A 144,179-nucleotide genomic window follows, 5' to 3' on the forward strand; every position below is an offset into this window, starting at 1 on the left:
AAGTGGAAGGCATAAAGGTGAGAGACAGTTACCTAAGAAAATAAAAAGTAAACACACATTCTAAATCCTAAACTTTCAGACTAAGCAAGAGTTGACTCAAACAGAGGCAGGTTACAGTTCTTAATATACAGGCTGAATTTCCCTCTCAGCCGGGGACCAACCTTCTTAGGGCACGTCTTCACTGGCAACATTAAAGTGCTTCCGCGGCAGCACTTTAACATGGCTTGTGTAGTCACGGCATAGCTCTCTCCCAGCGCTCTTAAAAAACCCACCTCCATGAGGGGAATGGCTCCCAGCGCTGGTGCACTGTTTACACTGGCACTTTACAGCGCTGAAACTTGCAGCGCTCAGGGGTGTGTTTTTTCACCCCCCTGAGCGAGAAAATTGCAGCGCTGTAAAGTGCCAGTGTAGACAAGCCCTTAGTTTGAAGTCTTTGTCTGCCCGGCATTCTTGTTGCCTTCAGCGTAGGTGGGGGAGGAGAGAGGTGGTCTAGTGATGCTGCTGCCCCTTATTTTATAGTCTCAATTCATGTCTCAGGGAAGATACTGGCCCAAACATCTCCTGGTGGGCCTTACTGAGTCACAGAGTTGAGCAATCCCCATTGTGTGGTGCTTGCGCAACTGTCTCTTACAGAATTGTAAATCTCTTGCTTACAATTCCCCTGCTGGTCAATGGCTCCTGCCGCTCACTTAATGCCGGTTTGGGTGTGGGTCACCTCTTTTGTTGCCACTGGAGAACTAGCTGTGGGCGTCTCCCAGACGCACAACATATTTCAATAACAACCATATAACAAAATCTCATAACTCTGTATGCACTCTTGATACACATATTTTGACAGAACAGCGAGTTTCAGTGGATCGTAGCCTTTCATATGCTACCTTACAAGGCATGCTTTGTATGAAATATCACAGCCATACACAAATGATGAATATGGGGGTTACAGGGTGCTACTTTGAGATAGAGTGCATCATGCTCACACCCCTCCTGAATCCCAACAAGATAGATGCTACCATAGATTCGTGGACCAGAGAATATTGATCCTTTGGTGGGAGGATGAGGAGGGCAGGAGAAGCAAAGCTTAAATTGTTTATATAATTTCCGAGGGTGTCCACCCAAAGCATTTCCAGAAAATGTCCTTGTTTTACTAGCTTGCTGTAAAGATCTTATAATTGAGATGTTTTCACTCTTGGGAAAGGCAGCTAGACTGAAATCCTTTTACCTTTCACATGTTTCTCATAATTTCCCCTGCTACTTTGGCTAATTAATTATCACTGCTATTTGTGTTTAAACAAGAGGGTCTCTCTCCCTCCCTCCTTGAAAGCCCATCTGCTCCTCCATGACCTTGCTTGTGAAGTCATCGCTGTGCTGACTTTGTGAAAGCACAGACACTTCCATGGCAACAGGCAGCCATGTCACAAAGACAGGGCTGTGACCTCACAGCAGGAGGAACTGAGCTGGATGTAGGGCAGAAATATTCTCCCACAAATTCTGAGGCTTTTGATGATAACAAAAAGGAAGGCAGCACACTCCAGCCAGAACAAATGGTCTTCCTGTTTGAATGCTCCCACTTCAGAAGTTGTCCTTGGCTTTAAATTCTCTCATTCAAAGTCTCTTTTTTGGCTCGGATTTTCTCCATGCAAGGAAGACCAGACTCATCTCAAATCTCATCTGATAAGACAGTGGAGGGAGGGATAAGGAAATGGATTTAGTCACTGAGTAGTGATGGGCCTGGGTTTCCCCTAAATCTGTCGGTGCTTGGATCCAGGGCTTTGGTTTGGGCCAATCTTCATTTTGCTTCCATGCTTCCTTTCTGCTTTGTGGCTAATCTAGGGTGGTTTAAATGTTGGGAAGCTGCCTGGGATTTTCTAAGTACAGAACAAGGCTGAATGGTTCTCTCTCTCGTACCCCTCCCCCCGATCTTCCCTCTACCCCACCATAAATTGTCCGTCCTTTGAAAAATGTCCTGTGTTCCTACATACGGAAATTTGCCTCTAAAATCTTCTCTATGTAGAATGCACTTATTTGCATGGCAGGATACTAAATGGAAGTCAGGTCCCATGATCACAAAGCATCTTTAATATAGATGGAGCCAAATACATTAAGGCTAAATAACATACAAGTAGTTCTCTGAAAGCAATCTGCAGAAACTGCCTCACTATATATATTGATTGTGAAGCTACAGAAAATACATCTTGATCATTCTGTTGCTGTCTTCTTCCTTGGTTGATTGCTCGGTTGTTCGGTGAAATGGCAGTCGGCAAATCCCCGTATCTCTTTCATTAGCTAAAAGTAGCCAGTGCTTCAGTGTATTTCATTGCTGCTTGTAGCCTGAGAATAATTTATATCCTGGTGTGCCACTGTGATAGTCTAATCAGGTCAAAACAACTCTCTTCTCTGGAGCCATTCCACGATTAAATCATTCTCGTTCAGAGAGTGTACATACAGTAAGGCTTCATTGGCATGGTCCACTGTGGCCCATCTGCTTCCAGATGCTGCTGCTGCTGCTGCTGCTGAGACTTACATTTTTGTCGTCCACATGTCTCACTGTGTTTTGGAAAGGTGGATACCAGTGGCCCCATTTGACAGATGGGAATACTCAGGTGCAGAGCAGAGGTGACTTGCCCAGATCCATATATTGAGTCTTTGGCTGTGCCAGGAACAGAATCCAGGTCAGTCTCCTGATTCACAGAGCTGTGCTCTAAATATTAAGGCGCCTCTCCTTCTCCTGAGTTTATGATCATGCTATTCTTCTTTGGGCCTGGTTCTCATTTCTACTACAGCCTCTTTACATGTCTCTGACAGTGTAACGGGGCCTTAAAGTGGATGTAAATTATATGCCATTACAGCATAAAGGCACCTTAATGTAAATGGAGAATCAGGCCCTTATGTCCTACCTGATTCCCCTCACCTAACTTTCTCTTCATCATCCACCTGATCTTCTCTAGGCATCCTAACTAACCTCTCTAATCCAGCTTTCATTGTGCCTCCCAACTGACCCCCTTCATCTGACCTTTTCATATCCCACTTGATCCCCTTGCCTGACTTGCTCTTGAACTCCAGTTTGCCCTTCTCTAGAATGCCAACCTCTTCTCAAATCTGCTCTTCTTCTGACCATCTGACCTTTTCATATCCCACTTGATCCCCTTGCCTGACTTGCTCTTGAACTCCAGTTTGCCCTTCTCTAGAATGCCAACCCCTTCTCAACATCTGCTCTTCTTCTGACCTATCTGACCTCTCTGTCTCTGTCCTGGTCTACATTTAAAATTTAGGATGACAAAGCTACATTGGTCAGATGTGCAAAAATTCCACATCCCTGAGTACTGTAGCTATACCGATCTTACCCCTTGTGTAGATGCAGCTGTATCAACAGAACAATGCTTCCATTGACCTAGCTACTTGTCACTTAGGGAGGTGGAGTTCCTACAGTGATGGAAAACCCTCTTCCATCACTGGGGCTGCATCTATACTACGGGGTTATGCCAGCATGGCAATGGCTCCGGAGTTATGCTTTGGTGCCGTAGCTATGCCAGTGTAATCCCCATAGTGTAACATACTTTCTGTCTCTTACACACACACATACATCTCCCTCTCTCTGTATCTGCTTTCTTTTCACACACCCCACTTCATTGGACAGACGCCCCCATCACCTGCCATGATGCCCATTCACTCAGAACCCTGCAGTAGATGTCTCAGTTGTGCATTTGTGATATGTTTACTGAAAGAGCACAACAAAGGCCAGGGATTCAAAAAAAAAAGCATCAAAATTGCCCTGCCTGCACCCCTGTGTTCATGGTTTGATGCCCACTGGAGGAGCATGGGGGAAGCCTGTTTTGGGACCATAGTAATGTTATATTTAAGTATCCCTAAAAAATTAGGGCAAGAAGTTTCTTTAGTTTGGCATGTTCTGTCAGAGACAGGATAATAGAATTTCTAAACCCATTGATTTTATGGCATTAAGAATCTGCTTGATAAGTCAGTCTGCACACTGGTGATCACTATCTCCAGCTGCATAAGCAGTACTGTCCCCATTTCATTTTCAGTAAGAAATTGACGGAGACTTAGCTTTACTGAAGGGAAGGGGAAGAGATGAGATATGAAAACCCTCTGTCATTGGGGTGCTGTATAAATATTTATTATTGGATAACGTGGGAGTCGCTGAAAAGCACAGTTGCGGGAATTGTAGGCATAGAACTCTTAATTCCTGAGCCAGGCTGTCCCAGCAGGTGGCTCCGTAAGGAATGGTGCCAGGATTATTGGCTGGGGGGAGCTCACAGGTGCTCCAATCCAACCTCACCCAGCAGGAGGCACTGTAGGGAACGGTGTGGGAGTGCTGGCTGTGGGGAGCTCACAGGTACTCCAGTGCCAGCAAGTTCTATTAGTGTGGGACATTTACAGTATTTAAGTACAATATCTGAGTGCCAATGAAGCATACTAGCTTAGTGAAATTATTTCTTAGAGTTTATTTTTCCCCTTCGCTCTGACAAAGGGATGTGTACATCTGAAAGGGGTAGAAGATGAGTGAAGGGTGGAGTTACCAGCAAACCTGGGGCACTACCAGTTGCCTGTGATGGGCATGCTGATAATCTCTCTTCCAAAACACAGCCTCCCTCCATGGGTCTACCCAGCTGTTTTTTCTACTTGGCTGGCAGTACTAGTGAGCCCTATTTGGAAAGATTCACGTGTGACCTAAGACTGTCCTCTAGATGTCTAACTCCGTCCTCTACAACATAAATAATGCAAAAACAAACATGCCATACAATAACCTTCACTTGTCTCCCTGGCACTGCTGAGAGGGCAGGCGGGAGGAAAGGAGCGAGTGCAAGCGAGCGAATGAGCAAACACTGCACGTTAAGCAGACAGGAGACAGGCAAGGAGAGGCAGGTACAGCACGGGGAACAAGGCAAGCAATTAGATTCACACTACACTTCAGCTGTGGTATTTCAGTATACGTTCCTCCATCTCCTGGTAAGCATACCTTTGCTGGGGTGTTGTCCTTTTGGTAGGGGAGGTCAGGAAGGAATGTTGTGATATCCCCCACTACACTTTGGTAGAAACCAACGCATCTCTGCATCCTAACAGGGAACATAGGAAGCTTCTCCAGTGACTTGTCCAATTCTGCTCAGAGATGCAGTGTATCTAGTGATTGGAGCATGCCTGGCACTAGCAGCTAGCAGCTCTTGAGTTCTAATCTTGGCTCGGCTACTGACTCTCTGTGTGGCCTCGAGCAAGGCATTTTAATCTCTCTCAATGTCTGTTCTTCCCCATCTATAAAATTGAGATGATGATAAGCCTTCCTTAAATCCGAGGGGAATCACTGATTGTGCACACAGTATATATGACAAAGTATTAACTGTTTTGTGTGGAGGAAAATGCACAGGGTCTTACATAGCGTAGACTATATCTCTCTCGCCTCCAGGGGAATCTGTAAAAACTGTCTTGTTCTGGGGGCTTTGGCAGGGGAAAAAATCCTTCTATCTCCAAAGTAGAAAGGGGTAGGGAGATTTTCTTCATGTGATTCTTCCAGAAAACTGGACTTCTCCTTTTCCATAATAGAAGATTTCTGTCTGGAAAATAAAGGTTTGGTGTGGACCATTTACAATACTAGTTGCACCCTAGAGGAATAACTAATCATAGTCCTCACAGCATGTTCCCGGTAACCATCCTCCTTTCCCTAAATAATATGCCTGCTGGCTGCAACAAACTGGCACTCTCCAAGTGATGCTCATGATTCCTGGGAGAAGTTGTAATAGTTTCTCTGCTTGGGGGTAGAAGAATAGCTAAGTCTTTCCCCCCTTACATTTCCCTGCAACTTCACTGGGGAGTGAAGGGGAAGGGAGTGAGAGAAATAAGTTCCTAACGGGGAGAAAATATTTCCCTCCCATGCACTCCCCTCACATGCTTGTCTGTAGGAAACTGGGCAGCTGGAGTTCTGAGGCGTGCAGACAGATGAGCGCTTTGGCTGCTGTTAAACACCAGGCCCCCAGGGAAACACAAACAGGGAAGCCACATTTCTAGAGGACTGTGTAGTGGTTAGTGTGGGTTTGTCTTTGAAGTAAGGAGAGTGCATTGATTCACTCCCAGAGCCAACTTGGCATGGGCTTGACGCTGATGGATGGAAATGTCATGAGAGGGGCAGTCTCCTGCCACAGAGGTGCCACCTGGCCAGATGGAAAAAGCCAAGCCCCAGTGCAGTTTCTGCTCCGGGTCCAGGCATTAGGCAGACATCTCTCTACAATCCAACTGGTGAGCTAGAAGAAACAGAGGACAATGCAGAGGGAAATACAGAGAAGGACTTTAATATGAGAATCCTAATGTCCAAGAGGCTTTTGAGTGGGGCTCTCCCTCCCCTGACTGAAGCCAAGCAGAAGGGAACCAAACTTCCAAGCATTCAGTGATCAGATATCCCAGTTTACTGGGAATATGCAGGCTTTCAAGGAATGTCCCAGTTGATTATAGTGAAAACCGGAATCCCTTTCACCATCCCCACTCACAGGTTACAAAAATGTAGACCCCAGTTGCTTTTGTAGGCTGATCTCTACTGCATTGCTGGTCCAATCGCTTCACAGCTACCAAACTCTCCAGTGTGCCCACAATCTGACTTCCTTGGCTTTCAACGCTTTCTCTCTTGCAGCCATCCAGGATCAGATCCCCTTCTACTTTACTGGCCCAACCTCCATCCCCAAATCAACTCCCTCTCAGGCTGTGTCTACACTACACAGCTTTTAGCGACATGGCTGTGTCACTACAGCCATGCCACTAAAAGGCTCACAGTGTAGCCGCTGTTTGTTGCCTCTCCTGCCGACAAAAAACTTCCACCCCCAATGAGTGATGTTTGTGTTGTCGGTGGGAGAGTGCTCCTGCCGACAATGCGCTGTTCACACTGGCACTTGTCATGGCAAAACTTTTGTCTTTCCGGGGAGGCGGGGAGGGTTAACACCTCTGAAAGACAAAAGTTGTGTCATTCAATTGCCAGTATAGACATAGCCTTAGAGACACACCTGCAAAACCCTTCTCCTGTTGGGCAATGATGCTGAGAAAGTTGTGTCTACTTCAAGAATATTATTACCCTCCATGGACGAGTTTTCCCTCCCTCCCTCCCTCCCTCTCAGCTCACGTTCAGCAGAAGAAGAATGGTCTTCTGCAGGGTTTGCATAAATCCGCTCACCCACTAGTTAGTGGTGAGTGAGAAGCTTCCCTGGTGAGGTGGATGGGGAAGGAGGGCTTGGGCCATCAATTTCTGCAGAAATACTCACCTCCTGTTTACCCAAAACCACTTCCCTCTTGTTGTGTGCCCACAGCCAGGCCCTCTGTTTACACTTCCCCCAGCTGTTCTGCCCTGGTGAGAGACAGTTACTGGAGAAATGGGATTTGTGACTTGCACAGTCTTGAATGTGCCGTCAAATGCTGTTCAGCGTGAGAAGCTACGATCCCAGCAGGTTCTCTTGCCAATATTGAGTAACAGATGAAAGCTGCTGGATAACTATAAAATAAAGAGAGATGCTGATCTCTTTTAGCATGTGGTTGTGCAGCAGAAGCTTTGGGCTCCGGCACAGTAATGGGTAGAACATGGGGGACTCACACTCAGCATGCTGGTAGAAAATCCTCAGGGCTCTTCTCCTTTCTGAGCTAGGTAGGAACTATGCATGTGCAAAGCTTTGCAACGATTTGATCGGGGATGTGACAGATGCAGAAGCGACCCGTTGGGGGAGGCACGGGGGGGTCACGTTGTGTCCCCCCCAAGATTTCTGCCAGGGTTTATGTGGCCTGCCCTGAATCCCACTGCATACCACCAGAACCTTTAAATTGTGCCCCCGCCATCATCAACAGCTACACGTCGTCTCTGGACGGATGCACATTCTTGGGCAATCATACCTGCATGCCTCATTCTGAAGCTGTCCAGGTCCAACTGGGGGAAATGAGGGGACACCCAATGGCAAAAAGCTTCAGCTCACATGAGACACGGTGGGCCAAGTTCTGCACTGATTTAGTTAATGCCCCATGGCTACATACATCCAGACACTGGCCATCAACGAGAATCAAACTGCACCTTTAGGTCCAGTGGTAGAGCCCTATGTTTTTGGTGCTGAAGTCCCTGGGTTCTCTCCCTGTTGGGGACTATTGTGTCTGCCTGTACGTGACCCTGCTTTGTTGTACTTACGCCCACTGCCATCTCATAGAAGTCAGAGGGAAGCTGGATGTGTGTGTCACTGAAGAGCTGGGTGCAATGGGCCTGAGGCCTGCTGCTTGTCCTGTGTGACTTCACAACAGTGTCAGTTTCCTTTCTGCCTGAAAGAACCCCAACCCGCCCACTTGTTCACTTCAGTTCCATGACATGCAGTTTCATACAGAAGGTTTGCAGGATTCAGAATTGCTTAACAGCAGGTTTCTGTGAGATGCTGATAAGCTAGGGAGCCTTGGCATGAGGGGCTGGAAGGAAAGGAGGGAGAGGCTGCTGGTGTGCATGTATGCACACAGGTGTGTGGGTGTGCATGTGCGCCTACAGTGCGGTTGCCAGCATCCATATGCCTGCAAGTATGTGTGCTCCTACCTGTGCGAGCCTATTTGTGTATGGGAAGTCCTGAAGGGAGGCAGAAGCAAAGCTGTCCATGTAGACTATATGTCTAGTCCTTATACCACACTCATTGCCAAGCTATTTGACTGCAGGATCAGAGACCCTTGCATTTTTCAAGCTGACCACAGACATTTTTTTCTCGGACCCCTTATATTAAGAGAAGGGACAGATGGAGCATCCTTCAGGTTGGCTGCGCTTAAGTAGCTGTGCCAAAGAACACAGATAGATCTCTGCTCCAAGGCCACCTTGTTCTTCACAGTGCCTGGACACAGAGACGTCAGGGCACAAAAGACAAACTGAGGCCACGGCTGCAGTTAAAGGATATTCAGCCACATGGAGAGTGTGCAGGGACAGCATCAGAGCCTTGATCTCCAAGCTTGGATGGCTCTTCTGAATCTGTTGACATTTACAGGACAAAAGGGAGAACTATAGATGTAGGGTGGGCTACAAAGGTTTGTAGTGACACCACCAGGTGAGATCTAGGCTAAATGTACCTTGCGTGACTTGGGGCTAGTCTACACTAGAAGCGCTGTGAGCTGCACCACTATAGCATGTCTGGTGAAGACACCCTATGCCGATGGGAGAGCACTCTCCCGTTGGCATAATTACTCTACCTCCACAAATGGTGGAAGCTATGTTGGCAGGAGAGTGTCTCTCACTGACATAGCACCAGTGTGGACAGCCGCTTAGGTCAATGTAACTTTCATCACTCAGGGGTGGCTTTTTCGCATCCCTGAGCAACGTGAATCATAGCGACACAAACGGTAGTGTAGACCTGCCCTTACACACACTATGTAAGAGGTAATGTATCTTTATTGTGACTGGACGGGTGGGTCAGCACCCAGTTGAGTCAGATTATGAGGAACATGGGACAGGGTCATCTCTAGTTTAACTCCTTTGAAAGTACTGGAGTTGCAATAGGGATTAATTTAATAATAATAATAATTATAGCTCATTGAAAGTGGAATTTACCTCCCTGCATAAATTCAGATGTGTTGACATTATTTGCCTCCTGAAACAGGATGAAAAGTAGTGAAACTTTTCACTGCATTAAGAGTTTTGAAAAAAATCAGTTCAGAAATGTCAAAACCAATTTCTGGGTCTACCTGAGCACTGCAGTGCCTCATGGGAGTTGTAGGTCTGGGCTCTTGTGCCCCCATTTTCCCTTTTGGGTGTTGCTCATTGTCTAAACTACATCTCCCATGATATACTATGGCCTCACCCTGTGGCTGAGCCATCACACACAATATTTTGCTTTCAGTGAAACCCTATTTTTCCAATGGTACAATGTTTTGATCAACGTTTTTCAACCAGCCCTAGTAATGATTGTTTCCATACACACAGAGTAAAACACCATATCTTTAATATGTATAACTTTTAACTTTAGATTAAAGCAAACAACCGGGAAGAATACAAATAAAGTCTCCCATGAGAGAGCAGAGTATTGGGGAATCTTTTGTAATAGGCTGCAACACCTCCTGAGAACAAAAAGGCCAACAGGCAGAGTTCTTAAACAAATGTAAAGGGGAAGTAAACATAAAGCAAAGGAGTAAGACTTTCAAGCTACTTACACCACAGTAATAGTAATACTTTGTCAGGCACGTATGTTTTAATGCTCACTCCTGGTCCACCAAACAAAATCAAGCAAAAGGCAAGACTGGTTGTGCAGGCAGGAAAACTTCACAGGTCCATCCATCAAATCCTGCAACGGGACCAGTGAAGCACACAAGCTGCAAGGCATCAGTAATGAGAACGGGAGAATAGAAAACCCTCAGCAATACAGGCTCAATAATTAATCAAAGCTAAAATTCTCTCTAACGAAGGCAGCAGCCCCAGCAAAGCAGAAAAGGAGTTAAGGCTGAGAGAGGGAGGGAGGGAAGGAGAGCTCCAGAAACAAGTTGTCAATGGATGGAAAAGAGGGTGATCTGCACAGTCAACTTGCTGACATCCTCCGGAGCCAGCTGAAGCAGAAATGGTGATAAGTATGGACAATACTATTAACCCTTTTGCTGCAGCTGCTACCTGCCTAAATTGGTCCTGATAAGAGTCTTCGCTGGACCGAAGGAGTTCTGATAGAGCATGCTCCCCGGAAGTGTCTTAACTAGTATGTCCAGGCAGCCCACCTCCTGAAGGCATCCTGCATTTTAGGGTAGCATCATAAATGTGCTTCACAGGTAGAGCTGTGCAAATAACAGATTTTTTGGTAAGCTGGAAATTTGAACAAAAAAACTTTACAAATAAGTTTGTGGCCAAAACAAAAACAATGTTTTTCAATTTGTTGGCTTATTGTAAAGGTAAAAAAAATGTTTTGGATCAAACAAAATGTTTTGATTTGGCATTTTAAAATGAAACTTTTTGATTTCAACCCATTTTTAAATTGTATTTTAAAAATAGAATTCAAGGAAATTTTGAAATGAAGCATTGTTTCAAACTGAAAAAAATCAAAACATTGTTTTTATTTATTTTTTAAGATTTGTGGTTTTGTTTTCAACTGACACAACTTACAAAACATACACAAAATCATGAAATGTTTTGGTGTCATTGAATCTGTAATTTTTTCCAAAAATAAAGTTTTGGCTGAAAATACCATCGAGCTCTGTTCACAAGGTCCCTTCTACAATGTACAAAGCTGTTGGGGAAAAATCCAGAGTCTGTGAAAATCCAGAATGAGTCATTACAGTTAGTTAATTAGAAAGCAACAGCATTAATATCCATTCGACTTTGCTGATGCCATCTATCTGAGGATAGCAATGTGCTTCCCAATTAATTAATTAAACCTCACAACCCTTCATATGAAGTGGGGCTCTATAATTATACCCATTTTACAGATTGGGAAACTAAGGCTAGAGAGAGGAAGTAACTCACCCACAGTAAATCAGTCACAGAGATGGAAATAGAACCCAGGAGTCCTGACTCCCACCCCTCTGTTCTGATTACTAGCCACACTGCTTCGAGGTGAACACAAGCAATTAGTTTTAGCACCATTTTGTCTAAGCAAACTGAACAATTTACTGTTTTGCTTGGTCCTTCTTTTTAATCTACCTATAACCTAAATACAGTGATAGGTCCTATGGAGAAACCTAAGAGCTTCATTCCAGGTGCCATACAAGCAAGAACAAATGGTTTTGGTAGCCGTATGAACATTTGGGTCTATGTAGGTGCTATTTATGCAGCCTGAAGCAAGAGGGCTGAATCACCTGCAGAGAGATCTGGTCACTGTAGTGCACGTTTTTGTAACATCCAGAACCTGACAATTGCAATTTTCCACATCTAGGAATGAAACCTCAACACCCTGAATAATATCACCTGCTCCAGAACTCACCAGCTCACCTGGTCAGCAATGGAGAAGTCCAGGAACCCATTACCCTTATTTGCCACTCTCCTCACTAACTCCCCATTGAACACAGAATCCAGTTGGAGGTCTCTGACCTGATTTTCAAAGCCTTGTAGAGAATTGGTCCTAGTTACCTGTCAGGAGTAAGGTCCCGCAGCTGCACCTGTTTGGTCTCCGGTGGCCTGAGTCAGGTAGGCTGCCTGATGGACCACCTTGCCTGACTGGCTGAGGAAGCTAGCAGGCTGGTTCTTAAGCCCAGCAGCAGCAGGCCACTTGCCTTACTCCAACCCCTGCTTCAGTCTAGATCTTAGTCTGCTCTCAGCCTTGCTCCAGCTAAGACCCTGCTCTGCACCCGACCTTGATTCAGTTCTGTACCAGCCTTGGAACCAGCCATACTCCTGCCTTTCCTGAGTCCCGGTAATCCAGTTTTGACGCTCCATTCCAATTCCTGGCTGTACCTCGGCCTCAATCCTTGGCTCTGGCATTTGGACCCTGACTCCTGCTCCACCCACTCGGCCTGACTGCCCACAACCCAATCTCATGACACTATCTGAGAAACTGCCTGTCTCTGTGTGAGATCACAACCTCTCACAATGGCTACATTCACTAGAAAGATGAGACTAGTGACCAGAAGGATAAGGCACATGACTGCAAGAGACAGAATTTTCACAGAAGCTGGATCAAGACTAAGGAACTTGCTGTCACCTGAAAAAATGACACTGACCTTGCCAAATTAGTGCTAAAGGTAACATGTTCCTCTTCACCCAGGCCTTTAAACTTTCATATCTGTCCACAAACATGCTTGCCTCTTCCCAGCATTAAAAAGAGAGAGATACCATTGTTGTTGTTTGCACTTGTAGGAGGCACTCAAATAAAATGGTGATGGGGCCCAAATAAAAACAGATAGAAGGGAACCAAATTAGCTGTGCAGTGAGTTTCAGATAGAATAGAAAATCATTTCCACCCAATAGCCAGCTGAAAGAGTCAGCAAGACAAGAGGGAAATAATCAAGATTGCCTAATTGCCAAGTAACCTCTTGGTCTCTGGCTCTCTCGCTCTCTCTCTTTCCACCCTGATGTAATCTTTCTTAGAATTCTCTGTTAAAATGAAGGAAACCTTAATTGTTTTGATCAGCGCTACAATTTGAAGGCAAAAGAGGGGTTTAGAGAAACATTTTCTGACAGAAATGTCCTTTTATGTAAATCTATCTCTGGTGTGTAAAGCTGCTGCCTCACAAGATTTCTGGGAAAGGGAAATAAAAGACAGCATGTCAGTGAGCATTGTGTATGCTCTTTCCCTCGGGGTTGGCTCCATTATCTAGCCATGCTGCATATAAGGTTTGAAATGCAAACGCTGGTGAAGAATTAAGTAAAGACCAGGGAGGTATGGGGTGCATTATCTCTCCATGAACAGCTGATAATCCTCTCCGGGGGGGGGGGGGGGGGGCGGGAAGGGCGGAGAGCTTTCAGTCGCTGAAGGGCAGCTTTATAATTAGTGAGAGCCACTGGCCACTCTGAGCAATAATGTTCAACAGCAATGTTCTTGGCTAAAACAGAGACCGAAGTGATGAAAATATTTTCCTGTGAGCCTGGTTGCAAGGGTGTAATTTGTTTTCTTTCCTTTTACAAAGGGACCCAGAGATATGCACTAAGAAAATGTATGTTTCATATCATATACTTAATAATGTGATAGGTAGGCATAGGCAAGGATCTTCTACTTAGCTCAGGGGGTTGATAATGAGTCATGCTATTCCCCCTCCCCCAGGTCACAGGTTCAAATCTTGACCAGGAGTTACATTTTTCAAAAGCATCCAAGTCTTATTTTCAAAAGTGACTAAGTCTCATGGCAAGTCAAAGGGAAAGTCCAGAGGTGACGGAAGAGCACCTTGAATGGAGGGGTAGGAGGGCGAGTGATTGCCCTGACTCCTACCTGCCAACAGGCACTACAGTGGCCTCTCCAGCCCCTCTGGTTCCCACCCTTGCCTCTGCTTCCCCTGAGAAAATCAATGGGTCTTAAGAAACATAGATCTGGGGTGGAAACCTTGATTGGCCCTTGCAATATTTCCATTGCGAGCGTGCCAGTCCCCCTTCGCCACAATACTGTCACCCCAGGAAAGTCGATGGGACTTGGGTGCCTAAATGCCCAAGCCACTTTTCAAAATGGAACTTAGACTCCTGTCACTTAGGTGCTTTTGAAAAATTTACCCCAGATCATTAGCAACTGGAAGATGTTACCAGTTTACATCTATTCAGTGTCTTGTGTGACTTGCTTGGTTTGCCTCAGTTGGCTTCCCCAGGTCAGGTGTCCACATCACAAACCACTGCCATGTCTAGTACTCTTTGGCTGTCTCAAAAAGACTGAATGTGCTACGGAAGCTGTTCTCTTGCCTTCGGAGGAGGCCCCTCCGAGTTACAGCTGAGGCATATTGGTGGGGGCAGTGTTTCTATAACTATTCTGTGGATATAAATAGGGAACTCCAGTCTCTAGTGCTGACAAACCATCTGCTTTCACGAGTGCTGGGGAGGATCTTGTTTACTGGAGAGCAGTACTATTAAGGCAGTGTCTGTGTTCTGCAACGGTATTGTGTGACCAGTTCTGCTCTCTTTGGAGAAGCTGGCTGAGTTGTTGGATCTTGGGCTAACAGGGCAGCAAGGTTGGGTTTTTTGATGAGCTTCTCTGTTAAGCCAACTGTGCCATTAATCTTGGCTGACCAGAAAGTTCTCGTGATATAACAATGAACACAAAAGTTTACTTAAAATACATATTTCCTTCAAATACCATTAAACTGTCATATACCTTCTCTGATGACAGGTTTCAGAGTAGCAGCCGTACTCATATACTTTCTCTGTATTTCTTCTTGTAGATTAGTAAGGGTGGAAGGCTCCATTGGGAATGGGGGGGGGGTTGTTAATTTTTTTAGTTTCTCATCATTATTGAAAACTAAATTTTGAGCTGATAAAAGCTAGGATGTTGCTAAATGAGACGGACACAAAGACGAGTCTCATTACAATACAAGAGCTCTGCTGTTTAGATCCATGCACCTCTCTGAAAGGAAAGGATGGGACGAAAGTGTGCCTGATCATTCAGCCGGGTTTGAGCAAAGATTCTGTTGTAAAAGTTTACCAGTCTGTGGTTCTTGAGGCTTAATAAGGCCCTGTTAAACTTCAGTTCATACAGTGGTAGTCAGAACTGTATCAGAACATGTTTCTTACTATGATGGTTTATCTGGCTAGCATACACTGTGTTATAAACTGGTTTACAAAACTCTGCAAGGGTATGTCAACTCTAGGAACACTTGTAAGCATGTTTTCGGCACTGTTTGTAGCTTTGGTATTGTAGACCAGCAATACTGTTTTAGTTCTAGTGGCGGAAGGGTACAAAGGAATATTTGCGATAACAAGGGACATCACTTTCTTGAGTGGTGGCATTTGGGATCGCTTGAGGTCCTTCAGAACCTATTCATGATCCTTCATCCAACATGCCCAGAATGGCAATGGGACACTGCACACCTGGAGGTATTGATATCATAACCAGGACATGCATCATCTGCTGATACCCCAGCATCGCGTTTTAAGAGGGCAGCCCATCCGAACCTGCAAGTGCTCCTTCCATTTCTCAACATCCCACAAGAGACATAGGTGTTAATATGCAGGTGCTGCTTTTATGTATCAGCGCCTTAACTAGTGCTATGCTTGGTAGAAGTAAGTGATCCCCGAAGGCCTGCTCTTAAGATCACTACCAATAGTGAGAATCTGGTTTAATTTTTGTTTCTTTGATAGGTTTCTTTGAAGAAGAGGAAAGTGCTTTTACAGCAGAGTTACAGGCAAATCCTTCCCCCACAGTTTCAATTTCCTACTTGTTGTGAAAGGCAAAGCAGATCTGGGGAAAGGAACAGTGGAATCATCTTTTAAATCACTTTGGTTATGGATCTCTTTGGTATTGAGTGAAAACTTGGTGTAAATACACCATTAAGGACAGGGCCTGGTTATAAACAGATCGCACATAGCCAATTTATTCATGTCAAATGGGTATGGGGAAAAGCTTGAAATAAATACCTGATAAAGGGGAAAATACCTACTAAATAAATAACCACACGCGTGCACAAACACAAGCAAGACAAAAATCTCATGTGACCCCCATGGGAAATATAATGTTTCCACTGGAGACCTGGCAAAGGAATGAAGCTAATAAATGAGAAATATATAGTGTATCAACTCTGTAACCCAGCCGTGAATTGAGCTGTTTTATACCCCTAATAAAGCTGGAGATTTTATTTATTTATTAATATAAGGAATCAAAATAAATATTGAGGAGCTAGGAAAGAGCTGGAAATAGGTTCCTGTGCTCTAAAGCTATAAAGAAACAAAAATACAGACTGGGTAGGGATGCTGGTTGCAAACGTCACAGACTCCTCAGGACCTGCAGAAAATTGTTCCCCTTATGTGTGGCACCGTAAGGTGACTGCAACATCAGGAAACCTAACCCAGCTCCCCAAGGGGTTGGGTCTGAGTGAAGTGCTGCCACGGTCCAGATTTATCACAAGGTCAAAGGTGTCTCTAGTGGACTAGTGTGACTTGTCTACATGAACCTTTTCAGAGAGAAATGGGACCAAATGTACTGTTGATGTAAAGAGGATTGGGCCAAGAGAAATCTGATGAGGTTCAACAAGGACAAGTGCAGAGACCTGCACTTAGGACGGAAGAATCCCATGCACTGCTACAGAGTAGGGACCGAATGGCTAGGCAGCAGTTCTGCAGAAAACGACCTAGGGTTACAGTGTACAAGAAGCTGGATATGAGTCAACAGTGTGCCCTTGTGCCAAGAAGGCTAATGGTATTTTGGGCTGTATAAGTAGGGGCATTGCCAGCAGATCGAGGGACGTGATCATTCTCCTCTATTCGACCTTGCTGAGGCCTCATCTGGAGTACTGTGTCCAGTTTTGGGCCCCACACTACAAGAAGGATGTGGAAAAATTGGAAAGACTCCAGCGGAGGGCAACAAAAATGATTAGGGGGCTAGAGCACATGACTTATGAGGAGAGGCTGAGGGAACTGGGATTGTTTAGTCTGCAGAAGAGAAGAATGAGGGGGGATTTGATAGCTGCTTTCAACTACCTGAAAGGGGGTTCCAAAGAGGATGGATCTAGACCAGGGATCGGCAAAGTTTGGCCTGCTGCCCGCCAGGGTAAGCACCCTGGTGGGCCAGGCCAGTTTGTTTACCAGCTGCGTCTGCAGGTTTGGCCGGTCGTGGCTCCCACTGGCCGTGGTTCGCCGTTCCAGGCCAATGGGGGCTGCGGGAAGCGGCACGGGCCGAGGGATGTGCTGGCCACTGCTTCCTGCAGCCCCCATTGGCCTGGAACGGCGAACCGCGGCCAGTGGGAGCCGCGATCGGCCGAATCTGCGGACGCGGCAGGTAAACAAACCGGCCTGGCCTGCCAGGGTGCTTACCCTGGCAGGCCGTGTGCCAAACGTTGCCAATCCCTGATCTAGACTGTTCTTAGTGGTACCAGATGACAGAACAAGTTGTAATGGTCTCAAGTTGCAGTGGGGGAGGTTTAGGTTGGATATTAGGAAAAAAATTTTCACTAGGAGGGTGGTGAAGCACTGGAATGGGTTACCTAAGGAGGTGGTGGAATCTCCTTCCTTAGAGGTTTTTAAGGTCGGGCTTGACAAAGCCCTGGCTGGGATGATTTAGTTGGGGATTGATCCTGCTTTGAGCAGGTGGTTAGACTAGATTACCTCCTGAGGTCCCTTCCAACCCTGATATTCTATGATTCTATGACTGGTGTCATTTATATGTTGTTTCAAATTGGTCAGGAAATAGTTATAAGTAGCAAAATGCAACTTGCGTTCAGTGAGTATATAAAATGAGTATAACTTACACACCACAGAAGTCGCAGGGAAAGCAACTAACGAGATAGTGGAAAATAGGGGATTCTGTTTTTTTTCTTGTTATGCTTAGTGTGTAAATCCATCTGAATGAATATTCATAGAAAAATTATGGTCGCATTTGCCCAACTCTAATATTTTACAGTTTAGCTTACATGAAATCCCCAAATTGAGTGAACATTCAACCTTAACTCTGCCTTCTTGTACATATGCATTATAATGAACCCTTTAAATACAGGATAACATATTAGTTCTTAGATAACACAATATAATAATAGTTTTCGCCCCCTATATCCGTCAATGCACATGTGTATCATCTTGTAGTACTGCACAGGACTCTATGCATTCCAAGCAAACAGAGCTTATGAAAATCACTTACAGGAAAAGTCTCTCTCAATAATACATCATAGATCAGAGGTTCTTGACTACGGGGTGGGAGGGAACATCACACTTTCTAGGGTGGCATGGCAAGCCTTCTAATAATTCCACAATTATAGTAAAAGTGGGAGGCCAGGCTGCAATGACACTCACTCAAATTTGGCCCAGCCATCCCTCCATCATGCTGAGTGTGGAGGGGGCTGGCCAAATTTGAGTGGCAATGTGACCCTGTGTGCCAGGTCACGATGCCACTCACTCAGTTCTCTCACTGAATGACTCTGGCAGCACTAACACAGCTAATGGATGTTTGTATAGTAGCCTATGACTTGCATTTTGAGTTGCTTGCCTAGCATCTCCTGAACTAATACATTAGCAATGCTAGCTGGCAGTACCCTTCTCGCTATTTTAAAGAGAGGTGGGCTCCAAGTTTAAAAAAAAAAAAAAAAAAAAGCTAAGTTGGGGCATGATTCAAAAAAGGTTTTGAACCCCTGTCATAGATGAAGTAAAGTAATAGTACATAGTGAAAGTCATTTAAGTGTTAGTGCATATAGATGTGTACAAATCAATTACAACATGAACTCTTATATAATCCATATAGACTGAATCCTACTTCCACTGAAGTCAATAGAAGTTTTGGCATTTGAATTAAACTGGAGCACACTAGGCTCCATTTTACTGTCCACTGAACTTCATAGATACGTCACATGGCAACTGTGTGATCAGCATTTAATACAATTAAATTCTTAGGACACACATGTTATTGTTAGAGTGACACAGGCTTTAGAACTCCTCAAGAAAAGGCAGTGCTATTCTGCTGACTCATGCTGACAGGCAGAGCAGGTGCGACTGTCACTGTTACAGAGCTAGCTACACCTCTGTCCCCTTTCTGGTCTCTCTGAGTGCACTCCCTTAGGTCTCAGATCTGGTGCCTTCACCTCTCTTAGGGAGGAAGCCCATGATTCTTTGACTCTTAGACTAGGCCCTGGGCTACAGCACCCTATTTAGCCCCCATGATTACCCTGTAAGTTCAAACCACTGTGTTTCATCCTCTTGGGAGTCTGTGACCAGTGGTTTTCAGCCTTCTTAACCTGAAAGTATTGATTATTAAACCATAGGAAGAAAGCATTTCAGAGAAAAATTTTTTTAAAACTATAAGCAATCTACACACATCTATCGTACCTAAAATGCTACCATGCCATAACGATGGCCTAGGAGGGCCCATCTTATTCAGCCACTCTGCAGCAGGTTCGGGAGTCTGTCTGCTTTCCTTACCAAAGAATGCTCTCTTCCCTTTCCTTAAGGGAGTGTGCCTTTAAAACCTGCTACAGTTCCTTTTGATCTTCTGTGATTATAGGGCCTTGATTACTCCTAGGGAAACCAGTCCAGCAGGCTCAGGCCCAAGAGTTGGGACCAGCAGGATTCAAAGCTAATAGTCCTTGCATTGTCATTTAACAATCTTTAAGAATTTACAGCTAGGTGTTTATCTGAAGCCACCTTCCCCTTTCTGGCAACACCCCCCTTTGAGTTAGATCAATATATGCATACAGAAAACACCATTACAATAATCAGACCCTTATACAGTATTCATAAGTTATTACTGGCCATTCCAAATCTGTCACAGACTCATTTAGCTGCAATCCAGGGTATAAAAGGGTTGTATGTCGATCTCTGAGGTGGGAAGAGGGAATCAGGCCCGTGGCAAGGGGAAGTTTCGGCTGAGGTTTCAATGTAGTTATTTAAATTTACAATAAAAACAACAACAACAACAGAAAGGCTTGGAGACTAACCACATGAGAGTGCGTGCACCTGTGTGGTGCTGAGAGTAGGTTGGGACATTGCCCCTTCACAGTCTGCTTACGCATTTGTACTGTAAAGCTAAACATATGTATTGGTCATTTTGAAACCAGTCATGTCCATGCATAAATTTTGTACCCAGGATGTTCTGTAAAATTAAGGAAACAGTTTAACAATATTTTTTTAAAAGTACATCAAATGCCAAGAGAAACTAATAACTGAAGTTTGTTAAAACAGTTTGAGAACAAGTCACCTCCAAGATACAAATTAGCTATACTTGTACACAAGAGACCTAGTCAAACCAACATATCATACACAATATTAATACACTTGTCTCTATATTACTTTGACAAACAGCTTGTGAAATCCTACAATAATAAATTATCTACAGAAATGTACCTGTCTCCAGAGGAAAAACAAAATATTTTGTTTAATATAGTACATGGTGCAGACAAAATTATTACAATACATACCTTGGAGAAAAAGTTACTTAACTGTAAAATGTCTGTCAATAATGATGGACAGGACCATAACAGCAATAAAATTAGTGCAGCTATACAAACATGAAAAAGACAACAATTATAAAATGCAACTCATCTATCTACAGTTGTAGAAAAAACTATGATATATTGCATTTGAGAAATCCTGTAATCATGTAATTAAAGACTATGGTAAAGCATACACAGAAGGGGCAAAGTCAAGGATGTTTGTGCAACTCTAACTGGCATTTCTTGGCTTTTGAAAGTTACACACACATCTGTCTATATGACAGTGCAGTGCTGACCATGCATCCATTGATCTCAAAGCACTTCACAAAGGTGGTTTAGTATCATTATAATTCTTTTACATATAGGGACTTGTCCGTGGCTATATGCAAATCAGTGTCAGACCTAGGAACAGAATCCAGGTTTTTTATCTTCCAGTCCCAGGCCCAATTCAGAGGAGACCACAGCCTTAAAGTTGCATTAACATAGGGCTATTGTTTTTCTTCATAAATATATTGGCTCAGATTCTCAGCTGGTAAAATCATTGTAGCTGCATCTGGCCTATAAATGTGTGTCCCTGTGGACATGCCAGTGGACATGACTACAAGTCATTACTACCAGCCCAACCAACCTGGCAGAGGATACAAGCTCAATAAACGTGTTATGAGACTGTCATAAAAAATACCAGCCCAAGCAAAAATTCTTGATGATGAAAATAAAGAGGGAGGGGGTGAAGAACATAATATATTAAAAAAAGAAATTCTCCCTCGGTGAGTGGATGATTAGAATTTTGCCAATCTGCTATAAATGTCCAGTATATCTAGTTAGACTCTTTGGAAATCTGTTGGGCTTAGTGGTAGGTAACTGATTTGTAATCTCCTGTCTCTATAACTTTAATAATGGAATTAATGACAGGATTAGCATAGCCAAATCAAGACAATCTCTCGTTTGAAGCCAACAAAATGTCATGGCAAGGGGCTAATCACGTGGGATTCCTGACCCCCTTTTTTTTTTTTTGTGGGGTGTGGGGAGGCGGAGTTTCACTTTTGCTTGCTGTGGTGCCCAGGATTTGGAGATATTGAGAACAGTGTTGCCATGTGGGAAATTAAAATCTGCAAGTTTGAAATTACTTTATTTAAAACCAAAGAAGAGCAACAAAACCTATGTTAGTTCAATTAAAGGGTCAGCCCAGGGAAGCCAAAATAGATTTTTTATTTGTTAAGAATCAAGGGACTGCAAAAGGATACATCTACATAGCAGGTAATTCTAATTAACCAACAGGAGTAAAGGCACTTGTTCCACTTAATCAAGAAGCGACACAATGGAAAATAACCCTTCTTGTCTCGAGAAGATGCTCTGGAATACAAACCCAGCGGACGCAAGAGGCTTGAGAGATCATGCTCTCCCCGCCCCCCGCCGCCCATTCCATTCCATCCCATCCTCTTTCTGTAATCAAAGCTGCCTGGAGCTCTAGGCAGGTATTTATTGTGGTATTGTTTTAGGTTTGACTCTGGGGGTTCTGGTGAGCAGATGGGAGTTCGATGTTACATTTGGTTTTGGTTGTCTTTCAAGGAAATTACTGGTAATTACAATATTGATCAACTTTATTGATACAAGTCCTCTCTTCAAATGGATTCTACTGTAAATGCTTTAGAATCTAACAAATTCAGACTCAAATATCTAAATACAGGGTTAACACTAGAGATGGGCCCAGACCAAAATCCCAGGTGCAAATGGCTTCAAACGTGGAACTAGTCTGAACTTTATGATTGACTCGTATCTCTACAATTGATTTACTGAATCAAAAAAAACTAACAGGCCTTAATTTTTGGGGATGTTTGGGTTCATATTTCCCATGTTCCAACACATGTACGTACTTTGGTTAGGGCTCTTTATACCGAATTAGTCTCCAGCCCTCCCCCAGAACACACACACCTCCTCATCCCCATACCCATCAAGCTAGAGGCTGGAGATCTATTTCAGATCCTTTTATGGAGATAATTATTCTGATGGTATTTCAAAGCTGCACCAGTAGTAAAGTGATTGCCTCTATCAGCCAGCAAGTAGCGTGTAGCCCCAGGAAGTCCTTTGTTTTATATCCTGTCTTGAAACCAAACAAACAAGCAGAAATGCTTTTTAATTCACTTGTTTGATCTCTTTGGACTTAGTGAATTCTAGTGCTCATAAAAAGTGAGAGACAGTTATTGCAGGTTAAAACCAAGCATAGTGCAAGCTTTATGCAGACACCCGAGTCTACTAATGCACCTTAATTCTGACCTGCAGCACCTTCTGCTATTTTAATCCTTCCCCCTTCCTCCCTCCAGCTTTCTCGGTTCACCTCCACTGTGACTTTACAGCTCCTTTTAATATTCCAGTCTTGGGTCCAGGTTGAATAGCCACTGCAACTTGTGCTGAACTACACAGCAGGTTTTGTGAAGGGACTAAGATGAAACCTTCAAAATTCATTTTGACTTTTGACATAAGCCAAAAATTGAAGCTTAATTTCTAGACTAGCAAACTGTTAGCCCACAGGCCCACTCTGGCCATTTCTGATTGACAGGCAGCTTCTGGAGAAGTGTTCTTGCCTTTAGGAATGAAATTATCTGTAGCATCCTTCCCTGATTTGTGAAAGTAGTAAATTGTGCGCTGAGCAACTTTAAGCCTGAATTTTCTTTACATGTGTAACCCTCCTGCCCATCTAAGTTGGCAGCAACAAGGGCCGGGTTCTGTATCTAGGGGTTCCGTTTCAATAACGCAATGCAAAACCGGCTTGAGCCCCCACCCAGTGACCTGAGACAATTGCATACCACCCCCTGGGCGCCTCTAAGAGGCAATACTTCCCCTCTCGCAAGCACGGAGTCTGAGTGTAGCAGAAAATGTGTAATAACATGAGGTAAACGACATCAGCATCAAATTGGGAAAAACACCACAAACAGGATTCATAACACAAACCATGAGCAAAAGACCCACCCCAGCAAATTGGGCCGTGTCCTTTCCCTTTGGTTCTTGAATCCAGCAACCCAAAAATCACCCAGAGTCCTCAAAGGCCAACACCCCCAAAGTCTCTTGGGTCCAGCAACCACCCAAAGTCCCAAAAGTCCAACAACCCCCAAAGTCTCTGTCCCTGGTCAGTGCAGCCCCAGAGTAAAATGGGGCACGCAGGGTGTTAAGGGGCACCTTACGTGATCCGAGGCCGACCGGCCGTCTCTCCGTGGGGTTCCGCCACAGCCTTCACCACGAGCCAGTCCACTTCCTGCCGTCCCACAAACTGCTCTGCTCTCAACATCTGAATTGGCTGCTCGTGGTCTCTTGCATTCATTCCTTGCTGGAGATAGGAAGCAGCCTCCTTTCAGTGATATTCTGTAACCTGCAGCAGCACAGACAGGAATGGACAGGAAAGCGGCATGTAGCATACACTGTGGCACCCAACTTTATCCCACACCAAGAAATCAAGAGCCAGTGTTCTGAAGGCCACATATTACAGGACCTTAGATTCCTCTCAAGCCTGGCATCTCATATGGCTTCTAGATATTAAAGTAGTTGACAGAATTGCTATATTTTCTTAAGGGAAAATCCATGAAGTTTAATTATTCAGACAGTTCCCCTTCTCTGAAAGACATGAACAAACCAGAGAGGATGGATGATGGCTGAGCACTTGTCTCTTTACGGCTCTTCATAGCTGCTGATACTCCTGAGGGAACACCCCTGGCCCTGGTGTCTCCCTGCCCTGCTGTCACCTGAGAACCACCCCTCACTCCAGCTCATTGTTTACTGCATCCCCGGAGATCCACCCCTCACTCTGCACCTCCTTGTCTGCAGCACTCCTGGGACCCCATTCCCTCTGTGCCTTGCCTGGTGGGTCCTTGCCTAGAACAAAGCCACAAAGAGACCAGTGCTCCTTTTTGCTCATTGTGGGAGAGGATTAAAAGAAAACAGCATACAGGAAACCAGCCCACTCCCCTGCTTGGTGGGAGAGAAAAAGGGAAGCCTGAAGCTGCAACACAAATACTGATTATTCTCGTCAAGGATTCACTGCCGTTGCTAAGTTACTGCCCTCTTTGGAAAAACCTTGAAGTATGGGGCACATTAGGAGCTCGTTAGGGTCCTGGTGACTCGCACTAAATGTACAATATGTCTTGGTGCTAAACACACTTCAGAAATAACAACAAAACCTTCCCAGCAATTGGTTCAGATTGGTGACCTTTCTCTCTATTTGTTTTCTCTGCCCTCTCCCCCCATCCCCAAGCACTCCCAATCCCCTGTTATTACATAGCAAAGTTATTTGAAAAGTAAAGAAAGGGCTTCTGGAATCGGTGATTAGATTTATTAGCTTTAAGGCTCTGATATTTAGGGAAGGTTCCTTGCCAGGGGCACATCAAGGTGGGAGTGGGTAGCAATGGGGATGCATGTCTAATACATTTAGATTGCAGGCTATAGGGTCATTGGCTTCTCCTTTGATAACACACCAACACTCCATTGAAACCAAACTATGAGCCTCTACCACCTCCCGGTAGAGTCAGTGACTATCCCTTCCCATGTTACATCTGTGGTGTGTGGTTGAGTGAAAGGGGCTGGGACGCAGGACTCCTGGGTCCTGTTCCCAGCTTCGCCACTGACTCACTATGACACCTTGGGCAAATCACTTAGGGTCTCTGTGCCACAGTTTTACTATCTGTACAATAGAAGTAATGATTTTCATTTCTATAGGTCTTCCATCCAAGGGGCTCAAATAGGGTGACCATATGTCTCGATTTTATAGGGACAGTCCCAATATTCGGGGCTTTGTCTTATATAGGCTCCTCTTACCCCTCCCCCATCCCGATTTTTCACACTTGCTATCTTTGGCCCAGATTTTTTAAAGGTATTTAGGTGTTGCTGCGCTCAACATTGCAACACTTACCTGATTTAAGAGTCTAAATCCCACTGATTTTTAAAGGGATTTAGACTCCTAAGTGCCTAATTTCTCTTTGACAAGGAGACCTAGGCTCCTAAATCAGCTAGACAGAGCAACACTGAGTGTTCCAGCGCCTAAATACCTTTAAAAATCTGGGCCTTTGTGAACATGAGTAGTTATGAGGCTAAATTCAGAGTTGTGCCAATAGTCAGGTTTTCAGTTTGCTGACTGAACCGGAGCCATCTGAAAGACAGTGGTTTGGGTTTACTTCACAATACCAAAAAAAAAGAAAGCATTTTCGCTCAAACAAAACTTTTTGTTTTGATTTTGGCTATTTCTACTTTTTTTTATTAAAGGGTGCTGGCACCACCCTTTAACTCAATACCCCCGTGGTTAAAGCACTCACCTGGGATAACAGAGAGCCCAGATTCAGCTCCCCACTCACCTGAGGCAGAGCATGGATTTGAATTTGGGTCTCCCACATTGCATGTGAGTGCCCTAACCACTGAGCTATGGGATATTCTGCTGTCTGACTCTTTTAATCTCTCCTGTTGAAGCTGTTGCAGTGTGGATAAATATTTATCATGTGCGAAAGAGTGCGTGTGTGAGAGTTAGTGAGAAAGAGACTATAATCTGGTGTTTCGGGGAGTCATCTCAGAGGAACACCTGGATTCCACACCCTACATCAATGAATATTCATATAGTTATACAAAGTGGAACAGCTTCAACAGGAGAAACTGAGAGAGAGTTTTGCCTGGGTACAGACTGCAAAGATTCTGGGGGGTATTTGGGAACTAAAGGCACCTGCCAAGAAGAGACTTTTTACTCCTTTACTCCATTTTGGAGAGGGAGCCAACACGACTAGGAAACGAAGTGGGCGGAGGGGAATAATGAATGATTTGAAGAGGCAGCCCTAAATCCCACCTTCACCTAGGGGCCCTGTATACTGGAGGCTGACTAGTTACATGCAGGGACCAGTGTATTCCAAGGTGGCAGAATTTGTCACAGAATCTAAACTGTTTTGTGGTTTTTGGTCTCTTTTGGTTTTTAAGATAGAGCTGGTCAGAAAAAGAGAACACTTTTCTCAGAAATAAAAAATAGTCCCTATCTGTCCTTGGAAAATTCTGGATTTGAATTTTTTCTACCAGCTCTGGGGGAAAACAAACAAGCAAAAAATCTCTCACCCTTACATTTGCAAAGTAAACCTTCTAAACATGAGCCAAGTGCAAGCAATGCAGTGTGGTGGCACCCTAAATCAGTAGCTCTGAGAGAGGTTTGATCTATTCCCCATTCATCTCAATAGGGCGTTAATTCAGAAATCTAATGATGGAATTTAAATGTTAACATTATTAACTATTTCACTGCTGTTCATTTTCACAGAAACATCCAGCTTTTGTGCTTAGCCACTATTTCTGGAAGCAGTGGCAGCCACAGGGGTCAGGTGCTGTTGGGCAAGTGACCGAGGTCAAGGGTTGCTGAGGTTGGGGATGGGGAGTTCAAGCCTCTGCCTTCCATATTTCAATTCACCTTCAACTACCCTCCATTACCAAAAGCCCCAATTGCTCCTGAGGCCCAACAGCCCTATCTGTCCCCTGCCAAACCTCCAATTTCGGTATAATATTTCTGTGACAACATAGTTCCACATTGTCAATATGCAAATCTACAGCATGTAGAAAGCATGGGGGCAGTACAACATAATGGAATATCATACCCAAACCAATAACACAGGGAATTCAGTACCAGCTGTATTATTCACTGTGACAGTAAATATAATAAAATTGCCATTTTTTAGAGTAAACCTAGATCTGCTGCAGAATTTCCTATTCTCCATACCAGAAGGTCTCTTTAGCCAATAATTTAGATCCAGCTTGCTGCAGAGAATGCAGGGCCTGGCTTACCTGCCTCACAGGTGAGTTGTGAGAGCTAATTAATTAGCATTTGCAAAGTTCATTGAAGCTAAATGCTCTCTTTTATCAGTGATAGCGAACCCTGAAATAGCTTTGGAGGAGCACACAATCCTGATGTTAAGTCACAATTGCACCCGCGCCGCATTGAGACATCGGGCTTCACCAGTATGTCCCTGTAAAATGCTATGAACCTAATTGGCAGTTCCCCTTTAAAGACAGGACTGCTTTCTTTTCATGTTTATGAATGCTCCTATCATGGGCAGTGACAGCAGCAGCCTTGAGCTTTTTGGCTTCAGCTGGGGCTATAACAGTCCCTCACGTTGATGAGCATCAACTTCACACAGAATTAAAGCCAGCAAATAACTTGGCAAGCTCTGGATATGTGATTAGCGTGAGTGAGTGAATGAATACTGCCACCTAGCAACAGAAAGAGGGTTCTACTGGCCTGTAAGTGAGCTGTTTCCCCTTTGCCAGGTCTCCTATGCTGCAGCGAGCTTGTTGACTATTAATTAGTTTCACAGGTGAAGGGCTTTTCTCTTTCCGTTTAGATCATCATCACAGTGGGGCTAAACATTCTGAGTGTCCATTGCTGAGAGGAGCAGTGAGTAGCCAAGGAAGCTGTGTGTGCATCTGGATATACTGGCATATGTGCATGTGTCCCATTTCTGGGAAGGAGAGAAATCAACCTGTGAGCTCGTAAACACAAGAACCAATCAGCCTAGCCCAGGAGGCAAAAGCAAAGACCAGGGGGGCAGGGTTCAAGGGACAGACCTGTCTGACCTCTTGAGTGTGCAGATGTATCCTAGGATCCTTGTAGATGCAGATAGAAGTGAGCTGCTATTACTCTGAGTCCATTCCCCTATAAGGGCAGGATATAGTCCCCTAAGATGTGGCCTATTGGATCTGAAATGGCTGTGAAATAGTGATGGGTGGGTAGATATATATATATTAGTGTTGTTTATTATGAAATATTACAAGTAGCACCTACAGCTGTGATTCTTGATTGGGGCCCCTAGTGTGCTGGGCACTGTACTAACACATGTTCAAAGGATTGTCTGTAACTCAGTGAGCTTACACAGGCTTTCAAGGGGGAAGGGTCGAAGAAGCTCTTCAGAATAAGAGTCAGGGGAGCAGGTTGGGGCCAGAGCCTCGTCTCAAAACATGAAGTTTGAGGATATCACAGGAGAGTATCTGTCTGACACCATAAACCTGTTCTGTGCCACCCTTTGCTACACACGTGCACACGACACTGACTGGCTGCTTTCTCCTGATGGCTGACACCCCGTACCCACCCACTCACCATTTGTCCTCTGCTAGCTGCCATCTCCCTTTCTTGCTGTGGCCTTGGGGAAAAGAAGATGGCATTTTAAATATTTTATATCCTTCCCACCATAGTGCGCCACTGTTAGTCTGCCTGTACGTCCTTTCCCTTTTTGGGTATTAGTCTGCCTTTCCCTCTGTACCACACTGCTCCAAGTTAGTCCACCTGTCCCTCTGTACCACGCTGCTCCATGTTTTTATGTGCCTCTTGCTCTGCGCCGTGCCACCCCTGGCATCAGTCAGCCTGTCACATTTTTGCGGGCTTTGAGAATTACCCCTGGGAGAATCAGTTGCATGCATGGGCCCTGCCCCAATCAGTCCCTCTCCCTCCAACATTAGCTCCTCCTGCTGTCACAACCACCCACCCACCCCCAAAAAATTGGTCTCCTTACTACTCATTCCTACTCCCTTCAGACACCCACTCTCTCCTACTGCTCCCTCGCATGCATACTGCCCCATTCCTCCCCCACACTGTTGGCTCTATACATTCTTCCACTCCTGGCTGGTCACTCCCCTCTACACACATCCCTATTCCTGGCCCCCCTCCAATCCAATGCAGAGAGGGGGTAGAGTCTGACAGCAGGAGCTATGGGTGTTGGGGGAGGCTGTGAGACTTCACTCACCAGCCTCCATCCAGCAGGGGAGCCAGCAGTGTGCCAACTCAGATATTTCTTGGGGGGTGGGGGGAATTCCAGTTCTCTCCCTCCCCCACGGAGGAACCCCATTCTGGTCCCTGCTCACCCCCACTCCATCCACAGGGACCAGCTGGGGACTTCTTCCCTCTCTCTCACCCAAATGGTGAATGAGCCAGTGCTGCCAGGAGTTGAGTTCTCGGTGGACTTTCCTGTGCTCCACCGTTCAGGAGCAGACTCTCCGTGCACCAGGTCTCAGCACCATTTGGCCAAGCCTCCCTCTGTCCAGATGTAGGGGTGGCCAGGCCAAATTTGAGTGGAGCTGCAACTATGCAGCCCGAGCAACACTCCAGATCACATTGGCAGCAGACTTAGTACAGGACCACTGCTTACAAGTGGGTGGGCCGTGGCCTTGCCCGGCTCTGTGGCCTATTGACCTTCAAGCAAGTGCAAAAATCTTGGGTGGAGGGCTTGCCCCCTCCCCAGCCTCCTTTAATTGGCACCACTTGGAGACAAGGAGCTGCTGCCTCCAGTCCAAGGGAGGGGGAGGTTTCTATTACCTCTGGAAAGGCTGAGAGGAGGGGAGATGGGTTAGCCCAGTGCTGCAAGCGCTCTTTGCTGCTGACCTCTCTCTCCCTAGGACTCCTCCCATCTTGTGAGGTGCTGACATCACATGATCATCCTGGGGATGCTGTCTTGCTACCCCTCTGGAAATTAATTGCCCCGACCCCTTCTGCTCTGCTGTTCCCTGAGGCATTAATTCACTAGCCAGCTTCACTGTTTGCTCCCCGTCTCTCCCCGTGCTGCATTTAGGATTGCCACCTCTGAGGTCCAAAAAGCGGGATATCTGGAATGATCCTGAGCCCATAAAAGTGGCCCTCTGGCAGCATGTACTGAGTACCCTAGTCCAATTTCCTGGGACAGCTACCTCTAAAATGCGGCGATCCTGGGAAAACCTGGACAGGTGGCATTCTAGCTACGCTGTGCTTGGTGGAGGTGTTAGTTGGCCTGTTCTGTTATACTGCGCCAGGCTGCCCCTTGTCTCGGTTAGTCAGCCTGGCCTACTGCACCCTAGTGCTCATTGTGGATGTTGGCTGGCTTGGCCTACTGTGCTGTCCTGCCCATTGTGGCCATTGGTCTGCCTATTTGGCTAAACCAACCCCTGTGGGCGGTCTAGTCTCCATTTTATTCATGAGCAGTGAGCTTGGTATGGAGGTACTAGGGCTATTGTCCAGTGCTGCCCTATAGTGGATGGAATCAGAACTGTACAACTCTGAGTGGCATAGGTTCCATACTGCTAAGAGGTTTTACTTCAGCTTCTCTGCTAAGGGCCTGTGCAGGAGGGTACTGGTTTTATCTCCACTCATGCAGAGGAGTTGTAAGTGACAGCCATGAAGTTTCTAGACGGCTATTGCAAAGCTATAATAAAAATAAAAAAAATTATTTTTTTTTTGTAAAAACCCCTTTTCTTCCACCGAATGCTCCTCCTTGGGCTCTAAATACTATTCCCTGCCTCTCTCTGCCCACAAATTGCTCAGGCAATAACATGTTTACACTTGAATTTCAATCATTGGAGTGTGTATCTGTTTTGAGAGAGGAATTCTCCCAGGAAATGATTGCAGAATGGTGTAGGAAAATAGGAATTGCTGTACCATATCAAACTAATGGCCCATCCAGTCCAGTATTTTGTCCCAACCATTGCCAACGCTAGATGTTTTAGAGAGAGGTGGAACAACCCCCTAGTGTGCCCAGTTCTACAACACTATGTAATAGGGGGACATTTCTTTCTGACCCCAGCTGGCGATCACTTTATACCCTGAAGTGGGAAGACTAATAACCCAGACGTTTTTTATCCTGGCTAGTGTAGCTGCAGCTGCTATTCTTGTAAAGTCTAATCCTTTCCTGACTCTTACTAATCTGTTTTCCTCTATAATATCCTCTGGCAACAAGTTTCATAGGTTAATTATATGTTGATTGCACAGCCTTTCCAATCATAGGCACGGTACTGTTGTGCATCATTTCATCCATGTGCTGTATGTTTTCAAGGCTCTTTCTGCAACCAGAAGGAACTACAAATTTCCCTTCTGCAGGAAAATAATCAAAAACATTTAGATTCTGAAGTTTCTACTAAAATCCATCTGAAAGGGGCCTTATTCAACAATTCTGTTCTGAATTTCCTATGGATTCAGAGAATCCTTTTAATCAATCAGCTCAACACCCTGCGGCTCACTTCCAGTTTGTCTTATGTTCCTTTAAGCTTATGCTTCAGGGTTTCAGCTGGTCACCTGGAGGGGTTAGGAAGGGATATCACCCCTCCCCCACGCCCCAAATACATTCTGGGATTTTTTTATCTCCTTCCTCTGAAGCATCAAGGATGGCCATGGCTGGAGATGGGATGCTGGATGGGGAGGGCCAGGGCTCTGAAGTGGCACTGAAGATTCTCTCTCTCAGGTGATTGGCAGGCTGGTCTTTGCTCCGGTGATCAAGATCTAACTGATCACCATATGTGGAATTGGGAAGGAATTTTCCCCCAGGTCGGATTGGCAGAGACCTTCGGGGGGGTTCACCTTTCTCTGCAGCGTGTGGGTGCAGGTCACTTGCCGGGATTGTCTGATATATCTTATTTAATCATTTCCCTATCATTGCAGGGGCCTCGAGCACTGGAGCAGCATGGTCCCTCCTATTCTCTGCCTGTGGCACATAGTAGTCTAGTCTCCTGTGGGCTGTAACACTTTGGTCTAATTGTTGGGTTTACTGTGCAGGTGCAGGGTGGTGCTGGTGACCTGTCGCATACAGGAGGTCAGACTAGATGATCTGGTCATCCCTTCTGGTCTTAAGCTCTATGACTTTCTCTGAGATCTAGCTGCTAGGAGAGAAGGGCCTTGAACATGAACAACTACAGTGCCAGCAAACATTACTGAAGAGAAACATTTCTCCTGAACCATTCCCTACAGAGCCTCACAGGCGGGGACTGGAGTTCATAGGCAGCCTGCACTCCTGCACCATTCACTTCAGTGCCTTTGGCGGGAGAAACAGACAGGAGTAGCTCTGAGCTCCCAATGGCCAACATTGTGGGCCTGATTCCTTACATTGCCACCTTCTGGGAGAAGCTGGAAATACAATATATATGAACTGCCCAGCGCCCACAGCCAGTGCTTTGCACCATTCTCTGCAGCTGCTCCTGCTGGGAGAGACTCAGTCTGGGGCTCTTCCTCTTCAGAGCCCTTTACAAACATTTCCCTTTGTGAGGCAGGTAACTGTTAGTACCCCCAGTTAAACAGAGAGGGAAACTGAGGCACAGAGCAGTGAAGTAACTTGCCCAGGGTCACGTGTAAGTCAGCAGAAGAGGCAGCTCTCCTGACTCCTATATCGCAACCACAAGGCCATCCTTCCTCCTGATGCTTAGTTGAAATGCTGCTGTGACACCCACGCTTCTCTGTTAAAAGGATGTTCCAGAAATAAACTCTCTATTGAAAAAGGCAGACTACAAAAATGTTACCACGTAATTATTTTCTCATTGAGGGTTTTAATGCCCTGCATAGAGACGCCCCACTTAAAAGGCAGCTACATCAGCTGTGTTACATTTCGCTCCTGACTGCAGGGAAGGGGAGAGCATCTCCATCTAGTTAAAGCTCATTTAAATGGTGGAAAGGAGAAAGCACAAAGAATAATATAGCTTGGTTAATCACTCTGAGGCCTCCCTATTTCTTGGGGACCTAGGAGTATTTTCCTTACTTGTGGGACACCTAAACCTCACAATATCTGGAAGCAGCAGCTGTAGGGGCGAATGGTAACAAGTTCAGTGGGGAGGAGAAACAATGGTAAAATCTGCATATAAACCGGCAGGATGTTGCTTAATGACCCATATGCTGACCCTCATGCTTTTAAACTATATCACCCAAGCCTGGAGGTCTGGATTCCTCTCATTCACGTTCCCAAAAATGACTCCTAAAATATTTGCATCCTTTGTCACCTAAAACTTTCCATCTCTTTCTTTCCTGGCTCCAAAAATCCAATCTCTTCCTCGGGGAGAGCAGGTTTCTTGACACAGTAAAAATAGTGTTGGGCTTTGAAGTGGAATATCTACACACAGAGAGTCATGAAGGACAAAACTGGGATGGTCAGAGAGAGTGTTGTCTAGCAGTTAGAGCACGGGCCCAGCACCAGGACTCCTGGGTTCCATTCACTTTGCTGCAGTTCTGTTGTGTGACCTGGGACAAGCCTCAGTTTCCCCATCTGTAACATGGGGACAATAATACTGAGCTGCCTCATGGGATGGTTGTGGGATTTAATTCATTAATATTTGTAAAATTCTTTGTGATCGTTGGATGGAAGAGGCTAGAGAAGAGCAAGATACTGTGCTGAAGCTCTTGCAGATATACCAGGAATGTCATACTCTTCCCCATGGTAATGAACTCCTCCAGAGAGTGTAACAAACATACTGTTTTTGTTGACTCCATCTGTGCTACATGGGGGTGGGGGCTTATGGAGCCCTCCCTGTGTCTGGTAAACTGTAGGTTTAAAAGCATCTTCCCACTGAGTCTGACACCCCTGCAAATAGTGCCGGGATTGCAGAGGAAGGTAGCCACCTGGTACTCTGGCTGCATGCTGTCAGGCATCAAGGCCTAATGAACCGCTCATAGGGATGCTCCATGGAAGAATGCTGATGAGCCTAATAGACACTTTGGTCCCTGGGGTTGGGGAACATAAACAGCAGCAGGGAAGGTACTCGGGAGAGAGAGAAGATCTGATGAGCATGCTTCCCATCTGCACTGCCAGCGTTCAGCTTCTCGCACATGGGGGCCGGTTGTGTGTGAAAGTGGGGAGGCAAACCTGACAGGGTGTTACTGTTCTCTCTGCATCTGAATCCTAGACTTCTGTCACTTTCCTTCCCATCTTCCTCATAGGTTGGGCGCTGCCTCCTCTGCTGGCTCTGGCCAGCCTTTGGGGTGGGCACTGCCTGCCCTGCCAGCTTTAGAACAGAACCTCGGCGTGTTTGCATGCTGGGTTCCAGGAAGTCTTTTCCTTTGAATGACCAGTAGTGCCATTGCCTCCCTGGAGCCTGACCTAAACTGAACCACAGCTATGCATATTCCTCCTCATGAAGCTGCCACTGCTCCGAGTAATCCCACTACGCTGCCTTAAAAATCAGCTGGGGAAAGATGCAAAGAGTATCTTTGTGCTTGGGGGAGGGTCATTCTATGTCTCTGACCACATATCCCCCATTCCACCCAACGCAAACCACTAACCACAGGGCTCTCCATCCAGAGACCCCAACCAGCTAACAAACCTTTGAGAGCGAGACTATGTGTGCCTGTAATGCATAAAATAGGTGATGATATGAGATGATCTGTGCTTAATAGAAAGAAACTGTCCTCTCCACCCTGTTCTAAACTCAAGGATCTCCAACGTGCATGTGAGATTATTTGCTGTATTCTGTCCCTGAACTGCACTCCGCTGAAACAAAGAGTAATAAGTAAGTAGCTGATGTACTGTAGTCTGCAAAAAACAATGTGACAAGTATTTTCTAATCGCTATTGAAGGAGATCAATCCTATATATCCTGAGATCCCTACCTCCCCTGAAACAATGTTAGCAGGAGACTTATACTTCATGCTCAGACAGTGTGGTTATGCGTGTGGTGTATGAAACGAGAAAGCAAGATAAATACCATGATCCAGATGAGCTTCCTGGTTTCAAAGCAAAATCTTTTAAACTGCAAGGGTCCTAGAAGGTGTGCAAAAGCCTCAATGAGGCCATAACATCCAGAATTTTCCCTCTCCTTGGTCAATTTTATTGCTATGTGGTATTTACGAGACATGTCTTTGTCGGTGGCAGAGGATGGGAATGGTTAGCAATAAGCTGACATCCTCTGAAAGCAGCGGAAAACTAAGCCTTGTCAAAAAGCCCTCAGTATCTTTTGAGCAGTTTTCCTCCTTCAAGAAGAGTTTTCCTAGAGTTTTAACCCTTTAAACATCAGCTTTTTATTCAATCAATACGTCTATTCACTCTTAACGCTCCCTTGTCTTGATGCTTGGCCCTGGAAAAGAATGAGTTGTCAATTCCTTCTGCATACTTGCAGCCTGTTCTGCCACTGACTCACTATGGCTGTGGCAAGTCCGCACTCTGCCTCAGTTTCCCCCTCTATAGCATGGGAAATCCCAGTTCAAAGCGGGGCTGTGAAAATTAATTCATTATCTGTTGTGCATTCCAATAATTTCCTGCATAGGTCTGTCCTAGGTCTGATACTATTCAATATTTGTATTAATGACTTGGATAATGGAGTAGAGAGTAGGCTTACAAAATTTCCAGATGATAGTAAACTGGGAGGGATTGCAAGCACTTTGGAGGATAGGATTAGAATTCAAAATGACCTTGATAAACTAGAGAATTGGTCTGAATTCAATAAGATGAAATTCAATTTTAAAAAAGTGCAAAGTACTTCTGTTCAGAAGGAAAAATCAAATGCACAAATATAAAATGGGAAATAACTGGTTATGCAGAGGTATTACAGAACTGGCCCTGGGGGTTATAATGGATCACAAATTGAATAGGAGGCAACAGTGTGATGCTTTTGTGAACAAGACTAATGTCATTCTGGGATGTATTATTCTGAGTGATGTATGTAAAACACAGTACATAATTGTTCCACTCTACTCAGCACTGGTAAGGCCTCAGCTGGAGTACTGTGTCCAGTTTTGGGAATCGCCCTTTAAAAAAAATGGACAAATTGGAGAATGCCCAAAGGATAGCAACAAGACTGATACAAGTTTTAGAAAATATGGCCTATGAGGGAAGATTGAAAGAAATGTTTAGTTTAGAGAAGAGAAGGCTGAGTTTTCAAATATGTAAAAGATTGTTATAAAGAGGATGGTGATCAATTGTTCTCCATGGCCACTAAGGAGAGGCTAAGAAGTAATCAGCTTTGTTTGCAGCAAGGGAGATTTAGGTTAGATATTAGGAAAAACTTTGTGAGGATAGTTAAGCGCTGGAACAGGCTTCCAAGGGAGGCTGTGGAATCCCCATCGCTAGAGGTTTTGTAAGAATAGGTTGGATAAACACCTGTCAGGGATGGTCTAGGTTTACTTGGTCCTGCCTCAGCACAGGGGGATTGAGTAGATGACCCCTCAATGTTCCTTCAGCCTTTCAATTCTATGAATGTAAAGTGCTATAACACAGAAGTGCCAGGTTATAATATTGTTTATGTGCTTTCAGTATTTCTTTCAAGGTTTCAGGGTCCTGGTAGTTCACATCTCCCTCACTTGTGTAACCTGGAAAATAGCCTGCTTATTTTAAACCGCGGGGCTTTGTATGCACAATTCCTCCATTTACTAAGCTACAAAGCCTCTTATTTGTGAAAAGACTCCTTCGTGCCTCCCATTTAGTCCCAAGGTTAAGCAGAACATACAATGAACGGCTTTCTTCACTCACAATAACCAGCAAAGCAACATGAAACGTCCTTTCTCTTTAAGAAGCCAACTGTTCAGCTCCCACAACTCCCTCCCAAGCTTAATCGGTTTCTGAATATTTAGGCAACATAATTTGGCGATGGTCTGAGAACTCCTCTGAGAACATCATGATTTCACATTTGGTGGTGTTCGAATGAAGACGCTATCAACTCTTCAACCATCTGATAACTGGGTGTGTTTGGGAATGGATGTTTACTCATCAGTCAAGCCTGCCTGCCACATGAAATGAGTCAGACAATGTTTGCAATGCTGTTTTACAGCCTTTTCTCCACTGTCCACATTATGGATGATGATATTAATATTACCACCAGCCAAAAGAAAATCGAAGTTCTGGATCTGAATACATAAGGCTTTCTGCACGTTAGTGCAGTTTTCCTGTCAAATGGCCAGTAGATATTTGTTCTGTGAATGGATCTGAACCCAATCTCTCCATCCAAACATCGCCGAACTTTGGCGAAGCTCAGATCTGAGTCCAGACTCAGGTGTCTCGGGTGTCTGTCTAACTCATCTGTGAATTTTTAACAAGATCAGGCATCTTCTTGATCATAGATCAGTGAGTGCTTGACACTTCACACCCAATCATTTGAGCAGGATTTGGACATATATGTAGACTCAGAGGTATTTAAGTGCCTAAAGATGCAAATAGGGACATAGTGGGATTTTCAAAAGCATCTAGGTACCTCATTTCTGACCCAGTAGGTGCCTAAATACCTTTACAGAACTGGCTCATAATCCCCTTCTCCTAAGGCCTGACCCAAAGCCCACTGAGACTGGTGGAAGCACTCCCTTTGACTTCCATGAACTTTGTATCAGGCTCCTAAAGATGGAGGGCTAGATTTTCAAAAAATGTTCTGCACCCACAAGTTGGGTCCAGCCCAGCTCCCATTTTAGACTCCAAAATAAGTGGCCAGATTTTCAGATGAGTTCAGCATCCAGTGTGCTGAGCTCTTTTGAAAAGCTCTCTTTCTCGCACCCAAACCCACACTGTTCTTCTGAGTTTCTCTCCACAGCCCTTGCTTTTCTCTACAAGATCAGTAATTCTTCACTCTCCCTTGGTGTTCACACCTCAACTGCTAGCAGAGCACCTCACCCTCCCTGATTGAACTAACCTCGTTATCTCCATACTGATTTATACCTGCCTCTGGAGATTTCCATTACTTGCATCTGAAGAAGTGAGGTTCTTACCCATGAAAGCTTATGCTCCCAATACTTCTGTTAGTCTTAAAGGTGCCACAGGACCCTCTGTTGCTTTTTATGTTTTTATGGTTGACCATCACCTGGTCTAGCTTAACAGCCTGGTATTTATTTGTTGAGCTCTGAGCATGTGCTCAACACCCTACAGAACATGAAAGAAACCAGGTCCTCTCTGAGGTGCTTACAACCTAAAATACAGTTTTATATGAAGTCATCTAGCCCATTTCCTCCCCTTCATGCTCTGTGTGACTCAAGTGTGTAAAATGGTTTCCCTAATTGTATTCTCCATACCTCTGTGTAGTCCAATTGTTTGGGGAGGCACAGACTTCCGTACCCGGCCCTCCATACAGTTTTGCAACCCCGATGTGGCCCTTGGGCCAAAAAGTTTGCCCACCCCTGTTCTACTGGCATTCAGACTTTCTTTGATGGTGCCAATCAACATCTTATTGCTGCTTCTTTGCTCTTCACCTCCTGCTTATAATACCCTAGCTTCTCCACTTCCTCTTCACTAGGACTAGTTAAATTTCTACATACTAGTACTACACAGGTTCTAGATGACACATCTTTTTACTCTCTCCTCCCACTCCTTAAAGAAATGTTTTTAGTCCAAATAACTTGTTAATTTTAAGTAAGGCTACAATTTAGGCACTGAAATTTGTTGTAAATTCATGGCAGAGGTGTGGGGGGGAAAAGATAAGTCACAGAAAGGTTACCCAAATAATGGGTGCTACACTGCACAAGGCTATAGTGGGAGTTCTGAACGGTGAGGCCCAAGTGAGGTGGGGTTTGCAGAGCGAGCCCACTGTAGGCTCTGTAAGCTGTATGGCTGAGGCCAGGTAGTCAAAGCACTTATTAGGGTCTGGTGAGATCCGATGTTCCAACACAATGTGACCCATGTACTTGGTTGATGTTTGGCAGAAAACACACTTGTCCAGTGATGGTTTTAGGCCATATGCCTGCAGGCGATCCAGGAACTTCAGCAGACATGTCTCAGGATCTTCTAGGGCAGGGGTGGGTATACTTTTTGGCCTAAGGGCCACATCGGGGTTGCAAAACTGTATGGAGGGCCGGGTAGGGAAGTCTGTGCCTCCCCAAACAGCCTGGCCCCCGCCCCTATCCGCCCCCTCCCATGTCCCAGCCCCTGACTGCTCCCCTCAGAACCCCCGACCCATCCAACCCCCCCTGCTCCTTGGCCCCTGACTGCCCCCAGGAACCCCACCCCCTAGCCAACCCCCCCTGCTCCCTGACTGCCCCGACCCCTATCCACACCCCTGGCCCCCTGGGACTCCCACGCCTATCCAACCCCCGCCCCCATTCCCCATCCCCTGACTGCCCCCACCGAACCTCCGCCCCATCCAACCGCCCCCTGCTCCCTGTCCCTGACTGCCCCCGGGACGCCCTGCCCCCTTACTATGCCGGAGCCAGCCACGCCGCCGCACTGCCCGGCAGGAGCGGCAGGCAGAGCACTGGCGGCACGGCGCGCTCAGGCTGTGGGGGAGGGGGACAGCAGGGGAGGGGCCGGGGGCTAGTCTCCCTGGCTGGGAGCTCAGGGACCGGGCAGGATGGTCCCATGGGCTGGATGTGGCCCGTGGCTCGAAGTTAGGGTGACTAGACGAGAGACGTGAAATATCGGGATGCGGGGAGGGGGGGTGCTGGCGGAGCAAAACAAAAAACAAAAAACCAAGAGCCGGCGGCGGAGGAAAAAACAAAAGCAAAAAAAAAAAAAAAAAAAAAAGCCAAGAGGCACCGGAGCATAGGAAAAATTGGTGGGGGCAGAGCCCCCACCGGCAGCTCCACGCCCTGCCCCCTCCACACCAGCTCACCTACGCTCCACCTCTGCTCCACCTCCTGCCGCGTCCTGCTTCTCCCCCCTCCCTCCAGCGCTTGTGCCACCATACAGCTGATTAGCGCAAGCCTGGGAGGGAGGGAGGGAGGGAGGGAGGAGGAATGCGGCGTGCTTGGGGAAGAGGCGGGACCAGGGCAGGGATTTGGGGAGGGATCCAATGGGGGAGGTAGGGAGCGGAGTCCGGGCAGGGCCGGGGCGGAGTTGGGGCGGGGGGGGGGGCGCGAGCCCCTCCGCCTGTGCGTCGGAGGGCAAAATATCGGGACAATTCACGTCCCGACCGAACATCGGTTGGGATGCGGGACAAACAAGTAAATATCGGGACAGTCCCGATAAAATTGGGACGTCTGGTCACCCTAACCATAGTTTGCCCACCTCTGCTCTAGGGTCTTCCCGAAGAAGATACGGTCACCTAGATTGACTAGAACTTCAAGGAGGTTCATATTTCCAACCATGTTCTCCATTAACCTCTGGAACATTGCAGGTGCTCCTGAGATTCCCTCTGGTAGAATCCAAGAGGGCAGATGAAATCAGATTTGTCTTTGTCCTCTTCTCCCAGAGGGATCTTACAGTACCCACTCCAGAGATCCAGAACAGAAAACCATTTGCTTCCTGACAAACAATCAAGGACATCCTCTGCTCATGGTGTGGTATATTGATCTGGAGTTCTGCTTTTGGTTAGGATCCGATAGTAAATGCACATGTACACTTGGCCATTCTTCTTTCTTTCCATTAATAAGGATCCGAGTTTCCTTGATGGTTCCCAAGGACACCAGCTCTCTGAGGTGTCTTCTCATATCTTTTACATCTCCTGGAGAAAGTCTTTTGGATCTCCCCAAAAGGGTCTATTGTCACTCAAGCACATGTGTGGGTCTTCCTTGACACTGCCTACATCCCACCCATGCAGAGAAAACATGTCAGGTTTCTCAGCCATCTACCGATGCAGATGCTGTTTCAATTTCTCCAGTGCAGGTGACTCTAAAGACAGACATTCAGTTCTAGGTGTCTAGGTTGTAGGTCTCTAATGGCAGCAGCCATGGTGTCTGATATGTGCTTGTGGGCTAGAGTCACATTCAGAGGTATGGGAATCTTATGGGTGTACGTGTTCTTTATTTTGACTATGATTCAACGTACACTTGCTGAGGATACCAGAAGGGATACCAGTCTGCACTAGCAGTCCTTTTGGTAAACCTTCCTCAGGAGACTAGGTCAGAGTGACCTGGTTGTTCACTTCCACTCCATAACTTGCAGTGCCTTCTACAACACATTCTGTACCAGCAGGTATCACTACAGCCTGCCCCCAAAACTTCAATATCTTCCCTGTGGGTCCACCCACGGGTTGGTGAACCACTCTATTATTTTTCTGGTAGGCATCCCTCTCCATGGAGTGTATGTGCAACACACAAGGAGAGTCTTCTCCTCCCTTCTCACAGCAAAGCCTGGCAAGTTGTCCAAACATATTGGCATTAGTACCAATAAAAATAGGCACTTGGTTGTGCCTCTGTGGATCTGGGCAGACCAAAGCTAATTTGTCCATTCTGTGCCTGACTCCAGTCACATCAGTGGAAAATTCCAGTTGAACAGTGATGTACCTAGAGTAAGGGCACCCATAGTCACTTAGTCCCCATATGGCTTAATCATTGCAGCAATTGGGACACTTCCCGGGAGTATCCAGGATTGTGAGGCATCTCACTACCACCTGCCCTTGCTTTGAGAAAGTCTTGTCTGTGCCTGCCGTGGGTCAGGTCGCTGGCAACACAAGCACTGCCTTCCAGGCCTCACTGTGTCTATACAGATTAACAATAGGGACATCCCCAAGTCTTCTGAGCATCTCCTTGAAGTGCCCAGCCCCTAATCCACTGAGCACTGATAGAATTCCCTGAGCCCAAAGGAACAGTATACCCCAGCATACCAGTTAAGCTTTACAACATAGTTCTGCTTAATTCACAGCACTTAGATCAGTTTATAGTGAAAATAAGTAAAAGTTTATTTAACAAAGAACAGAGTTTTGAAAGGAAGCAAACAATGGAATCAATGGTTACATATAAAATAAAAACATAAGATGCATTCTAGACCCTAAACTTACTTACCTTGTTATTACCATATGGTATATAGCAAAAGCTCATCAAAAATCCTTCCAGCATATTACAGCCAGGCCTTGCTGTGATATTCCATTCATGAGACAAGTCATGCTGCCCTCTTGTCACCTCAGAGGAAAAGATCCAGTGTGTGTGTGTGTCTCTGTCACAACCATTATAGTCCAAAAATCCATTGTCTTTACTTGCAAACAGGATAACCCCCACTGCTTGTGTTTTCCTGTCTAGAATCTCCCCTGGAGACTTTGCAATCACTACATTAGCATTTTGCACAGACTGTCAGTAGGCGTTCATTGTGAAGTATACACTACTCAATTTACAGGTAGCCAGACAGATAGATAAACATCTGTTGCTACAAAGAAACCTGTTTCTCAGCTTTTGGTGACCAGCCCCAAGTCACAGCCTTAAGAACATAATTGTAAGTGTGTGTGTGTGTGTATATGTGTGTGTATACACACTCCTTACATATTATCCATACATACATTTCACAATGATTATGAGGACCAGTGTGACACAGGCTTTCAACAGAGACCTTACATAACACCTCTTTGAAAACTTGTATGTAGATATCAGACCCAGGTGATCCCCATAATCCTTATTGAACATCAAGAGGTCCTTAGTTCGCAGTAAGTCTGTCAGATACTTGTCATGCAGAGCTCTGAAGATGATGATCACTTGGGATCCACTGTCTAAGGTGGCTTTACAGGTGTGTCCTAATTTCAGTGTAATTTCCAAGGCAGGTTCTACAAGGCTTTAGGTAGTTTTTCAGAGGGATAGTCAATACTTCAGGCAGCTTAACTTTGCTGGAGCTATCCTTCAGCCAGGACCCAGTATGCTTCTTCATTGAGTCCCTGATTTAAGTATCTTTGTAGGAACTTCCAAATCACATCATCTCCATTCTTGGGCTTAGGCCATCTTCTAGCTTTATGCCCACTTTTATCACCATTGAAACAGATTAGAGGATTTTGGCCCAGAGGTTGAGGTGGTCTCCTCTGTCTCTACTGATTTGGGGGTGTTGGAGTTGGAGTAGGCTGCTTAGGGTGTCAACCTCCCTCTCTCATGATAGGCTTAGATAAAGGAAATTGTCTTTGTGCTATCAGCAGAGCAGCCACCTGTTGCTTCAAGTCCTTCAGTTGCTTTTGCACATCTGCTTATTGGGTGGTCATGGTTTCTTCTTGACTTGACTTGACTTAGGAGCTGTGCCTTGGCCTGTGATTCATGAGCCAAGAAGGGCTTCTTCACCACCTCCCTTTTTTCTTCCTGTCTGGCTTCCTTTAATAGGGCCAGGAAGGTGGGTGGATTCTCCAACATTCCTCTCAAGGGTAGGTTGAGGAGTAACAGGTCATAGAGCATGCCCCTCAACAACTAGGCAATTTGTGCATGGTTCACTCTCTCCATCTGGGTAACTTTTGTCAGAGTCACTTTCACTAGAAACGTCTTCAGCCTTAGTGGGAACTTAGACATCTTTTTTCTCCCTGATGTTATTTAAGATTCCTGAACCAGTAGTTCAGGTCTTCACTACTTTTGGTGCTTCCATATGTGCTCTCTACTATAACTAGGTAATCTTGTATAGTGGTATCAGGGTTGCCAGTTTTGAGGGCCTTATGACATCAGATCTTCTCTCTCTTTTCTCCATCAGAACATTGCCACTCTGGGACTATCTGGGTGGCCTGGTCCATCCAGCTTTCAAAATCACCCACTCCTTCAGGTGAGGAGAACTGCCCTGGAAATCTTCTCAGTCCCTTATAGTAGCTGCCATCATTGGCAGGTGAGCCACACTTCTCCATAAGTCCCACTAGTCAACCTGTGGAACTTCTTGCCAGGGGATGCTGTGAAGGCCCAAAATTTAACTGGTTTCAAAAAAGAATGTGATAAGTTAATGAAGGATAGGTCCATCAATGGCTATTAGCCAAGATGATCAGGGATGCAACCCCACACTCTGGTTGTCCCTAAACCTGTGACTACCAGAAGTTGGGATTGGATGACAGGGGATGGATCACTCAATAATTGCCCTGTTCTGTTCATTCCCTCTGAAGCAACTGGCACTGGCCACTGTGAGAAGACAGGACACTGGGCTGGATGGACCATTGGTCTGACTCAGCATAGCCATTCTTATGACCCAGCAAACTGCCTGCCCATATCACCCCATGCAGATGCCTCTCTATTGGCCTCAGCAGGAATTTCTAGTCCATTCTGTCCCCACCCCTGACACCAAAAATGCTGGGAAATGGGGTCAGAAAGCTCTAGTAGCCATTGTTGTTGTAGACCATAGGGTAGGACCCCCCAGAGGTTCAATGTAGAGTTCCAGGAGCTGGCAAACGCCAAGTGGGGCTTACGCTATCTTTCTCCAGGCTGAAGAAAGCTGAGCCTTTGCTGTTTGTCCATATAGGTCTTCATTCTATTTTGTTTGAGCTGCATCACAATTTTGGATATACACACACCACCATAAGCTAGTGAAGGAGAACCTGGCAGCCATGTTCTGATGAGCTTAATGAAGACAAATTCAACAGGAGATAGGACAGAGGTGGATGCTGGCAGACTCCTATAGCTTTGAAGAAACTGGCAGTGAACTTATGTTAGTGGCTTGTGCTCCTGATGTGCAATTTGAACTCACTTGGCAAGAAATTCCCATTAATTGACAATGATGTTAGCTTTTAGAGCTAGTAAGTTGTGATCTTGTGTTGATGGAAATCCAAAGTGTACTGCATATTGTAAAGGATATGTGCCCACTAAATGGCAGTCTGTGGGTTGTCACAGCATTTGGAACAACACTGGCTGAAAAAGCTTTTGCCTAACAGTAATAGAATGGTAGGAGTAGTGGCGAAGTCAAGCTCAGGACAGCAGACATATTTGTACATCACAATTAAAAGCAACATGTGTAGCTGTGCTTACAGTTCAGCTTGCCTATGTTTTTCCATTACAAAGGGCCATTTTTGGTCATTAATAAACTTCCTCAACTTGCTATGTGGCACAGCTATCAGTGTCTTACCCCTCCCCCCCCCCACACACACACACTTTTGCCATTTTGGAACTTTTCCAACATTAAAAAAAGTCTTGAAAAGTTAGAGTGGAAAAAGTAAAATAAGAAAAAGGAATAAGTGTGTGTAGGGGGAACTCTGGAAATAATTCACTTTATTGCACTTCATGGCAAAAAAGAGCAGGGAAAGGAGAAAATGTGGAGGAAGGGGCAAAAAAGGTCGAAATTTTAAATATTCAATATTTTGGGGGGGGAAATAATTAACACTTGAAAAGGAGAGTTCCATTCAGAAAACTGCAACATTGAAAAATGCAAAATTTCAATGTTTTTCATACATTTTTTTCATTATTCAGCCGGCTCTAGTTTGGTCTCCATAAACACCCCTGTCTCATCACCGCAGCAGTTGGATGGTGTATATTGAGCAAGGGAGGGGTGTGCTTAAAGTGGAAAGATTGTCTTGTGGTTAAGACACTAGATACATAGATCTGGATTGTAGTCTCAGCTTGACCACAGCCTTCCTATGTGACCTTGGGCAAGGCACTTAGCCTATCTATGTCTGGGTCCCCCATCTGTAAAATGGGGATAATAGCAGTGCCCTACCTTACAGGCTGTTGTGAGGATAAATTCATCCGTGTGTGAGGTGCTCAGATCATATGGCGATGAGTACCATTGCACTGCCTATACAAAATTCCTTGTTAGTGCGACAGGTGGATAGTGTATAGCAAATGAGGTATAGGTCAACACATTAACTGTTGAGGATAAAAAGAAATGTCAAACAGCTACTTTGTTTGCTGAGCACTGTCCTTCTCATACCCTGAATTAGTCAGGGGGGTTATAGAAACATCCCCTGTGGGCAGGTTATTCCATAATTATCCACAGCTTGTTTCTTATACTTTCCACAGAAGTACTGTCAGAGGTAATGAGGGCCTTGGGGGGCAGGAGGGTGCTCCGGGCTGGAATCAAAGGGTTTGGAGGGCTGGGGCAGGGTGTTGGGGCGTGGGGGGGGTTCAGGGGTACAGGATCCGGGCGGCGCTTACCTGAAGCCGATCCTGGAAACAGCGGCCCGTCCCCTCTCCGGAGGCAAGGCTAGGCTGCTGTGCACACTGCCCCGTCCTCAGGCACCACCCCTGCAGCTCCCATTGGCCACAGTTCCTGGCCAATGGGAGATGCAGAGCCAGTGCTGGGGTGGGGGTAGCGTGCACAGCCCCCTGGCTGCTCCTGCTTCCAGGAGCCGCATGGATCTGCTGCACACGCAGAGCAGAGCAAGGCAAGCCCCTGACCCCACTCCCTGGCTGGAGCACCGGAGCGGGAAAAGCTCCCAACCCGGCTCCCCGGCGGGAGCTCAAGGGCTGGATTAAGAGGTCCGACGGGCCGGATGCGGCCCGCGGGCCGTAGTTTCCCCACCTCTGCTGTATGATATGTACAGCAGTCGTAGGAAAGCAAGAGGAATGTGTGTGCCTAGGATATGGGTTTGCAAGTCTTAAAATCTCTGGATACTACATTACTACCAGCTGGGCCCAAAAATCCCTATTCAGTTTCTTCCTCCAATAACTGCATTTATGATTATTTTACGTCCGAAAAATATAAGGCGCCAGGTATCCTAGTCTTTGAAGTGTTCATAGCTACAACAGACTTTTTGTGCAGTTCAGTACTTGTGTGGTGGTGGTCACATTGGAATGGATGGTGAGAAAGTAGAGTGCACAGTGGAAGGGACATGGTGCAGTATACATGTACTTACAAAACCAAAATGCACTGGTTCTGATAGGCCTGATTTTTAGGTCCACTGACCTAAGTTGTGTATCCATTTTGCTTTCATCAGCAGTCGGACTTCTCTTACAGAACCACTTGCTGAATGAGCAGGCTTTTAGCCAAATGCCCTTGCAGATTTGAAAGATTCTAAATGCACATCTCAAATCTGAACTGGTAATTCTACACTCCCAAAGTAATTTCCTCTTTCTAAGATCCCTTTTGCTTGGTTCACATAAGACTGTACCTTCAAATGAGTGAGGCCTAATAAAGAAAGAAATGACCTAACCCTAGCTACACGCTTGCACTAGCTCACTCTCATTCTCGCCCCTTTTTTTGTCATGCAGGTAAAACTCATGCATTACAATGTCTCTTAATGTCTCAGTGGCATGTTCTTGCAACATAATCTTACAATATTACAATGTTGCATGAACATGAACCACAAAAGTTATTTCCAGAAAGCTAAACCTAAACCTCCAGAATGTGGTCTGCCTCACTGTCCCTTGAAATCCTGCCCACCTAGTACTCGGGCTCAGTGAATGTAAAGAAGAGCTGCAGTGAAATGAAACTGTAAATATCCTTTACCTCAAAGAGAAGCTTCCATCATATGTGGAAAGCTATTCACATTAGTGGGGTCCTGGTCTATGACTTCAGTACTACAGTAAACCAAATAAAACTTGGAGTTTCCAATTGTAACCTTCAGCCCCTGTTCCCAGCTCTCCTTGTGGTGTCTGTGCTTTCCCCTTCTCCCTTATTAACCTCAGCCAGAAACTTGGCAAAACCCCACCACGCATCAGCATTCTTTTGCCTTATGCCTTTCTTTGAATACCCCAGGTCAGGATACTTTTGCTGCCCACTTTTACCTCTCTCACCAGATTTGAACAGTTCATTTTCCTTGTCCTTGAGAACAAACTGCAGTGAATTTGCCAGAGACATCCAAGATCAAATTGATATTAAAGAGAGCAAAGTTTCTTAGAAAATTGAGAGAAAATCATCTTAAATCCACAGTCAGTGGTATACAATCACATTTGATCGAACCCTGAGTAACACCTTCAGCTAAGGAGGTGCAGTCCTGCAAATACAAGCATAAACTAATATTCACTAACATCCCAGAGCTCGGGTTCACGTCATTCCATCAGGTTCTGTTTGCCTCTCCTCTTACCTCTCAAGGTCTCCAGGTTTCACCTCTGAGAGTCAGGAACACCCCCTTCCCTCCCTGGTTTATGCTCCTGTAAATCTTTGAAGTAAAGGTGTGAGCTTCTTTCATTAACATTCCAGCCCTGAAGTTCTCTTTTGCATTAGCATGTTGACAAGGAGGCTTGCTCAAATCCCACACCTGTGTCTCTCGGTCTCAGCCTCCTGCAACAATAATTGTCTTCCAGTTTTATTCCATATTGAACGGAACTCTGTTTTCTTGAGTAAACAGATTGTTTTTCCCTCTCCTGTACCCTAACATACCTTATTTGAAAAGCTCCTTTGAAATCTCCATAGATGTCAACTTTTCTCTGCATATACTGGGTCAGAATAATGATCATTTGCATGTTAATAGCTCCAACTCCACAGGGGGTTGTTAGCTGTTGCCCAGCTTGCCTGTTACAAAGAAGGCAAATCCTTTTTAGTCCTAATCTTAATTGCAAAGTGATTATAGTTTTCCATAATTCCCCATTTCTCAATAATTTCAATCTATAGCAAATATGATTTCTTGACACTCTATATCTCCCTTGTCTGTCATGCCTGAGTTTCGAACATTTTTAATAATTTCTCTTCCCACACTAGTTAGCAAACATGTTTCTTGTTACAAGTAAAAATAGGCCCAAAGCCAGTCCCTTCTGTGGTGAAGAATGGATTAGGATGTGGATTTGAATTATGTGGCTTACTGTCCATCTCTAGTTTCAATCTGTTTCCTCCTTAGCATATCAGCTGTAGCTGACAGTGAGGTGATCATCCTGTTGAATTGCCAATCCCACAATCCCTGCTACTGCAATAGACCCTGCCTGAGATGGACGTTTCAAACCTCAAACACATGGAAATATGGCCTTTACCTCAGGGTCCAGTGCTAAGCTAAGCTACGTTGCTCATGTTGCTGGTGCAAATCCGCATGCATGTGCTTCTGGCACTCATTCCCCAGCAGTGATAACATGGGAGAGCTACTCAGATTTTTCCTTAATGCTCTGGTACAAATCCACTCAGGCAGCATGGTACGTGCAAACATGATGGAGCACATGGTTGTGTTTGAAAAAAAAACCCATTGTTGCATGGACTCAACTCGGCCATATGGTCTTTGTTGTAATGAGGTCATGTGAGCATGTCAGACACTCATGTCAGGCCGTCACTTGTCTGTACCTTATTTTAACCATTTGTCATAGGGGCATCTTCATCCTGACATAACTCAACAGGAAGATGTGGGGGTTGTAAAGAGCTTTGAGATCCACAGATGAGAGGCAATGGAGAAGCGCAAATGAATACATATCATTTTGGGTCTGCCTATCTCTTTGAGCATGTGGTGTGATAACAAAGGCTGCTGAGAACTGAGGAACTAGACAGTGTTCTGGAAAACTCTGCAGCAGAGAAATGGAGCTCTGAGCAGATCTCAGCTGCATGGGAAGGTGCTCTGTGGAATGTCTCTCTTTCTCTAACTGAAAATGTAAACCCTAGTAATACTGAGAGTTCAATAAGCAAACAGCTAAAAAAAACAAAACAAAAAATCCCCTATTTAAGCACTGCTATGGTGCTTTGCAGCTTTTAGTCCAGGAGAATGTTGCCTCTAATGATGGACACAGAGAGTGCCTGAAGGCAGCTGGCCAAGGGTACCACTGTCCCATCCTTGGCCTGAAATAATGGTCACAAAGCAGATTTGTGTCACCTTGGGAGTGTGGAGCTTCCACTTCCAAGACAGCAGTGTAAATTTTTAGGCAGTGCAGTGATTACAGAATACACCAGTCTGCTTTGGGATCTGGGATTAATTCTTAATCTGGCATTTCTCCCAGCAGATGAATGTCCTTCCTGGGTCCCCTGTGATGTGAAATGAGCTGTGTGGGCCACAGCCTTGCAAGACTTGGCAAAGATCACACTAGTTTCACTTTTCTTGTTTGCAGGAAGTTGCTTATTGTGATGCTTTGGGGTTCAATCCAGACCAATAAGAGATTGTCTCACCACCTGCCCTATAATCCTTGGCCTCTCTGTGCTGTACAGCCTTGTTCAGAGCCCTGGCACCAGTAGCATGCTCACAGAACAATAGCCTTACTCTGGCTTCCACCAGCCATGGTTACTCCTTGCAAAGTGACCCCAATATCCCCCCTCCCACTCATGAATTTCCGACAAACTGTCTGCCCTGTGGTGTCCACCCCTCTGCGGGAACATTCAGAAGCTCACTGCTCCTTTTAAAAAGTCGGTATATAGCAACTTGTTACTTTAACTGGGGTTTGACAAACACTCTTATTTCAATTGCAGCACTGTTATGGTTTATAGTAAAAGTAAAACAAGTTTATTAAACAAAAAGTCATAAGTTTAAGTGATACGAGGTATAAGAAACAAAGATAGAAAGGGGTAAAAGTATGCTTCTAGGACTAAAACCTGATTTAACAAACTAGACTCTCTTGTTCAAATAACAGAGAGGTAGCCATGTTAGTCTGGATCTGTAAAAAGCGACAAAGAGTCCTGTGGCACTTTATAGACTAACAGACATTTTGGAGAATTCACCCATTTTGTGGGTGAATACTCACTTCGTCAGATGCGTGTAGTGGAAATTTCCAGAGGCAGGTATAAATTTATAGATCTCTAAGTACTCAGTTCCTTTGTCTCTTCAGGGGAAGGATACCAAAATGGCTTTCTCTCTCTCCTTATATCTTCCCAAAGTTCCTTGACCCTGTTGCAAGAGATGGTAAGGTGTCCTGCAGGTGCAGTCTCTATCCCCAATGGAGACTAAATGGACATCTTTCCCCACTTGCTCTCCTGATGCTTTATTTACCTTACATGGCACCTTTTGGATACACATATTGACAGCAGTGTGTTAGGTGTAGTGAGCATGTCAGATCTGAAAAGAGTTGCTGACACAGAGGAGAGAGCCACCAATGGGCCTCTGTGTCACACTTACTCAAGTGAGTTTCATGACTGTATGTACAAGGATTATTTAACACACAACAGACATACAAGACTCTTTCGTAGCAGCTATTTTCTGCCACAGATGTTTAGGATGGGATGTGAAGACTAATTGCTCCAGTTGAAATGGCCGGGTGTATTTAGGGATTTGGAGTTTAGGCAGAACACCAAGGATAGTAGTCTGGGCTCAGTCCTGAGCCCCACTATGGAGCAGTACAAAGGGTCCATGTATTTGGGTTAAACAGTCAGCTATATTCTCCTAGCAAAAGCGGGTATGGAGAGTGGGATGGCTGGAGTGTGCTTTGCTTTAGCAATCCCTGGCTGTGTATAGTCTCCTGGAAGCCTTTGTCTTTGCAAAATAGTTTAGAGCAGCCCTGAGGATTATTTAAATTTTGCCAGGAGCCAAATAGGCCCCCAGGTATATCCAGTGAGCCATGAGCAGCTCCTTTGCAGATCCTCCACCTCTGTTGGACCCAGCAGGGGCTAGATACAGCAGGAAATATAGCACTGAACTCTTTCTAAAAGGACATCTTCAATGACCACACGGGGTTAGGGCTTTGGTTTTACATCTAATCTAAAAGATAGCATCTCCAGCAGTATGTTACCCCCTGCCACCATGCTAGGGCATTGGGTCGGTGCTGAGTCAGAGGGAAAGGGACCACTTACTGAGTCACAGTTTCACAGTTTCCTGCAGCACTTGGGCTTGCCTTGGAGGTCTCCTATCCTAACACTGACCCCAATGGAATCTGAGAAGAACAGAGCTTCAGGGTAGCGTGGCTGCAGCCTGTGTGTGTGTAATTATTAATTTTTTTAGAATAGTTGTTAGGAAAGGAGACATTTAGAACAGACTCAATAATATTGATTGCATACATATTTGGAATACATGAGAGTGGGATATAAAGGTTTTATTAACACGAGTTTGGGACGGTCACATTACACAAGTTGGGAAGTCACAAGTACTGTTGCCTCTTTTGGCCTGAGCACTTAGCCAATATTTGGGGCCTTGACAGGTTGTTTTCATTCAGAAGAGAAATTGATTAAATGAGTCAGGTATTGTTTGTTTACAATGAACAAAGTCCTCCTTATCTAAACACAGTAGAAACAAACAACAGCAGGTAGTTTGCTGGTTCACCGTTTTCCATCCTGCCTTTCTGGCGAGTCCTATGGCCCAAGGAGCTCTGTCCCTCTCAGGGGCACTCTCACAACTGTTTCTCATAGAATCATAGAATATCAGGGTTGGAAGGGACCTCAGGAGGTCATCTAGTCCAACCCCCTGCTCAAAGCAGGACTAATTCCCAACTAAATCTCTTGCTTTCTGCTGGCTTTCTCTTGGCTTACTGCTCTCGTGTGCACACAGCTACCACCCATCAATCCCCTAGCCTCTGCAGTTGTAATCAGTCCCAGCAAACTCCCTCAGACCACACAGCTTAGTCTGCTGAGGCTTTGCTGTGCAGCTGGTTGCCTTGGGTGCTGGCTTCTATTGTCTCCAGCTCCCTTACTCCATAAAGGGGCTCACTTGCACATTTCATTTAGCCTGAAAGAAGTTGTGCTTAGCACACCTATTGGTTTTACGAGGTCTGTGATTGATCTATAGATCAAAGACACATATGATTAATACTTTCCACCATATAATATTTATACCACCCCCACAGTCTATCTCCTAGCCTCTAACCAACGGGGGGCATAGCTTGTACAGCTACAGAAGCAAGGCCAGCGTGACTGCAGCAGAGGAGCAGGGAATGGGAAGCTATTCCTGAGGAAGGTCTTTGCAGAGAGGTGATGAGGCGGGACTGGAAATGGGAAATAAACACAAAGAAATTCCATCTGGAAGAGATCAATAACCAGAAAATTACTCTTGGCACTCGACGCCAGAGCAGTTCTGCTTAAGAACTTTCTCTCTATAGAAGACTAATTTTTAAATTGACCCACTCAGTCTAGTGTATTCTTTTCATGTGAAAACAACAAAGAAATTATTGAAAAGGCAATGCTGCCTTTTCTCCATGCATGAAGGAGCAGCCAACAAAAAAACCCCAATTATATCTCCTCCAACTGCCTCTGAGTTTGGAAAGATTTCTGCTCATAACCTTGTGACTGGGCTCTTCGCAGTTTAGGACTTAACTATTCCTCACCCATATGGGAAACGGAGGCATTTGGATCCACATGGTAGAGTGAGCCCAAAGAACACCTCTAGAGACTGAAGCGGAGGAACACGTGAAAGTGATAACATCCTGTTGTGGTATTGAGTACTGTGCCTTTAGAGGCTGAACTTCCCAGGTGTAGTGTCTGGGTGAGGTGCTGTAAAGCTCTTGTTATGCACAGGTAGTGGGACCCAGACACAGAATAAACCTTTCACTGGGTGATCATTGAAAACCACACCTCTTACTTCATGGAGTTTGTGGATAACATCGATACACAGGTCATTTGTGGTGGGAGAAAGAGAAATTTAAGATTGCAAAACACTTTTAATGAGAGGCAAAGAAGGGGTACAGAGACAGCCCCACCAAGGGGGGGGTGCAAATTCACTTTGTTTTACTTGTGTGACTGGCAAAAGAGAGGTGAAGGAACTGTATGATTCTTACTTTTTAACAGTTTAGAGTATAAAGTTTTACAGTGCGTCTACTACCTCCTTGCCCAGAATTTCACAAGCTTGTCCACTCAGCTGGAACATGTATAGTACAGTAGATTTTGGAATAATACATGAACTGTTTTTGGAGCATGTTGGGCAGGCGTCAGAAAGAAAAAGGTTGAGAACTGCTGACCTAGTGGATTTTCCTCCCAAGGTCCCTCACCTAACTTCTATTGTTTTCAATGGGAGTTATGCACCAAGGTGCTTTTGAAAACCCCAGTCGGTGACTGTCTGAATTATTAGGTGCCTAAACACCTTTGAAAATCTGGCCTATGGCTCCTACGTCACTTAGGCACTTTTAAAATTGTAGCCTTAGTCTCTCTGTGCCTCCTTTCCCTATCTCTCAAATGGAGAGAATGACACTTCCCTGCCTCACAGGGACATTGTGAGGGTAAATGCATTAAAGAGTGGGAGGTGTTCAGATACTACGGTAAGGGGGCTATATAACTACCTACCTAAACTGACCTCCCAACAGCAGCAAAGGGAGCTGCTTGCTAGGTTTGAGGGTATTACACATCAAAAGAACTAGTGTATCAGCTGCCATGCTGAGTGACACAATAAAAAGAACGTGGGGCTCCTAGACAATAGGGATGGGATAGACATTTTAGGTGGCTTGATCCTAATGTGGACAGAGATTGTCCTGTGGACACCTCCCCTCCTGTTCACAGACTCATAGACTTTAAGGCCAGAAGGGACCATTGTGATCTGATCTCCTGCACATCGTAGGCCACAGCACCTCACCCACCCCCTCCTGTAATAGATCCCTAACCTCTGGGTGAGTTACTGAAGTCCTCAAATCATGGTTTAAGGACTTCAAGTTACAGAGAATTCACTGTTCATAATGGTATGTGTCCCCTCCCCTCCTGTTGATGATTGAATCACATCCCTGTGGCACTTACAGCAAGTATTTACTATTGAAAAGTAACCTTAGGTAGGTGTTTAATGTGTTTCTAGCCTTTCTAAATGCACTTGAGCAAATGAAAGCAAAGAGGAGGAGCCAGCTGGCCTTCCAAAGGTCTTGTGTGTGTTGAAGTGTTCGTGAAAATCTCATACCATTGCTCTAGCTCTATTGCAGCTCCACAGTTGTAGCAACAGTGTGAGTACTAGTGTGGGTGGCTCCCAGCTTTACCACCATGTCATCTGGACTCACCCTAAGCTGGAGCAATGTTCCCACTGTTGCTACTGTTGGTAGACTTGCAATGGAAGGCGATTTTCATCAACCTTTGGTGTAGACAGAGGCTTAGGGTGTTAGTTAATGTCTGTACAGTGCTTGGAAGGTGGAAAGTGCTATATAAATAGTACCGTTCAGTCGATCGGCTTCTTAAGATGAGCAAGAGGAGATCAGAAGTGACCAGTAGAAGTCTGAAGTGCTTCTTTGCTTCATTCCTCACTAAAAACGATAATAAGAGGATGATTAAGGCAATGCTATGTAATGAACTGGCATGTTTGTATGTAGCACCTAAACCAGTCTCCCAGGCTGATTATGTCTTCCAAAGCCCATCAGTGTCCAGAGAGGGAGATTAACCTCGCCAGAGACAGAGAAATTTCTCCCTCCCGATCCTCTGCATCTTTTCCAGCACTGCTGTCAGCAATTATAGTTGTGAACTCCTGGAGGACAGGCGAGATCCTAGCGCATTGCGAAAGGATAAACAACTCATACAGTAGTATCAGCAGGACAAACAAGTGGTACCTGTGGAATTACACCCAATTTATTACACTTTAATATTGGTGAATTGCTGGTTCAGTTAATAATGCAGCCAATTTGAAACCACCTAGAGGGAAATAAGACAATAAATAATGGTACCTCCGAAATTAATTTGTGTCAGCCAGCTTTCAGTTTGTTCTCTGATTGGATAATAGGTGTAGTGGATAAAGAAACGTCAGTGGACATAGTAGGCTTGATTTTGCAGCCTTAATTTAGGCAAAACTCCCTCTGCCTTCAATGGAAGTTACACATGTATTTAAAGACCACAGTTTCAGTCTTGGTGTATCTTGGCTTCTGTAAAGCATTTGATTAGAGATGAGCCAAAACCAGAACCTTGAATCCTAACCTCTTTGAATTTCTTAGAAGCCCTGGACTCAATCTTCAGTTCCTTCAGTTTAGTTCCAAATAGCAGTTAGATCAAAACCAAAACAGACATACTTTCCAACTCAGTTTCATTCAGAATTGTGTAAGAACAGCCATGTCAGGAGATTACAGCTCAAGACAACAGAAATCTAGCAGATTTCCACCATTCTGGACTGAAATCTCTCAAGAGCTGCTTATAAGACTTTGGTGCCATCAAACCTGAACTCTAAACCTACATTCGATACAATCTTATGTGATGGTATTGTCTGGAATCTAGAAAAATGTTGACTAGATGGAATTACTGTAAAATGGGTACCAAACTGTGTTTTTATTAAGGTACCCCAACGGCACAGATAATGATGAGTGGTTTAGTGTCAAGTTGGATAACATTTGGTAGGGGTCCTGTATGGATCTGATCTGTATCCAATACCATTCAATATTTTCATTAACAGATTAGAGGGTGGAGTGGAAAGTATTCAAATCAAATTCATGGGCACAAAACTGGGGTCAATCACCAATACGCTGGAGGAAAGGCTTGACCAAGCGTCTGAGTCTGATGAATTCAAGAAGTGAGATGAAATCAATAAACCTAAATTCAATAAGCCCTATCGTAAAGTGGTTCACATAGGAAGGGATACTTATATGCACAAATGGAAAATGGAGCTGTCTGAGAGCAGCTAATATTGAAGGTGAGAGGAAGTGAGGAAGCTGTTATGCTACCCTAGACAAAATGTAACATGACAAGGAAGCATTTTCATGTTTGGTGATGGACAACCTGCACCTCCAAAAAATTAATCTCTTGTCCAGATCTAGCTTTTGCTCAACGTGGTCTCCTACTTGGTGACACACAATAAAAAATGAAGTATCCTAGTTTCTTCTGCTCTCTTCAGCAAGATTCACAATATAGTACTTGATTTTGCTTCTCTGCTGTGCTGTAGAGCTATCTTTGCCCTCCTTTTGGTTTCTCTGCCTTCTCGTAGCCTCCCATTCTCCATGTTGTGGATAGAGGAGTACAGGAGATGCTGGTACAATGAAATGGAGGCTCTTTATTGGCAGTAGATGTCTCTTCTGTTTGTTGTCTCAACCTACCATATGTAGTCCCTGTGAGAGATTTTTATTTCATGTCAGAAAGGATGACAAAATTTATCACAGTTAGTCATGTTTACATGAGAGCTTTAATCCTATGGGCTAGCTGGAGTCCAGGACTGAGGAACATAGGCAGAGAGAGCTATGTGCAGAGCCAAAAAAACTGGAATAGCAAAGGGCTATGTTGGTCAAGGCTGAGGTGCATTCACTCATGACATGACAAAAGTATTCATGGCCCCTGCCTGCAGTGTGCCTGTCTTTTGCCTGTACTGTCAGTCCCTTTCATTATCACAAACCTTTCTGATATTGCCTCTTCTCTGGAAGAAAATGTCCACAGCATTGTCGTTTTCCATTAGGACTGCAATTTGGGATCTTTTTCACCTGCATAGTCACCTCAGTTCTCTGTAATGGTGTGCGTATTATCCTGAGTGGCCCACATGATCTTGAACTCCATCTCAGTGCACTCCATGTAGGAAACTTTGTTTGTTTGTTTGTTTGTTTGTTTGTTTGTTTGTTTGTTTGTTTGTTTGTTTGTTTTGTCAGCACTAATTATTGGAATGACTGTTTATCCGATGATGGCGTTCATGTGAAGTCCTAGCCAAAGAACATCTGGAGGGAAGCTAATGTATTTGTACCATAGGTCAAAGCCTGCCTTCAGTCAAAGAGGAGCCTGACATCCCTTGAAGGCCTTTAATGCCCATGCACCCCTGTTAAAGTCAGCAGCTTTTTTCACTAAACACTCTCTCCTCCGGCTAAGAGCTGTTTCTGTTTTCCAGTCTAATGATCTTTCCCTTGTTGGTCTCGTACTGTAGGTTTCCTTTTGAAAACAGAGTCACTGCAAGGAAACAAAGAGCTAAAAAGATGGGGGATGGAACCCCTAAAAGCATGTTTTATATGTGCCCTCAAGGCTGATCAAGAAATAATTTGTTTTTCTCTGAATGAGGCCAGGAAAGCAGCTTCAAAACACAAATGGTTGGAAGAGATGTGCTGGAACAGTGAACTCGTTGTGGGCATTTAGTGAGTATGCTGTTTCTCGAGAGGAAGAGGGCATTTCAAATTAATGGTGTTGGACACTGCTGGTCAGTTGGTTTGTTTGCAACACTGACCTGAAATTTCAGGCTCGAAATCCCTGCCTAAATGATCTTCTTCACAGGAGCACCTCGCATGGTGAGGGATCATGCCCCCCTAACAGGGGAGTACCTCGGATGTTATAATTTGGTCTTTCCTGTGTGGACGGGACCAAACTAGCTATAATCATGACTCAACAATGGTCATACAAGCCTCTTAGAATTGTAGAAACAAAGGATTGGAAAGGAGCTCGAGAGGTCATCTAGCCCAGCCTCTTGCGCTAAAGCAGGACTGAGGAAACCTAGACCATCCCAATGAAGGAGATTCCACAGCCTCCCTTGGAAGCTGTGACCAGGGTGCCTGGATGGGCCATACTGGGAATGCTACCACTCATGGCAGACTGCAAGGAATAGGGCAGACAATCCCCAAAGCTGGGGGTTCATTCTATCATTAGACTCACCAAGCCAGTAACAAAACAGCTTCTGTGATACCACACCAGTTACCAAGAAGCCAGATGCAGTCCCCTTTAAGCATTCTAGCCCTTGACTTCCATCTGGACAGCCAAGTCTAATACAGGGAGGGGTTATTGAAAACATTATCCCAAAGGACTGGACACTTATCCCCAGGTCAATATGAGTCTCAGATCTTACCCAATAATTATGCAGATGCAAATCCTTTAGTAACTAAAAGAATAAAGCTTTAATAATAAAAGGAAAGAGAAAGAAGAGAGTTGAGGTGGTTAAGATCAATATACATGAAGATGCGTTTAAAGTCCTTAGGTCAGTTTCATAGCAGAGATTGTGAGGCTGCTGGTTTGTAAAAGTATTTCTGGAATCAATTACAATATTATAGTCCAATAGGCGATCCAGGAGTGGAGTCTGTCCAAGTTCTTCCATGAGAATTCCAGGGTAAACCTAGAGACCTCAGTCTTTGGCTTAAACCAGTGGTTTTCAAACTTTTGTACTGGTGACCCCTTTCACATAGCAAGCCCCTGAGTGCAACCCCCCCCCATATAAATTAAAAATACTTTTGTATATATTTAACACCATTATAAATGCTGGAGGCAAAGCGGGGTTTGGGGTGGAGGCTGACAGCTTGCGACCCCCCCATGTAATAACCTCATGACCCCCTGAGGGGTCCTGACCCCCAGTTTGAGAGAACCCCTGGCTTAGACCTTTCCTGTTAAAGTTTAAGCAGACCTAAACTGGCAGGATCAGGCCCGGGGCTTTCCTTTACAGCTCCCTAGCAAGCAGACAAGCCTCTTTTCACAGCAGGACCTCCCACAAAGAAGAATAGGCAGTGCAGATTGTTGCTTTGAAGCTGATCTATTTCCAGTGCATACACAGGTAAACTATTTGCATTCATTCACATAAGGCAATTAGCTGGTACTTCATTATAGTATATATAATTAAGTTGAAGACAACATAGATGATAATATTAGTTTCCTACAGTATCTTACATCTTTGAACTTAAGGTTAACTGAACCATCTGCATACATAATATAAAACAATTAAGACATCAAAGGGAATTAGCATCTACAAGCTAATCTGGTTACATTGTTAAACTTCTGACAAGAAGGTAAACACAAATACACTTAGCATCTACCCTTCATTTCTACTACTACAAACGCATGGGTTAATGATTGCTGGTCTAGTACATCTCTTTGAAATACAAGTAGAGTGTCTTGATTACATTTCAGTGCCTCTTGTTAAGTTGTGATGGGTCATACCCAAGTTGAACAGCCTATCAGTGTCACAGAAGCTTATTCCAGAACTTAACTACCCTTATAGTTAGAATTTTTTTTTCTAATATCTAACCTTGCTGCAGATTAAGGCAATTACTACTTGTCCTACCATCAGTGGACACAGAACAGTTGATCACCATCCTTTTTTAAATGGCCCTTCACACGTGTGAAGACTGTTATCAAGTCCCCGCACTCACCCCCGCACTGGTCGGCTTTTCTCAAGACTAAGCATGTCCAGTTCTTTTAACCTCTCCTCATAAGTCAGTTTTCTCCCAACATCCCCTTCTGCAGCTTTGCTCCTAGAGTGTAAAACTTTGTAACCAAACAGAGCCAACTACCATGGAAACATACTGAGGCCCCTGCTGTGTTCCCTCTATTATGCCCAGGGGCATTACAAAGAGGCTTAAAGCTTCCCTAAACTGGCAACTGATGGATGATTCCACTGGTTTGGAAGGAATCCTTGGTTGGATTAGAGCCAGCTCTGTTTCACTTCTTCATGGATGATGATTGCTTTGTGGCTTCTCTCCTCAGTTGCACCCACTCTTTCTTGAGTGCAGCTGGGGATTCAATCCTCTGAAGCAGAGGCATGTGCAGTACAAACTCAAAGTCAGCAGGTTGCAAACAGTTGGACCACTGTGGCAAAGAATATGAAGTGAAGACATTTTTCAGTTGCATATGTACCAGTGCTGGGAGTCTGGATAAACAAGCAAGAGAAATTGGAAATTCTCATTGATGAGAAGTTTGATATAACTGACATTTCTGAAACCTGGTGGGACAACATGAATGACTGGAATGTTAAAACCACTGGTTGTAAACTGTTTAGGAAGGACAGAGAGGGTACAAGGGGTGGGGGGTGATACTCTACATTAGAGATACCATTAGCTGGTTTAGAGTTATTGATAACGTAGAACAGCAGGATCTTGAATGCATGTGGATCGATGTGGTAGCTAATAAAAACCCAGGAGGAGTGCTGGGTAGGGTCTGTTACATATCACTGAAACAAATCAGAGAAGAGGATGAGTTACTCCTTAAATATCTGTCTGTAATATGTGGAAGGAAAAACTGTGTTGTTCTGGGGGGCTTCAGTATACCAGACGTAAGCTGGAGGTCTCATGCAGCCAGTAGTAAAATATCAGTAGAGTTTCTAAAAATTATAGATGATAATTTTCTAACACAAAAGGTATTGCACCCAGCATGAGGTAACTCTATTTTAGACCTCATTATGATAGATAAAGATGAATTAATAACTGGACTGGAAGTTGGTGGTTGCCTAGGGACCATGGACCTGATTACATTCAATAGAGGCAAACAGAAGACAGTCCCAATCAGTCATATGCATTACTGGTACTTCAAAAGGACTTATTTCCCCAAACTGAGGAAAATTATGAGTAACATTGATTTTTATTAAAAATGTACGTAGAAAAATGTGAATGTTCTTTAAGAAAAGTTTATTAGATGACCAAAAAGTCACAATTCCACAATTAAGAAGGACAACTTTGGCTAAAAGCCCATTCTAGCTCACTGGTGGAGTGAAGGCAGCAATTAGAAATAATAACAATAAAAAGCAACATATAGAAAATCGAAAAAGGGGAGATAGATTACAACTGATATAAATTAGAAGATATAAAGTGTAGAAAATTGATCAAAAAGCTAAAGGCGTCAGGGAAAAATCCATTCTGGCAGGGGTAAGAAAAATAAGGAGGAGTTTTCAAAGCATATTAGGAACAAAAGAAATCCTAGCAATGGTATAGGCCCTTTACTAGATGGAGATGGTAAATTTGTTAATAATCATGCAGAAAAGGCAGAAATGTTTAATACATATTTCTGTTCTGTGAATGGAAGGAAGAAGGATGATGTACTCAAATCATATGAGGATGATAAAGTACTTTCCAGTCCAGTAGTAACTAAAAAGGATGTTAAACAATATCTGTTAGGGATAAACATTTTTTAAATCAGTAGGCCTGGATAACTTATGCCCAAGAGTCCTAACAAAATTAGCTGAGGCGCTCCCTTGCCTGCTGATACTAATTTTTTACAAATCTTGGAATATTTAGGAGATTTCAGAACACTGGAGAAGTGCTGATGTTGGGCCAATATTTTAAAAGGGCAATTGGGATGACCTAGGTAATTATTAGTCAGTTAGCCTAGGATCAGCCCTGGGCAAAATACTGGAAAAGCTGATAAGGGATTTAATTGATAAAGAGTTAGAGCATCAGCATGGTTTTATTGAAATAAGTTTTGTCAAACAAACCTGATTTCATTTTTTGATGAGAGTACAAGTTTAGATGATAACGGTGAATACATAGATGAAATATATATCAATATATACACACACACATTTATATGGCATTTTGATTAAGTAATGTATGGCAGTCTGATTAAAAAATTAGCACTATATGATATCAATAAAGCCCATGTTAAATAGATTAAGAACTGGCTAACTGACAGACCTCAAAAAGTAGTTGTTAAGGGGAAAGCATCATTGAATGGTGGTGTTGCTAGTTGGGCTCTGCAGGGATCAATAGTAGGCCCAACTCTGTTGATAGACTCGTAGACTATAAGGCCAGAAGGGAGCATAGTGATCATCTAGGCAGCATGTTTTTATCATTGATCTAGAAGTAAATATAAAATCCCTGTAAATAAAATTCGCAGATGACACCAAGATGGGGGCGGGGGAGGGAATAACAATGGGCAGAGGGCAGTCAGAGAGAGCAATCTGGATCACTTGGGAAGCTGGAACCATTCAAATATGTGTGTTAATACAGCCAAATGAAAAATTATACATCTTGGAAAAAGGAATACAGACCACACCTACAGAATGGGGGACTGTATCCTGGGAAGCAGTGATTCTGAAGGACTTAGGGGGTCATGGTGGACAAGCAGCTAAACATGAGCTCCCAAAGCGATGCTGTGGCAAAAAGGGCTAATGCGATCCTTGGATGTATAAACAAGGAAATAGGAGTAGGGAGGTGATTTTATCTCTTATACAGCATTGTTGAGGCCAATACTAGAATATTGTGTACAGTCCTGGTGTCTGCATTTTTAAAAGGATGTTGAGAAACTGGAAGGGGAGCTGAAAAGAGGCACAAAAATGGGCCAGAGAAGATGCTTTACAGTGAGAGACTTAAATAGATCAATCTGTTCATCTTATCAAAAAGAAGATTTAGAGGTGCCTTGATTAGTGTGAAAGTACCTTTGCAGGAAGAAATACTGGGTACTAAAGGGCTCTCTAATTTAGAGGACAAAAGCATAACTAGAACTAATGGCTCGCAGCTGGAGTCAGACACATTCAAATTAGAAAGAAGGCACTTTTTTTAACTGTGAGGGTGATTAACCAGTGGTACAAACTACCAAGGAGAGTGATGAATTCTCCATGTCTTCAGATCAAGACGATCCCTTTTTGGAAGATATGCTTTAGCCAAGCACAAGCTATTGGGCTCAGTACAGGGGTAACTGGTTGAAATGTAAGGGCCTGTGACATATGGGAGGTCAGACTAGATGAGCTAATGGGCTCTTCTGACCTTAAATTCTATGAAGCTATGAAATCCCTTCTTTCTTTTGGAACCACCTTGCTTATTTTTGATATTTCTTCTGTGCCATTGGATTTCCAACACAGGGTCATCTTGCAGAGCTACTGTTACCTATGGCAGGGCAAGTGAGGGATAAATGGCTACTTGAGATGGATTTGAAATGTCTTCTCTTTCTCATAACACCCCCTCTCGCTGCCCGGATATTGATAGAATAAGGCCAACAAGAAAAGATGATGCTACATCAGTGGGGCCAAACTCATTTGAAACGGGAGTTAGTTTTCGCCTCGCATTTAGCAGGAGGGAGAAGCAATGATTCTAGGATCCATACCACAGAGGAAGCAAGGCCAACAAACATGTGGGGAAGGTGGTTTGTCTAGACAAGGATGTGAAGGTGTGATGTTGTATCATTTTAGCTACCTTGAACTAATGAACAACTTCTAAAGCTGTAGTCAAGATAAGGCAAGCTGTATTTTAGACTGTGCTAAACTGGTTGAGCTAAAGCCTAGTGAGGAGCCTAGGTTTTAACTTGATTAGTTTAGCATGTGCTAAAGTCCATGGCATTGTGTTCATTACATTTTTAAAACATGTTAGCTAGGATATACTAACCTCATCCCTTTAAACCCCAGTTAGCCAAAGACTATATGTAGTATGGTTCTGTTTAGACTGAGAATCTCAGCACAGGATGTGGATGGGAGGGGCAGGTTTTTAGACTCAAACTTGCAACCAGAGAAAGTCCAGTAGATAGAAAAGGTCCTCAATATTGATCCAACCAAAGTAAATGAATAACCAAGAAACATTATAATACATCCAGTAGTTTAAAGGTATGAGTAGGCATTGCTTATTTGGTGCTGTAGCTCTCCTGAGCAGAATGCTTGGCCACACTCATCATACCTGCACTGACAGTTATTTAGCCATTGGTTTGTGTGTTTTTTTAAACTCTGCCAGATGCAAGAATAGTTTTGTTCCAGATTGCTTAAAAATGATGTTTGGAAAATAACTAGCAGCTGCTATATTGAGAAATATTAGAACACTGCTTCCCTCGGGGTCCAAAAATCTCAGCAGCAAAATCACAGCATCCAAGGCAGCAGGAGTATGTGGGGTAGGGGAGAAACTGGCAGAAGACAAATTAACCAGACCAGGAAGATGTATTCTGGATCAACCTTTTCAGGAAAGTAATAGGAGACATATTTAAGGTGAGGGAGCAGGCTAAGTGCTCCAAAAATTATGCAACACACAGTCAAAGTCAAAAACAAATGGATATAAATTGACCATCAATAAATTTAGGCTTAAAATTAGATGAAAGTTTCTAATTCGAGGAGTAAAGTTCTGGAACAGCCTTCTGAGGAGTAGTGGGAGCAAAGAACCTAACTGGTTTGAGACTGAGCTTGATAAGTTTATAGAGAGGATGGTATGATGAGATTGCCTACAATTGCATATGGCCCCTCTGCGACTGCTAGAAGCAACTATCTCCAATGGCCAGTGATGGGACACTAGATGGGAAGGGCTCTGAGTTACTACAGAGAATTCTTTGCCAGGTCTCTGTCTGGTGGGTCTTGCGCCCATATGCTCAGGGTCTAACTCAGGGGTAGGCAACCTGCGGCATGCGTGCCAAAGGCGGCACGTGGTCTGATTTTTAGTGGCACGCTGCTGCCAGCCGGGGTCCCGGCCGCCGGCTCCGCTCAGCCCGCTGCCGGCCTGGATGGACGGAACCCGGGCCGGCAGCAGGCTGAGCGGGGCAGGCGGCCGGGATCCTGGCTGGCAGAGGCCGGCGGACGGAACCCCAGACTGGCAATGGGATGAGCTGCTCAGCCCACTGCCAGTCTGGGGTTCCGTCTGCCACCTGCGCTGCTGGTCTGGCACGCGAAACATTTTACTGGCATGCAAAACCTTAAATTAATGAAGACTTGGCACGCCACTACTCAAAGGTTGCCGACCCCTGGTCTAACTTATTGCCATATTTGGGGTTGGGAAGGAGCTTTCCCCCAGGTCAGATTGGCAGAGACCCTGGGGATTTTTTACCTTCCTCTTCATGGTGAGGCACAGGTCCCTTGCTGGTTTGAACAACAGTAAATGGTGGTTTCTTTGTAATCTGGAAGTCTTTAAACCATGATTTGAAGACTTCAGTAACTCAGTCAGAGGTTAGGGGTCTATTACGGGAGTGGGTGAGTGAGGTTCTGTGGCCTGCGATGTGCAGGAGGTCAGACTAGATGATCATGATGGTTACTTCTGGCCTTAAAGTCTACCTGAGTGTATTATAAAGCTTATATTACCATATCAACCCTGACTTTTCTTAAATAAGCATCCTGCGTTTGATCTGCGCTGATGACCCACGATGGGTGTCATTACCAAGTGGTGGTTCATACAGGGATTGAACTCCTGTGCATTTCATGCTTGGGATAACTGTGGGCTAAATATCTATGATGTCCCCCTCTAGTGGCTGGTGCTTATAGATGATTTTAGCCTCCAGCTACCACCAGCAAACACATTTATGCTGTTAATTCAAGTGGTGGAAGTTTGTGCTTTCAGTTTTGAAAGTCCCAGCTTCAGTCCCTGCTGATGATCTGTGGTGAGAATTGTTATGTGGGTATCTGTGATGAAAACAAAGGAAATGTTTAAGGATTCTTTATCGAAGCTGAGTGAGTGCTATCAAATGTTTTCCTCAATTGTTTAGCTAATTTCCCTAATGTACATTTGCACCCCCTAGCATCAATTTTCTGTGATTGTTCTACTAAGCAAATTTATAGCCAGGAAGGGTCACAGAGTGAATTTTAAGTGAATGTTGCAGAATGTTCATAGACAACAAATTTTTGAATTTGTAATTGACAATACCTGCACCCAGAAACCTGATTCCAGAAGTTACTCTTATCCAACCAGGGAAAAACACCAAAATTAGTTGAATAGAGTATTCACTATGAATTATTTGTCCAGCACTATTTGTTTAATCTGTTCTTTGTTTTTATAAAGAAAATAGGGAACAATTGACAACAGTAAATGTTGCTCTGCCCTGATTTCTTCAGATTTTTAATTGGGAGACATGGTATGTTGGTTACAACATAGAGCCATGCTTCAGCAGAGCTGTGTACTATATCCAGTTCTTTTTCCAGTTCTGGCTGATTTCTCTCTTCATGGTGAAATGGGGCTAATACCTACCTTACAGGGATACTTTGGGGCTTAATAGATTATTGTATGTCAAGTGCTTAGAGGTCTATGGATGCAAGGAGAGAGAGAAGCATGAAAGTATTATTTTCTCACCATACTTCTACTCCATAGTGCGTGGAAATGCACAGTGCTAACTTCTCACTTAGCTACCCCAGGCTATGAGTTCATCGGATTCCGTAAACTTAGCAGGGTTGAGCTTGCTCAGTATTTGGATGGACTCTTTCCAAGAAACCCAGAGATGCTATAGGTAGTAGTATTGGGGAATTCAGTAGATGGCCTCCTTCCCTGAAAGTCAATATTGAACCAAGTGCTGGAACATGTCTTTAGGTCACGTTGTTGCCTTTCAGATGAGACACAAAATGGAGGTCCTGACCATTTGTAGCCATTTTCTTGTGAGAGTCAAGATATTAGCCACTGTGTCCTAGGTAGGGTTGACAACTTGGTAATATTTAAAAACCGGACACTCCAGCAGGAGTGCCGGAACCTCCCTTGCCCTGCTTGTTCCCCCGAGGCCCCACCCCTGCCCCACCTCTACCCTCCAAAGCCCTGTCCCTGCCCCACCTCTTCCCCCGAGGCCCTGCCCTACCTCTTCCCCCAAAGCTCCACCCCTGCATTCCCCTGAAGCCCCTCCCCACCCACTCCTCTTTCCCTCTCTCTCCGTCACTCACTGCTTTTCCCCTCCCACCTCTTCACCCCTGCCTAGGTCAGGAGGGACTTGCCTGTGGAACCAGTGCTGGGAGCTGCAGCCATCCAATGCAGGTAGGCGGCAGCCCCACTGATTGGGGCTGGCATGGGTGATGACCCAGCGCCTCCCCACCTCATCCGCCTGCAGTAACCAGACTTTGGGTGTCCAGTCAGTAAATCTGGATTAGGTTGGCCAGGTGCCCAGCTTTCCACCGGAAAGTCCAGTCAGAAAGGGGACCAGACAGTGTCCAGTAAATCTGACTGGACACTGTCTGGTCCCCTTTCTGACTGGACTTTCCGGTGGAAAGCTGGGCACCTGGCCAACCTAATCCTAGGCATATCTCACTATAAGTGTTTATGTCTTGCCTCCCAACCTTACTCTCCAGTTTCAGTAGGACACTGTATTGACAAACACCTGTCAGAGATTGTCTACATACTTAGACCTGCCTCAGTGCAGGGGACTGGACTAGATGACTTCTTGAGGTACATACATTTCTATGATTCTATGATTTTCTGTCTTAAACTGTTGTATTGTGCTGCTGTGCTGTATTAAACAGCTGCCTCCTCTGACCCCAGAAGTGGCTACACTTAAGTGGTGGGTGAAGTGTTTCTTATGCACTAGTATTTATTTTGTAGAGTGATTTAGGAGCTTTCTGGCTGGTAAGTGCTATATACATATCATGCATCATTATTGAGTAAAATGTGTCACCTTGTAAGCTGTTTTCTAATTACAGAATTACTTTGTGTGCCATTAATAAAAATAATGTGATATTTTTCAGCAAACTCTAGTTTTAAGTAAATAATTATTGGAGACAAAATGATTTATTAAATTAAGTAATTTTTTATTAGACCTAATTTTTACTTCATCATTTTTACTAGTGCTACATAGTAAAGTAATTACATAATTAGTAATACATTTGTCACCCCTGTAAGTAATGATTTTACTTAGAACAAATTAAAAGGGATTATATTTTTAAGAGGGTACTAGGTCTTCTGGGGTAATAATAATAAAGTATAACTTACATTTACTGCATTATGCCTCTTATCCAGAGAGCTCAAACAGTCCTTTGCAAGCTTAATTTTATGGAGATCACTACTTCACCTACCTACTTCACATCTTGGAGGCAACACAGTAGCTGTTTTTAGGAGCATCCCAAATTGAGCAGCAGGTTCATATAGGAAGTGAAGTAGAGGTCTACCCAGTTAACCTGCATAGGACACCTGGGGAGGCTAGGATCATTTACGTAAATTGCACTTAATCAATGCAAGGGCCACAGCCATTGGTGCATCTCGATCCCGCCATTGTCTGTCTTTGGTGCTCAATCATTTAGATTCCTGAGGGCTGTAATATGTTGGTCTAATTCCAGTTGATCGGTTTGGTGGGCAGGTGGCTGAGTGGCGTGAGTGGTCTGTGATGTATAGGAGGTCAGACTAGATGATCTAATTCTGGCTTTAAACTCTGACTATAATTATCCTTGTTGGAATTTGGCTAGGACAATAGTGCTAACAACCAATGTTTAGTAAAAAGAGGGGCCGTGGCTATGTAATGACCACAGGAAGTCAAGACCTCTGTTTTACATCTTATCCAAAGGATAACAGTGGCTATGCTGATCTGTACCAAGTGAAGATCTGGCCCCACAACTCCAGTAGCACAGCACCCCCTAGCATCACACTGGGGCTTAGGTTCAGTCCACATTTGACAGTGTCACATCCTGCAATACCTATGTGGTCCTAGGAGCTATCTCTCCTGAGCATTGATCCAGATGAACACTGCTAAGTTTGTGAGAATTGACAGGACCAACACAGTAGTATGACTGTGTCCAGGGCCTGCTTTAGGCCGATTCCTCGGAATTGGGCCCCGTACCTAAGAGGGCCCCGCGCCCGCGCCTAAGAGGGCCCCGTGCCCTTGGCACCTTTTTAATTTTTTTTACTCACCCGGCGGCGGTCCGGGTCTTCGGCGGCACTTCAGAGGCGGGGGGTCCTTCAGTGCCGCGGAAGACCCGGAGCGAGTGAAGGACCCCCCGCCGCCGAAGTGCCACCGAAGACCCAGACTGCCACCGGGTATTCGAATCGGACCCCGCAGTTCCTAAAGCCGGCCCTGACTATGTCTAGTGTCTGCTTTAAAGTGCTGGGGGATCTGCTGCAGGTTATTCTGGAGCTGGATCCAGAGTTAATTCTGTGAACATGTGAAAACCCAGGACAGGTTTGCCAGGCTGAGGGGATCCTTTACTGATCTGAACTTAGTAGTTAAGACTTCTTGCCCTTGGAAGTTACATGCATGAGTATACAGAATCTGAATAAAAGCAGGGAGTGACTAAGCTGAGAACTGAGTGGTCCCTGGAAAGTCCTCACCTCAGGTGACGAGGCAGAGAGACATTGTGGGTGAATGCTGAGGTCTCTGGTGGAGCAAGAAGGGGAAGCAGGGGGAGTTCACCTTTCACAGCAGCTGCCTGCACCTTCCTTTTATGCCCATTGTAAATAAATTACATTTATCATTAACCCTCCTCTCTTTCTCTCCAGGCTTTGAAGGTGTTGAAAGCTCCAGTTAAATGGCTCACCCAAAGAAAACACTGTTGTATTTGCATAATATTTTCATAAGACACTGAGCTCAATCTGAGCCTGGAGGGAGATGGGGATGTTTCCTGCATATTTTATATATCTTCCTCATTTTCCACTAAGACTCACTTTAAATTGGAGAACAGATATATGGACACACACACATATATATATATGACTATTTTCACAGGCAGTGTGGCCTGGATAGAGCTGAGATGTGTCTTGGGTATTTCTGTACATTCTTGCTTTAAAGAGCTGCTAACACCCCATGGAAAACTCTGAAATAGTTCCATTTAGATACAGTGCTTCTTCTATTTAATGCATTTGCCGTATTGCTCTTTCCTCCTTCTTTATTATTAGGGACATCTGCATGAAAACAGAATCTTTTTATCTTGGGAGTTCATCTGCCTCTGCTGATTAATCCCCCTCCCCTCCTCTTCTGAAATCATTATCTTCTGATTGCATTACAGTTGCAGACATGCCACCTCAGGCTGTCGTCTCATCAACATGCTCAAAATAAGCAGGGGTGGGGATGGTCAGTGTGTAGAGAGGGAACCTCAAGGAAAACCTAGATGCTTCAGGAAGTGATGTGGATTCAGTCAGTGACACCCACCTCTCTGAGCCAGTACTAAACCAGGGCCGCGTTCATTCCTGTGAAGGAGTAGTCAATTATTTTTTGTCGTGGTCCAGATTTCTTGGTCAAGGTATAGTAAAGGTCCAGACTCCAGAGAAAATAATAAAAAAATACCCAATAATGATAATAAGTAAATAAAAAGATTTTGGGGTCCATTCCAAACCATCTGGCGGTCCAGATTTGGCCCCTGGTCCACCTATTGCCTACCCCTGTGCCTGTGAAATTCATTGGAATTTCATTAGGGATGCAAGTGTCCCAGCAGCTCCATGGAGTTACATCCGGGGTAGATGTGTCCTAATGATCATTAATCAGTTTCCCCTTCTTTTGCCTCTTTGTGCTACTACCAATCATTCTGTGCCTACTTTAGGAAACCAAGCACCAGTGATAGGGAAGCCCCATGAAATAATCATCATAGCCAGTGTTTATTAAAGAGCCAATAGTAGTTCTACAGCAGAAGAATAATGGCTGGTCTCCACAGGGAAGTTGACAGACAGAATTATAGTGGTATAATTATACTGCTTTGTTCTGCTGGTCAATTTTCTTGCATGGATAAAGCCTTATAAAACCCTCATCTTTGCTCGTCTATTGCACCTCCCGCCCAAGGAGCGTAAACTGCTGTACAAACGTTAATTAATTTACCTTGCCAATTTCCATTTTACAGATCATGGTACAGAGGGCTTGCAATTTGCCCAAGGTCACACAGCAAATCGGTGCCAGAAACAGAACTAGGATCTTGATTTTCTGTCTCCTAGCCCTCCTCTTTAAACACAAGATCATCAATCACTTTTTTCCCCAAATACTGTATTGGGGTATTTGCCCTATTGGGCAAAACAATATTTTTATTTGCAGATTTTTATGGTCTGTGATTCTGTGATATTATTGTGCCAGGATAGATGAACATTTTAAATGGCAGAAAACAACTGATCTGAACCTTCATCTAATATTTGAAATTAACTTTTTTAGAGGGTTAAAATGAATTAACATAATTTTCTCCCTGATGTTTTTTCCTGTTTATATTTCTCTGCCCCTGTTGGCTCCAGCCACAAAAGGAGGCACCAAAATATGACAAAACTGTTCTTGCAGGATTTCCAGCACAACTCAGCAGATTTGGAGAACTGTATAAACAATGGAGCTTCCAAGTCTTTTTCATTTTGACCCATCACTAAAACATTGGCATCAGTTCCATATGTTCCTTCTCTGAACGAAAACCAATGGTAACTCAAGGGGAGACATAATATTTACTTTAATCCTTCTGCTACTATCCTCACTTTGACAATGCTGAGAACAATGAGAAAAGATCCATTGTGCTACTGGTGGAGAAATTCTCATGGTCCGAGACTGCAGTTCAGTCACAAGGCAAGGGCACTGGAGATGCAGAGGGATTTTTGAGCACTTTTGTTGTAAAGAGGCAAGACTGAGAAACTCACTAAATAAACACCTTGGCTATTTCCGCCCTCCCCCCCGCCCCAGATACTGCAAAGTTAATTCTGCCTGAACAGCTCCAGTACATATGTGCACTTTGTGTCTTTTGCTGGTGCATGCCAGCAAATATTGAATTTACTTCTAGAATTAAATGACCAAGCAACACCACATTATTGCATTTAACACTGCTCCTGTAGCCATCAAAGATATCTGTGATAGAAATCAGTTTAAAATTTAGAATGATCTGATTTACCAAGATACCATTATAGACTGCCGTTCTGCTCTGTTATTGCACAGAGGGTAGACGGGTCTAGTTTCATGGTACATCTATCCCAGGTTTTGCTTCCTATTGAAAGATTGTACAGAGACTGATGGGCTATAATACTGCCTGATATGCATTCCTTGTCGCTATGCAATGTTTCCTATTTTCAGTATAGCACATTGGCTAGTTAGGTTAAATCCAGGTGAGACTTTACTACAGGAATCTTGTTGGGCGTTGTCATGTTTTGTGGTGCAATCCAGACTACTAAGGGGTTGTGTCAGCACCTACCCTGTAATCCTGGGTGCCTTAAAGGCTCTGCTGCTGTGACTCACAGCCTGGACACCAACAGCCAGCAGACAAACATGCAGTTTCCTGAGTGTCTGTGTGCTGTGCAGCCCTGGTTCAGTGCTCGGATCCCAGCAGCCTGCCTACAGCAAAGCAGCCCAACCCTGGTACCCACCAGTTTTGGTTAAACCTGGCAAGATGACCCCGACTGATTTCCAGTCCCTAGTTCCCTGAAGCAGTCTGTTCTGATGTGTCCAGCCCTCTCCAGGACCACTCAGAGATGATAAGATGTGTTTGCTCCTTTAAAGAGACAATACCCAGCAGCTTGCCGTGTTAACTGGAGTTAACAGGCACTTCAATCCAAACATAGCACTGAGTTGGTTTAGACTAAAAATAAAACAAATTTATTAACAACAGACTGTAGGTTAGGTTAAGTGGTGCCAAGTAAAAGAAATAAAGGTAGAGATGGTTACAAGCAAATAAAAGTGAAAACACGCATCTAAACGTCTAAAACTTAATCTAGCAATGTACAGTCTTTGTTTAAAATGGTTTCTTTCACCAATTATTCTTAGTCCAGCATTGCTGACTAGCTCTCATTCAGGACCTTCCCCAGAAGTACTAGATATTGGTTTTCCTTGTCATCTTAGGTGAAAGATGAAGATGGTGGGGGTGTCTCTCTCCAGCCATTATTTTCCCAAACAATTATCTTTGTTCTCACAGAAAGGAAGTCCTCCTGGGGATTCAGTCTCCTGTGTCTCTTTGGAGTCAGGGCTGGCTCTGGCTTTTTTGCCGCCCCAAGCAAAAAATAAAAATCGGGGCGGCCAGAACGGCAAAGCAAAAAAAAAAAAAAAACCTCCCTGCGGGCGCGGCCGGAGCCAGGATGCAGACGTGCCCCGGCTAGCAGGGGGGAGGGTGGGAGAGAGAAGGGGGGCGGCCAGGGCTTCAGCGGGGTGCTCGCCACGCGGCCCCGACCGCCGCGCCGCCTGCCGGGAGGGCTCCGCGCCGCTCCGGTCGGCGGGGAGGGAAGGATGCGGGCTGCCCTGCTGAGCTTGCTACAGACCTGGCACCGACTGGGGCAGACGAAGCGCGCAGCCTGCTCCCAGCAGGGCACTCCCCTCCTCCGCGCCGCTGCCCCGTACAGGGCGGCCGGATCGGCAAACAAACAAAACAAAACAAAAAGCGGCCATGCCGCCCTAGGATTGGGCGGAATGCTGCCCCGTAGAATCTGCCGCCCCAAGCACGAGCTTGCTTGGCTGGTGCCTGGAGCCGGCCCTGTTTGGAGTACAGGAATTCTCCGGTTAATTCTCTGTCTCTTGAGTTGAGACTCAAGACAACCCATACTGGTTTACCCTGATAGCTTTATTTATGGCTAATGTGTAAATTGAGGTAAAACCACATTTCTTTCTGTTGAACAACCTGTTTATAACCTTTGCCTAGGCTAGGCTCTCTTTGTCTCAAACATGTTATAGTAACATGGAATTCATAATTTCACATATAAGGCTAACATCCATTTTACAATAATATTAACAACCAGTGTGTTAATTTTCAAATGATACCTTACAAGGCATATTTTGTACAAATATTGCTGCAGTGGTATATAGGGTGTGAATACAGGGGTGCTTAGGGTCACATGGGTGTAACAGTTTAACTGGACCCTTAAATGAAATTGGGCTCAGCACTCCTTTTCCAGTCCAGGTGCATCCTAGTTTGGTGTAATGAGGAGGGTGGGGCTGCCCCTGGGAGTTATAGATCAGAGTTCAGAATGGGGAGAGGGGAGTTCAGAACCCGGAGCCCAGAATCCTGAGAGCGCTTAGAGGGAGAGCTTTAAATCCCAGAGTCAAGAAAAGAGAGTCCAAAGTGCTGATAGTAGAGAGAGCTCAAAGGAAGAACAGAGCTGGGCTAAGAGCTTCAGTGAGGGGATGCCCCTGAAGGAAGGAGCAGTGAGAATTCCCAAGTTGAACAGTGCAGCCAGATCAGGCTGGCGAAGGCAGACAAGGGGTCATCCACAAACTTCCCCAGGCCAGAGAGCCATGGCTAGAGAAAGGCTGGAGAGGAGTGAAGGCTGGGAGGAACAGAGGAAGATGCCTGTGGGCTCTCTGAGCTAGAGAGGGCTGAAGGCTGAGGTTTGATGACTCCAGGCAAGAACTGGAGCCCTACCTGAGAAGGAAACAGGGTGGAGAAACATCCTAGCTAGAAGAGTGAAGGTGAGGCTTGGTGAGAGATACCAGAGCCATACCTGGGAGCTAAGACAAGGTGTGGTGAGAGACACCGGAGCAGTGCCTGGGAGCTGAACTGGGGCATGGTGAGAGACACTGGAGCCATACTTGGGGTTGGACTCTGGAGACGAAGGTTCTGTTTGTGCTCTGCTGCAGGGGGATTCTGGTTTACTGTAGTGGGATTTTTGGTAGTAAATTAACCCTGCAAAAAGAGCTATTTATAGAGCAGGGGTAGGCAACCTTTCAGAAGTGGTGTGCCGAGTCTTCATTTATTCACTTTAATTTAAGGTTTCGCGTGCCGGTAATACATTTTAACGTTTTTTAGAAGGTCTCTCTCTATACGTCTATATTATATAACTAAACTATTGTTGTATGTAAAGTAAACAAGGTTTTCAAAATGTTTAAGAAGCTTCATTTAAAATTAAATTAAAATGCTGATCTTACGCCACCAGCCTGCTCAGCCCGCTTCCAGCCTGGGGTTCTGTTCACCTAGGCCGGCAGCGGGCTGAGCGGGGCCTGTGGCTGGGATGCCGGCTGGCAAGGGGCCGGCAGCTGGGACCCCAGACCTGGGGGGGGGGTCAGGGGTCAGGGCAGAGGGCAGTGGGGATGTGGGGGGGTTCAGGGCAGAAGGCTGGGTGTGTGGGGGGTTCAGGGGTCAGGGCAGAGGGCTGGGGGTGTGTGGGGGTGCAGGTCAGAAGGCTGGGTGTATGGGGGGTTCAGGGGTCAGGGCAGAGGGCAGTGGCAATGTGGGGGGGGTTCAGGGCAGAAGGCTGGGAGTGTGGGGGGGTTCAGGGTTCAGGGCAGAGGGCAGTGTGGGTGTGGGGGGGTTCAGGGCAGAAGGCTGGGGTGTGTGAGGGGTGTAGGGCAGAAGGCTGGGTGTGGGGGGGGGTTCAGGGGTTGGGCAGAGGGCTGGGGGTGTGGGGGGTGCAGGGCAGAAAGCTGGGGGGGGAGTTCAGGGGTCCGGGCAGAGGGCTGGGGTGTGTGGGGGATGTAGGGCAGAAGGCTGGGTGTGGGGGGGTTCAGGGGTCGGGCAGAACGCTGGGGATGTGGGGGGGTTCAGGGGTCAGGGCAGAGGGCTGGGGGTGTGTGGGGGTGCAGGGCAGAAGGCTGGGTGTGGGGGGGTGTTCAGGGGTCAGGGCAGAGGGCTGGGGTGTGTGTGGAGGTGCAGGGCAGAAGGCTGGGTGTGTGGGGGGGTTCAGGGCAGAGGACTGGGGTGCTCAGCTCGTGAGGGTGCTCCCAGCCCCCTGCCCTGAGCGGCTCATGGCAGGGCGCTGGAAGGGATATGCCCTGTTCCACCCCCTTCCCCAAGGCCCCGTCCCTACCTCTTCTCTGCCTCCTCTACGGAGCAGGGAGCACGCTGCCACTCGTCCCCCTCCCCCTCACAAGGGCCATCAGCTGCTCGGCGCAGGAAAGGAGAGGAGGAGGGGCAGGAAAGCACCACGCTGGGGGAAGAAGCAGGGGAGGGGGAAGCTTGGCTGCCGCAGGACCAAGCTTCTGCCTCCTGCCCCAGCAGGGGAAAGCGGTGGGCGGGGGGGCTGAGTGGGGCTGGGGACTGGGACCCCCCCCACCACTCTCCCCTGTGGGGGCAGGAGGCAGAAGCTTGGTCCTGCGGCAGCCAAGCTGCCCCCCCTCCCCCTCTTCTTCCCCCAGCGTGGTGCTTTCCTGCCCCGCCTCCCCTCCTCCTCCTCTCACCGGGCAGGCAGCAGCATGCCACTCAAAATCGGCTTGCATGCCGTGTTTGGCACGCGTGCCGTAGGTTGCTGACCCCTGTTATAGAGTCTGAAGGCTTTACTGAGTTTGTGTGGAATTGAGGGAAACTGAAGTGAAGGGCCATTTGCAGAGCTGCCCTGAAGCCACGAGAGGGCACCTTGGAGGAGGCTACGCAATGGAGGGTAAGCAATCAATTTGCAAACATCTAGAAGATAATAAGGTGATAAATAACAGCCAGCATGGATTTGTCAAAAACAAATTGTGTCAAACCAACCTGATAGCTTTCTTTGACAGGGTAACACGTCTTGTGGATAAGGGGGGAAGCAGATGATGTGATATATCTTGACTTTAGTAAAGCTTTTGATACTGTCTCACATGACCTTCTCATAAACAAACTAGGAAAATGCAACCTAGATGGAGCTGCTATAAGGTGGGTTCATAACTGGTTGGGAGACCGTTCCCAGAGAGTAGTTATCAGTGGTTCACAGTCATGCTGGAAGTGCATAACGAGTGGGGTCCCGCAGGGATCAGCTCTGGGTCCGGTTCTGTTCAATATTTTCATCGATGATTTAGATAATGGCATAGAGAGTACACTTATAAAGTTTGCAGGTCATACCAAGCTGGGAGGGGTTGCAAGGGCTTTGGAGGATAAGATTATAATTCATAATGATCTGGACAAACTGAAGAAATGGTTTGAAGAAAATAGGATGAAATTCAATATGGACAAATGCAAAGGACTCCACTTAGGAAAGAACAATCAGTTGCACACATACAAAATGGGAAATGCCTAGGAAGGAGTACTGCGAAAAGGGATCTGGGGGTCATAGTGGACCACAAGCTAAATATGAGTTAACAGTGTAACACTGTTTCAAAAAAAGCAAACATCATTCTGGGATGTATTAGCAGGAGTGTTGTAAGCAAGACACAAGAAATAATTCTTCCACTCTACTCCATGCTGATTAGGCCTCAACTGGAGTATTGTGTTCAGTTCTGGGTGCCACATTTCAGGAAAGATGTGGACAAATTAGAGAAAGTCCAGAGAAGAGCATCAAAAATGATTAAAGGTCTAGAAAACATGACCTATGAAGGAAGACTGAAAAAAACTGTGTTTGTTTAGTCTGGAAAAGAGAAGACTGAAAGGAGACATGATAATAGTTTTCAAGTACATAAAAGGTTGTTACAAGGAGGAGGGAGAAGAATTGTTCTTCTTAACCTCTGAGGATAGGACAAGAAGCAATGGGCTTAAATTACAGCAAGGGTGGTTTAGGTTGGGCATTAGGAAAAACGTCCTAACTGTCAGGGTGGCTAAGCACTGGAATAAATTGCCTAGGGAGGTTGTGGAATCTCCATCATCAGAGATTTTTAAGAGCAGGTTAAACAAACACCTGTCAGGGATGGTCTAGATAATACTTAGTCCTGCCATGAGTGCAGGGGACTGGACTAGATGACCTCTCAAAGTCCCTTCCAGTCCAGTGATTCTATGATTTACAGGGGCAATAGATGGGATTATATATATGGAGAGGGAGGAGAGAGAGAGAGAGAGAGAGAGAGCGGCTACTTAACTTGAATCCAAGGCCTGGTCTACACTACACCTTTAATTCGGATTTAGTGGCTTTAATTCGAATTAACTCTGGAACCGTCCACACAACGAAGCCATTTAATTCGAATTAAAGGGCCCTTTAATTCGATTTCTGTACTCCACCCCGACGAGCGGAGTAGCGCCAAAATCGAATTTGTCAATTCGAATTAGCGTTAGTGTGGCCGCAATTCGATGTTATTGGCCTCCAGGAGCTATCCCACAGTGCACCATTGTGACCGCTCTGGCCAGCAATCTGAACTCGCATGCACTGGCCAGGTGGACAGGAAAAGCCCCGGGAACATTTGAATTTCATTTCCTGTTTGCACAGCGTGGAGAGCACAGGTGACCACAGAGAGCTCATCAGCACAGGTAACCATGCAGGCTGATAATCGAAAAAGAGCACCAGCATGGACCGTACAGGAGGTACTGGATTTGATCTCTATATGGGGAGAGGATTCAGTGCTAGCTGAACTGCGTTCGAAAAGACGAAATGCCAAAACTTATGAAAAAATTTCCAAGGGCATGATGGAGAGAGGCCACAATAGGGACACAGATCAGTGCCGCGTGAAAGTCAAGGAGCTCAGACAAGCCTATCAAAAAGCAAAGGAGGCAAACGGTCGCTCCGGGTCAGAGCCGCGGACATGCCGCTTCTACGCTGAGCTAAATGCATTTCTAGGGGGGGCCGCCACCACTACCCCACCTCTGACTGTGGATTCCGAGCTGGGGATAATCTCATCAGGGACACCTGATGATTCCGCGGAAGGGGAAGAGGAGGAGGAGGAGGACGAGCTGGCAGAGAGCACCCAGCTCTCCGTTCTCCCCAACAGCCAGGAACTGTTTCTCACCCTGACTGAAGTACCCTCCCAAGCCTCCCAAGCCAGCACCCAAGACCATGACCCCATGGAAGGGACCTCAGGTGAGTTTACCTTTTAAAATATAAAACATGGTTTAAAAGCAAGCATTTTTAATGATTAATTTGCCCTGAGCACTTGGGATGCATTCGCAGCCAGTACAGCTACTGGAAAAGTCTGTTAACATGTCTGGGGATGGAGCGGAAATCCTCCAGGGACATCTCCATGAAGCTCTCCTGGAGGTACTCCAAAAGCCTTGCCACAAGGTTTCTGGGCAGTGCAGCCTTATTCCGTCCTCCATGGTAGGACACTTGACCACGCCATGCTAGTAGCAAGTAATCTGGTATCATTGCCTGACAGAGCCTGGCAGCATATGGTCCCGGTGTTTGCTGGCATTCAAGCAACATCCGTTCTTTATCTTGCTGTGTAATCCTCAGGAGAGTGATATCGCTTAGGGTAACCTGGTTGAAATAAGGGAATTTAATTAAGGGGACTGAGGTGGCCGTTCCTACTGGGCTGTTTGCCTGTGGCTGAAAAGAAATCCTTCCCTGCATTTAGCCAAGTGCAAGGGGGGGGGGGGAGGATTGGCCCAGAGCTTTTCGCGTTTTGCTAGCAGGGATCTTCCCTGATACCAGCCACGCGGTGGGGGGAGGGATAAAGCACTCATCCCAGAGAATTCATGGCGGGTGGGGGGGGGGGGGGTGTTAGTTTGGTTCCTGCAGGGATCTTCCCTGATACCAGCCACGCGGTGGGGGGAGGGATAAAGCACTCATCCCAGAGAATTCATGGCGGGTGGGGGGGGGGGGGTGTTAGTTTGGTTCCTGCAGGGATCTTCCCTGATACCAGCCACGCGGTGGGGGGAGGGATAAAGCACTCATCCCAGAGAATTCATGGCGGGTGGGGGGGGGGGTGTTAGTTTGGTTCCTGCAGGGATCTTCCCTGATACCAGCCACGCGGTGGGGGGAGGGATAAAGCACTCATCCCAGAGAATTGGATGGGGGGGGGGGTGTTAACCTTCAGCAGCAGAAAACAAGCTAACAGGAAAACTGCAGCACAACGGGCTTTGCTTGGTATGTGGGAAAGCAGGGCGCAGAAGCCTAAAGACAGTGGCTTACCATGGCAGCATGCAAGGTGAATTCTGTTGCCCCGACCTGCGTCTGTGATCTCTAGCAGCAAAGCCACAGGCACTCAATATTAAGAGGCAAAATGCGACCTTGCACAGAAATCACATGTGCTATGTAATGTGAATAGTATACACCGTGAAAGAGTATAAGCATTGTTCTGAAAAATGTATCTTTTAAAAAAATTCTCTCCTTTTTTCACTCCCTCCAGCAGGTGCAAATGTTTCAAGCCTCCCTCCTCCTTCCCGAAGGCTATCCCAGATAAGGCGTCGTAAAAAAAAAACGAGAGAAGAGATGTTTTCCGAAATCATGCAATCCACCAGGAATGAAAGAGCTCATCTGAATGAGTGGAAGGAGACGGTTTGCAAGTATAGGAAAGAAGCCAGTGACCGTGAGGACAGAAGGGACCAACGTGAGGAGAGGAGAGACGCTCGAGATGAGAGGTGGCGGCAGGAAGATCAGAGGAGTCGGGAAGCAACGCTGGGGCTGCTGCGTGAGCAAACAGACATGCTCCGGCGTCTGGTGGAGCTTCAGGAACGGCTGCTGGAGAACAGAGTGCCGCTACAGCCCCTGTATAACCCCCCTACCTCCTCACCATGTCCCATAGCCTCCACACCCAGACGTGTAAGAACACGGGGGGGGAGGCTCCGTACACCCTCCCATTCCACCCCAGTGGACAGCCCAAGCAAAAGGCTGCCATTTTTTTAACCTTTTTTTACTGGGCTTTTCCTTCCCGCAGATCCTCCTCCCAAACCCCACTCAGGTTCTGTGCCGCTACAGCCCCTGTATAACCCCCCTACCTCCTCACCATTTGCCATAGCCTCCACACCCAGATGTGTAAGAACACGGGGGGGGAGGCTCCGTACACCCTCCCATTCCACCCCAGTGGACAGCCCAAGCAAAAGGCTGCCATTTTCTTAACCTTTTTTTACTGGGCTTTTCCTTCCCGCTGATCCTCCTCCCAAACCCCACTCAGGTTCTCTCCCTCTTTTTATAATCAATTCATAAAGAATAAATGATTTTTAAACAATGGTGACTTTATTTCCTTTGAAAGCAAGCTGGGGGAAGGGGGAGGGTGGGTTCCTTACAGAGAATGAGTCAATAAAGGGGGCGGGTTTTCAGGAAGGATAAACAAACATAAATTTCACACTGTAGCCTGGCCAGTCATGAAACTGGTTTTCAAAGCTTCCCTAATGCGCAGCGCTTCATCGTGTGCTCTTCTAATCGCCCTGGTGTCTGGCTGCGAGTAATCAGCAGCCAGGCGATTTGCCTCAGCCTCCCACCCTGCCATAAAGGTCTCCCCCTTGCTCTCACAGAGATTGTGAAGCACACAGCAAGCAGTAATAACAATGGGGATATTGGTTTGGCTGAGGTCTGAGCGAGTCAATAAGGATCGCCAGCGACCTTTTAAACGGCCAAATGCACATTCTACCACCATTCTGCACTTGCTCAGCCTGTAGTTGAACAACTCCTGACTCCTGTCCAGGCTGCCTGTGTATGGCTTCATGAGCCATGGCATTAAGGGGTAGGCTGGGTCCCCAAGAATAACAATTGGCATTTCAACATCCCCCACGGTTATTTTCTGGTCCGGAAAGTAAGTCCCTTGCTGCAGCCGTTTAAACAGATTGGTGTTCCTGAAGACGCGAGCGTCATGAACCCTTCCCGGCCAGCCCACATGGATGTTGGTGAAACGTCCCTTGTGATCCACAAGTGCTTGCAGCACCATTGAGAAGTACCCCTTGCGGTTTATGTACTGGGTACCCTGGTGCTCCGGTGCCAAGATAGGAATATGGGTTCCATCTATTGCCCCACCACAGTTAGGGAATCCCATTGCAGCAAAGCCATCCACTATGACCTGCACATTTCCCAGAGTCACTACCTTTCGTAGCAGCACCTCCGTGATTGCTTTGGCTACTTGCATCACAGCAGCCCCCACAGTAGATTTGCCCACTCCAAATTGATTCCCGACTGACCGGTAGCTGTCTGGCGTTGCAAGCTTCCACAGGGCTATCGCCACTCGCTTCTCAACTGTGAGGGCTGCTCTCATCTTGGTATTCTGGCGCTTCAGGGCAGGGGAAAGCAAGTCACAAAGTTCCATGAAAGTGCCCTTACGCATGCGAAAGTTTCTCAGCCACTGGGAATCGTCCCACACCTGCAACACTATGCGGTCCCACCAGTCTGTGCTTGTTTCCCGGGCCCAGAATCGGCGTTCAAAGCCTATAACCTGGCCCATTAACATCATAATCTCCAAAGCACCGGGGCCCGCGGTCTCAGAGAATTCTGTGTCCGTGTCCATGTCCTCATCACGCTGGTCGCTGCGCTGCAATCGCCGCCTTCTCCTCCTCCTCGCCTCTTTTTTCTGGTCCTGTGTAAGCATAAACTCCACGAGAAAGCGCGAGGTGTTTATAATGTTCAAGACTGCGTTCTGGAGCACAACGGGATCCATGCTTGATGCAGAATGGAGTCTGCAGAGTTCACTCAGGAAAAAAGGCGCGAAATGGTTGTCTGCCGTTGCTTTCAGTGAGGGAGGGGGAGGCTGTACCCAGAACTACCTGCGACAATGTTTTTTGCCCCATCATGCACTGGGGTCTCAACCCAGAATTCCAAGGGGGGTGGAGACTGCGGGAACTATGGGATAGCTATGTAAAAGCTACCCACAATGCAACGCTCTGGAAATCGATGCTACTATGGTAGCTTGGACGCACACCACCGAATTAATGGTGCCTAGTGTGGCCGAATACATTCGAATTTACAAAATCGGTTTCCTAAATTCGAATTATATAAATTCGAATTAATCCTGTAGTGTAGACATACCCCAAGTGTATATTCAGGGCTACAGCCCAGGGTCAGATTCCTCTTTAAAGGAAGTAGAGTAATTGGTTAAATTACTCCCAGTTGGTGATCCCCTATGGAGAGATGAGGCAGAAAATAAGTTTGAGGCCAGGAGTAGTACAGCATCTGGCGAGCCTGGCACATAACCTGCCTCTTGTGTTGTATATTATGGTTTTTAAAAAAATAAGAGGCAACAGAGGAATTCATATTGTTAAAGTTAATCGTTGGATTAAATTGCCATTTGTCAATAGCAGTGTAATTTGTATTATAAATTACAACAGTGTAGCTCTTGGGCGCATTTTATCAATATGTTTCAAATGATTTAATAACAATACTTCTCAAAATAAGCAACACCACTCTTTTTTTTTTCCGCCCCTTTTTTAAATGAACAAGTTCTGAGGATTTTCGGCAGCACACTAGCCAGCTCTGCAAAAATTCCTAGTAAATAAATTATCACCAGGAGTCTCAAAATCCATTACCATAAAAAAAGCCATTTTTCCCTCCCTAATCGATTGCCCACTGTGTTGCTGCTAATGGGACTGTATGCACAGGTTGCACAAAAGCGAATTCATTTGCAGGGTCCTCTTTATTTATTTATTTTATTTTACAGAGCATTTCTCACTAAGCTTATAAATTAGTCAGTGCATAATGGGGCTGTACACACATGTTAGACAAAAGGGAGTTCATTTGCAGGTTCCTCTTTTATTATTATTATTGTATTATTTCTTATTTATTTTACTGAGAATTTCTCACTAATCTTACAAATTAGACTTTACGTAAAATGAGTACGTCTGTCTACAACAGGGAACAAATTAAGGTTGTTCATTGAAGGGGAATCTTCCGTATCGATTCATAATTGAAATGGAAGAGCCATGTCCAGAAGTACTGTGTAAACTTCAGGCACTCCAGCCCCTACTTCTAGCCTACGGACTTCATTCCTGACCTGTAAAATCCCCAGTTTTTCCAGTAGTGGCTTTCCTCACCCCCCACTATTTAAACTGTCCCTTCTAGCCCTGCCAATGCACCTCAGTTCTGATCTGCGGCACCCCTTGCTATTCCAGATTCCAGCCCTGCGCTTCCCCAAAGGCAGCTCTGCCAAAGCATCTGTCTCCCAACCTGCAGCGTCCCCTGCTAGTCCATTCCCAGCCCCACCTCCCACAGCTCTGTCAGTGCACCTTAGTCATTGTATTTCAGCTCTCTCCGCATGCAGTATATTTTTAATTCCTTTGGAAATTCAATAAACATTGACACTTTTCTCTCTTTCTTTTCAGGTAAGTGGCTGCTTCTGTTTTTCTAAGGCTGGTGAACAGTTGGAGGGCCTCGACTGTAGAAGGTATTATCTCTGGCGTGGTTTCTTTCTTCTCAGGCATAGCTATTTTTCCTGTCACATAGACTCATAGACTTTAAGGTCAGAAGGGACCATCATGATCATCTAGTCTGACCTCCTGCACATTGCAGGCCACAGAAGCTCACCCGCTCACGCATTAACATAACGACATGAATGTGAACCAGGCACCTTCTAGTTCGCACTCACAGGGTCTACATCGGGCAGTTAGTGCACAACACTTTAAAGCACTCTACAAATCACATCACTATGGTGCCATGTAGGCAAGCCCTAAGTGCCATTTAAAGAGAAACTAATTTGCTCCATGGTAATCTTTGGCTCAGAATGGGAGATTCTTTTTCCGGTGTGACTAAATTATTGTCTCAAATGAGTTAGTTGGACACGGCCCTGAATATTTCCAAGAAATGAAAGCCTGGAACACATTAAATATCAATTTTAATTAACGAGTCTTGGACATATAGAGGATATTGCTTTAAACCCCAGCCCATCTAACAATATCTTCAAGTGGGATTAATGGCGTAAAGGATTTGATCAAATTATGAGTACTAATTTCCTTTATTATGGTGGTAGCCACACTGTTGTTAAAGAGACACAGTCAAGATAAATCACCTACAGCATTATTTTTAATCCCTTATCAGTGTTACTAATAACATTTTAAAGCTAAAGATCTAAATTTTCACCTATGATACGGTTTTGTATTTTACTCATCTAGGCAGTCAATTTAGATGGGTCGCTTTTGTTTTCTTGGCTCTCTTGAAATATGATTCCTGTGGTGCTGTTGTGTGTGTTCTACTTTCCTGATGTTTGTGTGGTGTTTTTTTTTTTTAATTAAATCCCAAACCTAATATGCTATAAGCACAGATAAATACATAGTGTTCATCAAGGTTATGTGAAATGTTGTTCTTTCTAAATGGTTCCTCTTAAAGAAAACTGCAGACTTTCTAGTTCCTTCATAAGAAGGAAGTGCAGAGAAGGGGTGAGGAATAGACCCATGTGTGAGCGACAGGGGACAGAGGAATTTTTGAGCTGGTTCTTGGGTTTGTCACCTGTGGCAAGAGATCATTGAGAAACAATGACAAAAGGCCCATAAACTGATGATTGGACGGAGAGAGACAATGACAAAGTGGGTGACCCATGGGACTGGCAATAAGGGGACGGAGACTTTCTCCTCAGTTTTAATCTCTTTGGTACATGTGAAATAACTTGGGATGGTGGTGATCTTATGAGGTGGACCCTTGACCCACTGGAAGCTGGACTAAAGTAATCATCTGGATTCCTTTGCCCAAAGTCTTGACAGACAGGGCAAAGACTGACTGGGTCATGGAGATTGATCTATAAACCCTCCCTGTATACCTGGGTATTGGTAGGAAGGAGGAAGATGGGGGAAGCTAGCTATACTGGCTGTGCATAGAGAGGACTCTGAGGCTGTCAGCTGGACATCTTTTCATAGTACTGAATTCTCCACAAGAAAAAAAAGAGAGGGAAGGAGACTGGGATGCCTGGATGTGGTGTGAGCCTCAATCTGCTGAATGAGTAGTAGAGTCTTGAGGAAGCTAGTGAGAGAATCAGCTGGTTCCTTTCCTCCCCATCCTCCAGCCTCAGGGGATGGCGACGCTGGGCCGCCTTGCTGCTTCCAGTGCTGACACAGAGCAAACGTTACTCTTTTTTTGCACTTCATTATCTCTTACTTGGATCTTCGTGGCTAAAGTTGCTGCTGGAGAAATCCCATAGTCACCAGTGTCATATTGGAGGTGCAACACACTATCAGCTCTTAAACGTCTCTCTTATCAACACAATTTGGCTCCTCTGAGCAGGGACTCCATGCAGAGATCAGTTTTCCCTGGACAGTCTTTTCTCCCCGCTTCCCCCAACCCTGTCTCCTTTCTGTATTTCTTTTCCTGCTTATATTCCTGGGTCTCTATGGAATGGTTCCTGGTTATTTTTGGAGTATTTTAATTGACACCCAGAGCTCATTTGTAAATGAGTGTCAGGTATTGGTGCTTTCATTTGCTTCTAATGCTGTTTTTATTGACATTATTGCTGGACAATGATCAAAATCTCTATAGCTTTTAGATATGCAGGGAGCCTTTGATGGGGGGGGAACAGGGTAGGAAGATCCTGAGTAACTGATCCACAGTGACTCAGCAGTTATGCACAGGGGTGTTTGGTCCAGAGCAGGAAACAGTTTGAAAGGTGACATTTTAAAAAGAGCCGTCAGTTTTATTCTAATGCATCATAACAACTGAGCAATAAAGTGGCAACACACATGATCCATATGAGAAAACCTGGCTAATTCACGTGAATGACAGTGACACCCATTGAGAATTTTGTGAATTAGCAAGCAAGCATCATCATAATAATAAAAAAAGACAGTGAATCATAAAATGTGCTTTACTCACTCACTTTGACAGCGATAATTTAGTTAATTGTTTATAAGTTCATAATGTGCTGTAGCATATTTGGTAAGAGTAATAAAGCTTTGGTAATATGACATCTCACTATTGCTTTGTGCTGTTAAAGCTTTGTGCTGTGAGGTGCTGGGAGTCCATCATGGGCTTTTTGTGTGTTTGCAGAATGGGCTGTATATATAAAAGAGGAGAGGGGAATTGATGGTCTCTAGTGATACTGCTGCCCTGGCCATTAGAGTCAAGAGCTAAGCTTTAAAAGGGGGTCAGGGGAGGCATGACCAGGTATGAAGAATCAGTAGATGCTTATCCTGATGGGTGAGGAAGAAGTTACCAGGAATAGAAATAATACCTAGCTTTTGAAAACAAACACACACACACACACCACTTTTCATCAGTAGCTCTCAAAATATTTAACAAATGAGGCCAACATCATTATTCTCATTTTACGGATGGGGAAACCGAGGCCCCGAATGGTGAAGTGACTTGCCTGGCATCACTCAACAGGCCAGTGGCAGAGCTGGGAATAGAACCCAAGTCTCTTGAATCCAAATTCAGTCCTCTAGCCACTAGGCCACTCTACCAATAGTTGAGTTAAGAGCACAGTCTGTCAATGCTCAGGAGATAAGGGACAATGACACAGCCAGTGTGTAAGGTGAGGGGTTCAATGATGATATTTTTTTTATTTTTCTTCCTCTTCAGAAATTCAGTGTGTGACAAAACTTCCCTATTGATCTGGTTACATTTTGAAGATTTTACAAAGGAACTGAACTAGAGAGCTACTATTTTTTTAAGTTAGTTAAATGGAAGCTCCTGTCTCCAGCAGTCAGGGTGCCCCAAGCAAGGAGTGTCATCCCCCGCCCCCCATTTGTAAAACTTTTGAATACCTTATTTTTTATTGCATTTGTAGCCCATTTCATTACTTTGATGCACGATTTGCCTGTATGATTTATCCCAGTCATATAAGACGATAAATTTGCATGCTAGGATCTGTAAATCTGTACAGTATTTATTCATGCCATATAAGCAAATAAAAACATTGTTCCCTCTCAACTTATAGAAACTTTTTAATTTAAAGAATAACTGAAATGTACTAACATCAAGAGACTGAACTGTGCACCAACATTGGGTGGACCAGTATTAAATGGTGTTACAGTAGGTGACAGCCTTATAATGTTAAAACGAGATTCACAATATCCCAGCTAGGCTTTCTCTTCACTTCAGTTCGTTCTTATATCTCACTGACTGACTGGCAATGCGCCGCCCCTTATATACCTGCTAAGGGCATGGCTCCAGGCACCAGCGCTCCAAGCGCGTGCCTGGGGCAGCAAGCCGCGGGGGGCACCCTGCCGGTCCCTGCGAGGGCGGCAGTCAGGCAGCCTTCGGCAGCTTGCCTGCGAGAGGTCCGCTTTGGCGTACCCGCTGCCGAATTGCCGCCGAATCCGCGGGACTGGGGAGCTCCAGCAGGCAAGCCGCTGAAGGCAGCCTGCCTGCCGTGCTTGGGGCGGCAAAAAAGCTAGAGCTGCCCCTGCCTGGCTCACAACATTTTAGGAGGTTCAAGGAAAATGTAGTTCTCAGAATGTGTCTGGAAGGTTCCACGAGATTCTACAAAGGTCCAGAACATTCTAGGAGGTTAGTGAAAAATGAATCCATATAGAGAATACCTGAAACATGTTACTTCAAACATTCTATTTGCCCTTTTGTTGCTAACAACAAAAACAGCACCCCGAGCCCGGTGCCCCCCAACTTATTTTATGCTAAGTCTGAGATCTCAAAAATGCCTTGTCTCAGTCTCGCCACATAAAGCTGTCCTTGGATTCAGGCCAAAAATTGCTTTCTAACCCAGGCAGTGCAAGTTTAAGTTGTAGAGGACATTACCTTATTTGAGGAAAGTAGAGGCCATGAGGGCGGGGGGCAAAATCTTGTTTATAATGAAAATTAGTAAGGCCATGTCTACACTACCACTTATGTCAGCAAAACTGACGTCGGTCAGGGGTGTGAAAAAACACACCCCTGAGCTTCATAAGTTACAACAACAGAAGCACTGGGGTGGACAGAGCTATGTCAGCAGGAGAGCTTGTCCCACCGACATAACTAATGCCGCTCATTGGGGGGGGTTAATTACGTCGACAGGAGAGCTTGCCTAGAGCAGCTATATGAGAGATGTTACAGCTGTGCCTCTGCAAACTCTCTAGTGTAGACATAGCCTTAGTAGAGATTGCCACTTCCCCATAAAGTGGTAGGTGAGTCGGCTACTGTCCCTTTGGTGATTACCTATAATGTTACTATTCATCATTTTTCCCCCCCTGGAATGATCTGTGAATACACTGCCTATCGAATCAAGGGAGGGGATCCAATTTGACTGTTGCTGCTCTTAGGGTACAGCTACACAGCAAGTGCAAGTGTGACTGTAATGTGGGTAGGGCATACCCATGCTCATTTTGATCTAGCGAGCACAGGTAACGATAAGAACATAAGAATGGCCATACTGGGTCCGACCAAAGGTCCATCTAGCCCAGTATCCAGTCTTCCGACAGTGGCCAATGCCAGGTGCCCCAGAGGGATTGAACAGAACAGGTAATGATCAAGTGATCCATCCCCTGTCACCCATTCCCAATGATAGCAATATAGACACGGCAGCAAGGGACTCAGGGTGGGTTAGCTGCCCCAGTACGAGCCTGCAATGGACCTTGTGTACATACTTGCGTTGCTAGCCTGCACTGAAGCCCGTGCTGCCACATCTTCACTGCTATTGTTACCCAAACTAGCTAGATTCCAGGTAGTATGGGAATGCCTGCCTGTGCTACAATTACACCTGCATTGGCAGGATAGATGTATATTGGAGGGAATGCATCATACATCCGTTGAACCAATGCATTCATGTCACTAAGCTGTTAGACTTAAAGTGGTGCACAGGCCTTGCACTTAGGGGTGACTTTCACTCTCTGCGCTTGAAATGCGAATTGTGTTTTAATCCAGAGGGTTATTTCTTTTAATGTTAAACTCACTGCTCCTAGGCCATCTTGCCGGAGAATTCTGCAGCAACCACCTTGCCAGCTAGTGGCATGCTTGGTGACATGGGCAGCACAGGGAGACCGGCGTTGATGGTCTGTAAATCAGTTTGTGCTGTGCAGCAAGGCTCTGGCTTAACGATGAGTCAGAAGAAAAATGTTATTAATATTTAATGTCTGGCTTGCTGTTATTAGTTACACATCATGTGGGGCGGCAGTATCGGCTGCTAGTCAATGCAGGTTGCTTCCTCCAGTGTCCTCATTCTGCAGACTTAATTCATGCTGTATTTTTCCACTCACCAAGACCAATATCTGCTCCATTTAAAGGGGCTTTGTCAAGATATTTTGGCTCAATCTTTAAGCTGGTCTGGCTAGATTTTAAACCTTTTAACAGGAAACACCTTGTTACATTTGAGACCAACACCTTGAGCAGGGCCAGCCCTAGACTAAATGACACCCCAGGCGAGGACCTTCTTCAGCGCCCCCACCTCCATTTGTTAAACTTTTGAATACCTTACTTTTTATTGCATTTGTAGCCCATTTCATGACTTTGATGCACGATTTGTATGCATGATTTATCCCTGTCATACATGACACTAACAACAAAAACAGCACCCTCTCCCAGCGCCCCCCCAAACCCGGCACCCCAGGTGGTGACCTGGGTTGCTTGCCCTTAAATCCGGCCCTGTCCTTGAGCATCAAGACAATGCCATGTTTTTAGAGGTTCATGTAGCCCACCTTTGATGCGATGTACTTTAAGGTATGGAATGTCAAATGAGGACATGTTCCTGTGAGTGAGGCACGGGACTGAGAGGCTGGTGATCCAAGTCCTCTACCCAACTCTGCCATTCTGTTGTTGGACCCCTGGGCCTGCTCCTCCATACTTGCAACTCTTGTTGGCCTCACTCAGACTTCATTCTTAATTGACCTCAGTGTCCCTGCACCTCAGATTCCCCGTCAGTAAAATGGGATTAACACTGGTTCACTTCACTAGTGTGATTTTGAATTGCTTTGAGGTTCTTGGTTGGAAGACGCCAGAGAAGCACAAAGGATTTTGCTCTTTATTAGGTAGCTCCCTCTAGAGCATCTACCTCACCTCCTTTCTCCCAGTATTAAACCGCCTTTAGAAACACTCCCTTTTGATAAGTTGTCGGTAACCCAAAAACTATTTCTGGGTGGCTGTCTGGCTTATTGTCTCCATTGTTTAAACTCTAAAGGTGAAATCCTGGTTCCGTGGAATTCAAAGGCAACACTCCCATTGACTTCAGCAGGGCCAGGGGTTTATCCTAAGAGCACAGCTACCCTAGGCGTTGGCTACACTTGCAGCTGTACAGTGCTGTGAGGTAAACCTGTCTTCGTACAGCTGAGTAGGGAAAGCGCTGCAGTCTGTCCACACTGACAGCTGACAGCGCAGTGGCGTGGCCACACTTGCAACATTTGCAGCTGTGTTGGGAGCGGTGCATTATGGGCAGCTATCCCAGCATTCATGTGGCTGCAATGTGCTTTTCAAAACGGGGGTGGGGGGTGGAGAGAGAGTGCTTTTTGGAGCGTGTCAGCACTCTATTTTGCAAGTTCCGAACTCCTGGCCCCCTGCTCATTCATTCACTCACTCACTCACTCACTCAAAGCAAACAGCAAACTGTTTGCTTTTTCTCTGTGGTACGAACTTTGAAACCGGCACTTCCACATTCCTGCAGCCGGTCACAACAATGGAGAGGATTGACAAGGCCACTTGACAAGGTGATCGGCACAGCGCTGTAGGTTGATTCCTGGTACACACTCACAGGGGAGAGTCGTAGCCACTCCGCTGTATCTCTTATGCTTCTCGGGGAGGTGGAGTAACTGCAGCAGTGTACCCAGGGAGATACAGCGCTGTACGTGCCTTGCCAGTGTAGCCGGTCAGTGAGTTACAGCGCTGTGGGTGGCTTTACAGCGCTGTAACTTGCAAGTGTAGCCAAGGCCCTAGAGAACTTACAGCAGTGCAGCTGCACTGATGCCGCTGCGCTGCTGTAAGCTCTCTAATGTAGCCACTCTAAGCCAACAGAAGAGAGCTCTCCTGTTGGTTTAACTATTCCAGCCCCTGTAAGCAGCAGAAGCTATGTCAGCAGGAGAAGCTCTGTCCACACCAGTACTTATGTCACTCGGCGGGTGACTTATTCACACCCTTGAGCGACTAGTTATTCTGACATAAGCTGTGATGTAGACATAACCTAAGTGAAGCCACCTCAGTGTCTTAAGAAGATATACATTTATGGATGTGTATGTTCATTATTATATTATTGAATATTGTCCCAGCTTCAGAGCACATGGGACTTCAAGAGTGGGTTGACTTCTTGTTGGGAGAGAAATGAGTGATGCAGAGACTTATAGGGCCTACTTCTGATTTCACACCAGTTCTACCTTGGGGCATGGCCACTGTTTGCAGGGAAGTTACTCTGTATTTACACCAGTGTAAGTGGGACCAGAATGGGAGCTTGAGAATCTCTGAATCACTCATTCCTCACCTGAAATAAAATCAACCCTGTGCTTGAAATCCCACTTGCTTGGATGCTGGGACAATAAGAAGATTAAATTAACAAAAATAATTGTATTTATAATGTGTGTCTCCTCTTATGGCACATAGGAGCCAAATACACAGTAGTCTGTTTTATTCACAGGACATACAGCTCCTGTTCACCTTGAACAAAAATGACAAGAACAGCAGCAAAGCTGCGCACAGGCAATTCTTGCTAAAACACACAGCTCAGTCTCAGCAGAAACAGATGCTTCTGTTTCTAGGAGTGTTAACCTGCTCCACCCTGAACACTACAGCCCCCCACCTCCACCTTTGTGTTAGAGATATCTATCAAAGTCACTTCTCAGCTAATCAGATGTCCGGCATAACTGACTGGACTTACTCTGCACAGGATCTTCTATCCAGGCAAGATTGCTCATCTCTCACCACCCCCTGTGAAAAGAGAAACTTCTTTTTTAACACGAAGTCATGAGTATGGAAGTAAGTTACTTGGGCTGACTATTTCTGTTAGTGGAGCTGGGCTTTGGCTACACAATACATGCTTTTCTGTTATACCTGTGCCACCAGAGCCCCCTAGTGTAGACACAGTTTATTTTATCTTAAATGGAGCACTCTTATGCCCGCATAGCTGTATCTACACTGGGGGGGTTTGTTGGCATAACTATGTAAGCTAGGAGGGGTGTGCCAACAAAACTTTGACAAAACTGGTGTTCCTGCATAGTCAGCACATTCTGACAACCCCCCCCCCCCCCATCAGATTATTACTGGATTAAAACATCAGTTTCATACCACCTTTACCGTGCTTTACATTGTAGCAATGTCTGTTACTTAAACCAATCCACTGCTTTCTTGCAAAGAAATAAATGAAAGCAATAGCTACAATTTTGGTGTAATAGGCTAAAACCGAACAAAAAACATTGTGTGAGTGAATGGGAGGTGGGGGAGATGGGAGAGGGCTGAGGTTTGACTTTTTTTTTCTTCCTGACAAATGATGGTATTGCTTAAAGTTACAATAGCCTAGTCCTTCATCCTGTGATCTAGAACCCGCTGCAGTCAATGGGAATGGTGGGTAGTTTAAGTAACTATTTTCAAAAAATGGTTAAAAAACAAATTTGATACTCTCTGAATCAAATACAAGTAAAATGTTCTTTCAGATCGGAATTAAGGTCAAGGTGATTATAGCTCCCATAGCCTTTTCATTCAGTTCATGGTATTGACACTGAGATCCTGGCAAAACCCCTCCTTAAATTCCCCCCTTTCTGCCTTCTGCTCGAAACCCTTGCTCTGTGCTGTGAAGCAATTGTTGTGTCCCACCCCAGAGTTACTGCATCTCAGTGACTTCAGCGAACTGCATAAACATCGGGTTATTTAAAAAAATATATTTGCTTTTACAGGGTTTTGTGTGTATATTAAATCTAGTATCAAGGTAAAAAGATTTTTGGTATGAATTGTGAAATTGTATGCCGCCTCTGCCCTTTTTACTTCCACGTGGCACATTCTTAACGAAGGCAATCATTTACATGGGCTTTAAATTTAATTTAAATGTAATGAATTTAAATTGGACTTTTCTCTATTTCAGGGTTGTTGGGTTACTTTTCTCCTAGTTAACATTCGGCATGTGAGATTCAACATTGCGCATATAGGTTTCATCCATTCTTCTTCTCTGCCTTTCTTCCCCCTCACACCCCCCCTTACAAAAATCAGCCATATTTTGTAGCATTAATCTGTGATAATGAAAACAGGGGATATTGTTGCAGTATACAGTGATGGGAGCCGGGGGATTACAGAGTGGAGGTGGTGCAGGAAGAGGATTACAAGAAAATCAAACAGATAAATTTTCGGGAGGAACCGCACAATTCTCCCTGCACATTAGTGTCTATCTCATAATCATTCTCTTCTGAGAGCGGGAGCCCCTGTAATCCTCCACCTCGCCGGCCTCCTCCATCAAATCTCCAATACTTCTGAAACAAATCAAATCAAGAATTAACCTTTCAACCGTGAAACATTCCTTTGCTATGGTACGTGTGTCCCCTGTTAATCATTCTGCTGTAGAAGTAGGAGAGGGAAAATATACCAATACTCAGTTGTCTGCCACCAAGCCCCTTGTGACATCTGCCCCTGACGCTGGGCCTCGGCTGGCTGGACTGCTTACAGCCATTGTGAAGCTGAGCATACTTGCATGGCTACTGTGCAGGCTTAAAAACCCATCCTGCTGCTGCTGAAGGACCTTGTAAGGCACACGCTCTGTGTGAGTAAAATCCACTTCACCCTCATAAAGCCCAAGTGACCGGATTAAATGCAAGTGACAGGTATGGAGGATTGAGGACAAATCATATGCTCCATCCTGAGGACAGGTACAAAGCTGAAACTCCAAAGCACGTGCTGGAATTGTGGCCACTCTCCTCCCTCCGGCAGCCACTGGTGTGTTCCTCGGGGCACTGAAGGTATGTCGACACTGCAATTCCAGACGTGATTGCAGCTTGGGTAGACAGATGGGCACTAGCATGGCTAAAAATAGCAGTGTAGATGGAGAAGCCCACCCAGGACCCTGGGGGCCTACTGGTGTCGCTGAAGCCCATGCTGCTACATTTACAATGCTGCTGTTAGCTGTGCTAGCATGGCTGAAGCTTGCACAGGTATTTCTGTCCAAGCTGCAGGCACACCTTGTATTGCAGTGTAGACATACCCCAGGCCTATTTAAGTGTGAATCCTGTCACCCCATTCCTAATTATAGCCTTTGGGAGATGCCTGCTGCCGCTCCTCCTCCTACAGAGAGTCTTGTCTTGAAACTGAAAAATATTTTGTAAACCTCTAGGTTGCCTTCTCATGTGTGACAGGCTGGCAGTGTTTGGCCTAGAACACCCCACCCTGTTAGCAGGTGTTGATCCTTCTGGAGAATGTTTAACTACGTTCTTCTGATTCATTGAGCCAGGTGACTCATTACCCTCTCAGGGCAGAGGGAAGATTGGCGTGGCGGTCTGGAAAAAGAGGATCTAGGATGTGGGTTGAGCAATCTGGATGGAGGAATCCTAGACACATCCAAGGCAGATGGGAAGTGGATGAGTTAAGACTCTCTGTAGCATGTGGATTGGATCTGAGAGCAGGTTTGCGATCAATACTTGCTCACATCCCATTTCTTGCATGAGTGGAAGTTGTAGGCTTTATGCCTTGTGTTCCCTCCCACATAATTAATTATCACTATTCAGCTCAATCTCATTTGAGTCTCTTCTTCACCTAAAATGAGATTATTTGACATGTAAACACTGCAGTATGTCCTGTCTCCTCACACCCTTAGATGTTAAAGAGTCTCATGGCAATGAAAGGAAACATCACTTACACCAAGGTTGCCACTGGATCACAGCATGTCAGCAAGAGGACAGTTGCAACTATAGTAAAACTAGAGTAATCCAATAGTGGTAAAGTAGTAAGGTACTATCCACTAAATGTAGTGGAGCTGATTCATCACTGTTACTCCGTTTACACCAGTTGTGAATTAGGCCCAATAACTCAAGAGACATTGGTAGAGTGTCCTGTTGTAGTTTAAGGTCCTGTAGTAATAGTCAATATCACTTGGTTTTGTTGCATTAAAGTTATGGTAACTGTAAGCTCTTTGGGGCAGGAACTGTCTTTTTATTTATGTTTGTACAGTGCTTCTCACAATGGGGCCCTGGTCCGTGAGTAGGGCTCCTAGATGCTACTGCAATGCAAATAACGAATACTATTAATAAGAACCGTAGTATATTAATGTTTTATTGTAACTTTGCCTTAATAAAAAGTTGGGGTGGGGGGGAAACTGTAGCAAAGCTGCAGTAGCTACCATATGATACGGTAAAAGGTAACATTTTGAAACACAGTTTACCAATTCTATGGTAAAAGTTGGTAAATATAACAGGATATAATAGCTAGATGTGTCTGGCATCTTTCTGGGCTAATATTATCAAGAGTTGGGTGAATAATTTGTAGGGAACTTCTTCAAAGAATTGATAAAATGTCAGTTCAAAACGAATCTGCTACTCTAGAGGTACATACCATTATCAAGCCTGTACTACAGCAAATTATTTAGGAAGTGATCATCATCAACAGCAGCTGTTTTTATCTCACTGAAGGGTGGTGGCTTCCTCAACATTGTCCGTCCATCCATATCAGCTGCCCTCATCCCTCTGCTAGGTGAAGGCATCTCCAAGGTGGCTCTGCTCCATCCACCTGTATCAGTCACACTCAACCCAGTGCAGTGTGAAGGCCACTCCACAGCTACTTCTGTCCACACAGCTGAAACATTTCTGCAGCGCTTGTTGGCAAGTGCGGGTTGGAGAGGGTGCGGTATGGTGAGTCAAATCGGTCTGCCCACCGATCTCCCTGCTGAGGAGACTGCCAGCCACTGTTAGCAATGCTCAGGGGTTCCCTGAGGCAATGTTTCTCGACTTGTGGCTCTATGGCAAGAGACCAATTGTTTTTATCCAGCTATTAGAGCATTTATGTACGGAGTAGGCTCCCTTGCCCCAGGCTGCTGGTCACTTCAGGTGTTGAGCTGTTGAGCCAGATGGCATTTGTTGGAGCTGCAGTGCTATGTGCATGTTCTCTAGGTGCCCCCATGGGTTTCCCAGTAGCAGAGGGTTCAATGGCTATTGTGATGGGGCAAGGCCAGATGGCTACAGTAAAGTAGTGAGGAACAGGTATGTTAGCCCCAGGCTAAACAAATCCCTGGTACCATGGTAACCAAATGGCAGTTGCTCCAGGTTAATCAAGACACCTGGGGCCAATTAAGATCTTTCTAGAAGGCAGGAGAGACAGCTAGATTGATTGGGACACCTGAAGCCAATTAAGGACTGGCTGGAACTAGTTAAAAGCCTCTCAGTTAGTCAGTGTGGGGTGGGTGTCAGGAGCTATAGGAGGAACGAAGTAGTACGAATCCATATAAGGTACAAGGAAGGAGGCCCTGAGGTAATTGTGAAGAAGATATTGAGTGGGGGGCTGCTGTGGGGAAGTAGCCCAGGGAATTGTGCATGCCCTATTTCCAAAAGTCAGCTTTCATAGCTGCTAAGTTTAGGGTCCCTTGGCTGGAGCCCAGAGTAGAGGACGGGCCCGGGCTCCCCCCTCCCCTCCATGATTAATCACTGATACTGGGAGACAACAGAGACTGTGTGAGAGAGGGTTGTTTCTCCTCACCTCCCTCGCTGGCTTATGATGAAAATGGCTCAGTAGACTGTGACCCTTGCCTCTAGAGAGAGAAGGGCTATGTGGAGGGTCACAATGAGCCTCTGAGGCTAGCAAAAATCCATCAGGAAACGCAGGACCCACGGAGTCAAGGACAGAACTTTGTCACACTATATATTTCACACAGGCTCGGTGGTGGAATCAGAGGGGTAGGAATCATTCCTGTAAGGGAGTCGTGGGGAAGAGAGAGAGAACGTGCTTGAGGAAGGTATTTCTGCAGGAATATTGAGACTAAGCCCCTTCACGTTCCTCCAGTTGAAAAAAAATTGCTTATGTTGCACCACACATACGCCACAATACAATATTCACATTACAATACCTGTGGGTAACTGTGTTGCTATGAGATGAGAAGACAACAAGGTTGAAGAAAACATGGTGCTGGAAACAGCCTTTATCCTTAAGCACACCTGTGTGAACAAAAAGCGTTTTAGGAGGGCAGGATATCCCCAAGCATCGGAAAGTGGTGCCTTTCCCCTTGCTGGCCGTGCTGCTCAAAGCCATTATTAGACAAGGTTTCAATCCCACCAAGGGCATGACTCAACAAAAAGTTGACTACAGAGAGCTGGGAGAGGCTTTCTTGGCCTTCTCATTCTGTTACTATTTTCTCTGTTTTGGGCCTAAACCAGGGACAGGCATGCTGAAGGGAAAAGCCAAGGTTCTATGGAGATGCATTGAAAGGATTCATGAAGAGTGAATTCCCCTTTGGCCGAAGAAACTAGCTTTCTTATACCTGTTCATGAAACTTGTGGAACAGAAACATAGGCACCCATCAGATGATTACAATAGGAGCTGGACAGAGAGGCATGTCATTAAACAAAGCTGGAGCAAAAGTAGGTTAATGAGGATAAAGTTTTATTCATGGGCATCCACTGGCTTTCAGTGAGTCATGTGGGACGCAAGGAGGGGACTCCTAGTATCCTGCAAACCCTCAGAAAAGAGGAGACCATGCTGGGGTGAGGGGCAAGAGGAAACTGGTTTATAGATGAAACTGCTGTCAGATGTTAATTGTTTTTTGTGTAGTTGTCGATTGATCTGTAATTTGACTGTAGATTCCAGGCTTTTATAATAAATTGTGTACAAAGCTAGCCACTTAAGGAGATAATAAAGACTCAAAGGCAGACAGAGCCATAAATTTGGAATTATTCAAGGTATAAGAGATGAGTTAGGGCCATTTGAGCAGTGCTCTTTTTTTCAGATGGGAGCAGGATATTAAGGGACATGGATTTCAATATTCTTGCAAATAGAGGAGAGGGAGGAGGTCAAATTCCACTCACTGCAGACATGTATTTTTTTTCTTTCTGTGGATGGCACCTCAGCAACTGTATAATCGAACGGATTAAAAACTCCTATTTGCTCCTATGATGCTGGAGTCTTTTGTCTGATAAGACATTTCTGTTGTCTTTGTTTTGTACCAGAATCGGCACATGCATGCACAATCAACCTACCACTCCCCTTCCCTCCCCGACTGATCAGAGCTGAACCAAAGCTGCAAACTGGAAAGGAATGTCCAGGCTTACCCGGGTATAGCTGCCCATTTTATGTGCACATCTGTTAATCCACAGTCCTCCCTCTGCTAGCCTTCCTACATGCTGCTATAGCTCTCCGACCCTATCATCTGCATGTTCTATTTAGGGCAGTTTCAGGGCTCTGAGACTGCAAACAAAAAAGGACTTATGTGTCTTCCCCCCTCCGCCCCTGCAAACCTAGGTTCAGGTCCCTAAAAAAAGTGAGGACTATTTGGCCATCTCAAGGCCTTACCTCCCTGTTTTATAACATGAATGGGCCATAGACATTCCATGATGTAAGGTTGTGATAACAGTCATTGTTTAAAAATGGGTTTGCAATATACAACACTATGTAGCATTGGGTTGGCCTGTGGCTTACTAAGCATGTGGCAAGTGCCATGTAGGCTATTGGGTAGAGCTGCTCAATACATTTTTGCTGGAACAGTTTTCTACTGGAAAATGCAGTTATGTAAAAATCTAAATGTTCTGCGGGAACGTGTCAATTTCAATAAAACTTTTGCTGGAAAACTGCTGAAATGAATAATTTTGACTTTCACGTTTCAGTAATGTGAGCACATTTCATGTCAGTGAGGTATAATGTTTTAGTTTTGTCATTAACATTTTGATTCATTTTGTTTTGATTTTATCCTATATTAGCATACTAATGTTAACATCATATTTATATTACCTTAAAAGAGGAAATCAAATCACTATCAAATCAAAATATTCCCATGTTTTTAACTGAATTTTTTTGGACTTTCCATTCAGTTAGAAATTTTCAAATTTCAACTTTTCCTTCCTATTCAGAACAAAAACAAATGTCAAAATGTTGAAATTGCCTGTGGAATGGAAATTCCAGTTTGTGACCAGCTCCACTTGGGGGCAGGACATGAATATGTACCCTGGGGTAATTGTGTGATGGCCACCAAAGGGGCACAGGATACACCTGTGACATTAAAAGGGAAACTGTGGAGTCTAGACTCCTAAATCAAAAGGCTGGTTACTTAGCAGTACTCTGTGTAGCGATTACCTGGGGCAGTGCTGTTGTGTGAAATTCCTATGTAGTTCCAAGTGATGGTATTCATCAAGAGAAATCAGTGTAATTGCCACATATATCACCGGGTGGCACCCACATATGTCATCTGCTATAGGCCCTGGCTACAGAATACGCTTCAGAATCACCCAGGACGCTGAGGACCAGATCCTCAGCTGGAGTACAGTGGCAAAGCTCCATTGACTTCAATAGACCTAAGCCAATTTGCACCAACTAGCATGTGGCTCTCCATTCCTCCTCACTTCTTTCTGATCTGCCCTTCTGCTCCTCTCCCCTTACTCTCGAGGTTGCCAGTGTAACAATGCAGTGTGCAAAACACATATAATAGATGGGCTGTGGGGCAAGTCAAACCCCCAGTAGCAAGGGAGTAGCTACACACATTGATGATGCTGTGTGTGGCTGAGTTCCCATGGGTGCGCTTGTGACTGTCAAGCTGCCTGCAGGCATAGGCCCGACTCTGTGGGTGCTCCAACCCTGGAGCATCCAAGGACAAAAATTAGTGGGTGCTCATCACCCACCGGCAGCCAGCTCCTCCCCTCCCTCCCAACGCCTCCTGCCCACTTGCGGCCCCCCAATAAACTCCTCCTCCTCCCTCCCAGTGCCTCCCGCCCACCGCAATCAACTGTTCTGCGGCATGCAGGAGGCACTGGGGAGGAGAGGGAGGAACAGGGATGGGGTGCGCTTGGGGGAGGAAGCGGAACTGGGTGGGAAGAGGTGGGGCCTTGGGGGAAGGGGTATAGTGGGGTGGGGCCTGGGGCAGAGCAGGGGTTGAGCATCCCCAGGCAAGGAGGAAGCCAGTGTCTGTGCCTGCAGTGACTCAAGGGCGGGAGTACCAACCTCAGGGCAGACTGTTAGGAAGCAGGGCACAAGCCCCAAATTGGTTGTGAATTGGATACTTTAGATTTCACCAACCAATAATGAAGTGTAAACTCCTCAGACACTATAACTGCCTTAACATGGAGTCATAGACAGTCCCCTCAGCAGGGCCGGCTCCAGGCACCAGCCCAGCAAGCAGGTGCTTGGGGAGGCCAACGGAGAGGGGCGGCACGTCCGGCTCTTCGGCGGCAATTCGGCAGCGGGTCCCTCACTCCCTCTCGGAGCGAAGAACCAGCCGCCGAATTGCCACCGAAGACTGAAGCGGCGGCGGTAGAGCTGATCACGATCGTGGCTTTTTTTTTTGCACTGCTTGGGGCGGCAAAAACCCTGGAGCCGGCCCTGCCCCTCAGGTACTCCCATCTATCTCACCACCCTAGTGAGCCTGCCTTTTGATAGATGTTCCCTTATACCAAGAATCACAGCAATATTCAGGTTATTCCCAGTCCCAATGGACCAGTCACTTACCCCAGCTCATTTGCACCTTAGATCTCACACCAAAGACAATGCTTGTAGCCAATCCTATAATAAACTATATACAGATTTATTAAATAGGAAAAGGAAATAAGAGTTTTTTACAATGTTAAAGCAGGTAACCATATACACACAACTCAGTTACCATCTTAAGTTTCAAAAAGTAATAGAAGCTTCTATAATAAGCAATCTCTATATGTCCTTTAGGGCTGACCCAGGCTAAGTAGCTGTGGATCCCTTGCTTATGCCTAGAAACCTTGCCCCCTGAAGTCTGAGCAGCATAGAGAACCAGTTCTTTGTGTCAGGAGGTTTTTATCCCCTCCTCCCCCGTACTCTGAGCTGCAAACTCACCCGATGGGAGGAATCCACTTGCATGATTCATCTTCATGGAAGGGGAGAGCAGAATCACAAAGTGCTGACTGCATGAATGGGCATGTAGGAGGTGCTCAATTGTGTATTCATAAATGTGTGTGATGCTTGGTTGTGTTTGCTGAAGTGTCTCTGGGGTGTGTGTGTGTGTGTGTGTGTGTGTGTGTGTGTGTGTGTGTGTGTTGGTTCAAGTGTTTGTGCTGCACAGGATATGCAAATGGATTTTGTTCCTTTCCATTATCTGGCATCTTGGTGATGTGTGTGGCTGCATGTGCACATTGCTTTGGTGCCCTGTGACTGTAACCGCTTTCTGCAGCAGGAAGCCAGCCAACTGCTGGCTCAGAGTCTGGAGTGGCTTTCCCTCTCTTGCGATTGGCTCTTCTGATGCAGCTCACCACAGGACATTTGTTCTTCTGGTTGCAGATGCAAGCACAAAGTCTGTAACCATGCTACCTGGTGTGATTGATAGACAATTATCCTCTCCTTTCTATTTGTGCCCCTGGATCCAGCACCTTGATGGCCCAGGCTGGACTTAGGTTTCACCTTCAGAAGCCTGACTCGAAATCCTGATTGAAGTCACGAGTGAAAATAAGTTAGGTGGGTCTTACTTCAACCACATTAGCTCCATCGCAAAAACGTCATAAAATTAGACTCCTTATTGAAAGACTGGTATTCTCTACCTCAGGAGGGTGCCTGGTGTGAAATAGTGAGCAGCAAGTGCGACAGGGCAGGAGTGAGGGGCATTGGCAGAGCTGTGCAGGGAGCCCAGGGCTGGAATAGTAGGGAGTGCTGCAGGCCAGGAGAGAAGGGTATTGGAAGGGCTGTGTGTGTGGAGTTTCCACAGTATGTGTCCTCTGTGTGCCCAGTTCGTCTGTGCGGTGATTATTTCCCTTTCCATTGAGCAATGAATCCTCCCATCCCATATTTAAACTAACCTGCAGACAGATAAGTAGCTGAGACCACGTATGTACCAAATAAGCATAAGTTTCTTTGGAGATCAAAACCATCCCCCCGACCAACCTGGTCTGAAGGACCCAAGTCAGGAACACCCTCTGCATCAGGACTGAAAGGCTGAGAAGGCTGATGCTGCTAGCATTGCAAGGTCTGTGTTTTTCCCTTAGAGCTAAACAAACTGAGACCACAGCTAGACTGTAACTTCCCACCATCCATATGGTCTTTCTCATTGGAAAATCCCCATCCCTGGAACAGAAGCAAGGGGCTGGGTGGTAGGGGGATCCTTGGTGGCTGTCCCTGAATATGGGAGATGTTGGAAAGGCAGGATGTACCTCCCTGCATTTCTTTTCCCCCTTTCTTGTTCCTTATTACTCTCTTTCTCTGGATTGTCTTGCACTCCCCTACACGCCAAACCGTTCACAGCCACAGGGCTTTCAGGAATGTCTTTAGACAGAGCAGCCCTTTCCAGAGGGCAATTCTACAGCAGGGCAGGAAGGGAGGTTGGTGACAGGGAAAGGGGGTGGAGCGTTTTGATTTTCTTTCCTTCTTTTGCCACTGTTGAAAATCTCTCAGTTAAAAATCCTGTCTCAAGGGCACTTCTCTCCCCTGCCCTGTGGGATCACTCAGTGGGAGCGGGGCTTGAAACACTGCCAATCCCTGCTTTTATCCTTACTAATGAGACAGGTCGTCATGGAGAACCTCTGAGGGGGTTACAGACTCAGCTCCCCTTTGCTGCTTGGGAGCCTCCTCTTCCTCTCTCATCAATCCTCTGCCAGAGACATCTCCCCTCCCAACTTAAATACCAATGAGATGAGGTGCCTTCCCTCCCCCGCCCCCCCATACTCATGTGCAATAGGCTCATTCTTGAGACATAAGTACCCTGGTCACTTCCATGCCATGATTGCTGCTCACCCATTGGGCAACAGCGGCTCATCAGTTCAAACTGCATCTCCTCTCCATCCCTTCATCACCTGTCCCCATATAGCTCACCCCATGAAGCCCAGAAACAGCTTCCAGGGCTAATGTGGATTTCCATCAAGCCAGCTTGTCCCTTCAGGGCTCCCTGAACCTGTAGTGACTCCTCTCCTCACTGATTTGGGAGGCTCCCTAGACCAGCACTAAATTCTCTGGACTGCAAGAGCATACCCCACTCCCCCACCCTCCCAGAGCAGGCAGTGGGGTGGCAACAAGGCCAGCTCCAGGCACCAGCTGACCAAGCACGTGCTTGGGGCGGCACCTTGTAAGGGGCGGCCAATCTTCGGGTGGCGGGGCAGCGCTTGAGGTTTTTTTTTTGTTTCAGCGGCACGGCACTGGGGGGGTTGTTTCGGCGGGGCAGGGCAGTGCTCGGGGGGGGGAGGTTGTTTCGGCGGAGCAGGGCAGCGCTGGGGGAGGGTTGTTTCGGCGGGGCAGGGCGGCGCTCGGGGGGGGAGATTGTTTCGGCAGGGCAGGGCGGCGCTCGGGGTGGGAGGTTGTTTCGGCGGCAGGGCTGCCCGGGGGGGGCAAGTGGGGCAATTTGCCCCAGGCCCCACAGGGGCCTCCACAAGAATATAGTATTCTATAGTATTGCAACTTTTTTTTATGGAAAGGGCCCCCAAAATTGCTTTGCCCCAGGCCCCCTGAATCCTCTGGGCGGCCCTGTTTGGCGGGGCAGGGCGGCGCTCGGGGGGGGGGGAGGGGGTTGTTATGGCGGAATGGTGCTTTTTTTTTTTTGCTTGGGGTGGCAAAAAAGTTAGAGCCGGCCCTGAGTGGCAAGAGGGATTCCCAAATCACACCCTTGGCTTAGTGGGTTTCCTCTCCTCAGTTGGGGGATTTTTACAGAACCATAGAAGATTAGGGTTGGAAGAGGCCTCAGGAGATCATCTTGTCCCTGCTCAAAGCAAGACCAACCCAAACTAAATCATCTCAGCCAGGGCTTTGTCAAGCCAGTCCTTAAAAACCTCTAAGGATGGAGATTCCACCACCTCCCTAGGTAACCCATTCCAGGGCGTCACCACGCTCCTAGTGAAATAGTGTTTCCTAATATCCAACCTAGACCTCCCCCACTGCAACTTGAGACTGTTGCTCCTTGTTCTGTCATCTGCCACCACTGAGAACAGCCGAGCTCCACCCTCTTTGGAACCCCCCTTCAGATAGTTGAAGGCTGCTATCAAATCCCCCCTCACTCTTCTCTTCTCTTCTCTTCTCTTCTCTTCTCTTCTCTTCTCTTCTCTTCTCTTCTCTCTAAGCTGAACCCCCTGACCTGGATGGCAGGGTTCTGGATTCCTCCACTTGGGGTCAATGATCTCCCATGGGAAGTTTGGAGAGCCCAGTTGCCCAGGACATTCGGTACTAAACAGCACAGAGTGCAGAAGAATGCAGTGTGTTTGTGTGTGGGGGGAGTGGGGGGAACAGTTCTGCAGTGGCCTCAGAGGGGTGAATGGCTGGATCTCAGTCCATGAGTCTGCTAATTCCTTGGGAAAGGAACAGATTGTGTATTGTGCATGCCGTTTGCCTTTGTGGACATTGCCACATATTGCAGCCCCTCTGTTACCCTCTGCCTCTCAAGGGCATTTCAAGGACATTCCCCTGAGCCAAGAAAGAGAAAATGCTGATGGGCGTGACTGGAAGAAGCAAAAGTCGAAGGGGATCCTTTGCCACTAGCTGATACCTGCAATGTTCATTGCCCAGCTCATGAGAGGCACCATGTGGAGCGAAAAACCCATCTCTTTCACCACAAGAGATAAAAGGGCAAAGAAAGCCTGTTAGTTCCTTGAAATATTCCAGAGCGGCTGTTTATGACTCCAGCCCACACACAAATGAAGGGAAAATGAGAAAATCATTATGTTTGCTCTGCAAAGCCAGAACCTTCTGTCACACACAGGCTCCTGGGTTATGGGTTTATACATGAAATGTCATTATTTATTCCTCCACACTTTTAAAAAAAAAATACTGTTTTGTTGTGCAGAGTCCAAACATGGTGGGTTGGGGGGGGGGGGTTTGAGAGAGAGTTCTCTTCCTCTGTGCGGTACATGGCACCAGTGTGGACCCCTTTCCCAGTAACTAGAGCTTGGGAATATAAAGTGGGACGCCTCTGCCATCTGCTGACCACATAGAAAATTGCAGCTCATAAGGCCACTGAGAAGCTGTGAGTGTCAGAATAAAGAGGCTTTGAAAGGAGGGTGGATGGGTGAAGGGATTACGCTTTGTTGGTTTATACCCTGGAGTTTGCTGCTCGCCCCCTCACAAAGAAATCCCGGCTGTTCAGATCATATCATATACGTTTGTTATACCTCCGTTCATCCTAAAGGATCCTAATCCTAAAGCACTTTACGCGCAGCATGGCTGCAAATGTAACCTCCTCTAGGGTGGAAAGAAACACTAGCCAATTATAAAGAGGCAAATCTTACCAAAAGGGTTCTGTGACCATCTATGCAAAGAACTGGACCTTGTGCATTTTAAGGTTTCATCTGAAACCCACACAGTCAATGGGCATTCAATGGGCCTGATCTGTCATTGCGCTATAGCCCTTTTGCACCAGTTACCCTGGGATCAAGGCACCACAGGACTGGCTAAGGGTTCCTACACCCAGATACAGAGCCAGTTCGGTGCACACTGCTTCCTCTGTGTCCCTACACTGGCACCCACGCAGTGCGGCATGCACCCTGCTATATCTATCCCAGAAGGTCATGGGCGGTATTGACCTTACTGAGAAAGGAGCCTGTGATCCCAGGGAGTCTCATTATTTCAGAACTGAGGCCTAAAGCCATACATTACCCAGTTCTAATTCTTCTCTTACATGTGCCCAGAGTCCCATCCCGATGGACACAGAAATTCAGGATGAATTTTTCTTCTTTTCCTTTAAAATAATCATCACTTGCCCTTGAGAAGACTCCAGAAAATAAATGAATGATCAAACTCCTCTATCACAGTCCCCCACCCCAGAGGAGAAAGTAACCATCATTTCCTGCTGTTTTACAGAAGGGGAAACACAAAGGCACAAAGCGGGGAGGTGACTTGCCCAAGGTCACAGTTAGGATTGCCAACTTTTTAATTGCAGAAAACTAAGCACCCCTGCCCCGCCCCTTCTCCAAGGCCCTGCTCCCACTCACTCCATCCCCCCTCCCGCCATTGCTCGCTCTCCCCCACCCTCACTCACTCGCTCATTTTCACAGGGCTGGGGCAGGGGGTTGGGGTGCGGGAGGGGGTGTTGGCTCCAGCTCGGGGGGTGGACTCTGGGGTGGGGCTGGGGATGAGAAGCTTGGGGTGCAGGAGCGGGCTCTGGGCTGGGGTGAGGGGTTTGGCATGTGGGAGGAGGCTCTGGGCTTGGGGTGTGGGAGGGGGTGAGGGCTCTGGCTGGGGATGCAGGTTGTGGGGTGGGGCCGGGGATGAGGGATTTGGTGTGTAGGAGGGGGGCTCCAGGCTGGGGGGTGGGGCTGAGGGGTATGGAGTGTGGGAGGGGGCGCTAGGCTGGGTCAGAGGGTTGGGGTGTGGGAGGGGGTGCTGGCTCCAGGGTGGGGCCAGAAATGAGGGGTTCAGGATGTGGGAGGAGGCTCTGGGTTGGAGCAGGTGGTTAGGGTGCAGTAGGGGGTGAGGGTTCTGGCTGGGGGTGTGGACTGTAGGGTGGGGCTGGGGATGAGGGGTTCTGTGCATGGGAGGGAGCTCAGGACTGGGCCAGGGGGTTGGGATGCGGAAGGGGGTTACAAACAGCGAAGGGGGTTGGGGCATAGAAGGGGGCTTGGGGTGCGGGGTCTGGGCAGCTCTGACCTCAGGTGGCCCTGGCATTTTCCAGGGATGGAGGAATTCCACACGGCTCCCAGGAAGCGGCCGGCATGTCACTCTGGCTCCTATGGGAGCTGCAGAGCCAGCGCTTGGGATGGCACCTGTGGGTGGGGGCAGTGCACAGAGCCCCCTGGCCATCCCTCCACCTAGGAGCCGGAGGGACATGCCGCTGCTTCCTTGGAGTTGCGTGGAGCCGGGCACAGAGCCTGCCTGCCCCACTGTGGCCAACCAGACTTTTAACAGCTTAGTCAGCTGTGCTGACAGGTGGTGCTAGGGTCCCTTTTCGACCAGGCCTTCCGGTTGAAAGCCGGATGCCTGGCAACCCTACTTCCAGGAGAGAGCCTATTTCTTGAAATCAGGGAACTTTCACACAGCCTGTGAACCACTGTATTTAGAGAGCGGTATGTAACTATGCTGGGGAGGGGGAGGGCAGGGAAGGGGTGTTTGCTTTCTTTGTCTTTTTGTGGGGAGTTGAGAGATGAAGGTTTCCGGGGCTTTCTCGTCACACCGATGTAACTATGCTGATGTCAATGGCCTGATTCTCCCCTTCCTTATATGTTGTGTAGTTGTATACATCTGTGCAGAGTGAGTGTAAAATGGTACCAAATTAGAATTCTTAAGTCTCCCACTGGTCCAAGATGCAAGTGAGTGGGAAGGAAAGGCCAGTGGAGTTGCTCTGGTGTAAAGGAGAACAGAATCAGGCCCTCTGAGAATATAAATAAGCAATATTCTTTTGCTCTCTAGCTATTAGGATGCCATCCTCTTATTCTGTTGTTTATTCTATTGGGGAGTAGGGAAGGAAGGCATCTCTGTAGAAGCATTTTGCTAACGATCCATATGGCTTCCTCTTCTGTCTCCCTCCAGAGCTCCCAGTAAAACTGTGTTAAATTAGATATTCTCTGGGCAGTTCTTTCCCGGTCATATTGACAGGATGTGCTATGTCCGGTGGTCATGGGAATCTAGTCTAATGCATCAGCAAAATGGATCTGTGATCATAGATATTTTAAAACAGAAAAGAAAGAAAATGTTCAGCTTCTTTAAACCACATCATGTGGATAGGGTTGCCAACTTTCTATTTGCAGAAAACCGAACACCCTTGCCCCACCCCCTGCCCCGTCCCTTTTCCAAGGCCATGCCCCCCACTCATTCTGGGATGGGGCTCGGGTTCAGAGTGCAGGAGGGGGCTCAGGGCTGAGGCAGGGGGTTGGGGTGCAGGAGGGGGTATGGGGAGCAGGCTCCAGGTGGAGCTTACCTCAAGCGGCTCCCAGAAAGCTGCGGGCATCTCCCTCCGGCTCCTAAGTGGCGGTGTGACCACATGGCTCTCGGTGCTGCCCATGCCTGCAGGCACCACCCCGTCAACTCTCATCGGCCACAGTTTCTGGCCAATAGGATCTGCTGAGCTGGCGCTGGGGGCGGGGGCAGTGCGCAGAGCCCCCGTGGCTGTCCCTCCGCCTAGGAGTCAGAGGGAGATGCCGGCAACTTCCTGGGAGCTGGGTAGGGAGCCTGCCTGCGCCACCAACCGTACTTTTAATGGCCCGGTCAGCAGTGCTGACCGGAGCCGCCAGGGTCCCTTTACAACTGGCCATTCCAGTCGAAAACCAGACACCTGGCAACCTGAATCACAGTTGGCAGAGCTGAGAATAGCACCCAGGAGTTCTGACTCCCAATCCCCTGTTTTGACACATTGGGACACAGATTGCTCCAGTTCCTTGCGCCAGTGTGCGGAGAGGGGACGGATGAGGGCACCAGGACAGCTAACTGCCACAGTCTAGCCCTAGACGTCCTCCCTCCCTTCAAAAGCCATCCCTGTCCACGCAGGCCAGTGGGCATGTGATAGCGCATTCCTTGTATCATGTCATTCCTGTCCCTGGCTGTTTGAATGAACTGGCTCTAACAGCAAAGCGGTGGGCTGGGAGGTGAGGGGAGGGGGCAGGATTGGAAGGAGGAGCCAGAGGGAAGCATCGTTTCTCACCAGGCAATGCATAGTAAGTATGTGCCGAATGGCAATTGGGGCTGGGGAGTAATTACTGTCTTGCATTTTGTATAGCACATGACTGGGCCATGTGCAAGTTGTTTCTGGAGTAGGCATTGGCTTGTTTGGCTTCCTCGCTTTGTGAGATGCTAACACCGCCCAGCCCACTCCATTTGTGCTACGCCCTGAGCTGCTGGCTCCTCTCCACCCTCTGCCCCTCCCTCGCACGCTTGCTCCTCTCCGCCCCCATCACCGGCGGCAAGGCGAAGAGGAGCCCTCAGCTGCTGCCGGCCACTCCACTCCAGACTGCTGGTGACCATCAGTTTTGGGGTTACTGGGAGCGGGGCCCACCTCTCCCTGCCGCTCTGCGTAAGAGGTGGGCTGGGTAAGTTGGTGGTTGCCCCCTCCCCCGGAAGATGGTCACAAGGCCTAGTGCCTGGCTGGGGGTGCCCTGCCCAGTCCAGTCTCTAGTCCTGCAGATAAGCGCTTGTGGGTTTCCCAGCCAGCTCCATTAGTGGCTCTCATTGGGCCCCCTTGCACTGGTTTCCTGCCCAGACATAGCTGCTCCCTTACAAACCCCCCGCATAGCAGCACCAGCTGTGATGTCCAGCAGGTGCAGCCTGTTCCATGTGTAGCTCTGCCCAAGCTTCCTGGGGCTCCCACTCCCACCAATAGAGCCTGGCTCCTCCCTGGCTCAGGACCTTTCCTCTTACCTGGGCAGGGAAAGGGGGACATGCAGTGGGGAGGGGCTGAAGGGAGATGTATTCCCTCACTTTTCAGATCCATCACCCGGGAAAGCAGGGGATGGGCCAATGGGGTTTCTGTGCAGTGGGGTGGCTTTGTGGGGAGCTGAGCAGACTTGGGGGGGAGAGATGTTCAGCTGTCAAAGGTCAATGGAGGGGACTCCCAGCCCCCCCATTGTAACCACTAGCCCCATTCCCCTCCCAGAGCTGGGGATAGAACTTAGGAGTCCTGACTCCCAGCCCTCCCTCCCCCAACCCAACCCAACCCAACCCAACCCAACCCACTAGACCCCATTCCCCTCCCAGAGCTGGTGAGAGAACCCAGGAGTCCTGACTCTGAGTCACTCCCATTTGCTACGACTAGATTGCGCTGCCTCCCAAGAAATGTGAATCCCCGAGCGTGCTCCTAAATCACAGAAAGTAAGCATGCAAGGAGAAGGAGCAATGACACCGGTGTGGCTGATCCGTGACGCTAACGCGGGGATTCATTAATTCAGTTTGTCACATGTACAGAGCGGGTCTGATTCCTTCAAGCAGGGACCAGACACACACAGACACTCTCCAGAACTGGCTGGCCCATCTCTGCACAAAGGTCTTTGTCTTGCCCTATCCCCGATTCACAAGGAAATATCCACCCTGCTCCGAGCCAGAGCAACTGGTCCCTCTGCTCCTTCCACCTGCACGGTCCTGAATCGCTGTCACCTGGTGTGTTACAAACCTGGATTGGCTGAGGCCATGGCTGTGAGCAAGCAGCGACCATTGTGGCCCCTCTCCAGCGCACTCCTTGGACGACCCAGGTGCAACCACCTGGCCCAGCCATTTTCTGGCTGGATCTTGAGGCTTTGAACCAGGGGGCCACAATTGTGTTAATGACATGGGTTCAGGAGAGTTTGGAGCATTCCCCTGCTGGAGCCAGTGACAGCACATGTTTGCAGAGACGCAGAGCCAGCATCTTCCAAACAAAGCAGAATTTATTTCCCCCCAGAGCTACGAAGCACTCAGGAGGGTGGATTAACACAGGGGCTGGGAGAAATTGTCCAGCCCCAACTTTTTTTCTGCTAAAAAATGCCGATTTGGGTTCAAGGTGGGCTTGGGCCTGATTTTTAAGCCTGGGTATTATGAGGGCTCACAAATATGTTTGACGCCGGGCCCACAAAAAGTAAACCCAGCCCTGCCTTTCCCTCCTAGATGAGCGTTAACGGGTCTGTGCATTAAACCATAGCCAACAGCTGAATTGCGTCCACCCGGCATTGAAGATAGAACCCAGGAATTTCCACTTTGACAATACAGGCTTGTACCATTTGAAATACAGAAGAATCCCCTTTAGCAGTAAGTAGTAATAGTAGGATTTCTATCCTCTCTGGACTGCAGCCACTAGAGGACAATATAGTCCCAGCCACACGTGCATACACACCTTCTTAGACACTGCTGTCCTGGTGCCAGAACTAGGTGCCTCCAAGTGGCCACCCTGGCAGCAGCCTGCTGCCTGCCCAGCCATGCGTTGGGGCTGTGGTTGATAACAAGTGACACAAGTACCTCCAGTCTGAGTTAGCGTGTGACTCAAGCACAGAAATATCTTACAGGTGTGATCAGCTGTCTGGGGTAACCAGGAAGGACGGTGCATGTTTAGTCAGTGGCCCGCAGCAGCCAGCTCCGTGCTCAGTCTCACTGCAAACTAGGGATTAAACTGCTCCAATCAGTGCTGCTCTGTGGGTGGGAACCCCATCTCTGAGGAAGATGGGGATAGAGGGAGCAAGGTGGGTGAGGTAATATCTTTTACTGGACCAACTTCTCTTGGTGAGAGAGGTTCTCTTTCAAGCTCCACAGATATTACCTCACCCACTTTGTCTTTCTCAGTTCCCTTGCCTGACAGGCTGATCTGTTCACAGCAGTGATCCCCAATTGTTTGCGCCTTTTTCAGTGAGGAAAGTGCAGAGGCTGCTGGGTTCTTTGGCCCTGATGAGACCTGTCAGACCTGCAGGGGACAAGCCTGAGTGTCTGTCCAGACATGGCCATCTGAAAAGTATTTAGGGACACGTCTAGGCCTACCTAAGCCCTCTCCCTCACCCTCTAGCTCTCCTGCTCAGGAGGCAGCTGGAATCCTGGTGCCCACTGCACCTGAGCACAAGCACTGGTTTCACTAGACATACTGAAAGGAGATGGGTGGAACCAGAGCACTGCACTGGTGTGGTGGTCCTTCCTCACCCCCTACTCTGGCAGAGGTTGGTAAAGCAACAACATATAGGTTTGTCCCAGGTGGGACAACCTAGAGCTATCCACGAGGGGATATAGCCAACCCCTATTCATACTGAAAGGCGGTAGTATGGAGCTCCCCATTAGCCTCTGCAGTGCTCTGCCTCAAGAGAGCTCAGGAGCTGTGCAGTGTAGGTAGAAAGGATGATCCAGTGGCTAGGGCACTAACCTAGAAATCGGGAGACCTTGGTTTAATTCCCTGCTCTGCCGCGTACTTCCTCTTTGACTTTGGACACGCCTCTTAGTCGCTATGTGCCTCTGGTTTCCTGTCTCTGTAATGGGGATAACAATAGTATCCTACTTCACAGAGGTGCATGAGGATAAATACAGTAAAGACTGTGAGGTGCTCACATACTACAGGAATGAGGCCTATATAAGTACCGAAGATGGATAGGAGGGAAGGGAGCCAGCTCTGGGCAAGGAAGAATCCCCCTTCCTAAACACTGCAGGCCTTTGTGGCAAGCAGGCCAAATTTTCTGCCTAGTGACCTGCTGGGAGATGTGTGGAAGATCACATAGCAGGCATTGTGTTTTTTAGAGAAAGGTCAGGGCAGACTTGGCCCACTCCAGAAATTGCTACCTCTCCCCTTGTTAGGGCCAGTGGACTCTCAGCAAGGGAAGCATGACAAAGCTGCTTAAAATCCAACAAGGAATGAGCAAGATGGTTTCACTAGGAAGAATCAAGAGCATGAAACCATCTGTTCTACTGGGGTAGGGTCATCAATTTGCCTGGGTATGGGTATAATTTGAATTCACGGAGTACAGTCAGTGTGTGTTTGTGTGTGCACCTAGTCTAGAAATTACTAGGTAGCCTCCTGTTACTGACAGGGGGGGTTAGATATAGCTCTCTCACCTGGAATTTCTGTGGGTAGGATTGTCTAGGGTGTGTGGCAGCAGCCCCTACACTTTAAAAGAAATCTTTCCCCATGTAATCAGTTGTGTACAGACATCAGCTGGGAACAGCCATAGGAGTTTTGTGGCCCTGCCTGTGCTAAACCATCTAACCAGCAGAGGGAGCCCCGACATCACCCTTGGAGTTGAAGACTGCTGCAGCTGTGTTCAGAACAGAAGGCGAGAGCAGCCAGGGCAGTAGCAGGGCAAGTTTTGATGGAATTGGGAGTCCAGTCCTGGGCACCAGAACAGATACTGGCAAATCAGATGGAGTTCAGAGAAGAGCCTCCAAAATTACCAGTGTGGGTGGTGGGGCTGATTGAGAAGGAAAGATGGAAAGTGTTGAATCTGTAGGGCTGGGCTAATGGGACATCATATGTATTTATCTGTCAGAAGGGCGTAAAAACAACAAGGAGGGAAAGGCATTGTTTAGGGTGCTGGCCACAGGGGGGATGACCAGAGCTGGGTGATTACTGCACAAATCATTCCTAGAATATGCAACTGGATTTTTAAATGATTTGGCTTTGATGCTGTTCCCACCCCTTTTGAATGAGTTCTTTGTGAACATCTCAACAAACAAGTTTCCTGGCTAGAACTTTGGTGGAAGCTGTGAATGTAAGTCAATGTTACAGACTCTAGCTCAGTAGTGTTGCCAACTCTGGCAGTTGTATCATGAGCCTGATGATATTTAGTATTTTTCTTAAAGCCCAAGCTGCTGAAACCAAAAAAATCTCAGTGTACAGTAATAAATTGTTTCTAGCCCTGTTGGTTGTGGAGAAAAGCTTTCAAATGTGAAGAGAATGTATCCTAGAAGCTCTGAAACCAGAAGGCAAATAAAGAGAATCCCAAATTTATTATTTTTAAAAGATCTCGTGATTTTTAAGCCAATCTCGGGAATTTTGGGGGCCTGGTTGATGATTTTTGAATGCTTGGCACTGGCAACACTGTACCGGGATAACAAATTTTTAGTTGTTAGTGTTGCATGGGAAACTGGACTCCAAGACTTACTTCCATCCAATCCAGGAAATACAGACGGACCATATTTCCCATGTCTCCAATCAAAGTATATTAAATAAGCACATCAGACAGCTCCCAAACAAGCTGCAGCCCAAAAAAATGATTTCAGAAAAAAATGATTCTTTGAGGCAGTCCCCAATTCAGCAAAGTGCTTAAACTCAGGCTTAACTTTAAGTACTGGAATAGTCCCACTGACTTCAAAGGGCTGGGCTGTGTCCAGGCATATATGGTTTTGAAGAGGGAATGAGTTTGAGACCTTCGCAAACTGTTAATGGACAATTCACAAATTGGAAGAGGTGGAATTAATAAATGATTCCATGATGAATTATTGGCTGGCTTTAGTTATAAGCAGGAGTAAAGGGATTAAATGAAAGTGAAAAGGAAGATGATTATCTGGCAAGGGTTCCTGCCAGTGAGATGCACCTGGCTGTGGGACTGTCTCCCCAAGGGAAAGGGTAGAATCACACTGGGGACATATAGTAGTAGCAGGCTGCACAGGGCTGTGGAGAATGAAGTATAGGGAGCTGACAGCTGAGCTGTTGTAGCAGAAGAAAGGGATGCATTCCCCAAACATTCTTCTTCTTCTTCATTTGCTGTGATTCTTTAGTGCTGGTAACTTCTGACTGTGCAGAATCCAACAGAAGTGCCTGAATGGAAACATGACTGAAATGTTCATCCAGAGAAATCTCTCTTGAGGGACGAACAAAAATTTAGTTGCTATTAAAGGGGCAGAGAAATTGAATTCAGACAGATAAAGCCCCTGCCCTCCAACGCCAAAAATAATCTTTGCTTGATGTCCTATAAAAACTTCCTCCAGCTGCCTCCCTCCTTCCTGATAGCAAAAGACACAGTGAATCTGGAGCCTGATCCACCCACTGGTTCTAATGACAAGAAGCTTAACACACAAGGCCAGTCTCACACTGGCAGTGTCAATGAACACAGCTCAATTCCACTGCTCATCAGCTCCCAGTAATGAAGCAACTCACAGTGGGGCTGGTGAGCCCTAGGAACAGTCCACATATCACAGAGGGAAGGTAAAATAGCAAGAAAGCAGGGGAGTGGCTGTTTTCAAAGCTGTGGCAAACAATGACTGCTAACTGGAAGCAGAGGGCTGGGCAGAGTAATACCTATTTCATGTAATGTGTAAAATATCTTGGCTACACTTGCATGTTAGAGCGCATTAAATCAGGCCTGGGCGCCCTAACTCCTGAGCTGTCCACACTGGCAAGGCACATAGAGCTCCTGGACTCCACGGCTGGAGCACCCCGGTAATCCGCCTCCACGAGAAGCATAGAGCTTGCTGCGCCCTGGCTGAAATGCTGGGGTGTCAGTGTGGACGATGTGTTGCATTACTATGCTTTGATTGGCCTCCAGAAATGTCCTACAATACCCTGAAGTCAAGTGGACTCTCTTGTCATTGTTTTGAACTGGACTGCAGGCATGCGGATATTCCCTTTCAAAGCTCTGTTTCTGACAGCCAGCATGCTTATCTGCTCCGGGACAAAGCAAACCATTACTGTGGAATGCTCCTGCTGCAGAGGCAGGCATTTGTGCATGTGTATGTGAGAGAGACAGGCGGAGGGTGGGGGCAGATGTTGGGGTTTCCCCCTTCCTCCTGCTGCTGTCTAAACGTACAGGACAGCATGCTGTCACACTGCCCCCCAAAACACACTGTCTCGCCCCCCACATACACACAATACACTCCCTGTCACACTCCACCTCCCCATTTGAAAAGCACGCTGCAGCCACTTGCTGCACGCTGCAACCACTCGCACACTGGGATAGCTACCACAATGCACTGCTCTCTGTGGCGTTGCAAGAGCTGCTAATGTGGCCATGCCACTGTGCCTGCAGCTGACAGTGTGAACACACGGCAGCGCTTTCCCTGCTGCTGTCTCCGAGGGCTGGTTTAACTCCCGGCGCTCTACATCTGCAAGTGTAACCATAGCCTTAAAACGAGCTAGGACTACATGTCACTCAGGAATCAGTTCAGCTGACAGGGACACGTAGCCACCTCTGATGTGGAACGTGATTTCTGCTTAACAGCACGCAGCGATACTACACAACTGCTTTGGGGAAGAAGAATCCCATTTTCAGATTTAATAAGGGGGGATTTTACAGAGACAGATTGTAATCACTTGCCAGGACTTCAAGGCTGACCGCCTAATATGCAAGGTGCCCTGGAATCTTTCTTCACCACAAACAATCAGGACCTTTGGTTTCAAGTTGGCACGCCCTGAGCACCCCACCCTTCTGAGGCACTGAGTTCGGTACTGACTTTGTAGGAAGAGCACCACCTCCTGATTCATCAACGCCACCCACTGCAGCTCCCAGAGTCGTCCTTTCTTGGAGGGCCCTCATTCAAGAAACCAGTAGTAATCCCCTGCCACAAAAAGAAACAGAGAACATCTCACTGGTTCCCTAGCCAGAGGGAGACACTGTCTAACTATAGCTAATTACCCACCTGAAAGGCTGGTAGGCAAAGGGAAAGGAAGAGGATCTCAGACTCACCCATTATAAAAACACCAGTCACCCGCAGCCATGGTGCAGCACAGCAGTGACAGTAATGCTCCTGTGACCTGTGATGTTTGAGGACACTGCTCGGTTGTGATGTTCTAGGAATGGCATGTTTTTAATAAAGGGCCAATGGGTAGTCCCATATTTCCCGTGAGATGAAAGCGGTTGGCCTGCAGGGGACAGCCCAGTTTGAAGGAAGAACCGCTTTTGCCAAGTTTCAGGGCTCTCTGTTTCCCTCCAACCCCAGCCAATCCTACAGATATACGAACAGCGTCAACATCCCACTTCACCCCCCTTGGTGGCAACAGCACTAACAGCAATAGCATCCGTGATTTTCATTATTGTGCAAGAGGATGGAAGTGAGGTCAGCAGGATCTTTGGGGTGGGAGTTGGAGGGACCTGGCGTAGGGAGAGGTGGAGGGAGAGTAAAGGAATTGATGCTCCTCTCCCTCCTCCCCACAGTTCTCACTTTTGTAGATGGTCTGCCCTGCTGACGCTGCACACACTCATGCTTTCCTCTGAGGCTGTGGTTCATGTTATAAAGAGACCAGAGGGAGAGAGCTTCCCCCACCCCATTTGTGTGAAATGGATGGAAAATAGGCACCATTTTAAATAATTGAATAATGAAATGAATAAATTAATGCACAGCAAGCTGGAAAGGGCCTCTGCTCTGGGCTTACACGGCCGAGCAGCCCCGGATGAGCCAGGGAAGAAGGCAGGGACAGCTTTCCTTCCTCTCAGGGCAGGCAGTGTTAAATTGGGCATCTCCACTGACTCCCCCATAAAGCACCCCTCACTTTTCCCTCCAACTTCTCTTTTTTTAATTGATTCCCCCTCCTTTTCTGTCTCCCACCCGTCTTCTCTCCCTCTCATTCCTCCTTTGCTTGCTCCATATCTTCTCTCTCCTTTATTTCTCCTCTCTCACTCTCATCTCCCTGTGCCTTTTGCTGTTTAACACTGACAAATGCAGGGAATCTGCTCAGAGAGCATGTATCCATCTCTAGGACACATCCCCACCATCTCTGCAGCCGTTTAATTTCATTTGTAACATTTCATGGCCCACCAGAGCCATCTGCTCTCCTGATACCCCACCTCTCCTTCCGGGAGTGGGGAGGGGGCTGGCTTAGCCTTGGAGCTCTTTCAGAAACACTGCAATCGCTATCATGATGAAGTTGGCGGGCTGAAGTATCAGGTTTGCTGTGCAGATCAAACACCCCTTTTCCCCCCAAGAGCTGCACTTGGCTGAGTTTGGTAAATTGGCCTGTATATGATGCAGGAGTGAGTATGTTTTAAACATGGGTGAATTTAAATGTTGGTGAATATTATGGCATGACAGTGCTGGCCAGAGGCAGCAGCTGTGCATGGTTCACCATACACAGTTCTGCCAATGCCCCTCACTCCTGTCCTGCATTCCCCCCCACATTCTGTCCCAGTCCTGGGCACCCCACACAGCTCTGCCAATGCCCCTCAGTCCTTCCCTGCAGTCCCCAGCTATCCCAGTCCTGGGCTCCCCACACAGCTCTGCCAATGCCCCTCGCTCCTGCCCTGCAGCCCCCCTCCCCACTATCCCAGTCCTGGGCTCCCCACACAGCTCTGCCAATGCCCCTCACTCCTGACCTGCAGTACTCCCTGTTATTTTAGCCCTGGGCTACCCACATAGCTCTGGCAATGCCCCTCACTCCTGACCTGCAGTCCTCCCTCTTCCGCCCCTCCCCCCCCCCCCCCCCACCACACACACTCTCTATTTTAAGCCTCGGGTTCTTCTTAGCAGAGACTGGCAATGGTGCTGATTTGCGTCGTGGTTCAGTAAAGAGAACAGTTGCTGGGCATTACGGTGAAACCTGCCAATTCATATCAGGTGTTAACCTGAGTTACATTTCTGATCCTGAATCCACAGCACTTAAAGTTTCAGCAAAGCATAAAGCATTTCTGGTATTGCATGTGATCAATATTTGTGAAGTTACTGGCCTAGCCCTGCTGAACATGTTTCCTCTAGGGCCTTTGTGCTCAAATCCTTCTTGGTTCAGGGCTTGCAAAGGTCACTAAACCCATAGCTGCTGAATGATTATAGCATAGGCGCCGACTCCATGTGTGCTCCGGGGCTGGAGCACCCACAGGAAAAAAAATAGTGGGTGCTCAGCACCCACCAGTCACAGCTGTTTGGCGGCTCAGGGAGGGGCTTGGGAGAGGGTGGAGACCAGTGAGCGGGGGCCTCGGGGAGAGGGCGGACCGAGGTTGGGGGCCTTGGGGGAAGGAGGCGGAGTGATGGCAGGACCTTGGGGAGGGGGCAGGAAGAGGTGGAATGAGGGCGTGGCCTCGGGAGGAGAGGGGGTAGAGCACTCCCGGGGAAAAATAAAAGTCGGCGCCTATGGATTATAGTACTGGGGATATCCTGAGTCAAGTCTCAGTGGCCCATCTGAAAGGAAGGAAGAGCTGTTTGTATTTAACTCCAAATCCATATGGATCCCTTACTAACTAAACAGACTCCTCAAAGTGTTCCCCTCACAAAGGGGCCTAGAAACTATGCTGAAGGGTGCCCTAGAAATGCCCGGGAGAGAGAAACAGAGAGCTGGTGAAAAGAACATGAGCCCCAGGAAGAAGCACAGCAAGAAAAGATGGGCCCACCACTGGCCCTCTGTCACTGCAGGGAACTGATCATATGGGGTGTGCCTAATTCCATCCCATGCCGGTGCTGTTGCCAATAAGACCCGGAAGACAGTTGCTTTCCCACTACTAATATTGTGATAGGTTGCACCCCACAGTGGTGAGCAAAAATCCCATTGATAAGTATCCAGTTCCCTTTTCCTTTCAAATATCATTGGTACCCAGAGACAGGGCCGGCTCTAGGATTTTTGCCGCCCAAAGCAAAAACAATTTTGGCCGCCCCCCCCCGTTCTTTAATTACCCCACCCCCGGCCCCGCCTCAACTCCGCCCCTTCCCCAAATCCCCAGCCCTGCCTCCTCCCCCCAGGCTCTCAAGCCTAGGAGGGAGGGGGAGACTCCGAGTGGCCGCGGCGCGGGCGCCGCTTCTCCCCCTCCCTCCCCGGCTCTCAAGCCGGGGACGGAGGGGGAGCAGCGGCGCGCGATACGGCCGCTCAGGATCTCCCCCCCCCCCCAGGTTTGAGAGCCTGGGAGGGAGGGCGAGTAGCGGCGCGCGAATCAGCTGTTTCACGCGCCGTGGCAGCAGCAGCGGAGGTGAGCTAGGGCGGCCAGGGCACATTTTTAGGGGGGGCATTCTGGCGCCGGCCATGCCGCCCCTAAAAATGTGCCGCCCCAAGCACCAGCTTGTTTTGCTGGTGCCTAGAGCCGGCCCTGCCCAGAGAGGGCTGTGTGATCGCTGAGCAGAGAACGAGCAGGACCTGTTCTCTCCCCCACACGCAGGGAGGTTACTCCCATCTGATGATGGCATCTCTTCCTTATGGAGACACTCCCAGTAAGGGGGGAATGGGTGGGGACATCTCAAAAGTCAAGAGAGGGAGAGGCTGGGAACTGGGAGTTTCCTGGCAGTGGCAGATGGATGCTATTTGAATGATGCACGATAAGGAGGAGAGGGAAGGGGAGGGGACAGGCACAGAGGACACTGTGCAGATTCCGAGGGGCCATCCATCACCAGCTCCTGTGCCTTCTACTCCCCATGCCAACAGGTGATGAAGCCTCATCCATAAAACATTTCCTGGATGTCACTGGCTGGAAGACACATTGGAGGGCTACACTCACTCTGCATGAAAAATAACCTCCCAGGTGAAGGAGAGAGCTGCCACTTTTAAACTCCCTGCACCCTTCTCCTCACATACTGCACCCAGGAATTGTCAGCATCTCCTGGCATCACCAGTTGCGGATGCCTCCTTCACCAAAGACTCCTCTCTCCCATAGGTGGCTCCTCTCTCTGGGTGGCCACTGCTGGAGCAAAGGTCCCATTTCAGGTAGAGAGTTGGGAACAGGGGGTTGAGCAACTTAGAAGAATAAGACAAGCCTCTAAAGTGTGCAACACCCACTCCCTTCCAGCTCCCCCCATCTCTCCAGGCCTTCCCTGCTCCCCCTGTTGGTCTCCCCTCTGTTTATTTCTTAGCCTCTCCCAGTTCGCTTCCAGGTTAAGCTCTATGAAAACTCCTCCCAACAGTCTTTTCTGGGTTCTATTCCTGGCTCTGCTGTGGCTTTGGATGGGTCACTTCCCTTCTCTGCACCTCCGTTTCCCTGGTTATAAAATGGAGACCGAAACAGTGACCTACATCACTGGGAGGCTGCGAGGCTTAATTCATTAATGTCTGCAAAGCAATCTGAGATCCTCAGATAGAAAGCTCTAGCGGAGTATTGTTATTATTTATTTTTCCCTGGAGGCAATTTTTTTTCCAAGTGGGAAAGCATCTCATAAATTTCTCAAGCGTGGAGAGAACAGGGAATGTGAAGCTTTTGCTTTGTTTCTTGACATATCCCCCTACAGCTCTGCCTGCACCCCACATTTTAACCCCGTAACCACCCTAACTCAGATCAGTGGGCTCTCTGACATGGGGGAAAGGGAGCAGAATTTTTCAAGGAACAAATGTGGGTTGGGGCAGGGAGGTGCAGCCAATTTAATCCCCTTGCGCGTGTATGTGCCCACCCTACTCTTTTCCATCCCCATTACCATAACTGGCACATGTGGCCAACGGTAAAGACACAAGACGCAGCAGTGAGTAACCAAGGTGGGCACTGGGCCTGTTTCATTGCCACCAACAAAGTGAGGAAAGATGGAGTGTCTCACTAGGATGGATGACTCTGTCGAGGCCTCCCAGATGCAGCCGGCGCGGTCACTGAACGCAGTTACTGAGAGGCACATGTCTGTCAATAGCTCCACTGGCCCAGGCTCTGGCGTGTGTTCAGAGCCTCCTGATCAGTTCCAACCAAATCTCCCAGCTGCTGCGAGCTGAGCATTCCGTTAGAGATGGTGTATCCGGGGATGTTAAATTTCGTAACAAAGAACAAAGGCAGACACCAAGAACGGGGGTGAACCTAGGATGCTAACCTGTGGCATGTGCTGTATTGAGAGTAGGTTGAGGAGCTACCCATTTACAGCTGGGTACTTCACTGGCATGACTTTCAGTTACACTCAGGCCCTTTTATGCCACTCTGGCAGTCTAAAGGGCCCTTAAAGTTTATGTAAATGCCCCCCCTCCCCCCCCCCGGAGAATATCCTCTGTGCAAAGGGACTTCCTGGGTGGTGTGGGATTCTACGCTGGCCCTGTTCCCTGTTCCTGGCAAAGGAGTGACCAGATGGCATTGAACTACAGCATACTCTGCTTCTCAGAAGCCATGGGAAGCAGGATTTACGTTAGAGCAACCTTGAGGCTGCTTTAACTCACATTGGGCAGGGGCAAGCAGGGCCCTGCATAGCCTCAAAATATGGGGAATGCAAAGTTGGTTTAATGCTACTAACACTCCCCACCATCCCTGGCTTAAGTGGAGCAGGTCCAGTGACTCGCCATAGGATGGACCCCATTGGACATTAGCTTCAAACTCCTCCATCCCGCACCTGCAATCACCAGGATTTGTCCTGATTGCTGGGAAGCTGGGAATTCATGCTAATAACGAGTCCTCCAGAGCGACTTTTTCTTCCCTGTGTGGCTTTTCCCCCCCTTCCATTCCCTGAGTGTTTAGTTCTGAAAAGAATAATTTATCAAATCATTTTTATTCAGCGTCGGAGGAGGAAGAAAAAGGCTGGTGAGGAAAAAAGGGCCCTTTGCTATTTTAATTGCTTTGCGGTGTACTTGTGAGAATCGAGCTGGGCTTATCAAAGCCAGCACAGCTGAGTCGCTGCCTCTCGCTAATGAGAGCTGTCATGTGACCAGCCAAGGCTCCGCCGATGGACCAGATAGTGCCTCAAACCATCCAGTGGCTCAAATGCTTAGCAAGTTAATTTAAATGAGCTGTAAAGTTTAAGCGGGAGGGGGGACGGGATCTTGTTTTACAAGGACTTTGGAACCAAATGAAAGGATTTGTTTATATTTATTTATCTTTTTTTTTTTTTTAAAAAGTGACATAGTTGAGGCTGTGGGTTGGTTTATTTTTCTCTGATGCTAATTCATTTGTGCTTTGGAAGGGGGCGAGGGTGCGGGTGGAATAGTCCTGCTGGCTAAACAATATCATAAACTCCCCCCAACATGCCGACTTGAATTGCTGATGCTCACTCTCTTTGGTATAAGGCAGCGCTGCCCGATAGGGTATGGTTACACTGCATCTGGGAGAGAGCCTCCCTGCCTGGCCTGACAGATGCGTGGCTAGCTTTCCTCAAGCTAATGTGGATGTTGTGGCTCCGGAGGAGACTGTGGCTAGTCCCCCTGAGCTCGGACCCATGGAGCCGGGTGGGCTTGAGAGCCTGAACTGCTGCCCAAGCTGCAATGTCCACACTGGTCAGTGTACTCGGGCTAAGAGGCTCGCTCTCAGAGGCAGTGTAGGCATAGCCTTATGGGCCTGACCCTGCATCTACTCCACAGGCAGACTTGCCATGGAAGTCAGTTTGAGATCTGTGCATGGGGCAGCTAAACAGTACGGCTCTTAGGCAGTTGTGGTGATGATGTTGGTGGCTATCAAGGATGTACCTGATGTGCTCTATGTTGGTGCTTTTGAAAGGGAGAGATTGGCAGCATTACTAAGGGCCAGGCCTATTACAAAAAGGTGCCATGCGGGCTTCCTGTGTATAACTCTAGCAAAATACCACAATCCTGACTTGCAGCCCGCCTGCAATACCAGTTCTTCACTCGCCACACACAGCTCTAACACTGCCCCTCAGTCCCGCCCTGCAGCAACTCTGCTGTTCCAGTCCTGGGCTCCCCACACAACTCTGCCAAGGCACGTCACACCTGCCCTGCAGCTATTCCAGCCCTGGGCTCTCCACATGGCATTGTCCATTTCCACGCAGTTTTTACCAGCTGTGGGTCAAGTGCTGCAGGTCAGGATTTACACCAGCTGGCAATGCAATCTATTTACACCAGGATTCAACCCTGACCTGCAACACTTCCTGCTACTTTGGGTCTGGATCCTGGCACAGCTCTGCCCTGGTATTTCAGCCCTGATTGTCAAAGGTACTTAAGAGCCTAAACCCCAGACTAAGTTTTATGTGCCACTGCAGTCCACAAAGCTCCCGTTGAACCCTGCAGACACTTAAACTCACTCAGTGCCTAGCGGTGTGTCTGCACTGCAATTAAACTCCTGTGGCTGGCCCATGTCAGCTGACTTGGGCTTGCAGGGCTCAAGCTGCAGGGCTATAAATTGCAGTGTAGATATTTGGGCTTGGCCTTGAGCCCAGGCTCTGCAGGCCTCGAGGCAATTTTATAGTCCAACTCAGCTGACATGGGCTAGCTGCAGGTGTTTTCCCATATCCTAAGTTTTCAAGCCCAAAGTTCCCTAGGTGCCTATATTTCTGCCTCTGAGCATGAGCAGTGCTGCCTCACTGTAGGCACCTATCTCCCACCTATGCCCCAGAATGATTCACGAACCAGGGGCAGATAGGCATTTGGCTGCTTAAGTTGTGTGTGTGGGCTCTATCTGGTATCCATGCTCTGAGCGTGCCTACTGCATCGGGTCCCATTCAAAATCCAGCCAGAGGAGGGGATTAGAGCACTCATGTGGGAAGACCCAGATTCAGTTCCCCCTCGGGAAGAGGGGAAGAAAGGATTTGAACAGAGGTTTCTCGCCTCTCAGGAGAGGTGCTGCAACCGCTGGGCTAAGGGATATTCTGGTGTGGCTCCTTTAGCCTCTCCTCTTGAATCTGTTCCACGGGGGATAAATACTGAAATTGTCACTAGGCCACGAGAGAGTGAGAATGGCTTTGTAGCCCAGTGGTTAGGGCACCCACCTGAGAGGTGGAAAACCCTGCGTCCAGTTCCAACCACTCTTTCATCATTTATCCACAGTGGAACAGCTTCAACAGGAGAGACCAAGGAAGCCTCATATCAGAATAGCCCAGAGCTCAGAGGGTAGAGCATGCTCCAGAGAGGTGGGAGACCCCTGTGCAAAGCCTTTCTCCTGTCCTGCCCGAAGGGGGAATTGAACCAGGCTCTCTCACATCCCAGCTGAGTGCATTACCCACTGGGCTAAATGTTTTGTAGTGGGTAACAGTACCACTACCTCCTCCAGCTGTTTTGTGGAGTGGGGCAGGTACCTAACTCATTCCCCCACAGGTACCTAAGCCTCCTGACTCCAGGAGACAGGTTTCTGTTTGTGGATCGCAATTAGAGATAGGTGTATCTGTCTCCCTGTATCCTGGACTTAGTGCCCATCTCTGTGAGAGGGGAGTGGTTTAGCACATACCCCTCTTGTCAGTATCTCCCATTGCCTACCTTAGGCTTCTCCCCACCTAGCGAGCTGGCTTTGTGGATCCCAGTCCAAGGGTCTTCTCTTTCCCTATTCATTGTCTAGGGAGCCTCAGCACCTCACTCAGGCTTTGTGGATCGCAATGTTGTTCCTGTGATTTTTTTAGGTGCCTAAAGGTTAGGTGCCATGATGCTCAGCATTGCAATGCCTAAGTCCTTATGTGGGTCTGGGCCTTCAGTCCTAACTTGTAGCACCTCCTGCCACTGAACTCCACCTGGCTCTGCCAAGCTTCACAGTTCTTACCTGTAACAACACCTGCTATTCCAGTGCTGAAACCATTGCAGCACTAAATGGACCAGATCCTCAGCTGGTATAAATCAACGCAGCTGGTTTACACCCAACGAAGGGTCTGGTTCTGTGGTGGAAATTAGGGGAAGCAGAGAGTGTGAAGGAGGACACTTGAATATCTAGTATTAAAGCCTCTTTTCTATAGGACTATTCATGTCTCTTCTGTCTGTCATCCTACTTAGATTTCATATTTTTAATTAAAAACTCTGTAACTGCTATTTCTGTTATATTGTTAAACCATTGACTGAACTCTACCTGATCGCTTGTCGGTTTCTTCTGATGAAGAAGCAATGTCTTTTCTCTACAACATCAGACATTAATAAAATATGTTGGCTTTTTCTTTTCTTTTTTAAGCCTTAACTTTAAAACAGTAGTTTCATAAAAAGCTTCTCTCTCAAAAGTAGTGGTGGGACAATCTATTATTGAATGAAACAAATCAATATTAATGCAATGTGATGGCTGAGATTTGCTTGAGTAGTATTTTACATTCGTGTGTACGCTGTTAACTCTGCCTTATTAGACATGTGCAGCATAGGTGAGTTAAGGTTGCTGTGGGAACCATCATTTTTTAAAATTCTCTGACTTTTACTTGTGTAAAGTCAACCCTGAGCTAACTCGCATTAACATCATGTAATTTCCCTGCTTGAGGAAAGGGTGCCTGATCATTTCCTTTTGCATTCAGTTGCACATTCAAATGAGGGGAATTTGATTCGCATTCCCTAGCTGAAGTAGTGTAGCAACTGGCTCTCCAAAAGAGCAGCACCACCAACCATTAGCACAACATGTGGATTCGGGGTGGGGGGTATCCATTGTGTACTGCTGCTATCCATATGCCTGGTAGCACACACACTAAAGCACAGGAGATGGGAACAGAAGCAGATGGTCTGAATCTCCACTGCCTTTTACCCTGTGGAGACCTTGACACTTGTAAAAGCGCTCCTACCCTTCTGGATTGGTAAGGATTGATAGCCAGACTCCACTAGGTGTAGCACAGTGGGATATGAGTCTGGCTTAACCTTTCCCACCTTCTCCATCACCTTTCCTTCCTTCCTGCCTCTGGTGCCAATGCATTAGCTTGTTTGTAGTTGGTCTCCCTCACCATAGTGAAGAGTAATTAAGATACTGGGCCTGGCTTTCCTCTTGTACTGGTTTGTCACTGGTATACTCCATTGACTGCAGTGGAATTATACTGATTTACGCTGGTGAGAGAGAGGGGAGAATCAGGCCCACTCTTTGAAGATTGGTATTGCATGAATGGTGAGATTCGTTTCTTTCTCCTCATCTCTTCCAGAAAGCACTGAGAGGAGAACAGCCAATTGCCTCCAGCCAGCATCCAAACTGTGGACAAATGGTGGCAAAATGTCTGATCACCTAAGCCACAGGGCCGATAACCTGCATATTGCCACTGATTGACTGGGATGCTACCATGTTTCCAAGAGTTTAAGGGCAGATCATCTAGTCTGACCTCCTGTATATCACAGGCCACCACCCAGCACCTGCCCACTAAATGCAACAACCAAACATAGACCAAAGTATTACAGCCCCCCAGGAGACTAAACTATTGTGCCCCAAAGGCAATGAGACTTGGCTGGGCTCCCCCCACCCAACCTGTACCCTCCTTCTGGGGTGCACACGCCTGAATATTGGGTGGCTGGATATTTTCCACCTGATACTCAGAAACGTCTGGCTCACTAGATATGGTTGAGCTGTGTGCTGTTCAGCAAATGTTCACCCTTTGCCAATCAGTGTGAGATATTTCGGCCCACAGAATTAGTTTTGATAAAGTTGGACTTGAGTACCTGAACTGAAAATGAAAGTGGCATATCATTCATAATGAGAGTAGGCCTGGAGACTGAAATCTCTATCTGCCCACCCGGCAGTCGTGGATTATGGTAGACCAAGCTTCTTTTCAATGTGTCTCAACTGTGAAGGTGTGATATGGAAGTTTTGTCTCCATGGCCCTTTCAGCCCTTGGCTTCTATGCTGGAACTTCCAACAAGGGGGTGGGGGCAATTAGTGCTAAATGTGGTGGTGATTTGGGGTGGATATATTTGGAACTGGGAAAACAGTGTGAATCTGGTTAAGGTTTCATGAAGTGCAGCAACATCCCTGTTTTCATGAAGGGTTATTGTTGCAATGGGTGAGTGGACTTCATGGAAAACTCTTAGGTGTTTTTCACAGTTGTGAGTACTCACTTTGCCTGCATTTTCATGGATTCTGAAACCACTTCACTCTTCTTGTGTCCTTTGGTGGTTGTTTGGCTTTTTACAATCACTAGTGCAAGTGAAGTGTTGTTCGAATGACCACGGAAAGAGAATTTCTGTTGTCAAGATTCTATATTCAAGAAAATAAATTAATGTGGAGCAGAAACAGAAATAATTTATAAAAGGGAAGTTATCCAATCACTGAACAGAAAAAAATAGCATGTGATTTAGATGGCCAGTTAGCGATCATGAATATTCACAATTCTTTAATCGAATGAAAGCTCCTTTACAAGTTTTCTGGCTGAAATTTGCTCATGTAATATTAATTGAACAATGTTCCATAATAAATAAATGCATAAAAATAGTGATTTGTTCACAGACCAACTGAAAAAAGAGAGCAAAATCTACAATATAAACTATATGTAGTGAATAATCTGGCCACTTCTAGTTCTGAGCTCTCCTGCTGTGGTGTCTTCAGCGAATGAATGACATAAACCTGCCTCTGGGAGAAGCAGGAATTACTGCTGTTAGGAGTGGAGGAAGAACATTGAGCTGCCACATTCTGCAAAGTTCAGGGGTGTTGGGTTCTGGGATTTGGATTTAGCTGATGATAAACATTAGCAGTCGTAAAGTTTGGCTATCTGGATTTTGGGGGTTGATTCAGGCCCATATCCAGCTGGGAGTAGGAAGTCTGCCTGTCTGTCCTTATAGCTTTACCCCAAACCTCCCCAGACATGAAGAAGATATTCAATGCACATTGTCATTGTAGGGAGTGTACCAGCAAGACAAATTAAAACCCCAGCATTTGAGGCACTAGGGGCTACATTTTGTTGGACACATGTGAACAGACTGTAAATAAACAGAAAAGGTCAGCGCTATCCCAGAGCTGCATATGAAATAACTGCAAATGACTGCGTGCTCCAGGCCTACCTGTTTAGTTAACAAGGGGGAAAAAATCAAAATGCTGCTTCTGTAACATGTGAGAGTTCAAATCAACAGTGGTCAGAAGAGAAATACCAGGTAAAGGGTGTTGGCCATGAAAGATTGAAGCTATTTAAAAGTGAAAAGGTCTTATACAAAGTTTGGTCTGATAAATCTGGAATATAGACTACACTTGGGCCATGTGTTAAAGGCGTGGCACTTAGGGGATCTCTGAAACAGTCCAACCTGCTAGGCATCATTCATTCAGAGACGTTCACAGGACGTATGCAGATTCTGTAGGTGTGAGCTGAACAGAGACATGCATGCAACATGTGCAGACACACCAGGCTCGTGCAGGAAAGAGACATGATAGAGATATTCACGCATGTTCTGGGCACAGTCTGTACACAAATGCACAAGACTCACGTGAACGCCCTGGCCATAACCTGTATACAGATGTGCATGTACACATGGAAATGTAACCCATTCAGAGACATTCATGAATGGATATGGTAGGGGATGCATTTGAGAGTTTTGGAAACAATCTGTATGGAGAGGCATGCAGATGTTCCAACCATAATCTCAGTGCAGTGTGTGTGGCGATGGTGGGGAAGAGATGAACAAAATTTGTCAGTTGCTTCTCCCTCTTGACCTGTAAATTCCTTGGTGACTGGCCTCTGCGTGTCGTTACTCACCTATGTTAGACCCTTGCATGTAGTCCTTACTTTACTTAGTAATTACCTGACAAGTATCCTTTTAACTTCACCACGCGGCAAATTACATGGCCAATTTCCCATAACTACATGGTGATTACATGGCCCTGCACACTTACCTGGTAATTATAGTCAAAGGTGTTTTTACAAAGGTTAATTTCTATGGGACTGATGATGTCTCCCCCACCCCCTTCCACTCCTGTGCCCAGGTCTTCCCCTTCCATGCACAGGTCTCAGCCTTTTCCACAGCACTCTCTGTTCCCTTGGAGTCTGTGGAGGGCCCTCTGCAGGTCCAAGGATCTGCATGGGGGGAGAGGGCAGCTGGGAGTGGATGTGCATCACTCCCCTACTGCCATTCCTGCCCCCCACACACACACACACAGAGAGCTACTGAGCAGTCCTAAGGGCTACGGCAGACAGAGGGGTCTCTGACACTGAGGCGGTATTGGAGCCACATTGCTAAGGAAGGGGGCCAGAGTTGCACAGGCCTCTGCTGATCTCCCTGGATGCATGAGTTTCGTGGCGGGGAGGTCTGTGGGGCTAAGGGTCCAATCCTATTCTGCAGGGTGTGGCAGCAGCAACCCCGCCCGCCCTTGACTGAGCAATGGGGGGAGAATGGATCCCCTTGTGTGGTTTCTGTTCAGATTCTGCTCTAGGAGAGAGAATGCCTCTCTCTACACCGATTACAAATCTCTACTCTGTTATCACAAGGCAGTTACTATCTAATCACACAGTTTTTATTGCAAAACACCCTGCCATGCCCGATGCTTTAACAGGCCGTATTAGGGAAATAATAACAAAGCAATTCAGAATGCTGGCCTCATAGCTACTGTGTAATTTAGTGACCAGGCTGTTCTGTAATTTCTTTGTCAATATGGCTCTGTGGATTTGGCTGGGAAGAACTGTCAATTTTTCAGTGATGATGGACTGTGCATTGTACTGTGAAAGGAGTTGGTGCGTCTCTACCATTCTCCCTGGACATGCCTCTGCCTCACAAAGTTGGCACTAATCTCCCAGCACAACTGATACTAATTGGTATCCTTGATGGCGTTCTCAGGAAAGAGGCCAAGGAGCAAAAGGGTCCTGGCGGCTGAATTCTCCTCTAGCCCGTAGAAGTGATCTCTCTACGTCAGGCATGAGGGACGTGTCTGGCGGTGTGAGGACACTGGAAGTTACGGAGTGAAATGCTGGCTCCACTGAAGTCAATGGCAGAACTTCCATTTACCTCCCTGGGGCCAGGATTCTGCCTGGAGTCTCTACAGTCCAGCAGCTTTTGCCAGCACTAATATTTTTTAAGAGAAAATCAAAGGATGCACTCTGTGTTTGTTTCACTCTGCCAGCGCCCTGTATGGACAGCACAGTACGAGTGGCCGCGTGCTCTCAGGGCTCACCAATTCCAGCTTTACCGTGGTGGATGCATGTTGAAGCCAGGAGGGGACTGATTAAAAAAGGATGGACTTCTGCAGTAGCTGCTGCAAAATAACATTTGCCTACCAAAGAAGGATTGTGAGTAAAGAGGTGGTGTGTGTGTATGCGAGCGAGAGAGAGTGGGAGTGTTGCAGTGTTATAGAGTGTGTATGGGAAAGAGAATATGAAAGAGTGAGACGGTGTGTCAGAGAGTAAGTGTGTGTGAGACTGAGTGTATATAAGAGTGTTGGGGGCGGGGGAGGGAGATGCGTGTATCGGGGGTATTCATCCATTGCTGTGTGAGGCTGAGGTGTGCAGAGACATGATGTGTGCTGCGCTAATGATTGACCTTCCCTTGTGACCATCATTTTTTTGTTGGTTGCCTGCGCCTTTTAGTAGCAATGCAGCAGAGAAGGAGAAAGGGAAGCATCCTCCTGGAGACTGCTCTATGTCAGCCTCAATAACCATCACAATACACAGTGCAAGGGAGCGCAAAGCAGCCTAATTGAGAGGCATATGTTGAAAAGGAAGCCAGTGGCCCCAGCTGGGGCCTTTGACCAAAGGGGCTGTTAGAAGAGTTTTGTGTAGTTAGGTAGACAGGAATGGCTTGGCTAAAGAGGCGAGGAGACAAATCTTGGGCTGCCTAGATAGAGCCTCTTCACTAGGTGTCGTGGGTGGGGTGAAGTTCCCCTCCATTCGGTGGGGAAAAGCTCTTCCCTATTCCCTAGTCTGAAAGCTGTCAGTGTGTTCTGCTGGGCCTGCACTGGCCCCTCTGCTGCCTCAACTGTGGGCAAGTGGACTCAGTGCCTGTTCCTGTTGTGTCTCCTGGCCAGTTGTGTTCAGCCAGCGAAGCCTCCGGTGATGTCAATTATACATCTGCAGGCACAGGGAGGGCTGAGCCAGGGGCTAGGGAAGGAGAGAGCCTGCAGACTTGTAGCGCCTTCCTCCGAAGCCCTCAGGCACCTGGGAAACAAAGCCTTGGTCATGAATAAAAACCTGCCTGACACGTCCCTCTGGTGCCTAATCCCGTGCCTCGGCTGGAGCATCGGGGTGTTGTGGGGCTGCTAGGAGAATGCGAATGCAAGCGTCTCGCCTTGTTCTTCAGGCCTCAGAGGTAGTGCACGAGGCCAAGCAGCTCTTCCTGGAGAGCCACAAATTGACACTGGCATGCATGCACACTCTCACGTGGTCACGTCCTCATCTACACCCCACGCACATCTGCACGTCACACACATCCCACCTGTGCTTCAAAAGCCAGGTACACTCACACCCACATGTCTGCACTCTAGCGCGCGCACACACAACAGCCTCACATGTGAAATCCATACATCATGCACCCCTCGATGGCACATACACTCACACACTCGTGCACACTCAAACACACAGATGCATGTGGTAGCTTATGTGCAGCCCCTTGCAGACTTTAACTTGTATGAACGCATGCACATTTGATGGTACGCACACTCAGGTGCCTGCAGACAATTGCACACTGACACATACACACGCACGTTCAGACTGGTGCACTTGCATTTGGTGATACACATCCCCACTCTATCTGCTGATTCAAAGACAGGAAAAGATAAAAGGATTCAGGTGGGTGGGGATGAAAGAAAGAGCAATTCCCTTCAGTTTGTCTGAGCTTCACTGGAATGCGCTTCTGTTTAGTAGGTCCAATTTTCTCCTAAAATAACCAAAGAAGTTGTTGCTGCATTGCATTTCCCCCTCTCCCTTCTCTCGCCTCCTCTGATCTGGGAAGAAAGGGGAAATACCAGAGCAGGCCTGTGAATAGCCCAGGTATCTGAAGAGAAATGTGAGAACTGGGCCACTGTCCTGGGTTCTGAGGGAGGAGCACATGTTTTCCAGCAGGGAAGCTTGGAGCATGACCCTTGAGATAAGTACCCATGTGCTTTGGGAGGATGAAGTCTGTCTGGAAGTATTTCTAAGGGAAATTTGCAGTGGTGGAGGAGATAAATGTTTTGCAAAGGAAAGCTTCTTGCTTAATCTCGATGTGAAAGTTGGGTCAGAGGTGTAGGAAGGAAGAGGGCTCAGTGGTTAGGGCCCTGTTCTGGGAGCTGGGAGACCCTAGCTCAATTCCCTGCTGTGCCACAGAATTCCTCTGTGACCTTAGGAAAGTCACTTTGGCCCAGAGCCTCACAAGTATTTTTAGGCTCCTAACATCCACTTGTTTCAGAGGAAGTCAGGAGCTTAAATACCTTTGAGGATCTGAGCCACTGGGTCTCAGCTCTCAGTCTGTAAAATGGGGATGATAGCACTTCCCTACCTCGTGGGGGTGTAGTGAGGATAAAACATTAGCAACTGTGAGGCGCTCAGATCCTATGGCAATGGGAGCCATATAAGCACTTAAAACAGAAAGTGTCCCTCTAAGATTACCCTAACCTGAGACCCCATCACTGCTGGAGGTCCGTCTAGGGGTCCAGCATTAATGTGAGCAATCCAACAGGGACTATCTCTTATTCTGTCTTTCTACAGGGCCTAGCACAATGAGGGCCTGTTCTTGTTTGGCTCCTAGGCCCTATTATATTAAATAATAGTAATAATAATGTACTGGCTAATAAAAGAGCATTAACCCAATAGCTGCATGCCTAGAGTTACGTCCACAATATACTACAAGGGAGCAATTCTTGTGGATATCAAGAATTGCCCTCTGTGGTGTGCTGTGGAGTAAGCACACAGAGACGCACAGAATAAATGCCCTTTTATTAACTGAGCTCCAGGGCTCTGCGGTGCATTCTAACAGCTGGTGCACTAGACTAACCTCTAGCCCGGCTCGTTTCTCAGGCTACCAACTGTTAAAGGGGCACATTGTTACACCTCTCACCCAGTGCACACACACGTATCAGACAGAGCAGTCCCCATAACTTGTAGTGTTTGTGAGTAGTGAGAGGACCTAGGTACTCGGGAAACAATTCAAACAGGTTATATATTGTTTATCTAGTCTCATATCCTGTCTCTGCGGTGGCCAGTGACAGATGAATCAGTGGCAGGTGGAAAACCCTCATACCACATTGAAATATGGAATATATAGCAGGCGATATTTTTACACTCCACCCAGTTAGAAATCAGCCTGCGGCCTGAAACACCAAGACCAGTAGTGCAGGGTTTTGTTATCCTAGCTAGCATAATTGGTGATGCTGATCTTATTCATATACTGTCAGTCTCTAATCCTTTTCAAAAACATTTTAACATATTTTGCTCAGTAAGGCAGTAGTGAGTTTCTCACATAATTAAATATACAGTGTGTTGCACAGAAGCGCACTTGTTGCCTTTAAAGTCTCACTGAGTGCCTTCTCATCCGTTATGGGTCATGTTGAATACAAGCATCCACATAGTCCTGGAAATGCTGCAGCTACCCCAGTTCTCAGAGTGGCACAAGGCAGCCAGCATATTCCTGTAAGTTTGCCTGGAGGAGGGAGATGGAACAGTGTTCTCTGTAACTCCACAGTGTTCACGACTGCTATAGAGAGTTCCACTGCCAGAAAACTATTTCTCCTTCCCCCCTTCTCTCTCTCTGTTTGGATAGTTATAATAGCTTCAGTGGCGTTTGAATTCAAGCTTTGAATATTCCATGACCAAACCACTGAAGATCCAAAAAGAATTGGTTTTTATGCCTGAGATGCTGGGCTTTAGAGAGCCAGGTGACGCGTTGTGCGAAGAGAGGAAATGGGTCAGACTGAAGGTAGCCTGGGAATATCAGCAGACCCTGAGTTCTGGTGGAGAGAGTTGGGGAAGGGTGGGTGGCGGGATTGATTAGTTACTGGCTTGTGGATTAAGAATTTACTGGGAACTCTGTGTCCAGGGCACTGTGCAAATCTAAATGCAACCAGGGCTGGTCCCAGGTTTCTTGGTGCCCTGGATGAAAATGTTTTTCAGTGGTTGCAATTGGATGTGCAGTTCCAAACATCTGGCCCATGATCATTAAAACAAGCAGCAATAAGGAGAGGATTTGTGACAGGATCATAATGGCAGTCAGAATAACACATGTAAATTCTGCCTGCATGCCTACATCATGTGCAAAATGCAGCTGGCTAACATGGAGACTTGCCTGAAGAGTGTTGTGGCACGCGTGTGCTCCTTGTGGAAAATAGTCCTTATAGATCTGGCTCTGCCATTCTTAAGGCTTCAGACAGTGCACCCCAACATTACAGTCACTGAGTACAGGGATCTCACGGGGCTCAGCAGTGCCTACTTCCTGTTCTTAACTGTGGGACGACTATAGGAGAATCCCCACAGGTTACTCGGTGGAGTTTTGCTTGGGAGGGTTAGCAAAGCTTTTTTCCCCACACGTTGCCTCAATACATAGTCAGTCCATGTCCATGACAGGTTTATTTTCTTATCAAGCCCACAAGAGACTTGCGTGACCAGGTGGAATGAAAATCTGTTCTTTTAATGTATTTAGTCTGAGGCTAGTCATTTCTCTCTCTTGCTGTCTCTTTGCCCCTTTCCCTCTCCTCTCCACTTCACGGTTTCTCTCTGCACTGCCTATTTTTCTCTCATTCCTTTCCTTCTCACCCCTTTGTCCTGTCTTGAGACAGCAGTTTGATTATCTTTCCAGTGCTTTGATCCTGCCATGGGGCAGACACATAACCTTGTCTCTCTCCTTCCTGGAGACACTGGAAGGGCAGAAAGGAAATACCTGAGGATAGAAGGCAATGATTTAATACTATTTATTATCTAGCTTGCTGTTGCCCACCTCCCATTTATCTTTCATCAAAGGCAGGATATATTTGTCCATTTTGTTTTCTTGCAACTTTGTTATGTTTTGGATTTTGTTGAGCGACTGGAAGGAGGGTGATGTAGGCATGTGTTGAGGGACAGGAAGCAAGAGAGGGAGGGGAGGGGAGAGGAGGACTGGATGGATAGATGGATGGATCATCAGGGAGGAATAAAGTTTTATAGAAAATCTTTCCAAGTGCAAGCAAATAAGATTCTGAATTTGTACATTACAGACGATCTGTAATAATCTTTTGGTCTCTAGTTTCTGAAAAGTAGGCCACGCTGATTCAACCCTGATGAGTATGGGATCCCAGGGGAAGCTCTCATGTCTCTTCAAAGGACTCTGGGGACATGAGCACATTTCCCCATTGATTATACCTGAGTTTCCATCTGGCGAGAGGCTTGGAATAAGTTCCGATGTGACCTTTCCACATTTAGCACATACAAAAAGTTAGCCCTGTATTGATACAGTATGTACAGGGAGTGTGAGTGCGTGTGCGTGCATACACACAGTGATTCATTCAGGCAGGCACAGACACAGTTGGGCCCTGCACTACTGTGCAAATTGGGAAAGAAGGTCTATGGGGCCTTCCCTCCCCACTTAGGCCCCAGCCACAAAGGGAGCAAGGAGGACAGGGTGAAGGTGGAATCATCCCCCCTTGCCAATCAGTGGAGCTGAGGTGGCCTATGTGGAGTGCATGCTGCACCCTTTCTCAGGGTGGCAGAGCAGCTGCCACTGAAGCCAGAGCTGGGCTAGGCTGTAGCCTCATTAGGAATTCTGGCTAAGTCATCCGGACCTCATCCAGGGGCTCCTACTGCAGCATGCACCTCCTTCCCCAACCTGAACAGTGGTATAAAGCCACCACCTGCCCTAATGTATTAACTAACACATTTATCCATTAAGACAGGTCTGGAACATCTTACCTATGCTGAGCTAATGTTGTTATAAGAACCTTAGCGTCTGCATTCCCCGACTGTTTGTGCTTTTAACAGCATCAGCTTCACACTGAATTCACAAAGGGGTTTTTTTTTTTTTCATTTAATCCCCTTGGTGTAGGTCTGTTGTTCCTGTTTCTTTGTTTTCAAATAAAAGATCAAAAATAAATTGCCTCCACTTATCCCACTCATGGCCCCCGTTTGGCTCTGAAGTTCACGCCTCTTGGAGAGGAGTGCAGAAGGAGAAAGGTCCCATCTTTGCTGCTATTCTTGCTTGGCTTGAGACAAGGCGACAGGGATTGCTGTGTCAGAATCACTGGTCCAGTCTTGAATCAGTCCAGCAGCCAGGAAATGGTATTCCAATTCCAGTGGAGCAGAGTAGGGACGTTGTTCCATACATAGAGGGCAGGACGTTGCAGAGTTCCTTGTGTGAGAAAAAGATGAATGGCATCTCCAGACTGAATTGGTAGAGTGAAGCATAGGGAGCTCACGTTGTTACGCTTTCAACAACAAGGCTCAGTGTTTTAACACCAATGCACTTTGGTGGGTTGTGATTGCACCTGGATCTCTGGATCGCAAAAAATGAGCCACTACTGCCTGAGCTAAAAAGTCCGGCTCTACTAGCATTTTTACAGGTTTTATTGGGATTTCTTTTCTCTATCCATCTGTATAACTAGCTGCCGTAGGGATTGATCCTGCACCCATTGATGTTGTCGGGAAAGCTCCCGTTGACTTCAGTGGACAGGATAAGGCACTTAGTTACTATGGGTCCCGCTGTTTAGGGCTCAAGGGGATCAATAAAATCTTATGCCCATGTCCAAAAATATCTTTACAATGCATTAAAAATGTCCTGACTTGGAAGTCTTATATCTTGGATCTTTCAATATGAGACACAAGTGCTGTGTCCCCCATTTGGAAACAGGGGATCTCCCCTTGACCATGGAATAAAGCTCCCACGTCTAGCCAAGCTTAACATTACTGGTGGTGCAGGACTGAATATTTCCCCTCCTGGGCATCAGACCTGGGTCATTTGGGGGGAATAAGGAAACATTTTTATTTATTTTTTTTGGTGAAAGGCTTATATTTTCTTACACAGTTGTTTGAAGAATACATTAAAACACTTTCAAAATAATTCCTAACATACCTTTTTTCTCTAAAATGTGCAACTTTCTTGAACGTCTGCAAAAAATCTAGCACATAATAAGCACTACCATAAACAACTATTAATAATAATAACAGGCCACATGTTCAGCATCAGATGCAATGGTTGCACCTGCAAAACCCCACATTTGTATGCACAAACTGGAATTTCCATATGCACATCTGATAACTATGCACTTAATTACCCAGTTGTACATATATTTGCCTGATCTGAGCATGCAGATTCTGTTTTGCCCACATAAACCTGAGGTACAGTGGGTGCAAATACAATTGGTAACCCCTGGAGAAATGATGATGGGACAGCCTGAGGTCATGAAAACCACTCCCATCATCCCTTCACCTCCAAAGCAGTTAGAATGGAACAGTCAGTTTTCACAGGAGTTGTTTTATGTACCATGTTAGAACTCCTGTAACGTCAGACGTGGCTGGCCTTCATGCTTCTCGGTGTTCTCCTCAGCAGGCTGCAGACAGTTAACGCTCTCTCCTCCCACCTCACCAACGCCCCTTCAAAGAGAAAATTAGATCAAAGTTTTATCATTTCCTTGTGTTGGAGAGTAACACATGCCAGGATTAATAGGTCTCAATTTTTCAGAAATATTAAAATTTGCTCCCTATTGTCAGGACAATAAATCTTTTGCCCTGCAAGTTCGTCTTGCGCTGGGAGAGATGGAGCGATTGCTGACCCCAATTACACAATTAAATCTTTGAAATAATAGTGTTTGATATTAAACAATTACATTTCTCATAAGAAAATATCACCATTCTCTTGCCAGCCAAGAGATTATTAATAATGCATCTACACAGATCCGATTGTGTGTTAATAATGAATGTCTACAAAACCTTATAAGCTGTTCATACTGCATGTACCCACAAAGCTCTATAGGATGCTAATGTGCACCCATAAGGTATTCCCCCTCCATGCAATTCTCAAATATTGCATTCCATTCTAGGCACCTTATTACCAGAAAGAGGGGGAAATATTTGGAGAAAGTACAGATTTGAGTAACAGTAACGATGAGAGGGCTGAAGAGATTGATCTGAGGCTAAGGATGTATCGCATGGCTAACAGACTACGAAAGTGTGGGGCGAGCATGATAGTCCCCTAGGAGGTAAACGCCAAGGGGCTGATGTGAAACCCATTGAAGGCAATGGGATTTCTCTCCACTGACCTGATTGGGCTTTGGACACAGGCCCCCAAGAGAGAGGGGATACGTGTCTATAGCTAAGAGTAAGAAGGTTGCATTGTGAAAAGGAAAAGGTAGGTTGACTATCAGGAAGAACTTCTTGACACTGAGATCTATTAGGTTGTGAAATAATCTCTCCAGGGAATTGGTGGGAGCCCGAGCCCTCACAATAGTTAAAACCTGTATGGACAAAGCACTAGAAAATGTTTCTACTCCCAGGCTCCCAAATGGTCTTTTCCATCTCTGATATCTGTGATTCTGTTACTGCTGTATACGCGTGCAAACCCTATTCAAAGTTAATACCAGCTAACAAACATCTCTGGCATTTTAATAATAACATCACATGCCTTCTAAACCCTCCAGGATGCTAAACAGTGTGAGCCTTCAAATCTATGCCCGATGCTACAATATTAAGTGCTTCAATCCTCTATGGGATGATGATAATATGTGTCTACACATCGCTATAGGATGGTATTAATTCAAACCTACACAAGTGAGGTAACCCTATGGTTACAGCATGGTGTTTTCTTTTTTCCCTCACTGGTCCCTCATCACTGCAGTACAGGAAGCCTCTCTCTCTACTGTCAAGTAGTATTTTGGATGTGTTGAAGCATGAGCCCCAAGATTACAGCCCCGTTCATTACAGAACAGGCAGGTTTCTCCTGCTGCCTTGGTGTGTGGCTACTATCACAATGGAGCTTGCTGTGCTGCACTTTTAGCCCTTTCCTGTTTTCATGGCACTGCTTTCTGGATCTAGCGATGGCTCGCTTGGCAAGGCAATTGGACCCAGGTGTAAGGTGCTCCCTGTTGCTGAGTTCAGCTGTGACTGGAACACCTCATCGTCCCAAGTGTTCACACCGACATGTCTGCCTCTGGCCAGCTGACACCATGTTCATAGGAAGCCTTCTTCTGAGACAGGCTGATAAGGAAATCACACAAATGAGCTCTACTGTGTGTGCAGTGCTATTTCTACAGGTACGTGGCTTCTGGATAACTTAGCCCTAGGCCAGAAGAGTAAAGAAACTAGACCAGATAGGTCTCCTAAGCAGAGACGTGTACGCTGTGGGTTAATAATGAGAGGACTATGTCCTCCAGCTATGAAACACCCCGGTTGCGTTCTGTTTCTATGAATATTGTAGTGAACATACTGACTGGCAGGAATGGTCATGGGAACAGTGAATTTTATGTAATTCTTTGAGACTATTTGTAGGAAGCCAAATTTGAACTCCTAAAAGGAAATTTTCTCTGTGGAAGTCCGATTCGAAAGGTTACTCAGAAAACAGAAACGTGCAATAGGATCTACAACATATGTTCACTCATAATGTAGCCAGTGCAGCTCAAAATTGTGCATACTGACTGCTCATGGGCAAACTACAGACTAAGAATTCTTTACAGAGGCTAGTCCGGAAGTAATTGCAAACGACAAATAAATTTGGGAACATTACAAACTGCTTGTGGACAATTCGCGAACAGACACAGAGGCAAAATTAATCATATAAATTATTCACAATGAATGAGTCTCTCAGCTCTAATTAAAGCCCTGTAGGGTGTTAATAATACATGCCCTCAAAACCACAAACAGAATCCTATAACGAAAAGTCTCTGCCTGTGTCTGTATTATGGATGCTCCTTGCCTATGAGAGGAATATGTATTGGTGCTGGCAGTGTTGTGATTTATCTGTATCTGACTACTGGGCTTGAGGTTCAATGACAGCTACAGTGGTCAAAGCTCCTCATTACCTTTTTTTTTGTAATCTAAGAGTGTGGGTGGTTAATTGTGGCAGGAATTTCCATGGGTGTTTGTAGAGCACAGGTTTGCTCCCTTTAAATGCTTGGGTCTGTTTCTTTTCCAGCCCTTGAGGCCTTCCAAGTGGAACACTTATAACGTTGTCTTTGCTTCTTTGAAGTTGGTCAGGCTTTTTTTTTTTTTGTCCTTTTAAGTATTTTCTTGAGTGCTTTAGGTGAATTTTTCAGATGTGTACGAAACCAAAGGACTAAGGGCCTGATCTAAAGCCCATTGGAATCATTGAAAAGACTTCCATTGACTTTGATGGGCCTTGGATCAGGCCCTAAAAGTACTCACCATGGCTAGGTATACTGTGAGCAGTAAGCCTGCCTCACATAGTTCTTACAGTGCCCCGGAGTCCTCACCCACAGCCTCCCCCTCCACCACCACCTCCCAGCTATTCCAGTCTTGGGCTCCCCACGCTCAGCTCTAGTGTGAACTGTTGGGTGGTGCCTTCTTAGGGGACATTGCTGTAAGAGGCACCACTCTCAGATGTCACTAGCACAAAGATGGGTTTTAAAGAGGGATCTTCCTGTGAGGTATGCTGATGCCAGATAGTAGCAGGGCATTTGTAAGATATCTGGTGGGACACCCTGATGGTGGGTGTAGAAACCCAATTCCTTATGCATCCTGAGTGCTTTTATCATTGTGATTTGTAAAGAACCCATGAGTTCATAATATGGCAGTATGGTCTGGGGGTCAGACCATTGGTCTAGTTCAGGAGGATCAAGTGAGCACTGTCACAGACTTGCTGTCTGTCCTTGCGTGAGTAACCTCCCCTCTCTGTATATCAGTTTCCCCAGCCTTAAAATGGGGACAATAACAGAGCTGCCCCCCAGAAGGGCTGTGAGGGTGAGCGTGCTGGTGTCTGTAAAGAGCTCTGAAGAGGAAAAGTTCTCACTTGTATTATTTCATCTCCTTTCCATGCCCCTAGAAGCCCAAGCTGGCAGATTGCAGGCCATACCGTGACCCTGACATCTGAATATTAATGCAACTATTTGCTTTAGGAAGAACCAGCAAGGACAAAGGAAATGGTCTTCTTAACACAGCTATAATGTTGGGCTTTCTATTAATGTTTTTTAACACCACAACAGTGTCTCCAAATGCGTGAGAACTCCACAGAGCCATCTTGAAACCACCCTCCCCCCATCTCTCTGCCTGACAGACAGTGCCTAGTCAGTTAGAAAATTGGTTAATATTTTCCCCTGCATTCCCCAGAGATCTCTTGGCCCTCTGAGTTCCCATTCATCAGCTCCATCATGCGTCTTGTATCTGTCTAAAACCAATCGCTCTTCCCCTCTTCTTTTTCCACTTGACAAAAGGAATCGGAATTTAATAAGAGTATACTGTGAAATACCAGCACTAATCCACCTCCCCTCAAGGGACTGGCACCAGAAGTCCCTGGGTTTTCTTTATCAGCACCAAACTGTGTTTCACCAACGAGAACCCTTCTTATACCATAAATACCCGCCACACAGGTGTCTCCAGCTGACAAGATAGTACGTTATCAATCATACATTCCCCAGCTTATGCAAAATCCCATCTCCCTTCTGTTTGTTTCATCTCAAGGCAGATGAAGCACTGAGAAGGGGCAGTGGGATGAAAATTAAACCTCTCTCCCATCTTGAAAAACCAAATGACACATCTCAAGCTTGATCTAAGCAACAGCGTCTAATTCCCAGAAGTCACTCATTAGCAGTTATGCAATGGTGGCGTTAAGGGCACCAGGAAGAGGGAGTCAACTGAGGAATGGCTTTCTGCAAACGTTACTTCTAAGAAGGAAAAAATAAATACCTCAGTCATAATTCTGTGGCTGCACTGACAAAGTCAGGGGTGCGTGCGCTTATGTCGAAGGCAAAGAAATTCCGAGCAGGCGGAAGCATTTAGCCACATCTTGCTCTCCACTGGCTGCCTCACGTGCATATTCCCATTGAGACAGGGTACAATGTCTCTGATGAGCAAGGGGTTATCTCCCTCACCCAGTCCCTCTGCACAGGAGCTAGGGGGACTGATTATGAGAGGGGCTGCTTGGGAGACAGCATTGGGCGGATGTTGTTGGGGATACCGCGGGCTGGGCTGAACCCCAGATTGAGGGGTGTTTCTTGGTGGTGATAACCAGGGCCGGCTCCAGGTTTTTTGCCGCCCCAAGCAAAAAAAAACGGGAGTGCTGCCTCTTGAGAAGTGCCGCCCCAAGCACATGCTTGGAACGCTGGTGCCTAGAGCCGGCCCTGGTGGTAACTTGTTTGGATTTCTGATGATAAACATCCTTTGAGGGAAAGTTCTTGCTGGCTGTGACTGGGTTTTCTTTTGCTGGGTTCTACTAGCAGCTCGCATCCTCCTCTTCCTGCAAGACAACGCCCCACATGCCTGCTGTGCACGGGGGCTGTGCAGGAGAGGGTTGTGAGTGAGGTGTTTCATCCCTGTTCAGGCCATCTCCCCCCATTTACACTCCAGGGTACAAATGTATGGAGCACTGGCTGGGTGGAAATTTGTGCAGCAGGTGGGTAGCAAAGTTGCTACAGTCCCCCCCAGTATATCACATTATAGGAGTAGCGGGCCCTAAATTTGGCAATGAAGGATGAGCTACTGTTTTTGTACCAGTTTAACCATATTGGTTTGAAACACACATAGTTAAATTGGCATAACCCCCTAGTGTAAATAGTTATAATGATGTAAAGGGGCTTGTATCAGGGTAGCTTATTCTCTTAAATTTAAGAAGTAAAAGGCACCTTTATACCAATATAACTGCATTCACACTGTAGTTTGTACTCATTTAACTGTAAGAAATCACAGCCCTAACTGATATAGTTATACCAGTACAAAAGTTGTGTGCAGACCAGGGCTAAGATGTCTATGAGAGGCCTAGATGCTGAAGTGGGGTCTCAGTGGTTGCCATAATGTTAAAGGCTCAGTGTAAAAATTGGGCCCATTTGTAGAAAAAAAGTAAGAAATGGCACTCCATGAGTAAAGGGATTGTGACGCACTGCGCTCTCCAATCCTAGGGAACGTGTTCTTTTCTCTGCGGCACCCTCTGTTTCACAGAGTAGTTGATGATGTTCGGGGAGGGGAATAAGCAGCCAGACTCAATGACCTCCAAAGCAACAAAAAGCCTGGCTGTCATGCAAATACCCTTATTAAGAAGAAGAGAGGTAGGGATAAAAAAAAATCAGAAAGTTTAAGCAGAACCACATCTAAAAAGGATATTTTTTCAGCACTTCCCATGTCAGCTGCTCATTAATGAGATTTTCTTTATTTGCCTCCCCTTATTTTTCTGTAAGATATATTTAACCCAGCCCTGGCCAATGTTGCCTATCCCCTAACAAAGAGCATTTAACAATCAGGGAGTCCAGGTAAAAGGAATAATGCAGCTATGTTCCAGGGGTCTAAGCTCTTTGGGGCAGGGACCATCTTTTGTTCTGGGTTTATACAGTGCCTAGCACAATGGGGTCCTGATTCATGAATCAGTGCTGTGTCTTTTTAGGTGCTAAAGCAATACACAACATAATCACAGTCATACATAATCACTAATAATAATTAATTACAGCCAAATACCATTGCTTGTGAAGACTACTAGTGTGTGAAGGAGGAGAAAACTCTGGCTGTTTGGACCCCAAACATAGATGTTCCTTGTTCATTGTGTTAAGATGTGTTGTCATGTCTCCCTCTAGTGGCTGGCCCCTGATACTTACTAACACATAATGGAGCAAATCCTTTAGTTTAAGAGTTATAGGCTCATGCTTTTGGTGCTTAAGGTCCCAGGTTTGATCCCTGTTGACTGCTGTGGTGTCCGTTATGATTTACTGTACTAGGAAGTCATAATATTTTAGCCCCTTATGTCAGAGCAGCAATCCACCACTCCACAATGCACAGTGCAAGAGCTGTTTGATCTGATGTAATAACCATAATTAATTGGCTAGCCAAGGCAATGCCCCCTTTCTATGTCATCAGGTCTAACCAGCATGCTCCTCCACACCGCTCCCCCAGACTACAGGGAGAATTTTTGTTCAGAAGATTAAAGACAGAGTGGGAGAGAGAGGAAAATACTGAGAGCTGTGTGTGCTATGCTGAACCTCTTAAGAAAAAATATGTATCATCCCAAAGCCTCCACTCTTCTCTGATAAAACTCAGTTTGGCAACTCACCTCCCCTTTCCTTGATCCCTTCCCCCCCCCCCCCCCCCCAGGAGACACCCGTTGTATTAGTTAGAAGAGTTCCCTTTGAGGACAGGGAGATGTATGGATCACATCTATTGTGACTTCCATCTCTGGACTATGACAAAGCAAGTGTCACTGATTAGCAACTTCCAGTATCAGGTCTCTCTCAGGTGTTATTGATCAAGATACCTTGAGGGGAACCTTACAGGCCTTGGGTACCATTAGAAGTATCCTGTTTCTTCTCCAGTATTGGGATTTTTTGCTATATCCAGAGAGAGAGAGAGAGAGAGAGAGAGAGAGAGAGAGAGAGGACATCAATGTGAATGACCATGATAGGGTACTGTAAAGTTTTTATTAACACAATTGTAGGTTACTCACATTACAAGTGGCAAACTAAGTCCTTCGGAAGGAGGTG

The sequence above is a fragment of the Emys orbicularis genome, chromosome 1, assembly GCF_028017835.1.
Source record: "Emys orbicularis isolate rEmyOrb1 chromosome 1, rEmyOrb1.hap1, whole genome shotgun sequence".
In the NCBI taxonomy this organism is placed as follows: Eukaryota; Metazoa; Chordata; order Testudines; family Emydidae; genus Emys; species Emys orbicularis.